Source organism: Petromyzon marinus, unplaced genomic scaffold (genome assembly GCF_048934315.1).
Source record: "Petromyzon marinus isolate PM22_M1 ecotype Great Lakes invasive population unplaced genomic scaffold, UKy_Petmar_22M1.pri1.0 PM_G_Scaffold_44, whole genome shotgun sequence".
Lineage (NCBI taxonomy): Eukaryota > Metazoa > Chordata > Hyperoartia > Petromyzontiformes > Petromyzontidae > Petromyzon > Petromyzon marinus.
Genome location: NW_027422996.1, coordinates 1603008 through 1745360, shown reverse-complemented (window position 1 = coordinate 1745360; position 142353 = coordinate 1603008). Strand labels below are relative to the sequence as shown.

The 142353-nt window shown below is 50.2% G+C and overlaps 3 protein-coding genes across 7 annotated transcripts; 1 reads left to right on the top strand and 2 right to left on the bottom strand.

Annotated features, from left to right (window-relative positions):
* Positions 1-42155: 42155 nt before the first annotated feature.
* LOC116937461 (coxsackievirus and adenovirus receptor homolog) lies at positions 42156-100159 on the bottom strand. 2 transcript variants are annotated; one of them, XM_076061925.1, is made up of 8 exons: positions 100036-100159; positions 92616-92743; positions 88449-88644; positions 78268-78420; positions 54629-54742; positions 50135-50282; positions 48998-49037; positions 42314-42384 (listed from the first exon to the last, which is right to left on the bottom strand). In XM_076061925.1, exons 1-8 carry the CDS (start codon positions 100124-100126, stop codon positions 42379-42381), a joined length of 876 nt encoding a protein of 291 aa, XP_075918040.1. In that variant the 5' UTR covers positions 100127-100159; the 3' UTR covers positions 42314-42378. The 2 variants fall into 2 exon arrangements, with proteins under 2 accessions (XP_075918039.1, XP_075918040.1); XM_076061924.1 differs by lacking the exon at positions 48998-49037 and having other exon boundaries at positions 42156-42384.
* A 3748-nt stretch (positions 100160-103907) lies between these two features.
* On the bottom strand, positions 103908-126844 carry LOC142917288 (uncharacterized). Of its 2 annotated transcripts, none has more exons than XM_076061922.1 (7): positions 126777-126844; positions 116832-116961; positions 114323-114507; positions 113041-113242; positions 106462-106537; positions 104766-104830; positions 103908-104130 (listed from the first exon to the last, which is right to left on the bottom strand). In XM_076061922.1, exons 2-7 carry the CDS (start codon positions 116881-116883, stop codon positions 104003-104005), a joined length of 708 nt encoding a protein of 235 aa, XP_075918037.1. In that variant the 5' UTR covers positions 116884-116961; positions 126777-126844; the 3' UTR covers positions 103908-104002. The 2 variants fall into 2 exon arrangements, with proteins under 2 accessions (XP_075918037.1, XP_075918038.1); XM_076061923.1 differs by lacking the exon at positions 103908-104130 and adding an exon at positions 110993-111171.
* A 3703-nt stretch (positions 126845-130547) lies between these two features.
* LOC142917287 (speckle-type POZ protein-like) lies at positions 130548-139297 on the top strand. 3 transcript variants are annotated; one of them, XM_076061919.1, is made up of 8 exons: positions 130548-130665; positions 131231-131352; positions 131524-131675; positions 134891-135018; positions 135803-135980; positions 137390-137445; positions 137873-137995; positions 139004-139297. In XM_076061919.1, exons 1-8 carry the CDS (start codon positions 130588-130590, stop codon positions 139157-139159), a joined length of 993 nt encoding a protein of 330 aa, XP_075918034.1. In that variant the 5' UTR covers positions 130548-130587; the 3' UTR covers positions 139160-139297. The 3 variants fall into 3 exon arrangements, with proteins under 3 accessions (XP_075918034.1, XP_075918036.1, XP_075918035.1); XM_076061920.1 differs by lacking the exon at positions 130548-130665 and adding an exon at positions 130718-130805 and having other exon boundaries at positions 139004-139296; XM_076061921.1 differs by lacking the exons at positions 137390-137445; positions 139004-139297 and having other exon boundaries at positions 137873-137949.
* The last annotated feature ends 3056 nt before the right edge of the window (positions 139298-142353 follow it).

Sequence of the window (142353 nt, the reverse complement as noted above, 5' to 3'; positions counted from 1 at the left end):
GTGGCCCGTGATCACAAATCTCTATTTAACTCCATCAAAAAAGTAACCTGCAGCGCCACACCTATTACCATCATTAGGGGAAAAAACGGTGATCCAATCTCAGGAACAGGTTTGCAGATTTGCTGAGCATTTCTGTGAGGTCCTGGGGGAGGGAAAATCCCTCAGCCAGGAAAACATCTTGGCACAAAGTGAGGATGACCCTGCTGAGGCTGCGGTGCCTCAAATATTGGAAGAAGTCACCCCCTGTGAGTGGCTGGCTGAGGTGCCATCTGTTGAGGAAGTACTGAAGGCGATCTGGAGTCTGAGACCAGGAAAGGCAGCGGGCAGAGATGATCTCCCAAGCGAAATGCTGAGGGAGGGTGGCGTTTGTGCACAGACTGCCCTATATGACATCATAACAACAGTCTGGACCACTGGACGGGTTCCGCAGGATTGGAAGGATGCCCTGGTGGTCCCCCTTTTTAAGAAGGGGGACCGCACAGACTGTAACAACTACAGGGGCATCTCACTCCTCAGTGTGCCGGGAAAGGTCCTGGCATGGATTATTCAGCATCGCCTTGCCAGGCACGCTGAGGAGAGGCTTGCGGAGCCCCAATGCGGTTTCAGGATAGGGCGGTCCTGCACAGATGCCATATTTTCTGTCCGTCTGCTACAGCAGAGGTGTAGGGAATTCCAACAAGACCTACATCTCTGCTTTATTGACCTGGTCAAGGCCTATGATACCATCAGTAGGCCTGGGCTCTGGGTCGTTCTTCGTGCTTTTGGAGTACCTAACCCTCTGCTCACGATCATTAAGGACCTTCATGATGGTGAGCGGGCCCAGGTAAAACTACGTGGCCGGGAGTCAGAGCCATTCCCTGTATACCTTGGGGTGCGACAGGGATGTCCTCTGGCTCCCACATTATTTAACATCTATTTTGACCACGTAGTTCGTGAAGCCTTGAATAGCTGTACCGGGGGATTCTCCATATGGTACAGATATAATGGGAGGCTGATCGATGCCCGGGTGCGGTCACGGGATGGCTCCCTATTGCTAACCACGTTATGTATGCTGATGATTTGGTAATAGCTGCTCAGTCAGAGGAGGAGTTGGAGACGCTGCTGCTGAGACTGGAGCATGCCACTAAGAGGTGGGGCCTTACCATCAACCCCACCAAAACTAAGCACCTGCCTGGGTATTTTGTACCATCGGACACTCCACCCCCACAACTCCCGATCGGTGATGGGGCAGTTCTGGAGAGAGTGGAGAGTTCCCCATACCTGGGCAGTGTGCTTATGACTGACTCCAGTTTAACAGCAGAGGTCTCACTCCGAATCAGTTGAGCGGCAATATCTTTTCATCGGTTGCGTAACGCTGTGTGGAAGCTACCTGGTCTGTCGCTCCGCACTAAGCTTCAGGTCTTCTCGGCCACGGTCATTCCCTCCCTTCTCTACGCTTGCGAAACGTGGACCCCCCTAATGGAACATCTTCGCCGGTTAGAAACATTTAGGCTGGCCTGCCTACGATCCATCCTGGGTTTAACCAGACTGGATTGTGTGAGGAGCTCACAAATCCTTGAAAGATCTGGGCAGGGTCCCATCGGTGAGCTCCTCCGGCAGGCAAGGCTGCGATGGCTGGGTCATGTAGCCCGCATGCCCAGCCACCGCATGCCGAAACAGCTTTTGTTTGGCCGGATTGAGGGGGCTAAGCGGGCGCGGCACGGGCTAGAGAAGAGATGGAGTGATGTGGTACAGGAGGACGTGGAGCTGAGTGGACTTGCCGATGACTGGTACCAGCGGTGTCAAGATCGGCCTCTGTGGAGGAGGCTCGTGATGGATGCTACTGGGCAGTTGGAGGCAGTCGCCCTCCAACAACAACGGAGGGCGTAGGAGCGACGCTCACAACAGCGAGCGGAGCGCCGGGTGGCTAAAGCACAGCAGGTTGGCACAGTAGGGGCCACAGGTGGTGCATCAGCCAGTCATCTCAGTCAGTCGACCCGTGGCACCTGGGTCTGCCCCGTGACCTCCTGCCAGCGGGCGTTCGACACTTCACGTGGCCTCAGGGTGCACATAGCCTGGCACAAGCGTCGTGGTGACGTCACCGCCACTTAGTGGCGAATGGCGGTTGTTGTTGTTGTCTCTGTCTGTGTATGTCTCTGTGTGTGTGTCTCTGTGTGTGTGTCTCTGTGTGTGTGTCTCTGTGTGTGTCTGTGTGTAAGCCTCACGCAGCCCGTCAGGGAGACTACACGGGGAGACATTTGTGTTGTGTCTGTGTGTGTGTGTCTGTGTGTGTGTCTGTGTGTGTATCTCTGTGTGTGTCTGTGTGTGTGTCTCTGTGTCTGTGTGTGTGTCTGTGTGTATCTGTGTGAGTCTCTGTGTGTGTGTCTCTGTGTGTGTAAGCCTCACGCAGCCCGTCAGGGAGACTACACGGGGAGACATTTGTGTTGGGTCTGTGTGTGCGTGTCTCTGTGTGTCTGTGTGTGTGTCTGTGTGTGTATCTCTGTGTGTGTCTGTGTGTGTGTCTCTGTGTCTGTGTGTGTGTCTGTGTGTATCTGTGTGAGTCTCTGTGTGTGTGTCTCTGTGTGTGTAAGCCTCACGCAGCCCGTCAGGGAGACTACACGGGGAGACATTTGTGTTGTGTTTGTGTGTCTGTGTGTGTCTCTGTTTGTGTATGTCTCTGTGTGTGTCTCTGTGTGTGTGTCTCTGTGTGTGTGTCTCTGTGTGTGTCTGTGTCTCTGTGTGTGTCTGTGTGTAAGCCTCACGCAGCCCGTCAGGGAGACTACACGGGGAGACATTTGTGTTGTGTCTGTCTCTGTGTGTGTGTCTCTGTGTGTGTCTGTGTGTAAGCCTCACGCAGCCCGTCAGGGAGACTACACGGGGAGACATTTGTGTTGTGTCTGTGTGTGCGTGTCTCTGTGTGTCTGTGTGTGTGTCTGTGTGTGTCTCTGTGTGTGTGTGTGTGTCTGTGTGTGTGTCTGTGTGTGTGTCTCTGTGTGTGTCTGTGTGTGTAAGCCTCACGCAGCCCGTCAGGGAGACTACACGGGGAGACATTTGTGTTGGGTCTGTGTGTGCGTGTCTCTGTGTGTCTGTGTGTGTGTCTGTGTGTGTCTCTGTGTGTGTGTGTGTGTCTGTGTGTGTGTCTGTGTGTGTGTCTCTGTGTGTGTCTGTGTGTGTGTGTCTCTGTGTGTGTCTGTGTGTGTATCTCTGTGTGTGTCTGTGTGTGTGTCTCTGTGTCTGTGTGTGTGTCTGTGTGTATCTGTGTGAGTCTCTGTGTGTGTGTCTCTGTGTGTGTAAGCCTCACGCAGCCCGTCAGGGAGACTACACGGGGAGACATTTGTGTTGTGTTTGTGTGTCTGTGTGTGTCTCTGTTTGTGTATGTCTCTGTGTGTGTCTCTGTGTGTGTGTCTCTGTGTGTGTGTCTCTGTGTGTGTCTGTGTCTCTGTGTGTGTCTGTGTGTAAGCCTCACGCAGCCCGTCAGGGAGACTACACGGGGAGACATTTGTGTTGTGTCTGTCTCTGTGTGTGTGTCTCTGTGTGTGTCTGTGTGTAAGCCTCACGCAGCCCGTCAGGGAGACTACACGGGGAGACATTTGTGTTGTGTCTGTGTGTGCGTGTCTCTGTGTGTCTGTGTGTGTGTCTGTGTGTGTCTCTGTGTGTGTGTGTGTGTCTGTGTGTGTGTCTGTGTGTGTGTCTCTGTGTGTGTCTGTGTGTGTAAGCCTCACGCAGCCCGTCAGGGAGACTACACGGGGAGACATTTGTGTTGGGTCTGTGTGTGCGTGTCTCTGTGTGTCTGTGTGTGTGTCTGTGTGTGTCTCTGTGTGTGTGTGTGTGTCTGTGTGTGTGTCTGTGTGTGTGTCTCTGTGTGTGTCTGTGTGTGTGTGTCTCTGTGTGTGTTGTGTCTGTTGTGTCTGTGACTTCAATGCCCGAGTTGGTCACGATACTGGCACCAGGTCTGGAGTGATTGGAGGGCATGGGCCAGATCAGCTCAATAACAATGGTAGGAGGCTGCTAGATTTTTGTGCAGCCCATGGGCTTGTAATTACCAACACGCTGTTCCGGCATCGGCGCATCCACACAACATCATGGATGCATGCCGGGTCCAAGCAAGAACATCTGCTGGACTACATAGTGACGGACCAGCGGATGCGAGCCCATGTCCTTGACACCAGGACCTACCGTGGAGCTGATCTGCCCTCTGACCATCGACTAGTCATCTGTAAGATGCGCCTGCCATTCTTCCACTCCGGTGGTGGGTGTACACCCAGGACCCCATTCCGACCTAATTTGGCCTGGTCTCAGTTATCTGATGAAAGTTGCAAGCGAGAATTTCATCATCGCTTGCGGCTGGGATTGGCATCGTCCTCGACTCCTCCTGATGTCGAGGGTAAATGGGCGCGGTTTAGGACTGTGACTCATGCAGCTGCAATGGCTGCTTTGCGTACGCGGTCCAGACCTCCCCAGAGACCCTGGCTGACAGAGGAGGTGTTCAGGATGGTTGAGAAAAAGCAATAGGCCCACTGCCATCGGCTACAGAATGCCACGTCAGAGAATGAGGAGGCTTACCGCAGCCTTCGCTCGGAGGTTCGGAGAGCCGTGAGGCGCTGCAAGGATGGGTGGTGGTCGCGGGTTGCTGAGGAGATGGAGTCTGCCTCAGTGGCCCGTGATCACAAATCTCTATTTAACTCCATCAAAAAAGTAACCTGCAGCGCCACACCTATTACCATCATTAGGGGAAAAAACGGTGATCCAATCTCAGGAACAGGTTTGCAGATTTGCTGAGCATTTCTGTGAGGTCCTGGGGGAGGGAAAATCCCTCAGCCAGGAAAACATCTTGGCACAAAGTGAGGATGACCCTGCTGAGGCTGCGGTGCCTCAAATATTGGAAGAAGTCACCCCCTGTGAGTGGCTGGCTGAGGTGCCATCTGTTGAGGAAGTACTGAAGGCGATCTGGAGTCTGAGACCAGGAAAGGCAGCGGGCAGAGATGATCTCCCAAGCGAAATGCTGAGGGAGGGTGGCGTTTGTGCACAGACTGCCCTATATGACATCATAACAACAGTCTGGACCACTGGACGGGTTCCGCAGGATTGGAAGGATGCCCTGGTGGTCCCCCTTTTTAAGAAGGGGGACCGCACAGACTGTAACAACTACAGGGGCATCTCACTCCTCAGTGTGCCGGGAAAGGTCCTGGCATGGATTATTCAGCATCGCCTTGCCAGGCACGCTGAGGAGAGGCTTGCGGAGCCCCAATGCGGTTTCAGGATAGGGCGGTCCTGCACAGATGCCATATTTTCTGTCCGTCTGCTACAGCAGAGGTGTAGGGAATTCCAACAAGACCTACATCTCTGCTTTATTGACCTGGTCAAGGCCTATGATACCATCAGTAGGCCTGGGCTCTGGGTCGTTCTTCGTGCTTTTGGAGTACCTAACCCTCTGCTCACGATCATTAAGGACCTTCATGATGGTGAGCGGGCCCAGGTAAAACTACGTGGCCGGGAGTCAGAGCCATTCCCTGTATACCTTGGGGTGCGACAGGGATGTCCTCTGGCTCCCACATTATTTAACATCTATTTTGACCACGTAGTTCGTGAAGCCTTGAATAGCTGTACCGGGGGATTCTCCATATGGTACAGATATAATGGGAGGCTGATCGATGCCCGGGTGCGGTCACGGGATGGCTCCCTATTGCTAACCACGTTATGTATGCTGATGATTTGGTAATAGCTGCTCAGTCAGAGGAGGAGTTGGAGACGCTGCTGCTGAGACTGGAGCATGCCACTAAGAGGTGGGGCCTTACCATCAACCCCACCAAAACTAAGCACCTGCCTGGGTATTTTGTACCATCGGACACTCCACCCCCACAACTCCCGATCGGTGATGGGGCAGTTCTGGAGAGAGTGGAGAGTTCCCCATACCTGGGCAGTGTGCTTATGACTGACTCCAGTTTAACAGCAGAGGTCTCACTCCGAATCAGTTGAGCGGCAATATCTTTTCATCGGTTGCGTAACGCTGTGTGGAAGCTACCTGGTCTGTCGCTCCGCACTAAGCTTCAGGTCTTCTCGGCCACGGTCATTCCCTCCCTTCTCTACGCTTGCGAAACGTGGACCCCCCTAATGGAACATCTTCGCCGGTTAGAAACATTTAGGCTGGCCTGCCTACGATCCATCCTGGGTTTAACCAGACTGGATTGTGTGAGGAGCTCACAAATCCTTGAAAGATCTGGGCAGGGTCCCATCGGTGAGCTCCTCCGGCAGGCAAGGCTGCGATGGCTGGGTCATGTAGCCCGCATGCCCAGCCACCGCATGCCGAAACAGCTTTTGTTTGGCCGGATTGAGGGGGCTAAGCGGGCGCGGCACGGGCTAGAGAAGAGATGGAGTGATGTGGTACAGGAGGACGTGGAGCTGAGTGGACTTGCCGATGACTGGTACCAGCGGTGTCAAGATCGGCCTCTGTGGAGGAGGCTCGTGATGGATGCTACTGGGCAGTTGGAGGCAGTCGCCCTCCAACAACAACGGAGGGCGTAGGAGCGACGCTCACAACAGCGAGCGGAGCGCCGGGTGGCTAAAGCACAGCAGGTTGGCACAGTAGGGGCCACAGGTGGTGCATCAGCCAGTCATCTCAGTCAGTCGACCCGTGGCACCTGGGTCTGCCCCGTGACCTCCTGCCAGCGGGCGTTCGACACTTCACGTGGCCTCAGGGTGCACATAGCCTGGCACAAGCGTCGTGGTGACGTCACCGCCACTTAGTGGCGAATGGCGGTTGTTGTTGTTGTCTCTGTCTGTGTATGTCTCTGTGTGTGTGTCTCTGTGTGTGTGTCTCTGTGTGTGTGTCTCTGTGTGTGTCTGTGTGTAAGCCTCACGCAGCCCGTCAGGGAGACTACACGGGGAGACATTTGTGTTGTGTCTGTGTGTGTGTGTCTGTGTGTGTGTCTGTGTGTGTATCTCTGTGTGTGTCTGTGTGTGTGTCTCTGTGTCTGTGTGTGTGTCTGTGTGTATCTGTGTGAGTCTCTGTGTGTGTGTCTCTGTGTGTGTAAGCCTCACGCAGCCCGTCAGGGAGACTACACGGGGAGACATTTGTGTTGTGTTTGTGTGTCTGTGTGTGTCTCTGTTTGTGTATGTCTCTGTGTGTGTCTCTGTGTGTGTGTCTCTGTGTGTGTGTCTCTGTGTGTGTCTGTGTGTAAGCCTCACGCAGCCCGTCAGGGAGACTACACGGGGAGACATTTGTGTTGTGTCTGTCTCTGTGTGTGTGTCTCTGTGTGTGTCTGTGTGTAAGCCTCACGCAGCCCGTCAGGGAGACTACACGGGGAGACATTTGTGTTGGGTCTGTGTGTGCGTGTCTCTGTGTGTCTGTGTGTGTGTCTGTGTGTGTCTCTGTGTGTGTGTGTGTGTCTGTGTGTGTGTCTGTGTGTGTGTCTCTGTGTGTGTCTGTGTGTGTAAGCCTCACGCAGCCCGTCAGGGAGACTACACGGGGAGACATTTGTGTTGGGTCTGTGTGTGCGTGTCTCTGTGTGTCTGTGTGTGTGTCTGTGTGTGTCTCTGTGTGTGTGTGTGTGTCTGTGTGTGTGTCTGTGTGTGTGTCTCTGTGTGTGTCTGTGTGTGTGTGTCTCTGTGTGTGTCTGTGTGTGTATCTCTGTGTGTGTCTGTGTGTGTGTCTCTGTGTCTGTGTGTGTGTCTGTGTGTATCTGTGTGAGTCTCTGTGTGTGTGTCTCTGTGTGTGTAAGCCTCACGCAGCCCGTCAGGGAGACTACACGGGGAGACATTTGTGTTGTGTTTGTGTGTCTGTGTGTGTCTCTGTTTGTGTATGTCTCTGTGTGTGTCTCTGTGTGTGTGTCTCTGTGTGTGTGTCTCTGTGTGTGTCTGTGTCTCTGTGTGTGTCTGTGTGTAAGCCTCACGCAGCCCGTCAGGGAGACTACACGGGGAGACATTTGTGTTGTGTCTGTCTCTGTGTGTGTGTCTCTGTGTGTGTCTGTGTGTAAGCCTCACGCAGCCCGTCAGGGAGACTACACGGGGAGACATTTGTGTTGTGTCTGTGTGTGCGTGTCTCTGTGTGTCTGTGTGTGTGTCTGTGTGTGTCTCTGTGTGTGTGTGTGTGTCTGTGTGTGTGTCTGTGTGTGTGTCTCTGTGTGTGTCTGTGTGTGTAAGCCTCACGCAGCCCGTCAGGGAGACTACACGGGGAGACATTTGTGTTGGGTCTGTGTGTGCGTGTCTCTGTGTGTCTGTGTGTGTGTCTGTGTGTGTCTCTGTGTGTGTGTGTGTCTGTGTGTGTGTCTGTGTGTGTGTCTCTGTGTCTGTGTGTGTGTGTCTCTGTGTGTGTTGTGTCTGTTGTGTCTGTGACTTCAATGCCCGAGTTGGTCACGATACTGGCACCAGGTCTGGAGTGATTGGAGGGCATGGGCCAGATCAGCTCAATAACAATGGTAGGAGGCTGCTAGATTTTTGTGCAGCCCATGGGCTTGTAATTACCAACACGCTGTTCCGGCATCGGCGCATCCACACAACATCATGGATGCATGCCGGGTCCAAGCAAGAACATCTGCTGGACTACATAGTGACGGACCAGCGGATGCGAGCCCATGTCCTTGACACCAGGACCTACCGTGGAGCTGATCTGCCCTCTGACCATCGACTAGTCATCTGTAAGATGCGCCTGCCATTCTTCCACTCCGGTGGTGGGTGTACACCCAGGACCCCATTCCGACCTAATTTGGCCTGGTCTCAGTTATCTGATGAAAGTTGCAAGCGAGAATTTCATCATCGCTTGCGGCTGGGATTGGCATCGTCCTCGACTCCTCCTGATGTCGAGGGTAAATGGGCGCGGTTTAGGACTGTGACTCATGCAGCTGCAATGGCTGCTTTGCGTACGCGGTCCAGACCTCCCCAGAGACCCTGGCTGACAGAGGAGGTGTTCAGGATGGTTGAGAAAAAGCAATAGGCCCACTGCCATCGGCTACAGAATGCCACGTCAGAGAATGAGGAGGCTTACCGCAGCCTTCGCTCGGAGGTTCGGAGAGCCGTGAGGCGCTGCAAGGATGGGTGGTGGTCGCGGGTTGCTGAGGAGATGGAGTCTGCCTCAGTGGCCCGTGATCACAAATCTCTATTTAACTCCATCAAAAAAGTAACCTGCAGCGCCACACCTATTACCATCATTAGGGGAAAAAACGGTGATCCAATCTCAGGAACAGGTTTGCAGATTTGCTGAGCATTTCTGTGAGGTCCTGGGGGAGGGAAAATCCCTCAGCCAGGAAAACATCTTGGCACAAAGTGAGGATGACCCTGCTGAGGCTGCGGTGCCTCAAATATTGGAAGAAGTCACCCCCTGTGAGTGGCTGGCTGAGGTGCCATCTGTTGAGGAAGTACTGAAGGCGATCTGGAGTCTGAGACCAGGAAAGGCAGCGGGCAGAGATGATCTCCCAAGCGAAATGCTGAGGGAGGGTGGCGTTTGTGCACAGACTGCCCTATATGACATCATAACAACAGTCTGGACCACTGGACGGGTTCCGCAGGATTGGAAGGATGCCCTGGTGGTCCCCCTTTTTAAGAAGGGGGACCGCACAGACTGTAACAACTACAGGGGCATCTCACTCCTCAGTGTGCCGGGAAAGGTCCTGGCATGGATTATTCAGCATCGCCTTGCCAGGCACGCTGAGGAGAGGCTTGCGGAGCCCCAATGCGGTTTCAGGATAGGGCGGTCCTGCACAGATGCCATATTTTCTGTCCGTCTGCTACAGCAGAGGTGTAGGGAATTCCAACAAGACCTACATCTCTGCTTTATTGACCTGGTCAAGGCCTATGATACCATCAGTAGGCCTGGGCTCTGGGTCGTTCTTCGTGCTTTTGGAGTACCTAACCCTCTGCTCACGATCATTAAGGACCTTCATGATGGTGAGCGGGCCCAGGTAAAACTACGTGGCCGGGAGTCAGAGCCATTCCCTGTATACCTTGGGGTGCGACAGGGATGTCCTCTGGCTCCCACATTATTTAACATCTATTTTGACCACGTAGTTCGTGAAGCCTTGAATAGCTGTACCGGGGGATTCTCCATATGGTACAGATATAATGGGAGGCTGATCGATGCCCGGGTGCGGTCACGGGATGGCTCCCTATTGCTAACCACGTTATGTATGCTGATGATTTGGTAATAGCTGCTCAGTCAGAGGAGGAGTTGGAGACGCTGCTGCTGAGACTGGAGCATGCCACTAAGAGGTGGGGCCTTACCATCAACCCCACCAAAACTAAGCACCTGCCTGGGTATTTTGTACCATCGGACACTCCACCCCCACAACTCCCGATCGGTGATGGGGCAGTTCTGGAGAGAGTGGAGAGTTCCCCATACCTGGGCAGTGTGCTTATGACTGACTCCAGTTTAACAGCAGAGGTCTCACTCCGAATCAGTTGAGCGGCAATATCTTTTCATCGGTTGCGTAACTCTGTGTGGAAGCTACCTGGTCTGTCGCTCCACACTAAGCTTCAGGTCTTCTCGGCCACGGTCATTCTCTCCCTTCTCTACGCTTGCGAAACGTGGACCCCCCTAATGGAACATCTTCGCCGGTTAGAAACATTTAGGCTGGCCTGCCTACAATCCATCCTGGGTTTAACCAGACTGGATTGTGTGAGGAGCTCACAAATTCTTGAAAGATCTGGGCAAGGTCCCATCGGTGAGCTCCTCCGGCGGGCAAGGCTGCGATGTCTGGGTCATGTAGCCCGCATGCCCATCCACCGCATGCTGAAACAGCTTTTGTTCGGTCGGATTGAGGGGGCAAAGCGGGCGCGGCACGGGCTAGAGAAGAGATGGAGTGATGTGGTACAGGAGGACGTGGAGCTGAGTGGACTTGCCGATGACTGGTACCAGCGGTGTCAAGATCGGCCTCTGTGGAGGAGGCTCGTGAAGGATGCTACTGGGCAGTTGGAGGTAGTCGCCCTCCAACAATAACGGAGGGCAGAGGAGCGACGCTCACAACAACGAGCGGAGCGCCGGGTGGCTAAAGCACAGCAGGTTGGCACAGTAGGGGGCACAGTTGGTGCATCAGCCAGTCATCTCAGTCAGTCGACCCGTGGCACCTGGGTCTGCCCCGTGACCTCCTGCCAGGGGGCGTTCGACACGTCACGTGGCATCAGGGTGCAAATAGCCTGGCACAAGCGTCGTGGTGACGTCACCGCCACTTAGTGGCGAATGGCGGTTGTTGTTGTTGTGTCTGTGTGTGTTGTGTGTGTGTCTCTGTGTGTGTGTGTCTCTGTGTTTTTGTGTGTGTTGTGTGTGTGTGTCTCTGTGTGTGTGTGTCTCTGTGTGTGCGTGTGTCTCTGTGTGTGTGTGTCTCTGTGTGTCTCTGTGTGTGTGTGTGTCTGTGTGCGTGTGTCTCTGTGTGTGTGTCTCTGTGTGTCTGTGTGTGTTGTGTGTGTGTCTCTGTGTGTGTGTGTCTCTGTGTGTCTCTGTGTCTGTGTGTCTGTGTGTCTCTGTGTGTGTGTCTCTGTGTATCTGTGTGTGTTGTGTGTGTGTCTCTGTGTGTGTGTGTCTCTGTGTGTCTCTGTGTCTGTGTGTCTCTGTGTGTGTCTCTGTGTGTGTCTGTGTGTGTGTGTGTCTGTGTGTCTGTCTCTGTGTGTGTGTGTCTCTGTGTGTGTGTGTCTCTGTGTGTACACCACCAGCAGGTGGCACGTGTCCACAGCAGGTGGCACGTGTCCACAGCAGGTGTCACGTGTCCACAGCAGGTGGTGTCACGTGTCCACAGCGCGTGTCTCACCCAGGCCCTCCTGCTGCTCCGCGTGGCCACCAGGAAAGCGGTGGCCGCCTCGTCCGTGGGCCTCGGAGTCGGCGGAGGTCGGAGTCGCCTCATCGAATCGCGACGGTCGATTCGTGACGGTCGACAATCGACGCGCGCGGGACGTAGAATCTCTTCGGCGATTGGTTGATTTCTCATCAAGCAGGATTCGACGGGGAGGAATCGCGCCGACTTTAGATGTCGAGGAATCGATGCGGCGATTGGTTTGCGACGGCAAGCGTCAGCTCAGCGCATTTCCCGGCAAAACCAAAACCACGAAACCACGTGGTCTGGGTACAGTGAGTCCAGTCCGGGTACAGTGAGTCCATCACAGACACAGTGAGTCCATCACAGACACAGTGAGTCCATCACAGACACAGTGAGTCCAGTGCGGGTACAGTGATTCCATCACAGACACAGCGAGTCCATCACAGACACAGTGAGTCCTGTCGGGGTACAGTGAGTCCATCACAGACACAGTGAGTACAGTCCGGGCATAATGAGTCCAGTCCGTGCACAGTGAGTCCATCACAGACACAGTGAGTCCATCACAGACACAGTGAGTCCATCACAGACACAGTGAGTCCAGTCCGGGCACAGTGAGTCCAGTCCGGGCACAGTGAGTCCAGTCTGGGTACAGTGAGTCCATCACAGACACAGTGAGTCCATCACAGACACAGTGAGTCCAGTCCGGGCACAGTGAGTCCAGTCTGGGTACAGTGAGTCCATCACAGACACAGTGAGTCCATCACAGACACAGTGAGTACAGTCCGGGAATAATGAGTCCAGTCCGTGCACAGTGAGTCCATCACAGACACAGTGAGTCCAGTCCGGGCACAGTGAGTACAGTCCGTGCACAGTGATTATCCGTCGGTATTTAAAATCCGGCGCATTCACACGCCCCACGACGCCGTCGGATTATCATTATCGATGATCGACCGCACGTCTACGTTGAACTTCTTTTGCACCGTACGTAGCCAACCGCGATAATCGGAGGTACGGGGGTGGGGGGAAGGACAAACAAGCTAGACACAGCAGAAGCACTTCTAAAGAAATGATACTCTTTGGTTCTATTCGGTAAAGTCACGTAGGTAAAAAATAAAACAAAAATCACGACGTTTCGGCCACAACACAAGCGGCCTTCATCAGGTGAAGGGACCAGGCTGTCTCGAAGACTACGCTGGAGTGAAAGTCTTCGAGACAGTCTGGTCCCTTCACCTGATGAAGGCCACTTGTGTTGTGGCCGAAACGTCGTGATTTTTGTTGTTTTATTTTTTACCTACGTGACTTTACCGAATAGAACCAAAGAGTATGGATCCTTGCAGTCACGAAAGCTTCAAATCTAGAACTAGAGAAACGAGTTTCTCAATCGAGACGAATTAACAAGTGGCATAGCTCCGGTGGCTTCCTGATGTCGGAAGGGAAGAGCGTTCCAGACGGCCGCAGAAGCGCAGTCCGGAGCGCGTCGCTTGCCGTCGTCATCTGGAAGTCGCGACTCGAATACCGCAAAAGCATTGCCGCCAGTTTTAATACGAAACGCGCCGAGGTTATTTTGATTTAAAGCTTTCGTGACTGCAGTAATTCATATTCTTGGCTCTTTCGGTAAAGTCACGTTGAAGGGAATGAAATGGTTGTGGTTTTTTTTTGTTTGCCTTTTAAGGGACGGCGTGACCCACCGTCAACTTTGAGCCGAACGAGCCGACTGACGAGAGGTCCCATTTGCCTTTCCCAAATCACGTCCCGTGACCATGAATGTCCCTCGCACCGCGAGACGCCGCCTGAACCACTGGGCGGGAGAAGACCTGTTCCCCGCCGGGCACGCCTGCACCTCGGACGGCCTCCTCGGCGGCGGCGGGCCGCCGACTTTGCCGGCGGCGGGGGAACAGGCTCGCCAGGGCCGAGCGCGGCGCCCGAAGGACGTTGACAGCACCGTGTCCGGAGAACAGGCGGCGGCGGAGGCGGCGGCGGCGGCGCGTGGAGCCCGGCCGGAACGCGGCGCCGGCGTCGTCGTTGGCTGCGAGTACCCCGAGGGAGCCGCCGCCGCCGCCGGTGCCGCGCGAGACGACTCCACGGGGTCCCCTCGCGAGTCGGAGAGGCGCGCGGGCGGCGTGGGCGTCGAGGTGCTGGCGACGGGGGCGAGGCGCTCGCGGGGCGAGGAGGACGCGGCCGCCTTGAGGCGGGACGGCGGAGGGAGGAGGAAGGACGACGCCGACGCGGCGCGGGTTCGCGGGCCGAAGCCCGCGCCGAGCGCGTCGGAAGCGGCCGGGGGCGAGCCGAGGGCTCGCTGCGAGTGCCTGCAGAACGACCTGAAGGTGGGTTTGGCCGCTCGGCAGGAGGCGGACGGGCGGGCGACGCGCTGCCGGAAGCTCGAGCGTGAGGTGCAGCAGCTTGAGAAGTCGCTTGGAGCCCTGCAGGAGGTGAGAGGAAGCACAGTAACGTCATCTATCGCTTTGCTCTCTCCTCGCCCGATGTGTTTTGACGGAACTGAATGGTCTAAGTAGGATGTGTGACTGAATATGCCCATAATGCGCCCGATTTTGTCATATCTAAGAAGCTAAGTGGGTTGAGTGTGGATTGTGCCAAGGACTCACGGCGGGGCTGCTCGCTGCATCCCACGTCCATGCTCCTCGCCTTCAGAAAGTCTCGTTGACCATTCTGGCGAAGTATGGTCAAATAACCCCGCACGAACTCCGTGGCGTGGACAGGGCCTCATCCATCCAGTAGATTGACGAAGCGCTTTGCGTGCATTTCCTTTCCGTAAAAAACTCAAATTTAAATTCTGCCTGTTACCAAATCACACTAAATGTACCTGATCTCATCGGATTTCAGAGGCTAAGCAGGGGCGAACGCGGTTAGTACTTGAATTCTAAAACCTTTAGCGGTTCAGAATATGGTGGTGTTTAGTGTGACACTTTTGTACTTGTGGGGTTTCTCTGCGTGCTGTCATTTTTGTTTCCCCACACGGAGCCCAAACACTTGTTGGTGTCGGCAAAGAAGAATTGCAAAGCGGCACGCTCCAGAAAAAGTCTCCAGACTCAGTGTGGGGGGCTTTGTTGAGCGCTATTTCACGCACGTAATTAACATCGTGGTATCCGGGGACTCCTCTACTTACAAACATTCTACTTACGAACTTTCAGCGATAAGAACAAACCCCTGTCCGTATGTCCAGTCGGCCTGTTCGGACCGAGATTCGTAAGTTCAACCTCCCAAGTTGGCATCTACATCTACAGGAGATTACACAACTTGTAAACCCATTCCCCGTGTTGAGTGTACACGCCGTACAACACGTTGGGAATCGACAGGAGTAATGTTGGACTTTTGAACAAATCGACTTACGAACAGACCTCGGGAATCTAACTCGTGTGTAAGTAGAAGAGGCCCTGTAGACTGAAGTAAGGTTAAATATGGGAAAATAATTTTATATATAAGTATGTTGAACGTCTTTTGCGCCGTACGTAGGCAACCGTGCGAATCAGAATATAAAACATACTTAGTGAAGGTTAGTATCTCAAAGCATCAACATAGATAGGTTGGTTTGCAAACGTTAATGCTTGGGGAATTTTCGCGTTAATCTGCTCACAACTGTAACGCAAGGTTGCTTGCTTGTGAATGTTGTGAGTGTAACCCAGGTTGTTTGCTTGTGAAGGTTGTGAGTGTAACGCGGGTTGTGTTTGCTTGTGAAGGTTGTGAGTGTAACGCAGGTTGTGTTTGCTTGTGAAGGTTGTGAGTGTAGTGCAGGTTGTGTTTGCTTGTGAAGGTTGTGAGTGTAACTCAGATTGTGTTTGCTTGTGAAGGTTGTGAGTGTAGTGCAGGTTGTGTTTGCTTGTGAAGGTTGTGAGTATAACGCAGGTTGTGTTTGCTAGTGAAGGTTGTGAGTGTAACGCAGGTTGTGTTTGCTTGTGAAGGTTGTGAGTGTAACGCAGGTTGTGTTTGCTTGTGAAGGTTGTGAGTGTAACGCGGGTTGTGTTTGCTTGTGAAGGTTGTGAGTGTAACGCGGGTTGTGTTTGCTTGTGAAGGTTGTGAGTGTAACGCAGGTTGTGTTTGCTTGTGAAGGTTGTGAGTGTAACGCGGGTTGTGTTTGCTTGTGAAGGTTGTGAGTGTAACGCAGGTTGTGTTTGCTTGTGAAGGTTGTGAGTGTGACGCAGGTTGTGTTTGCTTGTGAAGGTTGCGAGTGTAACGCGGGTTGTGTTTGCTTGTGAAGGTTGTGAGTGTAATGCGGGTTGTGTTTGCTTGTGAAGGTTGTGAGTGTAACGCGGGTTATGTTTGCTTGTGAAGGTTGTGAGTGTAACGCAGGTTGTGTTTGCTTGTGAAGGTTGTGAGTGTAACGCGGGTTGTGTTTGCTTGTGAAGGTTGTGAGTGTAACGCAGGTTGTGTTTGCTTGTGAAGGTTGTGAGTGTGACGCAGGTTGTGTTTGCTTGTGAAGGTTGCGAGTGTAACGCGGGTTGTGTTTGCTTGTGAAGGTTGTGAGTGTAACGCAGGTTGTGTTTGCTTGTGAAGGTTGTGAGTGTAGTGCAGGTTGTGTTTTGCTAGTGAAGGTTGTGAGTGTAACGCAGGTTGTGTTTGCTTGTGAAGGTTGTGAGTGTAACGCAGGTTGTGTTTGCTTGTGAAGGTTGTGAGTGTAGTGCAGGTTGTGTTTGCTTGTGAAGGTTGTGAGTGTAACGCGGGTTGTGTTTGCTTGTGAAGGTTGTGAGTGTAACGCAGGTTGTGTTTGCTTGTGAAGGTTGCGAGTGTAACGCAGGTTGTGTTTGCTTGTGAAGGTTGTGAGTGTAACCCAGGTTGTTAGCTTGTGAAGGTTGTGAGTGTAACGCAGGTTGTGTTTGCTTGTGAAGGTTGTGAGTGTAACCCAGGTTGTTTGCTTGTGAAGGTTGAGATTGTAACGCAGGTTGTGTTTGCTTGTGAAGGTTGTGAGTGCAACCCAGCTCCAGGCGTCACGGTGCCGCAGGGACCTTCACTCGGCGTGGCTGCGGCAGCGGCAGCAGCTGAGGGCGCTGGAACAGGAAGTGAAGTCTCAGGAGTCTTTGCTGAAGGAGGAGGCCCTGCACGGGAAGATGGGGCTGCGCTACAAATGCGCGCTGGCTGAACTGCAGGCCGGACTCTGGTGGACGCGCGACGAGCTGCAGAGGGAGCGGCAGGCGTCCATGGAGTTGCTTCGACGGCACTTTGTCAACCTGCGGGCTTCCCGGGGTCGATGACTGCGTGGAGATTGTCCGTTGGTAACGTTGTAAGTAAGCGCACGTTAACGTGAAGACGTGTCCCTCGGTCACAGGTAAGTCAGCGGTTCCGGTCGCGTCACGTGGACAGGTTGGTAAAACGCAATGTTTAATTTTAACAGGGCTTATCGTTGTAATAATCTCAAACGAGTGTTGGCGGAGCTCACAAATTGTCGTGAAACGCCCCGTTGCGGTGGCACGGCATTGTGGTGTCGTGCGATGTTGGTGCGGTGTTGTGTAATGGTGTCGGGCGGTGTGCTTCGTGGTGTGGGTACAGTCTGATAGGGTTTCGGTGTGACGGTGTACCGCATAGAGTTGGGTATTTAGATGACCCCGGAATGTGCCCCATCTCGCAAGTGAAGCAGGCCTCGGCCTGGATCTTGGGCAGACGTCCACCACACATGGGCGTGCTATAGGCTGTTGGGCTGACCTTGTGGGTGGCAGTGTAGCAATAACCATTGTTGCACTCTACTCAAACACCTAGCAGTGTATTTCTTACCCGTGTAGTCAATTTTTCAAAGGTAATTTTTTAAATATTTCAACCACTTTATTTCAGAAAAAGACGTTAACAGGAGACCCAAGCGTGCCACTTTTCCCATGATTCCCCATTACGACTCGTTCCACACTCTGCCTCCCCTTAACCTCCATTAGCCCATTCTATTTCAAGCAGCAGCAACAGCAGAAATGATGCAATTCAAGAAACGACGCATTCAGAGATGAGAACGAGCGCATGTTTGGTTTTGTAGCGAGCGAGATGATGAAACTCGAGCTACAGTTAAATTGTCGATTTAAAGCTTTCGTGACTGCAAGGATAATAAATTTATAAAATAACACAAGAATATTCTCACGACGTTTCGGCCACAACACAAGCGGCCTTCATCAGGTGAAGGGACGAGACTGTCTGGAGGACAGTGCTGGAGCGAACACGTGTTCGCTCCAGCGCTGTCCTCGTGTTCACTGCAGCGCTGTCCTCCAGACAGTCTCGTCCCTTCACCTGATGAAGGCCGCTTGTGTTGTGGCCAAAACGTCGTTATTTTATTTTATCAATGTATTATTTTATTCTCATTCTACGTGGTGGTGACTTTACCGAAAGGACCAAAGAAGATCGAGCAGCTACGGTTGTTACTTTCAGGTGGCGGCGTCAAACCCCCCCCCCCCCCCCCCGACGGGTGACATTCACTTCTTGTTGAGACGGTGGGAACTCGCCACCTCTTGCTCATTGTGTCCCACCCCTTCCCGTCCCGCTGTTGGCGATGGAGACATCGGCATGCTTGCACAACGAGGAGAAAGGAAGATTGTCCAACACTATGAGACCTCCTTTGCCAGTAACAAGATATAATAATAGGTTTTACCCATTTAACTGGCACAAAAAACTGACACCTTTATTCAAGGCATCATGTCTGCAATAACCACAACACAAGCAGTCAAAATGCAAACAAAAAAGACAACTCTGATAATAATATTCACTGTCCTTGAATTTGATTGGTCCACACCCGAGACGGCTTTCTTTAGAGCCTAGTCTCCACTGGTGTTGTACAGCTTTTGGCGTCTTCTGGTCCAACATCAGTGGAGACTAGGCTCTAAGAAAAGCCGTCTCAGGTGTGGACCAATCAAATTCAAGGACAGTGCCAATATTATTATCAGAGTTGTCTTTTTGTTTGCATTTTGACTGCTTGTGTTGTGGTTATTGCAGACATGATGCCTTGTATAAAGGTGTCAGTTTTTTGTGCCAGTTAAAAGGGTAAAACCTATTACTATTGTCCAACACGCGCACCGGGGCCAGTTACGGCTTGCAGCTACGTCCTGAGGGTGTTAGTCATGGACCTGCTGTGTCAGGTGGGATGTGTGAACAATAGAATATTGTTAGACCACTACTACTACTTGTGGGTTCTTTCAGTCACCTTAAAGGGAAATAATACAATAATAAAAATACAACTTTATAAAATATAATATTTTATTACTTTATAAAACGTAATAAAATATTATTTTATTTTGTTTTATTTTTATTATTTTATAAAACGATAAAAATATTATTTTATTTTGTTTTAACTTTATTATTTCCCTTCTACGTAAAAAATAAAAATAAAACATAATAAAATATTATTTTATCTTGTTTTCTTTTTATTAATTTATAAAACAATAAAAATATTTTATTTTGTTTTAATTTTATTATTTCCCTTCTACATAAGTAATACAAATAAAAAATAATAAAATATTATTATTTTATTATTTCCCTTCTACATAAGTAATACATATAAAACAATAAAAGATGATTTAGTTTTTATTATTTTATTAATTCCCTTCTATGTAAATAATACAAATAAAACATAATAAAATATTTTTATTTTATTATTTCCCTTCTACGTGGTGACTTTACCGAAATAATCCAAGAAGATGAATCCCTGCAGTCACGAAAACGATTTAATCGATAAGTTGTGAGACTTGTGTAGACCTTGGCAGTCGAGCTTGGGTGAAGTCCAGTAAAGTGAACATGGATGGGATTTGACAGGGTAGGCTGAGTAAAAGTTGTCAATAGGTAACTTGAGACTGCACGTGTGGCATAGACTCTGACCCTAGGATTCAACGCACAACACGCTCGTATTTTTGTTCAGAAAAACAAAATATGCATTAAATTTTGATTTAAAGCTTTTGTGACTGCAGGCATTCATATTCTTGGTTCTTTCGGTAAAGTCACCACGTAGAAGGGAAACAATAAAATGATAAAAATCTAAAACAATACAATTATTATTCTTGGTTCTTTGGGTAAAGTCACCACCACGTAGAAGGGAAACAATAAAATGATAAAAATATAAAACAATACAATTCTCACGACGTTTCGACTGCAAGACAAGAAGCAATCATCATCAGGTGTGAAAACCACAGCAAGAACAATTTGAAATTTTCTTGCTGTGGTTTTCAAAATTTATTGCTGTGGTTTTCACACCTGATGATGATTGCTTGTGTTGCAGTCTAAACGTCGTGATACATTTTATTGTTTTATATTTTTATTATTTTATTGTTTCCCTTCTACGTGGTGACTTTATCGAAAGAACCAAGAATAAAAATACGCATTGTAAATAATTTCTGTCGATGTTGAGTCAAAGTCTAGGCCCCAGCCAAAGTGTAATGACAAGCTGCCACAGGGCATAACGTCACGAGGTATGATGATGCAGTGCGGTTGGTTCACGACGTTTCCCCCATCGCTGCTGTTTGCTCATTGTGGGAGGTCGTTATGGTACCGATGACATCCGACAGTGCCACAATTTCTGCACTCACAGACAAGGACATCAAAAGACACAGAACCAGAGCCACGCGTACAAACAAAGAACACAACAACAACAACCGCCATTCGCCACTAAGTGGCGGTGACGTCACCACGGCGCTTGTGCCAGGCTATGTGCACGTTGAGGCCACGTGAAGTGAAACCACAAAGGACATCCATAGACGCACACGGTCACACATTTGCACACTGCACGTTTGATGTCACGCCAAAAAAAAATTGTTATTTCTAACATTCTTTGTACTGAAAAACTGTATAATACATACACATTGAATGTATTGTCAAAAAGTGTCACTCATCGGAGAGTTAACCTGTATTATGGACATTTCTTTGCTGATGAAAAACTTCTCCTTTGAAAAGGCGTTCATTACAAATTGACAGTTTTTTGCAGCTGTTAAGACATTGTGCATATGTGGGATAAATAAATCTACGTCCTTTGTGCCAAACCATCAACTGGTGTCTTACCCCCCCCCCCCCCCCCCCCCTTGGCTAGAAATTATTTTCACGCCCTAAGATGTCGAGACATGCACGGTCAGGGTAGAGGGCGACGCGGTGCGTGTCTCAGCATCTGTCAGCGTCTCTCAGGATCGATGCATGGACAGGGTAGAGGGCGACGCGGTGCGTGTCTCAGCATCTGTCAGCGTCTCTCAGGATCGATGCACGGACAGGGTAGAGGGCGACGCAGTGCGTGTCTCAGCATCTGCCAGCGTCTCTCAGGATCGATGCACGGTCAGGGTAGAGGGCGACGCGGTGCGTGTCTCAGCATCTGCCAGCGTCTCTCAGGATTGATGCACGGACAGGGTAGAGGGCGACGCGGTACGTGTCTCAGCATCTGTCAGCATCTCTCAGGATCGCTCCGCACCGTCCTGGAGTCGGGAAACACCAAACTTGGGAACGGGTGGCACTGCCCATTGTTTAACAAAAAAAATCTTTAATTTTACGACTGAAGTGAAAAGGATTGTACGTAAACAATCGCCAGGGGCAGCCGGGGCTGCCGTTCGGGGCCCTGGATTTTGAGTGGTCCACAAAACATCTGCTTTATACCGGTTAACAATTCTGTTGCGCGAGCAGGTCAGCGGTGGCCAATGCGTAGATCGTGATTCATGGGTGGATCGCAAAATATTTTTTGTTTGTGGATCTCGGGATAAGTCGGCACATTACGCTGTCATAAGCAGACGGAAATTGTCATGATGGCTGATGGCCCATAAAAAAGTTCCCAAGAATCCACGCTTTAAAACAGCATAACGTCTATCAATATATGGTGCGAGTACTTGGTATGCCCATGCATGTGGAGTATATTACCGTACTGGGTTAAATCCATCAGGGTAATTGTCGGCCATGGCTGTCCCGCTTGATGCCCACCTCCAAGCCGATGGATCGTGCCTTTGCTCGCTAGACTTGACCCCAATCATCGACCCGTAACTGCCTCCCGAACGAGCCAGAATCCAGAACCGGCTGTGGCCGCTGCTGACAGACCGTCGCCTTCAGCACCCTCATAGCGGCTAGCTTTTAGCGTCGACAGAAAACCGGCACGGCGACGACCGGCCTCTCCGCTGCTGCCTTTCACGCTCCTTGGCATCGCGGCCTGCTGCTGAAGTCCGTTCCACCGTGAAGCTGACCGACGCGATGTTTCCTACGTGTGGAGGGAAAAACCTGGGCCCTGTGCCGCACGGACGACGCGCGGCGATTTAGCCGACCGCACCTCCGGTTAGCGCGGTTGGCTACGTACGGTGCGAAAGAAGTTCAACGTGCGTGCGTACAAGTTTGTCTCCGTCAACGCACGTTTTTAAGCCGCGTCTAACGTGACAAAGGGTTATTTTAGGTTGACAGGTTTACTTTATTACACACCCGGGGGGAAACCCCAGTTGAGACCACAGCTGGTGATAATGCAGGCAAGTTCAGACACGAACGCACAGTCGCAAATCACAAATTCCCACGAAAGTCCGCGAGCTCTGCCCGAGTAATTTTCGGCGTCATCATTTCACGCGGGCCGCATGGCCCACTTCGCCAACGGCGGGGGGCTCCAGCCACTCTGAGCGGGGCCCGACCCTCGGAAAGCCTCGTGGCTTCACGGCGAAGATGCGCGTTTGCTAACGGCGTCTGTCGCTTATGTCAACTCACGGATCCGCGTTTTTCAACGTTCAAAAAAGTGAATGCGGAAAAATCTCGAAAGCGACGTAAAAAAACTAAATTTTGATTTAAAGCTTTCGTGACTGCAGTAATTCATATTCTTAGCTCTTTCGGTAAAGTCACGTTGAAGGGAAACAATAAAATAATAAAATATACATAAAACAATACAAATTCTCACGACGTTTCCACCATAACACAAACGACACACCTGATGACGACCGTTTGTGTTATGGTCGAAACATCGTGAGAATTTTTTATTGTTTTAGATATATTATATATATTTTATTGTTTCCCTTCAACGTGACTTTACCGAAAGAGCTAAAAAAACGAAAGCTTTGGGGGGGGGGGGGCGGGGGTAACACCAGCTAACCCCAAACATGCATTGAACCTTCAATTCTGATCACTTCTCCGCCGTGATGGCGAGGAGGGGGGCGGAAGGCAGGGGTCGAGCCAGTGGCCCGGGGGAGAAACCTGAGCTGGGCTTGGCCTTCTCAGGAACGGATCTGCACAGCGTGGGTCTGATTGCTTCAGGCCCGGTAGAAATGCAGCTCATCATTTTATTGTTACTACTACTACTGCTGCACTTGTGTTCACTGAGTGCCGTGTGACTTGCATAGGAAGATCCTGCCAAGTTGTAATAATAAGAGGGTTTTTCCCCTTTTTTTCTGGCAACAAAACTGAAACCTTTTTACAAGGATTCATGTCACTGCATTAACCACAATACCTGCAGTCAAAATGCAAACAAAAAACACACTATGATAATATATGATGCATTGTCCTTGAAACTGATTGGTCCACACCAAGTGACGGCTTTCTTTTTGAGCCTCGACCCAATCGGTGCTCGACCAGATGACGCCAGAAGGCGTCACACAGCTCAAAGACAATGCCACTATCAAAGTAATGAGGGCTCGGGGTGAGCATCTACATCATGACCTCCTTTGCCAAGTTCTATGCCGTAGGGGGCGATGATCGCTGCGTCTATTCCGACCAAGTGATTTGCGGGGCCATGACGCCAATGGGACACAATGGCCTCCTCTTGCGAACGATGTCGCGGGATTTGACCGTCACAAGGTGTAGCGATGGCACATAGTAATAATACGTCCACAGTAATATAACCAGGGTGGCCCCCGCTGGATTTGAACCGCGAACCTCTGCACCGAGCGGCGAGCGTGTTACCGCTGGGCCATGGCGCCACCCAGAATGACATCGGTGTTTCACTCGCAATGCGACACGCAGCAGTCGTGACGCACACCCTCTGTCTCGACTGGTTCTGATGTGGTGGCAAAGGGCGCAGTCGCGGCGTAGAGAATAGCACACGATGAGCACGGAGGACGATGACCATTGTGACGTCGCACCGTAAAATACGATATCAGATAGCAAAAAATGCGCACCGTGATGTCACTGACGATTACTTTTTCGCGAAATTAAATTGATAGATAAATAGATCAAATATCTTGAAGCGCTTTACATCTCTTCTAGATTTGAAGCTTTCGTGACTGCAAGGATCCACACTCTTTGGTTCTATTCGGTAAAGTCACGTAGGTGACTTACATCGTGCGCCAATGGATATTTCGGATAACAAACAAAAAAGTTGAAATGCGCAACGAGGGAAAGAGCATTGGAACGTGAGAGATGGCAGCGGACGCAGCAAATGGTGGCCGTGCGCAGCCTGGCGCGTGGAGTTGTGGGGGCGTACGCCTCACCTGGTGAGCGGGGCCGCTGCGCAGGTGCTGCTCGCTGCAAGAGCACGTGCACCTGTGGACGGAGCCCTCCTCCGTGCCCGGGCCAGGTGCACGTCGCCGTCCTTGCACGTGCGCTCATGAGTGCAAGCGCACGCAGAGATGAACGCGCGCAGGTGAGCGCGTCCGTGCGTACACACAGACGCGCAGGTGAGCGTGTACACGCGTACACGCAGACGCTTCAATGTGCGGGCCGCTCGCTTGCCTCGCTTGGATTCGTCGACGGTAGGGCTCGTCAACGAAATGTCCGGTCGCATAACCGGCATGAGGAGGAGAGTGATGGTGAGGCGCGGTGGCCTCAGTGGTGATGATGACCACTGGATGTTAACTGCCTCGCCTCGTACACAAGCGGTCGCGGGTTGGACCCCAACCCTGACGACGCCTGCTGCTGCTGCTGTATGCTTGGAGTTTGCGGTGTCTCTCTCTCTCTCCCTGTGGTCGCGTGGATTTTTCTCCGGGTCCTCTGGTTTTTCCCTCCGTATTTAGGATCAACGTCACCGCGCGTTTAAGAGTATTTGGCTGCTATAAATTTCCACACTCAGTGGGCCTTACGTGGTAAACAAAAAACAAATTTAAATAGTAGTTTAATAGTTTAGTTATTGAACTGGATTCAATTAGGCATGCGTACTCTGAGGATGGAAGTCGACGCACGTTCCACGAGCCAGCCTCCAAATGAGCGCCTCATCCTCATCCTTACGTTCCCTGCTTCAGCCTCGTCAGATCTGACGCGCGTGTGTGTGTGCGTGTTAGACATTAGGTTTTACTGCGCGTTACAACACAACTGAAAAGACCGTTGCTCAACTGACGGCGATAATTCCACACGCGCACACGCCGCACGATACCGCCGTGTGTGTGTGTGTCCGCGTCTCACCCTGGCAGTCAAGGCCTCTGCGGACGGCCTAGCGGGTGACACGACCGTCAGCTGAGATGGATGCGAGGGTCTCCCCACGGTCCTCCTCCCCACCTCCTCCTTGCTCGAGCCTCACCCCCTGCACCTGCACCACTGCACACATGTGTTTGCCTGACTCGCTGAGAGAAGGCATCCAAATGCACACGTGAGTTCAGCCTCATGGAATCAAGCAACGTTTCTTTAAAGAGATTTGAAGCGTTCGTGACTGCAGGGATCCATACTCTTTGGTTCTATTCAGTAAAGTTACGTGGGTAAAAAAATAAAGCAATAAAAATCACGACGTTTCGGCCACAACACAAGTGGCCTTCATCAGGTGAAGGGACCGGACTGTCCAGAGGACCTGATGAAGGCCGCTTGTGTTTTGGCCGAAACGTCGTGATTTTTTTATTGTTTTATTTTTTTACCTACGTGACTTTACCGAATGGAACCAAAGAACGTTTCTATTTGTTCACAGTTTGGGTCTTGCTCCCTCAGTATTGCCACGGTGGAGAGATGTTAACCCCCTCGCCTGGTATGTCAAAGGTCGTGGGTTCGATCCCAATCCTGATGCACTACACATAATTGGAATTTCCATGTTTTCCCCGTGGTCGCGTGAAATTCTCACCAGGACCTCCGGTTTTCCCCTCCGCATTTGGAAACACGCGTTTAGAGTATTTGGCTGCGATAAACTCCCACCTTAGAAGCCACTTTGTCGAGCTGTATGTGTGGCCAGGTTGCTTCTGTAAAAGAGCTACGTAGCTCAGTGGGACTCACCCGGTAAAATAAACAATAGTTTAGTTTAGCGTTCTTCCCGTGTGCTATTGGCAGCAATGCCTTGAGACACAGGATCATGTAAGAGAATGTTAGAGCAGTGCACCCCATGTGTCATGGAATAGTTGCAGAATTTATATTTTTACAGGACTTTTACCAAAGAAACCTTCGTGTGCCCTTTTTACCTTTACACAGTAGGGGGCGCACTTTCTATGCATTGCAATGGGATTGTTGCATGGCAGTCAAACCGAAGATTTACATTCGTAAGAGCTGCAATCTTGATAAATCGAGTGCAAAACCGAAATAAACTGCGTGGTTTTTTTTTTGTCAACGAGGTCTCCTGCTACTCGATCGGAAGCACGTATTTAGATCGGGGAAGATTTTACTCACCACAATCGTGCCATCATCAGGGCATTCACCTTGAACATGAACATTCGCCCTGTTTGCGATTCGAGGTTGCGATTGCACTCAACACATTTTTTTTAAGCCTCTGAATGTCGCGCCTCTAGTGGCAGCAGGGGTCACGTGACCAACTGACATACAACGAATGTGATTTATAGAAAAAATCGATTTTCACACACACACGTTAATGGATGAATCGTTTACACCCCCAGTAATATGTTGATGCATTCAGGAAAACCTCCTTGAGTCTCAAGAATATGTTCAAGAGCCAGGCCGTGCATTGGGATGTGATGCCATTCACACGTTCAGCAATTCGCATGAGAAGTAATCCTTGAAGTCTCAGTTGGCGCCAGTGGTGTATGTGGAGTTTACAGTGGCTGCATAATTTACAAGAACTAATAACATGCAGTATGTAACCATGATAATAATTTTCAGCCGTTTGTAAATTCCCTGATGGATGAAAGCCTCCCCATGGCGTGTTCGATTAGCGCGGTTGGCTACGTACGGTGCGAATAGAAGTTCATCACACGTACGTACAGTTCTGGGGGTGTGTTTGACCATACTTCACCACAATGGTCAGTAAGGGCTGGTAAAGGCGGAGGACCAGTTAGCCGTGGCAGCGAATCCGAGTCTGGTCACCGGGTAAAAAATTCAGTACGTCAACCAGTGCCCCACCGCTCCACCACGGCGTATGTATGAGTGAAAAAGCAATTGCTTCTTACGTGCAGAATTCAAAACAATAATGACATCCACAGTCCTATTCCACTGTTACAGTTTGTTAGGAAAGAAAAACTGAAATCGTGCTGAGGCATTAAGCTGCCAACAACTACGCCTGCCATTCGCCACTGCGCAGCGGTGATGTCACCACGACGCTTGTGCCAAGCTACGTGCACTTTAAGGCCACGTTAAGCAACCGGGCATTGTGGCGCATCCCTGTGGTTTTGAAGCACGGTTGGTGGATCGCAGATTTGTTAAATGCCCAAATCTGCCCGACTGCAAGGTGGCCAAAAGAAAGCTGTGCAGCAAATTGGCTTCTTGAATCGATCTGCGTGCCACTTAAGAGTGAAATCCCATCATCCGCTCGAGTTTTTTTTTCTCTGGGTTACTCCGTCTCCCTCCCGCACGCAGAGCAGTGCCTTTAACAACACGGAATTATATTCTTGGTTCTTTCGGTAAAGTCACGAGGACAGCCCTGTCCTGTCACGAGGACAACGCTCTCCTCATGACAGCATGGTCCCTTCACCTGATGAAGGCCACTTGTGTTGTGGCCGAAACGTCGTGATTTTTTGTTGTTGTTTTATTTTTTTACCTACGTGACTTTACCGAATAGAACCAAAGAGTTTGGCAGGGCTTTCCTGAAAAAGTATTCGCGCCCAAGTTATACGCTCCTGGGTAAACAAGCGTCAAATTAAAGTAACTGCGTAGGTATTCAGATCTGTAAGACACTCAAGCTGCCTTGCGCCCCGCAATGCGCTGTGAGCTCTTTGTCACGACGAGTGCAGCAGACACATCGCAGGGAAGCCTTCATTCAGCTGCGGATTCAATGTGGCGGGCAGATGGCAGTGCCACGTGACACGTTTTGCGATGACAGTTTTTTCGCAACGTCACTTTTATTCGTAGCTTCGCTTTTATCTTGCGCCTTTTTAAAACTTGTTTCGGTCTCGGTGCGGATGGAGATTGCGCAATAGTTATTCAGCCACAGTTCGCTCAGCCTGTGCCCGCCGTAATGCTGCAAACACGTGCTGACAGTTACACGGACAGTAACAGAAGGGGCAAATTAACTACGGAAGTTGATTACATAATAGAATCGCCACGTCATATACCCATGAAAACGTGTTACACAGCATTAATTTCACGGATAATAGAATGTTTGCTTGCTTCATTAACCATTGGGTTTGTTATTTCATAAACGTTTCGTCAGGAAATGCGATGTTTTAGAACAAAATATACGCGCAAAGATAATCACCGAATGACTACCGTCATGAAAACGGAACTTATATTGTCGCGATACATCGCAGCATCGCCAGGTCACGGCGACTCTAGGTTTGACCAAATGAGCAGCTCGTCATTTGCGTGACTTTCACGTTAATTGCCCTGTGCCACGGAGCTCCAGTGTTTAGTTTGGCAATGGCCACCCTGCTCACTGCTCTGATTGCGTGTCTATTGGAGAATGTGTCCGTGCCTACGTACACACGGCTGTGGCTTATGGCCAACATCGGTGAGGAACGCCTGAAGTGGTCCTAGGCCTCCCGTGGGGTCTACTCGGCCTTGAGCGCGGTGCCTTGGTCGTCCTTTGTGTCGGCATCGGCACTGGGAAGACAAATGCGGCCGTGGTCTTGGCTAAACTCTTCCCTCGTGCACAGTGCTGGCCTCCGTAGGTGCTGGCTCACAGCACTTGGCCCCGACAGGCTGCTAAAGACCTTATAGGGGGGGGGTCTTTGTGCGTCATTCTACAATTATCAGTCTGAAGATAATCTGATGTTGCAACTTATGACTTTACTTATATATTTATGTGCATGCAATTTTTGTTCCATTTCTCATGTGGGAGTAAATTTCTCTCCGATTTTTTAAAATTTGTTTCCAAGCTGTAGTTTTTTTAATTTTAGCTTTTGTTAATTTTCTTGACGCAGACTGTGTCCTGCTCTCGTGAGTTCTCATTTGGTTCAACGAAGTAAACTCTGCGTGCATGTGTGTGTACGTACGTGTGTGCACGCACAAGCGTGTGTGTGTGCGCACTGCGCGTGTATGTGCGCACTGCGCGTGCCATGCATGTGTGCGTGTGCATGCACGCACAAGCGTGTGTGTATGTGCGCACTGCGCGTGCCATGCATGTGTGCGCACGTGTGCGGCGCTGGCCACAACACCACCCCCGTGCGCCGTGCCCACCTTCATTGCCGTTCTCCAGCAAGCGCTTGCCTTAACACTCCGTGTAGAATACATGGGGAATATTTGTCTTTGCGTGTTCCTCCAGGGTCTGTTCAGCAATACTGATGTTCTGCTCAAGCCCAGCGGCCTCCTGGTTCTGCAAGGGGTACGTTCGCTACCGAGCGTGACCGAGCGCTAACGCATTTGCTGTTTTTGTTGCAGAGGTCCATCGTTTAAACCACCCCCGCCCCTCCCCTCCCCCATGCAGCCACCCTGGTTAATACTGCGGGTGTATAGACCATAGATGTGCACCGCCTGCTTCACAGTGGAAGGCAAAGATCCCGTGACGTCGTTCTAAACAAGAGTAGGGCCGCGTGCTCGCCGCACGCTGCAAATCAGAGAATTGCCGGCAAATTACTCAAATCGGAATGACGCGTTGTGGGCACCGCTCCAGTGGCAGACTTCTGCCGCAGGTCACCCGTGCAGACTCATCCTGATCGCTTGGTGTTCTCAGCAGGTTCATCAAAGAGACGCTCGCCAACAGCGGTTTTCACTCCTCACGCAGCAGCCTTAGTTCTCACCGGGTTAAACAAGAGCAGAGGCGCTCATGGCTGTTTGAACTCCTCCTCACGCAGCCTTAACGCAAGTGAACGGGATTGTCTTCCCGCAGAGCAACGCGGATCTTGACGCCGTCTTGCGTGAGAGGTGAACCGAGTCCCGCTCCGCCGCACTTTATTTCTGCCGATTCTGCTCGCGGTTCAGCAAAGCTTTCGTTCACCCAGCAGAGCCATCAACATCCTGACCAACGCCACGGCTGGTGGGTTCAGAGCTTCTGGGTACCGGGGGTTGTAGTTGAGGAGTGTCACACGGTGGTTGTTGTTGTTGTTGTTTGACCATACCTCACCATGCTGGTGGGTGATTGATAAGGGAGCACATTGTCTCGCCTCTGGCCGAGTACGCGACCGGTATGGGTGCCGCTATCCACTGTCTACCATCTTTGGTCTTCCAAGGCTCTTGGCCACGCCTAGGCTGTACTCCGTTGAATATTTTTTTTAATATTTTAATTTATGCATGCAGAATGGACCTTGTTGAAATAACGGGGTTAAAATTGTACTCCACGATTGGCGGGTGGACTGATGGCACGGCGGTCGACATACTGCGGTTTAGACCTGTCAACCCGAGTTCCATTCCAGGCCATGGCTAACATCGGTGGCAAGTGATATCAGAACCGGTCCTGGGCCTCACTCCGTCAATCCCGCACTGGCCAGTAGTGTGGCGAAGATGGGCAAACAACCATAATACACATACTGTGGCAATGGCTTCGTCTAGCAGTGGCGTAAAATTACTATAGTTATTGAATAAAATATCTGAATGTCAATCTAGTGGCAATCCTTATTTGGGCAAAGCTACGCCCAGTGACTGCGGTTCATTAACAGAGACACAGAGAGAGACACAGATAGAGAGAGACACACAGCAACAACACAGAGAGAGACACAGATAGAAACACACAGCAACAACACAGAGACACAGAGAGAGACACACAGATAGAGAGACACAGCAACAACACAGAGACACAGAGAGAGGCACACCACAGAGACACAGATAGAGAGAGACACAGCAATAACACAGAGACACAGATAGAGAGAGACACACAGCAACAACACAGAGACACAAAGAGAGAGACACAGCAACAACACAGATAGAGAAAGAGACACAGCAACAACACAGAGACACAGAGAGAGACACAGATAGAGAGAGACACACAGCAACAACACAGAGACACAGAGAGAGACACAGCAACACAGATAGAGAGACACAGCAACAACACAGATAGAGACACACAGCAACAACACAGAGACACAGATAGAGAGAGACACAGCAACAACACAGAGACACAGAGAGAGACACAGCAACACAGATAGAGAGAGAGACACAGCAACAACACCGATAGAGACACACAGCAACAACACAGAGACACAGAGAGAGACACAGCAACAACACAGATAGAGAGAGAGACACAGCAACAACACAGAGACACAGAGAGAGAGACACAGCAACAACACAGATAGAGAGACACAGCAACAACACAGAGACACAGAGAGAGACACAGCAACACCACAGATAGAGAGAGAGACACAGCAACAACACAAAGACACAGAGAGACACAGCAACAACACAGATAGAGAGAGACACAGCAACAACACGGAGACACAGAGAGAGAGACACAGCAACAACACAGAGACACAGATAAAGACACAGCAACAACACAGAGACACAGAGAGAGAGAGACACAGCACAGAGACACAGAGAGAGACACAGCAACGACACAGATAGAGAGAGACACAGCAACAACACAGAGACACAGAGAGAGAGACAACACAGAGACGCACTTTGGCTGCTGAAGTCAAAACTGCGGAAATGAAGGACGCGCGGTACGGGAGGTGGATGGGGGAGAGAGTCGGGGTAGGGGGAGAGAGAGATGGGGAGAGATGGGGGAGCGCTGAACGAGAGAGAGGGGGGTTATCTACTCACTTCCAGCGGAGATTTTACATTCTCCATCGCTACAACGGCAGATAAAAAAAAATTTCGTCAACTGAGAAGCGGAGGAGCAGATTCCACCACCACCACCGTCACCACCACCACCACCGCTGCTGTGCGTGTGGGGGTGTAACGTGTCAGTATTTAAATGTCTTAACCCAGCCACGTGCTGTGTTCAAAGTGCCTAGCTGGTGTGTCACGTGTCAGAATTTAAATGTCTTAGCCCAGCCACGTGCTGTGTTCAAAGTGCCTAGCGAGTGTGTCACGTGTCAGTATTTAAATGTCTTAGCCCAGCCACGTACTGTGTTCAAAGTGCCTAGCGGGTGTCACGTGTCAGTATTTGAATGTCTTAGCCCAGCCACGTGCTGTGTTCAAAGTACCTAGCTGGTGTGTCACGTGTCAGTATTTAAATGTCTTAGCCCAGCCACGTGCCTCCACTTAGCACCTTAATTAATTGAGTGGTTAATTGCTTTAGCCAGGTGTGGTGGTGTGTATATAAAATCTCCTCTTGAAATCACGCGATACCCTCCACCCCATTATTTTGGCCAAGTGTAAGAAATACAATTTTAAGACTTAAAACTTTCATGACTGCAGGAATTCATTTTCTTGGTGTTGGGATCGAAACGTCGTAGTTAATTTTATTTCCTTTGAAACCTTTATCCGTGACTTTACCGAATGACCCAAAGTCGCGTGACGTCATTTATGGACGTCCCCTTAATTATTATTTTTGTATAGAGGATTTTACCACGGTCAAGTCGTGCGTGAATGAAATGATCATTATTGCTGGGTTCCCAATCACTCCGTGTTCACACCTCGTTCACACCTCGTCACGCTGTGTGTGTGTTACACCTCGTCACACACTGTGTGATCACACCTCGTTACAATGTGTGTTCACACCTCGTCACACTGTGTGTGTGTTCACACCTCGTCACACTGTGTGTGTTCACACCTCGTTACAATGTGTGTGTTCACACCTCGTCACACTGTGTTCACACCTCGTCACACTGTGTGTGTGTTCACACCTCGTCACACTGTGTGTGTGTTCACACCTCGTCACACTGTGTGTGTGTTCACACCTCGTCACACACTGTGATCACACCTCGTTACAATGTGTGTTCACAGCTCGTCACACTGTGTGTGTGTTACACCTCGTCACACTGTGTGTGTTCACACCTCGTCACACTGTGTGTGTGTTACACCTCGTCACACTGTGTGTGTTACACCTCGTCACACTGTGTGTGTTCACACCTCATCACACTGTGTGTGTTCACACCTCGTCACACTATGTGTTCACACCTCGTCACGCTGTGTGTGTGTTCACACCTCGTCACACTGTGTGTGTTCACACCTCGTCACACTGTGTGTGTTCACACCTCGTCACACTGTGTGTGTGTTCACACCTCGTCACACTGTGTGTGTTCACACCTCGTCACACTGTGTGTGTTCACACCTCGTCACGCTTTGTGTGTTCACACCTCGTCACGCTGTGTGTGTTCACACCTCGTCACACTGTGTGTGCGTGTTCACACCTCGTCACACTGTGTGTGTGTTCACACCTCGTCACACTGTGTTCACACCTCGTCACACTGTGTGTGTGTTCACACCTCGTCACACTGTGTGTGTGTTCACACCTCGTCACACTGTGTGTGTGTTCACACCTCGTCACACACTGTGTGATCACACATCGTTACAATGTGTGTTCACAGCTCGTCACACTGTGTGTGTGTTACACCTCGTCACACTGTGTGTGTTCACACCTCGTCACACTGTGTGTGTGTTCACACCTCGTCACACACTGTGTGATCACACCTCGTTACAATGTGTGTTCACAGCTCGTCACACTGTGTGTGTGTTACACCTCGTCACACTGTGTGTGTTCACACCTCGTCACACTGTGTGTGTGTTACACCTCGTCACACTGTGTGTGTTACACCTCGTCACACTGTGTGTGTTCACACCTCGTCACACTGTGTGTGTTCACACCTCGTCACACTATGTGTTCACACCTCGTCACGCTGTGTGTGTGTTCACACCTCGTCACACTGTGTGTGTTCACACCTCGTCACGCTGTGTGTGTTCACACCTCGTCACACTGTGTGTGCGTGTTCACACCTCGTCACACTGTGTGTGTGTTCACACCTCGTCACGGTGTGTGTTCACACCTCGTCACACGCTGTGTGTGTTCACACCTCATCACACACTGTGTGTGTTCACACCTCGTCACACTGTGCGTGTTCACACCTCATCACACACTGTGCGTGTTCACACCTCGTCACGCTGTGTGTGTTCACACCTCGTCACGCTGTGTGTGTTCACACCTCGTCACGCTGTGTGTGTTCACACCTCGTCACACTGTGTGTGTTCACACCTCGTCACGCTTTGTGTGTTCACACCTCGTCACGCTGTGTGTGTTCACACCTCGTCACACTGTGTGTGCGTGTTCACACCTCGTCACACTGTGTGTGTGTTCACACCTCGTCACGGTGTGTGTTCACACCTCGTCACACGCTGTGTGTGTTCACACCTCATCACACACTGTGTGTGTTCACACCTCGTCACACTGTGCGTGTTCACACCTCATCACACACTGTGCGTGTTCACACCTCGTCACGCTGTGTGTGTTCACACCTCGTCACGCTGTGTGTGTTCACACCTCGTCACGCTGTGCTTGTTCACACCTCGTCACGCTGTGTGTGTTCACACCTCGTCACACTGTGTGTGTGTTCACACCTCGTCACGCTGTGTGTGTTCACACCTCGTCACACTGTGTGTTCACACCTCGTCACGCTGTGTGTGTTCACACCTCGTCACGCTGTGTGTGTGTTCACACCTCGTCACGCTGTGTGTGTTCACACCTCGTCACACTGTGTGTTCACACCTCGTCACGCTGTGTGTGTTCACACCTCGTCACGCTGTGTGTGTGTTCACACCTCGTCACGCTGTGTGTGTTCACACCTCGTCACGCTGTGTGTTCACACCTCGTCACACTGTGTGTGTGTTCACACCTCGTCATGCTGTGTGTGTTCACACCTCGTCACGCTGTGTGTGTGTTCACACCTCGTCACGCTGTGTGTGTTCACACCTCGTCACACGCTGTGTGTGTTCACACCTCGTGACACTGTGTGTGTCCACACCTCGTCACACTGTGTGTTCACACCTCGTCACACTGTGTGTGTTCACACCTCGTCACACTGTGTGTGCGTGTTCACACCTCGTCACGCTGTGTGTGTGTTCACACCTCGTCACGCTGTGCATGTTCACACCTCGTCACGCTGTGCATGTTCACACCTCGTCACGCTGTGCATGTTCACACCTCGTCATGCTGTGTGTGTTCACACCTCGTCACGCTGTGTGTGTGTGTTCACACCTCGTCACGCTGTGTGTGTTCACACCTCGTCACAGGCTGTGTGTGTTCACACCTCGTCACACTGTGTGTGTCCACACCTCGTCACACTGTGTGTTCACACCTCGTCACACTGTGTGTGTTCACACCTCGTCACACTGTGTGTGCGTGTTCACACCTCGTCATGCTGTGTGTGTGTTCACACCGTCCGTGATGTTCACACCTCGTCACGCTGTGCATGTTCACACCTCGTCACGCTGTGTGTTCACACCTCGTCACGCTTTGTGTGTTCACACCTCGTCACGCTGTGTGTGTTAACACCTCGTCACGGTGTGTGTTCACACCTCTTCACACGCTGTGTGTGTTCACACCTCGTCACACACTGTGTGTGTTCACACCTCGTCACACTGTGCGTGTTCCCACCTCATCACACACTGTGCGTGTTCACACCTCGTCACGCTGTGTGTGTTCACACCTCGTCACGCTGTGCTTGTTCACACCTCGTCACGCTGTGTGTGTTCACACCTCGTCACACTGTGTGTGTTCACACCTCGTCACACTGTGTGTGCGTGTTCACACCTCGTCACGCTGTGTGTGTGTTCACACCTCGTCACGCTGTGCATGTTCACACCTCGTCACGCTGTGTGTGTGTTCACACCTCGTCACGCTGTGTGTGTTCACACCTCGTCACACTGTGTGTGTTCACACCTCGTCATGCTGTGTGTTCACACCTCGTCACACTGTGTGTGTGTTCACACCTCGTCACGCTGTGTGTGTTCACACCTCGTCACGCTGTGTGTGTTCACACCTCGTCACATTGTGTGTGTGTTCACACCTCGTCATGCTGTGTGTGATCACACCTCGTCACACGCTGTGTGTGTTCACACCTCGTCACACTGTGTGTGATCACACCTCGTCACACGCTGTGCTTGTTCACACCTCGTCACGCTGTGTGTGTGTTCACACCTCGTCACACTGTGTGTTCACACCTCGTCACACTGTGTGTGTGTTCACACCTCGTCACACTGTGTGTGTGTTCACACCTCGTCACACTGTGTGTGTGTTCACACCTCGTCACGCTGTGTGTGTTTTCACACCTCGTCACGCTGTGTGTGTGTTCACACCTCGTCACGCTGTGTGTGTTCACACCTCGTCACGCTGTGTGTGTTCACACCTCGTCACGCTGTGTGTGTGTTCACACCTCGTCACACTGTGTGTGATCACACCTCGTCACACGCTGTGTGTGTGTGTTCACACCTCGTCACACTGTGTGTTCACACCTCGTCACACTGTGTGTTCACACCTCGTCACACTGTGTGTTCACACCTCGTCACACTGTGTGTGTTCACACCTCGTCACGCTGTGTGTGTTCACACCTCGTCACGCTGTGTGTGTGACGAGGTGTTCTGGCTGTGGTGGGTGAGGCAGGGCGGGGCCAGGCACACACAAACACAAAGATTCCCCACTGTGTAGCCTGTAACAGACTGTAGGGGCAAGTGTTGTTAGCGAGTAGCAGCACCTATGAGGGCTACCGGCACTGTGGCACACGAGGGGGTGGGTGGTCAGCACCACGCCCGGCCGCCTTTGTCTCCCTCCTGGCGATGTTTACTACACACCGCACCAGGTACTCATTTGAGGTGCGGTGGGTGGTGGTCATGGTGGCGGTAGCGGTGGTGGCAGTGGTGGTGGTGTTGGTGGTGGTGGTGGTGCCGGTGGTGGTGGTGGTGGCGGTGGTGGCGGTGGTGGTGGTGGTAGTGGCGGTGGTGGTGGTGGCCGTGGTGGTGGTGGTGGTGGCGGTGGTGGTGGTCGTGGTGGCGGTGTTGGTGGTGGTGGTGGCGGTGGTGGTGGTGGCGGTGGTGGTGGCAGTGGTGGCAGTGGTGGTGGCAGTGGTGGTGGCAGTGGTGGTGGTGGCGGTGGTGGCAGTGGTGGTGGTGGTGGCAGTGGTGGTGGTGGCAGTGGTGGCAGTGGTGGTGGCAGTGGTGGTGGCAGTGGTGGTGGTGGCAGTGGTGGTGGTGGCAGTGGTGGTGGTGGTGGCAGTGGTGGTGGTGGCGGTGGTGGTGGCGGTGGTGGCAGTGGTGGTGGCGGTGGTGGTGGCGGTGGTCATGGTGGTGGTGGTGGCAGTGGCGGTGGTGGCAGTGGTGGTGGTGGTGGCGGTGGTGGCAGTGGCGGTGGTGGCAGTGGTGATGGTGGTGGTGGCAGTGGTGGTGGTGGCAGTGGTGGTGGTGCGTGTTCACACACTAGGGGGCAGTGGGGGTGGTCTGACTTAGTCCACTAGGGGGCAGTGGGGTGGTGTCTGACTTAGTCCACTAGGGGGCAGTGGGGGTGGTGTCTGACTTAGTCCACTAGGGGGCAGTGGGGTGGTGTCTGACTTAGTCCACTAGGGGGCAGTGGGGGTGGTGTCTGACTTAGTCCACTAGGGGGCGGTGGGGGTGGTGTCTGACTTAGTCCACTAGGGGGCAGTGGGGGTGGTGTCTGACTTAGTCCACTAGGGGGCAGTGGGGGTGGTGTCTGACTTAGTCCACTAGGGGGCGGTGGGGCGCCACCCCACCAGGCAGCTGGACATGAGAATGTTTTTTCATTTAAAAAAAGACTTTGCTATAGGTAACATTTTGAGTAGTTCGTATAAGAAACCGCCGCTGCAACGCCGCGCGGTCTGATTTGTGCCTCGTGGGAGGTCTCGAGACCTTTCGCCGTGGGGTTTATATCTTGCAGAACTAACGGACAACCTGAAGTGGCATCACCCTGTGTTTGGGCCGAAACGTCGTGAGAATTTTATTGTTATTTTATTATTTTATCAATTTATTATTTTATTCTCATTCTACGTGGTGGTGACTTTACCGAAAGAACCAAAGAAGATGAATCCTTGCAGTCACGAAAGCTTTAAATCGGAATTTAATGTTTGTGTTTTTTAATCACGAGTATGTTTGTTCTGTTCTGTATGTACATGGACACAGTTCAACATTCAAAGCATCACAAGGGACAATATCCTCTAAATGCGATGGGTTTTATTCCGCTGTTTGGCCACTACTTAGACCACTTCGAGTCGCACCTTGGCACAGCAATGAGCAATGTCACCCGATTCTACCAAATGCGGTGTCCAACGTTTTGGCCCACGTGCCGTCGTCAGGTGCCGCCAGCCCACGTGACCGTCTGTTGTGACGAGAATGTCGACCCGACTGTCGGTGGCACTCACTGACGCCCCGTGCCCCTGCTGGACGTCTTTGGGGGGAAAAATTAATGATTGGGTGAGTGAGTGGGTGAGTGGATGGGTGAGTGAGCGGGTGAGCGGGTGGAGTAAGCGGGTGAGTGAGTGGTGGGTGGGTGAGTGGGTGAGTGAGTGGGTGGGTGAGTGGGTGAGTGGGTGGGTTGGGTAAGTGAGTGGGTGAGTGGATGGGTGAGTGAGCGGGTGAGTGAGCGGGTGAGTGAGCGGGTGAGTGGTTGGGTGAGTGAGTGGATGGCTGAGTGAGCGGGTGAGTTAGTGAGTGGGTGAGCGGGTGAGTTAGTGAGTGGAACTCGAGCCCGCCCGCCCGCCTGCCCGCCCACACGCCCGCACGCACGACCCTCCCCTGTATGTCCAGTGTGTCCGGCCTTCCACCCCGCTGGCCGGCGCGCCGTTGAATTTGGCCGCTCGTCGCTCGTCGACTCGATGGGCTACGAGGTCACGGAGAGGGAGGAGGAGGAGAAACAGAGAAGGGCGGGCGGGCGGCGAAGAGAAAGGAAGATAGCGCGTGAGTCTGTGACGCGGGTCGCTCCACGCGCAGCGAGCAAGCGCGGAGACACAGAGAGACACGAAGAGACACGCGGAGACACGGAGAGACGCGGAGAGACACGGAGAGACAGGGAGAGACGCGGAGAGACACGGAGAGATGTGGAGAGACAAGGACACGGAGAGATACGCAGAGAGACACGCGGAGATACAGAGAGACACGGAGAGACACAGAGAGACACGGAGAGACACGGGACGGCCTTGAGGGTTTTATTGGTGATTCTTGGTCCTTTCGATGAAGTAACGGTAGATAGAAAATAAAAAATAACGCGGCAAAAATTAGATAGTAAAAATGTTAAATAATCACTGGGAAAATAACATAAGCCAAAAAAGCCCACGACGTTTCGATGGCAACACGAGCGGCCTTCATCAGGCGGAGAGAATAGTTGTTGTTAGTGTGAGAGCTGTACAGAGCAGCACACGAGGCGTGGCGGGGTTGGGGGGCGACGTTGGGGGGCGGTGAGGAACGGCAGACGCCGGATTAACCCACTCACCGGCACGGCGACGGCCTCACCACTGGCACACACACAGAGAGAACAGCTCACCACTGACACACAGAGAGAACAGCTCACCCCTGGCACACAGAGAGAACAGCTCACCACTAGCACACAGAGAACAGCTCACCACTGGCACACAGAGAGAGAACAACTCACAACTAGCACACACAGAGAACAGCTCACCACTGGCACAGCGATAGAACAGCTCACTACTGGTACACAGAGAGAACAGCTCACCACTGGCACACACAGAGAACAGCTCATCACTGGCACACAGAGAGAACAGCTCACCACTGACACACAGAAAGAACAGCTCACTACTGGCACACACAGAGAGAGAGAACAGCTCACCACTGGCACAGAGAGAACAGCTCACCACTGGCACACACAAAGAGAACAGCTCACCACTGGCACAGAGAGAACAGCTCACCACTGGGACACAGAGAGAGAACAGCTCACCACTGACACACAGAGAGAACAGCTCACCACTGGCACACAGAGAGAACAGCTCACCACTGGCACACACAGAGAGAACAGCTCACCACTGGCACAGAGAGAGAACAGCTCACCACTGCCACACAGAGAGAACAGCTCACCACTGGCACACAGAGAGAGAACAGCTTACCACTGGCACACAGAGAGAACAGCTCACCACTGGCACACAGAGAGAATAGCTCACCACTAGCCCACAAAGTTGCTCACCACTGCCAACCCAGCCAAAAGTGGACAGATTCCACCACATCTAGTCCTGGTGCTACCCCACACACAAAGACCCCCAGTGTAGCGAGCAGCACCTACGAAGGCCGGCACAGAACAAGAGGGGGTGGGTGGTCGGCACCACGCCCGGCTGCCTTTGTCTCCCTCGAGGCCGATGTATACACACTGCACCAGGTTACTCATGTAAGGCTAAGTCGACCTAGGGGGTTGCCCGGGACCGGATGACAACAAATCATCGCCGGTGCCGGTGGCCGTGAGCGGGAAGTGAACTGTGGGTCGCCGGGTTCGCAGTGCAGCGTGGCGCTAACCGCTGCGCCACCGCTCCGCACCTCCGGTTAGCGCACGGCCGGCTACGTACAAGGAACGAAACTGGTGGACTGCTCCACAAGTCTGGCTGTCGACCTGATGAAGCCGGTTGTAATTACTGGCGAAACGTCACGGCACTCGGATTGTAAATGTTGTGGCTTGGCTCTGCCCCTCCCCCAGTAGGGATGTGGAATCTCCACCACCGACTGTGCACCCCACACACCACTTGTTTTGAGCGTTGACACGGAATACATTTTTTTGCAAATTTCCGCGTAAAAATTTAATGACGTCAACTAAAACAACGAAACGAATAGACGACTGTGCACAATCAAACACGCGCACAACCGGTGACGAATTTTGCCACGTTCTGTTGACGTTGACAACCCTTGCTCGTCGGCTACGTCCGGTGGTTGGCGGGTCTTTCACGACGCGTTTAAATATTCACGCCGTCTAACCCCCAAAACACCTCCGTTGCGGATGATATCGGTCGTGAAAGCCTCCTAAAGGAACCCGTTGACTTTGACCCACCGCCGTGACCCACCGTGTTCTGGGTTCAACACGAAAGGAAAAAGCGTCACTGTGTGTGACGCCCAGAGGCTTCGCCCGAGGCAAGGCCGGTGAACTTCCAGACCACAAGAGGCAACTCACCCCCCCAGCCTCCCCCCTTCTCTATTCAATGCGGGTTCCTCCCACCCCCTCAGCTCGACACGAAACTCCACAGCAACACGGCAAGTTGCAGAACATGCACCGTCACCACCGTCACGGTGTAGAACGTGACACTGTCACTGTGTACACCGTCACCACCGTCACGGTGTACAACGTGCACCGTCACCGTGTAGAACGTGCACCGTCACCACCGTCAAGGTGTACAACGTGCACCGTCACCGTGTAGAACGTGCACCGTCACCACCATCACCGTGTACAACGTGCACTGTCACGGTGTAGAGCGTGACACCGTCACGGTGTAGAACGTGCACCGTCACCACCGTCACGGTGTAGAACGTGCACCGTCACCACCGTCACGGTGTAGAGCGTGCACCATCACCACCGTCACGGTGTACAACGTGCACCGTCACCGTGTACAACGTGTCCCGTCGCTACGCGCCTGTTATACCGCGGAATGCGGCGCCGTTGCCGGGAGCGTGCCGACCACCGCCGCCCGCTTGCGATGCCGCGCCGAGCGAGCGAATCGACGGGGCTCAACGTTGGACTCGCGAACCAAATTTTGGGCTCGCCAACAAAGCGACTTCAGGAACGGCCCCTCTGGAACCCAAACTCGCTTGCGAGCGGACGGAGTCACCCGCGACAAGCCAATTGCAGCCTCGCGAAGGCCGGAAACCCCCTCGCCGTGCCCCGCCCACCCCAACAGGCCACGCCCCCCTCGTCTGCCGCACGGCGGTTTGGCTCGCGATAAGCCGCGGGGTTAAATTGTGCAATTTTTTTATTTATTTTTTAAAGCAAAAATCGACAGATTTTAAGATTCGATTCTCTAATCCGGAACCCCCCCGACACTGAACAAACCTTTCGCCCAACTCGCTCGCCCGCCCGCCCTGCCGATTCCACCATCGACCGATCACGCGTCGGGGTGGAGGGGAGGCGGGCGAGAGAGGCGCGCGGCACGTTCGCCGCTGGGAGCTACGCGCTGACAAAATTGAAATCGTGATCGCACGTCTAACCGGAACCGCCACCACCCCCACCGCTACCCACTCTCCCTCTCTCTCTCTCCGGATTACCGTTCGGCGATTCGCGGCGGCGACGACGTTCGCCGCCTGACGCGTCGTTCCGCCTTCGTTTGAAACGTCGCTTTCGTTACCGGGTCCGCGACGCGACGCCAACGGAGGGCTCCCGACGCCGCCGATTCAATCGGGCTTCGGGGGTCTCTCGCTCGCCGTCCCACAAGCCCCCCCCACCCCCGCCCCCCCCCCCTCCGAGAACCGGGAGCGAGCCGAGAGTCGCCGCCGCACGACGGAACGGCGACGCTCTCACGGGCCGCTCTCCCCCCCCCTCGCGCCGGAGGAGGCCCCGGCCCCCGCGCGGCCCTCCGCTCGCCCGTGGGGCGACCCGCCCAGGGCCCGGCGGAGCGCCGGGAGGCCGTCGGGGGGCGCCGGTGCCGGGAGGCCGACGGAGGTGCCGGTGCCGGGCGGGTCGCGGGTCGCGGGCGTGGGCGGGCGGCACATCGACACGGGGGGGCAGTCGTCAATCCTGCGGTGGGAGGTGAGGGAGGTGAGGGAGGTGAGGGAGGTGAGGGAGGTGAGGGAGGTGAGGGAGGTGAGGGAGGGAGGTGAGGGAGGTGAGGTGAGGGAGGGAGGTGAGGGAGGTGAGGTGAGGTGAGGAGGTGAGGGAGGTGAGGGAGGTGAGGGAGGGAGGTGAGGGAGGTGAGGTGAGGGAGGTGAGGGAGGTGAGGGAGGGAGGTGAGGTGAGGGAGGGGAGGTGAGGGAGGTGAGGTGAGGTGAGGGAGGGGAGGTGAGGGAGGTGAGGGAGGTGAGGGAGGGAGGTGAGGTGAGGGAGGTGAGGGAGGGGAGGTGAGAGAGGTGAGGTGAGGGAGGGAGGGAGGTGAGGTGAGGTGAGGGAGGTGAGGGAGGTGAGGGAGGGAGGTGAGGGAGGTGAGGGAGGTGAGGGAGGGAGGTGAGGGAGGTGAGGGAGGTGAGAGAGGGAGGTGAGGGAGGTGAGGGAGGGAGGTGAGAGAGGTGAGGGAGGAGGTGAGGGAGGTGAGGGAGGGAGGTGAGGGAGGTGAGGGAGGTGAGGTGAAGAAGGGGGGGAGGTGAGGTGAGGGAGGTGAGGTGAGGGAGGTGAGGGAGGAAGGTGAGGTGAGGGAGGTGAGAGAGGGAGGTGAGGGAGGTGAGGAAGGTGAGAGAGGGAGGTGAGGGGGTGAGGGAGGTGAGGGAGGGAGGTGAGGGAGGTGAGGGAGGTGAGGGAGGGAGGTGAGGTGAGGGAGGGGAGGTGAGCGAGGTGAGGGAGGTGAGGTGAGGGAGGGGAGGTGAGGGAGGTGAGGGAGGAGAGGGAAGGTGAGGGAGGTGAGGGAGGGAGGTGATGGGAGGTGAGGTGAGGTGAGGGAGGGGAGGTGAGGGATGGTGAGGGAGGGAGGGAGGGAGGCGAGGTGAGGGAGGGAGGGGAGGGAGGTGAGGGAGGGAGGTGAGGGAGGTGAGGGAGGTGAGGTGAGGGAGGTGAGTGAGGTGAGGGAGGTGAGGGAGAGAGGGAGGTGAGGTGAGGTGAGGGAGGTTAAGGTGAGGGAGGAGAGGGGAGGTGAGGGAGGGAGGTGAGGGAGGTGAGGGAGGTGATGGGAGGTGAGGTGAGGGAGGTGAGGGAGGTGAGGGAGGGAGGTGAGGTGAGGGAGGTGAGAAAGGGAGGTGAGGGAGGTGAGGTGAGGGAGGTGAGTGAGGTGAGGGAGGTGAGGGAGAGAGGGAGGTGAGGGTGAGGTGAGGGAGGTAAGGTGAGGGAGGTGAGGGAGGTAAGGGAGGGAGGTGAGGGAGGTGAGGGAGGGAGGGAGGGAGGTGAGGGAGGTGAGGGAGGTGAGGTGAGGGAGGTGAGGTGAGGAGGTGAGGGAGGTGAGGTGAGGGAGGTGAGAAAGGGAGGTGAGGGAGGTGAGGGAGGGAGGTGAGGGAGGTGAGGGAGGGAGGTGAGGTGAGGGAGGTGAGAAAGGGAGGTGAGGGAGGTGAGGGAGGTGAGGGAGGGAGGTGAGGTGAGGGAGGTGAGGTGCGGGAGGTGAGTGAGGTGAGGGAGGTGAGGGAGAGAGGGAGGTGAGGTGAGGTGAGGGAGGTAAGGTGAGGGAGCTGAAGGAGGTGAGGGAGGGAGGTGAGGGAGGTGAGGTGAGGTGAGGGAGGTGAGGGAGGTGAGGGAGGTGAGGGAGGGAGGGAGGTGAGGGAGGTGAAGGAGGTGAGGTGAGAGAGGGAGGTGAGGGAGGTGAGGGAGAGAGGTGAGGGAGGTGAGGGAGGGAGGTGAGGGAGGTGAGGGAGGTGAGGGAGATGAGGGAGGGAGGTGAGGGAGGTGAGGTGAGGTGAGGGAGGTGAGGGAGGTGAGGGAGGGAGGTGAGGGAGGTGAGAGAGGTGAGGGAGGTGAGGGAGGTGAGAGAGGGAGGTGAGGTGAGGGAGGTGAGGGAGGTGAAGGAGGTGAGGTGAGAGAGGGAGGTGAGGGAGGTGAGGGAGAGAGGGAGGGAGTTAGCATATAATTTAGCATTGAAATGGCTGAGTGATTAGCTTGTGACTGGTCACAGAAATAGCTATGTTAAAAGTTAAAGCATACACATCCGCAGAGGCACCCCTTGACAAAGGAATTAGCATAGAATTTAGCATTGAAATAGCTAAGTTAAAGCATACACATCCGCAGAGGCACCCCTTGACAAAGGAATTAGCATAGAATTTAGCATTGAAATAGCTGAGTGATTAGCTTGTAACTGGTCACAGAAATAGCTATGTTAAAGTCAGAGCATACACATTCACCGAGGCACTTAGTACAAATCAAACAGGAGAATTTAGCATTGAAATAACTAGGCGAATTTCGCATTGAAATAACTGAGTGATTAGCTAGTGACTGGTCACAGAAATGGCTATGTTGAAGTCAATGCCTACACATCTGAGCTATTCAAAGTACTATATAGTGAACCAATAAAAAACTAAAATATAAATTACCTTAATGTTATCAATAAACTCTATATTCTCCAATCAGCTAAGCTACCAACAATAAGTCGTTATATATCACAATGCTATATGGCGAAAAAATGGGTGGATTCTTACCCTCAACTTTAGCAACACGGATAGCTACGGGCCCCGTTCAGACGGACGAGTTCATCCATGGTCGGAACAGAGGAGGGGGAGAGAGACAGCTGCGAGGCGCTATTATACTCTATGTTGTAAACAATACCATTAACCGTGGTGTGAGAGGTATTAAGAGTCAAGGCTGGCGAAAGAGCTGCGGTCTGAAGGTCATCGTAAAATACAATTAATTAAGAACAGAAATGGTTTAAAACATCTTTCCAATGGTTACTAAGCCAGAATCCATCCTCTCGGTTGAAATTGTCTCTGTGCTTGTATATGTGAATGGCCTCATGAACGAATCTCTCATGGTAGCCGGTTGGTTTGCAAAGAACCTCCGTCTTGGAGAAGTCAATGTCATGTGAGCCCACTGAATTATAACAGTGATCTTCCACGGCAGAGGAGTTCGTTCTATCGTGTTTCAAGTCTGCTTTATGTTCGCGGATGCGGTCCGAGATATGTCGTTTGGTTTCTCCAATGTAGCTACTACCACAGAGCCACTTTAGTTTGTAAACGCCCGGGTACTGTATGTCTGGAACAGCACCTTTCACAGATGGAATTAAATCACGGATTTTATGTTCTGTGTTGAATCGGACCTGGATCTTGTGTTTATTCAGGATTTTGGAGCTCTTTTTAGTGACCCCTGCAATGTAGGGTAAGGTGATGGTTTTGAGTGGCTCCACAAGAGGATCCTACTTCATGACTGGAGTGATGGCTTTGCGGATTGTGTAGTCGGAGTAACCATTAGCCCTGAGAGCCTGGTGTACGTGCTTGAGTTCACTGGTAATGTGTTCCTGGTCGGCAATGCATTGGGCTCTATGGTATAGAGTCTTGATGAGGGAGTTCTTCTGGGATGGATGGTGGTGGGAATCCGGTTTCAAGTAAGCATCTGTATGGGTAGCTTTCCTGTAGACAGAGTGGCTCATTGAACCATCATGTCTTATTTTAATTAAGACATCCAAAAAGGGTAGTTTGCCATCTTTTTCGACCTCCATGGTAAATCTGATGGCTGGGTGTATGGAATTGATGTGGTCGCGGAATTGGTCTAGAGCAGGCTGGCCATGTGGCCAGATGACAAAGGTGTCATCAACGTACCTCTTCCATAAGGTCGTGCGTAGAGTGGCAGTCTGGATGGCGTCAGTTTCAAATTTTTCCATGAATACGTTGGCTACAACCGGAGATAGGGGGGAGCCCATTGGGGTGCCCTCAGTTTGTTTGTTGAAAGCTCCATTCCAGGTGAAGTATGTGTTGGTTAAGCAATGTCTCACCAGGGGGGGTACATCAGTTTGCAGTCCTTGATGAACCAGGTCTTCAATGATAGCGATGGTGTCAGGTACCGGGACTTTGGTGAACAAGGACACCACATCAAAACTGACAAGCAGGTCGTCTGGGGACAGGGAAATGCCTTTGATTGTCGATACCAGGTGAGTAGAATTTAGTACCGCAGAGGTGGTTTTTCCAGTGAAAGGTCGCAGTATATCAGCAAGAAAACGTGCCAGTTTGTAGGTGGGGGAGTTGATAGTAGAGACGATGGGACGAAGGGGTGTATCTTCTTTGTGTATCTTTGGAAGGCCATATAATCTTGGTGGTCTGGCAGCAGAGGGTTTCAACGAGAACTGTTTGATCTCATCAATTAATGCTGTTGAATCAGAGATGATTTTGTTCGTTTTGGTGACCAGGCTGTTGGTGGGATCTCTTTTTATTTTTGTATAGCTGCCATCGTTGAGTAGTTCTTGAATTTTGTTGTTATATTCTGTTTTGTCCATGATGACAGTGGCATTGCCCTTGTCGGCTGAGAGGACGACAATATCATCCCTCTTTTTTAATTGAGATAATTCAAAACGTTCGTCTTTGCTGATATACTGCGACCTTTCACTGGTAAAACCACCTCTGCGGTACTAAACTCTACTCACCTGGTATTGACAATCAAAGGCATTTCCCTGTCCCCAGACGACCTGCTTGTCAGTTTTGATGTGGTGTCCTTGTTCACCAAAGTCCCGGTACCTGACACCATCGCTATCATTGAAGACCTGGTTCATCAAGGACTGCATACTGATGTACCCCCCCTGGTGAGACATTGCTTAACCAACACATACTTCACCTGGAATGGAACTTTCTACAAACAAACTGAGGGCACGCCAATGGGCTCCCCCCTATCTCCGGTTGTAGCCAACGAATTCATGGAAAAATTTGAAACTGACGCCATCCAGACTGCCACTCTACGCCCGACCTTATGGAAGAGGTACGTTGATGACACCTTTGTCATCTGGCCACATGGCCAGCCTGCTCTAGACCAATTCCGCGACCACATCAATTCCATACACCCAGCCATCAGATTTACCATGGAGGTCGAAAAAGATGGCAAACTACCCTTTTTGGATGTCTTAATTAAAAGGAGACATGATGGTTCAATGAGCCACTCTGTCTACAGGAAAGCTACCCATACAGATGCTTACTTGAAACCGGATTCCCACCACCATCCATCCCAGAAGAACTCCCTCATCAAGACTCTATACCATAGAGCCCAATGCATTTCCGACCAGGAACACATTACCAGTGAACTCAAGCACGTACACCAGGCTCTCAGGGCTAATGGTTACTCCGACTACACAATCCGCAAAGCCATCACTCCAGTCATGAAGAAGGATCCTCTTGTGGAGCCACTCAAAACCATCACCTTACCCTACATTGCAGGGGTCACTAAAAAGATCTCCAAAATCCTGAATAAACACAAGATCCAGGTCCGATTCAACACAGTACATAAAATCCGTGATTCAGTTCCATCTGTAAAAGGTGCTGTTCCAGACATACAGTACCCGGGCGTTTACAAACTAAAGTGGCTCTGTGGTAGTAGCTACATTGGAGAAACCAAACGACATATCTCGGACTGCATCCGCGAACATAAAGCAGACTTGAAACACGGTAGAACGAACTCCTCTGCCGTGGCAGATCACTGTTATAATTCAGTGGGCTCACATGACATTGACTCCTCCAAGACGGAGGTTCTTTGCAAACCAACCGGCTACCATGAGAGATTCGTTCATGAGGCCATTCACATATACAAGCACAGAGACAATTTCAACCGAGAAGATGGATTCTGGCTTAGTAACCATTGGAAAGATGTTTAAAACCATTTCTGTTCTTAATTAATTGTATTTTACGATGACCTTCAGACCGCAGCTCTTTCGTCAGCCTTGACTCTTAATACCTCTCACACCACGGTTAATGGTATGGTTTACAACATGGAGTATAATAGCGCCTCACAGCTGTCTCTCTCCCCCTCCTCTGTTCCGACCATGGATGAACTCGTCCGTCTGAACGGGACCCGTAGCTATCCGTGTTGCTAAAGTTGAGGGTAAGAATCCACCCATTTTTTCGCCATATAGCATTGTGATATATAACGACTTATTGTTGGTAGCTTAGCTGATTGGAGAATATAGAGTTTATTGATAACATTAAGGTAATTTATATTTTAGTTTTTTATTGGTTCACTATATAGTACTGTGAATAGCTCAGATGTGTAGGCCTTGACTTCAACATAGCCATTTCTGTGACCAGTCACTAGCTAATCACTCAGTTATTTCAATGCTAAATTCGCCTAGTTATTTCAATGCTAAATTCTCCTGTTTGATTTGTACTAAGTGCCTCGGTGAATGTGTATGCTCTGACTTTAACATAGCTATTTCTGTGACCAGTTACAAGCTAATCACTCAGCTATTTCAATGCTAAATTCTATGCTAATTCCTTTGTCAAGGGGTGCCTCTGCGGATGTGTATGCTTTAACTTTTAACATAGCCATTTCTGTGACCAGTCACAAGCTAATCACTCAGCCATTTCAATGCTAAATTATATGCTAATTCTTTTGTCAAGGCGCTTTGTTTCCTCTCACACAGCTTAAAGGTCGTGATCTGAACGTGGCTTTTTCACTCCAGCGCTGTCCTACCAGACAGTCTCGTCCCTTCACCTGATGAAGGCCGCTTGTGTTGTGGCCGAAACGTCGTGAGAATATTATTGCGTTATATCATTTGATCAATTTATTATTTTATTCTCATTCTACGTGACTTTACCGAAAGAACCAAAGAAGATGAATCCTTGCAGTTACGAAAGCTTTAAATCGAAATTTAGAGGGAGGGAGGTGAGGGAGGTGAGGGAGGTGAGGGAGGTGAGGGAGGTGAGGGAGAGAGGGAGGGAGGTGAGGGAGGGGATCAGACAAACGTCCATCTGTTAAAGTCACGACTGCTCAGAATCTCAGAATCAAGAATGTGTATTCAGGCTGTAGGAGGAAAGGAATCCGATGAGCTCTGAAGCTCTCTTTCACCGAGGTGCAGTGAGGGCAGGGGCTCAGCGAGTTGATGCTCACACACACACGGACGCTTCCACTTGCTGGAGTTTGTCCTCCGACTGTCACCGTCCGAGAATCTCAGGCAGATTCGGACCAACGCTGCTGCTGCAGCTGTGCGAGTGGGCGAGTGAGTCAGTGGGCGAGTGAGTCAGTGGGCGAGTGTGGTCAGTGGGCGAGTGAGTCAGTGGGCGAGTGGGTCAGTGGGTGAGTGAGTCAGTGGGTCAGTGGGCGAGTGGGTCAGTGGGCGAGTGGGTGAGTGGGTCAGTGGGCGAGTGGGCGAGTGGGTCAGTGGGCGAGTGGGTCAGTGGGTCAGTGGGCGAGTGGGTCAGTGGGCGAGTGGGTGAGTGGGTCAGTGGGCGAGTGGGTCAGTGGGCGAGTGGGCGAGTGAGTCAGTGGGCGAGTGAGTCAGTGGGCTAGTGGGTCAGTGGGCGAGTGGGCGAGTGGGTCAGTGGGCGAGTGGGTCAGTGGGCGAGTGGGTCAGAGGCCGAGTGGGCGAATGGGTCAGTGGGCGAGTGGGTGAGTGGGTCAGTGGGCGAGTGAGTCAGTGGGCGAGTGGGTCAGTGGGTCAGTGGGCGAGTGGGCGAGTGGGTCAGTGGGCGAGTGGGCGAGTGTGTCAGTGGGCGACTGAGTCAGTGGGCAAGTGGGCGAGTGGGCGAGTAGGCGAGTGGGCGAGTGGGTCAGTGGGCGAGTGAGTCAGTGGGTCAGTGGGCGAGTGGGTCAGTGGGCGAGTGAGTCAGTGGGTGAGTGAGTCAGTGGGCGAGTGGGTCAGTGGCCGAGCGAGCAGGTAAGCGAGCGGGTAAAGCAAGTGAGCGGGCGGCCCGGGCTAGCGGGCGGGCAAGCGAGCGAGCGGGTGGGCCCTCACCGGATGTCGTTGTGGCGGTAGTCTCGGTCCCACGCCGCCTTGCGCTTGAGCAGCGGGTACAGGACGAGGAAGCCGATGGCGGCGACGACGACGAGGAGGAGGAGCACGCCCATCACGGCGCCCGTCACGACGCCGGCGTTAGCGCTCGCTGCACACGACACGATCACCCACACACGCGTAACCTTCACAGACTGTAGGGGAAAGTGCTGTCTGTAACAGACTGTAGGGGCAAGTGCTGTCTCTAACAGACTGTAGGGGCAAGTGCTGTCTGTAACAGATTGTAGGGGTGAGTGCTGCCTGTAACAGACTGTAGGGGCAAGTGCTGTCTGTAACAGACTGTAGGGGAAAGTGCTGTCTGTAACAGACTGTAGGGGCAAGTGCTGTCTGTAACAGACTGTAGGGGAAAGTGCTGTCTGTAACAGACTGTCAGGGCGAGTGCTGTCTGTAACAGACTGTAGGGGAAAGTGCTGTCTGTAACAGACTGTAGGGGCAAGTGCTGTTAGCGAGCAGCAGTAGCTATGAAAGCCGGAACGGTACACGAGGGGGTGGGTGGCCAGCACCACGCCCGGCCGCCTTTGTCTCCCCAGTGGCGATGTTTACACACCGCACCAGGTACTCATTTGAGGCCGTGTCGACCGAGCGGAGGCCCAGGGACCGGTTCAGATAATGGTCACCGGCGGTGTTGGCCGTGAGCGGGAATCGAACCCCGGGTCGCCGGGTTCGTAGCACAGCCACACGCACACACACACATACGTACACACAACAACCGCCATTCGCCACTAAGTGGCGGTGACGTCACCACGACGCTTGTGCCAGGCTATGTGTACCCTGAGGCCACGTGAAGTGTCGAACGCCCGCTGGCAGGAGGTCACGGGGCAGACCCAGGTGCCACGGGTCGACTGACTGAGATGACTGCCTGATGCACCACCTGTGCCCCCTACTGTGCCAACCTGCTGTGCTTTAGCCACCCGGCGCTCCGCTCGTTGTTCTGAGCGTCGCTCCTCCGCCCTCCGTTGTTGTTGGAGGGCGACTGCCTCCAACTGCCCAGTAGCATCCTTCACGAGCCTCCTCCACAGAGGCCGATCTTGACACCGCTGGTACCAGTCATCGGCAAGTCCACTCAGCTCCACGTCCTCCTGTACCACATCACTCCATCTCTTCTCTAGCCCGTGCCGCGCCCGCTGAGCCCCCTCAATCCGGCCAAACAAAAGCTGTTTCGGCATGCGGTGGCTGGGCATGCGGGCTACATGACCCAGCCATCGCAGCCTTGCCTGCCGGAGGAGCTCACCGATGGGACCCTGCCCAGATCTTCGAAGGATTTGTGAGCTCCTCACACAATCCAGTCTGGTTAAACCCAGGATGGATCGTAGGCAGGCCAGCCTAAATGTTTCTAACAGGCGAAGATGTTCCATTAGGGGGATCCACGTTTCGCAAGCGTAGAGAAGGGAGGGAATGACCGTGGCCGAGAAGACCTGAAGCTTAGTGCGGAGCGACAGACCAGGTAGCTTCCACACAACGTTACGCAACCGATGAAAAGATATTGCCGCTCGACTGATTCGGAGTGAGACCTCTGCTGTTAAACTGGAGCCAGTCATAAGCACACTGCCCAGGTATGGGAAACTCTCCACTCTCTCCACAACTGCCCCATCACCGATTGGGAGTTGTGGGGGTGGAGTGTCCGATGGTACAAAATACCCAGGCAGGTGCTTAGTTTTGGTGGGGCTGATGGTAAGGCCCCACCTCTTAGCTCCAGTCTCAGCAGCAGCATATCCAACTCTTCCTCTGACTGAGCAGCTATTACCAAATCATCAGCATACATAACGTGGTTGAGCAATAGGGAGCCATCCCTTGACCGCACCCGGGCATCGATTAGCCTCCCATTATATCTGTACCATATGGAGATTCCCCCGGTACAGCTATTGAAGGCTTCACGAACTACGTGGTCAAAATAGATGTTAAATAATGTAGGAGCCAGAGGACATCCCTGTCGCACCCCAAGGTGTACAGGGAATGGCTCTGACTCCCGGCCACGTAGTTTTACCCGGGCCCGCTCACCATCATGAAGGTCCTTAATGATCGTGAGCAGAGGGTCAGGTACTCCAAAAGCACGAAGAATGACCCAGAGCCCAGGCCTACTGATGGTATCATAGGCCTTGACCAGGTCAATAAAGCAGAGATGTAGGTCTTGTTAGAATTCCCTACACCTCTGCTGTAGCAGACGGACAGAAAATATGGCATCTGTGCAGGACCGCCCTTTCCTGAAACCGCATTGGGGCTCCGCAAGCCTCTCCTCAGCGTGCCTGGCAAGGCGATGCTGAATAATCCTTGCCAGGACCTTTCCCGGCACACTGAGGAGTGAGATGCCCCTGTAGTTGTTACAGTCTGTGCGGTCCCCCTTCTTAAAAAGGGGGACCACCAGGGCATCCTTCCAATCCTGCGGAACCCGTCCAGTGGTCCAGACTGTTGTTATGATGTCATATAGGGCAGTCTGTGCACAAACGCCACCCTCCCTCAGCATTTCGCTTGGGAGATCATCTCTGCCCGCTGCCTTTCCTGGTCTCAGACTCCGGATCGCCTTCAATACTTCCTCAGCAGACGGCACCTCAGCCAGCCACTCACAGGGGGTGACTTCTTCCAATATTTGAGGCACCGTAGCCTCAGCAGGGTCATCCTCACTTTGTGCCACGATGTTTTCCTGGATGAGGGATTTTCCCTCCCCCAGGACCTCACAGAAATGCTCAGCAAATCTGCGAACCTGTTCCTGGGGGTCGGAGATTGGATCACCGTTTTTTCCCCTAATGATGGTAATAGGTGTGGCGCTGCAGGTTACTTTTTTGATGGAGTTAAATAGAGATTTGTGATCACGGGCCACTGAGGCAGACTCCATCTCCTCAGCAACCCGCGACCACCACCCATCCTTGCAGCGCCTCACGGCTCTCCGAACCTCCGAGCGAAGGCTGCGGTAAGCCTCCTCATTCTCTGACGTGGGATTCTGTAACCGATGACAGTGGGCCTGTCGCTTTTTCTCAACCATCCTGAACACCTCCTCTGTTAGGCAGGGTCTCTGGGGAGGTCTGGACCGCGTACCCAAAGCAGCCATTGCAGCTGCATGAGTCACAGTCCTAAACCTCGCCCATTTACCCTCGACATCAGGAGGAGTCGGGGACGATGCCAATCCCAGCCGCAAGCGATGATGAAATTCTCGCTTGCAACTTTCATCAGATAACTGAGACCAGGCCACTTTATGTTGGAATGGGGTCCTGGGTGTACACCCACCACCGGAGTGGAAGAATGGCAGGCGCATCTTACAGATGACTAGTCGATGGTCAGAGGGCAGTTCAGCTCCACAGTAGGTCCTGGTGTCAAGGACATGGGCTTGCATTCGCTGGTCCGTCACTATGTAGTCCAGCAGATGTTCTTGCTTGGACCCGGCATGCATCCATGATGTTGTGTGGATGCGCCGATGCCGGAACAGCGTGTTGGTAATTACAAGCCCATGGGCTGCACAAAAATCTAGCAGCCTCCTACCATTGTTATTGAGCTGATCTGGCCCATGCCCTCCAATCACTCCAGACCAGGTGCCAGTATCATGACCAACTCGGGCATTGAAGTCACCCAACATGATGACTATCCCGAGGGGCCACTTTAGCCAGCACCTGTGACAGGAGGTCATAGAGGCATCTGACTCATCGGCTTTGCCTGCATCCCTCCACGGATGTTCATCTTCGGTGGGGGCATAAGTAACCACGACCACCATTCCTCGCCTCCGGTTGATGGGAAGGCGAGCCCAAAGTAGCCTGGGGCTTACAGCTTCCCACACCTCACCGCCACGCTCCCACGCCCCCTTCATTCTTTTGTTCAAAAGAAGACCCACATCCTGTTGTTTGGCAGTCTGCTGCCCCGAGTAGAGGACTGTCCACCCCTCATGGTGGCAGGAGCTAGAGCCGGTCCACCGGACCTCCTGAATGCCGCATAGATCCAGGCGGTACCGGTCCAGCTCCCGACAGAGGAGTGGCAGCCTCTCCTCTGCAGTGAGCGTTCGAACATTCCACGTGGCCACCCGTAGTGGCTTTTCGTTGTTTCTGGAGTAGCCCCGAGGGTAGGTATTCAATCTCCTGGCTCCGCCAATTGGGGTTTGGCCAGGAGACGTCATAGACGCCTGGCCCCCCGGGGCCTCCGGCACAAGCTTATTAGTTACATATTTCAGTTTAATTCGTGGTTTCGTGGTAATTAATTGAAGGTGGAGGGGTTACCAGCCCCTCGCACCCGTCCAGAGCCCCCGTTTAGCCCCTGTGGTGGACACATATGCCATGAGGGGAGGAGCCAATCAAAATTGGATCTCCCCCCACAGCACTGTCCACGACAGAGTTGCCCGTCCGGCACCGCGAGGAAGTAGGGGGTTGTTTTGCCGGACCACGTACACACACACGCACACACACACACACACGCACACACACGCGTGGCGCCCGCGTGCGTAGCGAGAGGCAGACTCACGGCTCACGAGCGAGAGGGTCACGACGCACGACCGCCAGCCCACGCGGTTGCTGGCGTTGCACCGATAGGTCTCCGCGTGGCTCTCGCTCGCGTTGCTGATGCGCAGCGTTCCTCCTGCGTGCCGCACCAAGCGGGGAGAATCAACAAGCGGAGAGCTCACTCCTGTGGGTCTGTGTGTGGTGAGTCTGTGGGTCTGTGTGTGGTGAGTCTGTGGGTCTCTGTGTGGTGAGTCTGTGGGTCTCTGTGTGGTGAGTCTGTGGGTCTCTGTGTGGTGAGTCTGTGGGTCTCTGTGTGGTGAGTCTATGGGTCTCTGTGTGTGGTGAGTCTATGGGTCTCTGTGTGGTAAGTCTATGGGTCTCTGTGTGGTGAGTCTGTGGGCCTCTGTGTGATGAGTCTGTGGGCCTCTGTGTGGTGAGTCTATGGGTCTCTGTGTGGTGAGTCTGTGGGTCTCTGTGTGTGGTGAGTCTATGGGTCTCTGTGTGGTGAGTCTGTGGGTCTCTGTGTGGTGAGTCTGTGGGTCTCTGTGTGGTGAGTCTGTGGGTCTCTGTGTGGTGAGTCTATGGGTCTCTGTGTGTGGTGAGTCTATGGGTCTCTGTGTGGTGAGTCTGTGGGTCTCTGTGTGGTGAGTCTGTGGGTCTCTGTGTGGTGAGTCTGTGGGTCTCTGTGTGTGGTGAGTCTGTGGGTCTGTGTGTGGTGAGTCTGTGGGTCTCTGTGTGATGAGTCTGTGGGTCTCTGTGTGTGGTGAGTCTGTGGGTCTCTGTGTGGTGAGTCTGTGGGTCTCTGTGTGGTGAGTCTGTGGGTCTCTGTGTGGTGAGTCTGTGGGTCTCTGTGTGTGGTGAGTCTGTGGGTCTCTGTGTGGTGAGTCTGTGGGCCTCTGTGTGGTGAGTCTGTGGGTCTATGTGTGTGGTGAGTTTGTGAGTCTCTGTGTGGTGAGTCTATGAGTCTCTGTGTGGTGAGTCTGTGGGTCTCTGTGTGGTGAGTCTATGGGTCTCTGTGTGGTGAGTCTGTGGGTGTCTGTGTGGTGAGTCTGTGGGTCTCTGTGTGTGGTGAGTCTGTGGGTCTCTGTGTGTGATGAGTCTATGGGTCTCTGTGTGGTGAGTCTATGGGTCTCTGTGTGGTGAGTCTGTGGGTCTCTGTGTGTGGTGAGTTTGTGAGTCTATGTGTGGTGAGTCTGTGGGTCTCTGTGTGGTGAGTCTATGAGTCTCTGTGTGGTGAGTCTGTGGGTCTCTGTGTGGTGAGTCTATGGGTCTCTGTGTGGTGAGTCTGTGGGTGTCTGTGTGGTGAGTCTGTGGGTCTCTGTGTGTGGTGAGTCTGTGGGTCTCTGTGTGTGATGAGTCTATGGGTCTCTGTGTGGTGAGTCTATGGGTCTCTGTGTGGTGAGTCTGTGGGTCTCTGTGTGTGGTGAGTCTGTGGGTCTCTGTGTGGTGAGTCTATGGGTCTCTGTGTGGTGAGTCTGTGGGTCTCTGTGTGTGGTGAGTCTGTGGGTCTCTCTGTGAGTGAGTCTATGGGTCTCTGTGTGGTGAGTCTGTGGGTGTCTGTGTGGTGAGTCTGTGGGTCTCTGTGTGTGGTGAGTCTGTGGGTCTCTGTGTGTGATTAGTCTATGGGTCTCTGTGTGGTGAGTCTATGGGTCTCTGTGTGGTGAGTCTGTGGGTCTCTGTGTGTGGTGAGTCTGTGGGTCTCTGTGTGGTGAGTCTATGGGTCTCTGTGTGTTGAGTCTGTGGGTCTCTGTGTGTGGTGAGTCTATGGGTCTCTGTGTGGTGAGTCTGTGGGTCTCTGTGTGGTGAGTCTGTGGGTCTCTGTGTGGTGAGTCTATGGGTCTCTGTGTGTTGAGTCTGTGGGTCTCTGTGTGTGGTGAGTCTATGGGTCTCTGTGTGGTGAGTCTGTGGGTCTCTGTGTGGTGAGTCTGTGGGTCTCTGGGTGGTGAGTCTGTGGGTCTCTGTGTGTGGTGAGTCTGTGGGTCTGTGTGTGGTGAGTCTGTGGGTCGCTGTGTGTGGTGAGTCTATGGGTCTCTGTGTGATGAGTCTGTGGGTCTCTGTGTGGTGATTCTGTGGGTCTCTGTGTGGTGAGTCTGTGGGTCTCTGTGTGATGAGTCTGTGGGTCTCTGTGTGTGGTGAGTCTGTGGGTCTCTGTGTAGTGAGTCTGTGGGTCTCTGTGTGGTGAGTCTGTGGGTCTCTGTGTGGTGAGTCTGTGGGTCTCTGTGTGTGGTGAGTCTGTGGGTCTCTGTGTGGTGAGTCTGTGGGTCTCTGTGTGGTGAGTCTGTGGGTCTCTGTGTGTGGTGAGTTTGTGAGTCTCTGTGTGGTGAGTCTGTGGGTCTCTGTGTGGTGAGTCTATGAGTCTCTGTGTGGTGAGTCTGTGGGTGTCTGTGTGGTGAGTCTGTGGGTCTCTGTGTGTGGTGAGTATGTTGGTCTCTGTGTGTGATGAGTCTATGGGTCTCTGTGTGGTGAGTCTATGGGTCTCTGTGTGGTGAGTCTGTGGGTCTCTGTGTGTGATGAGTCTGTGGGTCTCTGTGTGGTGAGTCTATGGGTCTCTGTGTGGTGAGTCTGTGGGTCTCTTTGTGAGTCTATGGGTCTCTGTGTGTGGTGAGTCTGTGGGTCTCTGTGTGGTGAGTCTGTGGGTCTCTGTGTGATGATTCTATGGGTCTCTGTGTGGTGAGTCTGTGGGTCTCTGTGTGTGGTGAGTTTGTGAGTCTCTGTGTGGTGAGTCTGTGGGTCTCTGTGTGGTGAGTCTATGAGTCTCTGTGTGGTGAGTCTGTGGGTGTCTGTGTGGTGAGTCTGTGGGTCTCTGTGTGTGGTGAGTCTGTTGGTCTCTGTGTGTGATGAGTCTATGGGTCTCTGTGTGGTGAGTCTATGGGTCTCTGTGTGGTGAGTCTGTGGGTCTCTGTGTGTGGTGAGTCTGTGGGTCTCTGTGTGGTGAGTCTATGGGTCTCTGTGTGGTGAGTCTGTGGGTCTCTGTGTGTGGTGAGTCTGTGGGTCTCTGTGGGAGTGAGTCTGTGGGTCTCTGTGTGTGGTGAGTCTGTGGGTCTCTGTGTGGTGAGTCTGTGGGTCTCTTTGTGAGTCTATGGGTCTCTGTGTGTGGTGAGTCTGTGGGTCTCTGTGCGGTGAGTCTGTGGGTCTCTGTGTGATGATTCTATGGGTCTCTGTGTGGTGAGTCTGTGGGTCTCTGTGTGGTGAGTCTATGGGTCTCTGTGTGGTGAGTCTACGGGTCTCTGTGTGTGGTGAGTCTGTGGGTCTCTGTGTGGTGAGTCTGTGGGTCTCTGTGTGGTGAGTCTATGGGTCTCTGTGTGGTGAGTCTATGGGTCTCTGTGTGGTGAGTCTATGGGTCTCTGTGTGGTGAGTCTATGGGTCTCTGTGTGTGGTGAGTTTATGGGTCTCTGTGTGTGGTGAGTCTATGGGTCTCTGTGTGTGGTGAGTCTGTGGGTCTCTGTGTGGTGAGTCTGTGGGTCTCTGTGTGGTGAGTCTGTGGGTCTCTGTATGGTGAGTCTATGGGTCTCTATGTGTGGTGAGTCTATGGGTCTCTGTGTGATGAGTCTATGGGTCTCTGTGTGGTGAGTCTATGGGTCTCTGTGTGGTGAGTCTGTGGGTCTCTGTGTGTGGTGAGTCTGTGGGTCTCTGTGTGGTGAGTCTATGGGTCTCTGTGTGGTGAGTCTGTGGGTCTCTGTGTGGTGAGTCTATGGGTCTCTGTGTGGTGAGTCTATGGGTCTCTGTGTGGTGAGTCTATGGGTCTCTGTGTGGTGAGTCTATAAGTATCTGTGTGTGCTGAGTCTATGAGTCTCTGTGTGTGGTGAGTCTATGGGTCTCTGTGTGTGGTGAGTCTATGGGTCTCTGTGTGTGGAGAGTCTATGGGTCTCTGTGTGTGGTGAGTCTATGAGTCTCTGTGTGTGGTGAGTCTGTGGGTCTCTGTGTGTGGTGAGTCTATGGGTCTCTGTGTGTGGTGAGTCTATGGGTCTCTGTGTGTGGTGAGTCTATGGGTCTCTGTGTGTGGTAAGTCTATGGGTATCTGTGTGTGGTGAGACTATGGTCTCTGTGTGTGGTGAGTCTATGGGTCTCTGTGTGTGGTGAGTCTATGGGTCTCTGTGTGTGGTGAGTCTATGGGTCTCTGTGTGTGGTGAGTCTATGGGTCTCTGTGTGTGGTGAGTCTATGGGTCTCTGTGTGTGGTGAGTCTATGGGTCTCTGTGTGTGGTGAGTCTATGAGTCTCTGTGTGTGGTGAGTCTGTGGGTCTCTGTGTGTGGTGAGTCTATGGGTCTCTGTGTGTGGTGAGTCTATGGGTCTCTGTGTGTGGTGAGTCTATGGGTCTCTGTGTGGTGAGTCTGTGGGAGTCTCTGTGTGGTGAGTCTGTGGGTCTCTTTGTGAGTCTATGGGTCTCTGTGTGTGGAGAGTCTGTGGGTCTCTGTGTGGTGAGTCTGTGGGTCTCTGTGTGGTGAGTCTATGGGTCTCTATGTGGTGAGTCTGTGGGTCTCTGTGTGGTGAGTCTGTGGGTCTCTGTGTGGTGAGTCTGTGGGTCTCTGTGTGTGGTGAGTCTGTGGGTCTGTGTGTGGTGAGTCTGTGGGTCTGTGTGTGGTGAGTCTGTGGGTCTCTGTGTGTGGTGAGTCTATGGGTCTCTGTGTGGTGAGTCTGTGGGTCTCTGTGTGGTGAGTCTGTGGGTCTCTGTGTGGTGAGTCTGTGGGTCTCTGTGTGGTGAGTCTGTGGGTCTCTGTGTGTGGTGAGTCTGTGGGTCTCTGTGTGGTGAGTCTGTGGGTCTCTGTGTGGTGAGTCTGTGGGTCTCTGTGTGTGGTGAGTTTGTGAGTCTCTGTGTGGTGAGTCTGTGGGTCTCTGTGTGGTGAGTCTATGAGTCTCTGTGTGGTGAGTCTGTGGGTGTCTGTGTGGTGAGTCTGTGGGTCTCTGTGTGTGGTGAGTATGTTGGTCTCTGTGTGTGATGAGTCTATGGGTCTCTGTGTGGTGAGTCTATGGGTCTCTGTGTGGTGAGTCTGTGGGTCTCTGTGTGTGATGAGTCTGTGGGTCTCTGTGTGGTGAGTCTATGGGTCTCTGTGTGGTGAGTCTGTGGGTCTCTTTGTGAGTCTATGGGTCTCTGTGTGTGGTGAGTCTGTGGGTCTCTGTGTGGTGAGTCTGTGGGTCTCTGTGTGATGATTCTATGGGTCTCTGTGTGGTGAGTCTGTGGGTCTCTGTGTGTGGTGAGTTTGTGAGTCTCTGTGTGGTGAGTCTGTGGGTCTCTGTGTGGTGAGTCTATGAGTCTCTGTGTGGTGAGTCTGTGGGTGTCTGTGTGGTGAGTCTGTGGGTCTCTGTGTGTGGTGAGTCTGTTGATCTCTGTGTGTGATGAGTCTATGGGTCTCTGTGTGGTGAGTCTATGGGTCTCTGTGTGGTGAGTCTGTGGGTCTCTGTGTGTGGTGAGTCTGTGGGTCTCTGTGTGGTGAGTCTATGGGTCTCTGTGTGGTGAGTCTGTGGGTCTCTGTGTGTGGTGAGTCTGTGGGTCTCTGTGGGAGTGAGTCTGTGGGTCTCTGTGTGTGGTGAGTCTGTGGGTCTCTGTGTGGTGAGTCTGTGGGTCTCTTTGTGAGTCTATGGGTCTCTGTGTGTGGTGAGTCTGTGGGTCTCTGTGCGGTGAGTCTGTGGGTCTCTGTGTGATGATTCTATGGGTCTCTGTGTGGTGAGTCTGTGGGTCTCTGTGTGGTGAGTCTATGGGTCTCTGTGTGGTGAGTCTACGGGTCTCTGTGTGTGGTGAGTCTGTGGGTCTCTGTGTGGTGAGTCTATGGGTCTCTGTGTGGTGAGTCTATGGGTCTCTGTGTGGTGAGTCTATGGGTCTCTGTGTGGTGAGTCTATGGGTCTCTGTGTGGTGAGTCTATGGGTCTCTGTGTGTGGTGAGTTTATGGGTCTCTGTGTGTGGTGAGTCTATGGGTCTCTGTGTGTGGTGAGTCTGTGGGTCTCTGTGTGGTGAGTCTGTGGGTCTCTGTGTGGTGAGTCTGTGGGTCTCTGTATGGTGAGTCTATGGGTCTCTATGTGTGGTGAGTCTATGGGTCTCTGTGTGATGAGTCTATGGGTCTCTGTGTGGTGAGTCTATGGGTCTCTGTGTGGTGAGTCTGTGGGTCTCTGTGTGTGGTGAGTCTGTGGGTCTCTGTGTGGTGAGTCTATGGGTCTCTGTGTGGTGAGTCTGTGGGTCTCTGTGTGGTGAGTCTATGGGTCTCTGTGTGTGGTGAGTCTGTGGGTCTCTGTGGGAGTGAGTCTGTGGGTCTCTGTGTGTGGTGAGTCTGTGGGTCTCTGTGTGGTGAGTCTGTGGGTCTCTTTGTGAGTCTATGGGTCTCTGTGTGTGGTGAGTCTGTGGGTCTCTGTGCGGTGAGTCTGTGGGTCTCTGTGTGATGATTCTATGGGTCTCTGTGTGGTGAGTCTGTGGGTCTCTGTGTGGTGAGTCTATGGGTCTCTGTGTGGTGAGTCTACGGGTCTCTGTGTGTGGTGAGTCTGTGGGTCTCTGTGTGGTGAGTCTGTGGGTCTCTGTGTGGTGAGTCTATGGGTCTCTGTGTGGTGAGTCTATGGGTCTCTGTGTGGTGAGTCTATGGGTCTCTGTGTGGTGAGTCTATGGGTCTCTGTGTGTGGTGAGTTTATGGGTCTCTGTGTGTGGTGAGTCTATGGGTCTCTGTGTGTGGTGAGTCTGTGGGTCTCTGTGTGGTGAGTCTGTGGGTCTCTGTGTGGTGAGTCTGTGGGTCTCTGTATGGTGAGTCTATGGGTCTCTATGTGTGGTGAGTCTATGGGTCTCTGTGTGATGAGTCTATGGGTCTCTGTGTGGTGAGTCTATGGGTCTCTGTGTGGTGAGTCTGTGGGTCTCTGTGTGTGGTGAGTCTGTGGGTCTCTGTGTGGTGAGTCTATGGGTCTCTGTGTGGTGAGTCTGTGGGTCTCTGTGTGGTGAGTCTATGGGTCTCTGTGTGGTGAGTCTATGGGTCTCTGTGTGGTGAGTCTATGGGTCTCTGTGTGGTGAGTCTATAAGTATCTGTGTGTGCTGAGTCTATGAGTCTCTGTGTGTGGTGAGTCTATGGGTCTCTGTGTGTGGTGAGTCTATGGGTCTCTGTGTGTGGAGAGTCTATGGGTCTCTGTGTGTGGTGAGTCTATGAGTCTCTGTGTGTGGTGAGTCTGTGGGTCTCTGTGTGTGGTGAGTCTATGGGTCTCTGTGTGTGGTGAGTCTATGGGTCTCTGTGTGTGGTGAGTCTATGGGTCTCTGTGTGTGGTAAGTCTATGGGTATCTGTGTGTGGTGAGACTATGGTCTCTGTGTGTGGTGAGTCTATGGGTCTCTGTGTGTGGTGAGTCTATGGGTCTCTGTGTGTGGTGAGTCTATGGGTCTCTGTGTGTGGTGAGTCTATGGGTCTCTGTGTGTGGTGAGTCTATGGGTCTCTGTGTGTGGTGAGTCTATGGGTCTCTGTGTGTGGTGAGTCTATGAGTCTCTGTGTGTGGTGAGTCTGTGGGTCTCTGTGTGTGGTGAGTCTATGGGTCTCTGTGTGTGGTGAGTCTATGGGTCTCTGTGTGTGGTGAGTCTATGGGTCTCTGTGTGGTGAGTCTGTGGGAGTCTCTGTGTGGTGAGTCTGTGGGTCTCTTTGTGAGTCTATGGGTCTCTGTGTGTGGAGAGTCTGTGGGTCTCTGTGTGGTGAGTCTGTGGGTCTCTGTGTGGTGAGTCTATGGGTCTCTATGTGGTGAGTCTGTGGGTCTCTGTGTGGTGAGTCTGTGGGTCTCTGTGTGGTGAGTCTGTGGGTCTCTGTGTGTGGTGAGTCTGTGGGTCTGTGTGTGGTGAGTCTGTGGGTCTGTGTGTGGTGAGTCTGTGGGTCTCTGTGTGTGGTGAGTCTATGGGTCTCTGTGTGGTGAGTCTGTGGGTCTCTGTGTGGTGAGTCTGTGGGTCTCTGTGTGGTGAGTCTGTGGGTCTCTGTGTGGTGAGTCTGTGGGTCTCTGTGTGTGGTGAGTCTGTGGGTCTCTGTGTGGTGAGTCTGTGGGTCTCTGTGTGGTGAGTCTGTGGGTCTCTGTGTGTGGTGAGTTTGTGAGTCTCTGTGTGGTGAGTCTGTGGGTCTCTGTGTGGTGAGTCTATGAGTCTCTGTGTGGTGAGTCTGTGGGTGTCTGTGTGGTGAGTCTGTGGGTCTCTGTGTGTGGTGAGTATGTTGGTCTCTGTGTGTGATGAGTCTATGGGTCTCTGTGTGGTGAGTCTATGGGTCTCTGTGTGGTGAGTCTGTGGGTCTCTGTGTGTGATGAGTCTGTGGGTCTCTGTGTGGTGAGTCTATGGGTCTCTGTGTGGTGAGTCTGTGGGTCTCTTTGTGAGTCTATGGGTCTCTGTGTGTGGTGAGTCTGTGGGTCTCTGTGTGGTGAGTCTGTGGGTCTCTGTGTGATGATTCTATGGGTCTCTGTGTGGTGAGTCTGTGGGTCTCTGTGTGTGGTGAGTTTGTGAGTCTCTGTGTGGTGAGTCTGTGGGTCTCTGTGTGGTGAGTCTATGAGTCTCTGTGTGGTGAGTCTGTGGGTGTCTGTGTGGTGAGTCTGTGGGTCTCTGTGTGTGGTGAGTCTGTTGGTCTCTGTGTGTGATGAGTCTATGGGTCTCTGTGTGGTGAGTCTATGGGTCTCTGTGTGGTGAGTCTGTGGGTCTCTGTGTGTGGTGAGTCTGTGGGTCTCTGTGTGGTGAGTCTATGGGTCTCTGTGTGGTGAGTCTGTGGGTCTCTGTGTGTGGTGAGTCTGTGGGTCTCTTTGTGAGTCTATGGGTCTCTGTGTGTGGTGAGTCTGTGGGTCTCTGTGCGGTGAGTCTGTGGGTCTCTGTGTGATGATTCTATGGGTCTCTGTGTGGTGAGTCTGTGGGTCTCTGTGTGGTGAGTCTATGGGTCTCTGTGTGGTGAGTCTACGGGTCTCTGTGTGTGGTGAGTCTGTGGGTCTCTGTGTGGTGAGTCTGTGGGTCTCTGTGTGGTGAGTCTATGGGTCTCTGTGTGGTGAGTCTATGGGTCTCTGTGTGGTGAGTCTATGGGTCTCTGTGTGGTGAGTCTATGGGTCTCTGTGTGTGGTGAGTTTATGGGTCTCTGTGTGTGGTGAGTCTATGGGTCTCTGTGTGTGGTGAGTCTGTGGGTCTCTGTGTGGTGAGTCTGTGGGTCTCTGTGTGGTGAGTCTGTGGGTCTCTGTATGGTGAGTCTATGGGTCTCTATGTGTGGTGAGTCTATGGGTCTCTGTGTGATGAGTCTATGGGTCTCTGTGTGGTGAGTCTATGGGTCTCTGTGTGGTGAGTCTGTGGGTCTCTGTGTGTGGTGAGTCTGTGGGTCTCTGTGTTGTGAGTCTATGGGTCTCTGTGTGGTGAGTCTATGGGTCTCTGTGTGGTGAGTCTATGGGTCTCTGTGTGGTGAGTCTATAAGTATCTGTGTGTGGTGAGTCTATGGGTCTCTGTGTGGTGAGTCTGTGGGTCTCTGTGTTGTGAGTCTATGGGTCTCTGTGTGGTGAGTCTATGGGTCTCTGTGTGGTGAGTCTATGGGTCTCTGTGTGGTGAGTCTATAAGTATCTGTGTGTGGTGAGTCTATGGGTCTCTGTGTGTGGAGAGTCTATGGGTCTCTGTGTGTGGTGAGTCTATGAGTCTCTGTGTGTGGTGAGTCTGTGGGTCTCTGTGTGTGGTGAGTCTATGGGTCTCTGTGTGTGGTGAGTCTATGGGTCTCTGTGTGTGGTGAGTCTATGGGTCTCTGTGTGTGGTAAGTCTATGGGTATCTGTGTGTGGTGAGACTATGGTCTCTGTGTGTGGTGAGTCTATGGGTCTCTGTGTGTGGTGAGTCTATGGGTCTCTGTGTGTGGTGAGTCTATGGGTCTCTGTGTGTGGTGAGTCTATGGGTCTCTGTGTGTGGTGAGTCTATGGGTCTCTGTGTGTGGTGAGTCTATGGGTCTCTGTGTGTGGTGAGTCTATGAGTCTCTGTGTGTGGTGAGTCTGTGGGTCTCTGTGTGTGGTGAGTCTATGGGTCTCTGTGTGTGGTGAGTCTATGGGTCTCTGTGTGTGGTGAGTCTATGGGTCTCTGTGTGGTGAGTCTGTGGGACTCTCTGTGTGGTGAGTCTGTGGGTCTCTTTGTGAGTCTATGGGTCTCTGTGTGTGGAGAGTCTGTGGGTCTCTGTGTGGTGAGTCTGTGGGTCTCTGTGTGGTGAGTCTATGGGTCTCTGTGTGGTGAGTCTGTGGGTCTCTGTGTGGTGAGTCTGTGGGTCTCTGTGTGGTGAGTCTGTGGGTCTCTGTGTGTGGTGAGTCTGTGGGTCTGTGTGTGGTGAGTCTGTGGGTCTGTGTGTGGTGAGTCTGTGGGTCTCTGTGTGTGGTGAGTCTATGGGTCTCTGTGTGGTGAGTCTGTGGGTCTCTGTGTGGTGAGTCTGTGGGTCTCTGTGTGGTGAGTCTGTGGGTCTCTGTGTGGTGAGTCTGTGGGTCTCTGTGTGTGGTGAGTCTGTTGGTCTCTGTGTGTGATGAGTCTATGGGTCTCTGTGTGGTGAGTCTATGGGTCTCTGTGTGGTGAGTCTGTGGGTCTCTGTGTGTGGTGAGTCTGTGGGTCTCTGTGTGGTGAGTCTATGGGTCTCTGTGTGGTGAGTCTGTGGGTCTCTGTGTGTGGTGAGTCTGTGGGTCTCTGTGTGAGTGAGTCTGTGGGTCTCTGTGTGTGGTGAGTCTGTGGGTCTCTGTGTGGTGAGTCTGTGGGTCTCTTTGTGAGTCTATGCGTCTCTGTGTGTGGTTAGTCTGTGGGTCTCTGTGTGGTGAGTCTGTGGGTCTCTGTGTGATGATTCTATGGGTCTCTGTGTGGTGAGTCTCTGTGTGGTGAGTCTATGGGTCTCTGTGTGGTGAGTCTATGGGTCTCTGTGTGTGGTGAGTCTGTGGGTCTCTGTGTGGTGAGTCTGTGGGTCTCTGTGTGGTGAGTCTATGGGTCTCTGTGTGGTGAGTCTATGGGTCTCTGTGTGGTGAGTCTATGGGTCTCTGTGTGGTGAGTCTATGGGTCTCTGTGTGTGGTGAGTTTATGGGTCTCTGTGTGTGGTGAGTCTATGGGTCTCTGTGTGTGGTGAGTCTGTGGGTCTCTGTGTGGTGGGTCTCTGTGTGGTGAGTCTGTGGGTATCTGTGTGGTGAGTCTATGGGTCTCTGTGTGTGGTGAGTCTATGGGTCTCTGTGTGATGAGTCTATGGGTCTCTGTGTGGTGAGTCTATGGGTCTCTGTGTGGTGAGTCTGTGGGTCTCTGTGTGTGGTGAGTCTGTGGGTCTCTGTGTGGTGAGTCTATGGGTCTCTGTGTGGTGAGTCTGTGGGTCTCTGTGTGGTGAGTCTATGGGGCTCTGTGTGGTGAGTCTATGGGTCTCTGTGTGGTGAGTCTATGGGTCTCTGTGTGGTGAGTCTATGAGTATCTGTGTGTGCTGAGTCTATGAGTCTCTGTGTGGTGATGAGTCTATGAGTCTCTGTGTGCTGATTCTATGAGTCTCTGTGTGTGGTGAGTCTATAAGTATCTGTGTGTGGTGAGTCTATGGGTCTCTGTGTGTGGAGAGTCTATGGGTCTCTGTGTGTGGTGAGTCTATGAGTCTCTGTGTGTGGTGAGTCTGTGGGTCTCTGTGTGTGGTGAGTCTATGGGTCTCTGTGTGTGGTGAGTCTATGGGTCTCTGTGTGTGGTGAGTCTATGGGTCTCTGTGTGTGGTAAGTCTATGGGTATCTGTGTGTGGTGAGACTATGGTCTCTGTGTGTGGTGAGTCTATGGGTCTCTGTGTGTGGTGAGTCTATGGGTCTCTGTGTGTGGTGAGTCTATGGGTCTCTGTGTGTGGTGAGTCTATGGGTCTCTGTGTGTGGTGAGTCTATGGGTCTCTGTGTGTGGTGAGTCTATGGGTCTCTGTGTGTGGTGAGTCTATGAGTCTCTGTGTGTGGTGAGTCTGTGGGTCTCTGTGTGTGGTGAGTCTATGGGTCTCTGTGTGTGGTGAGTCTATGGGTCTCTGTGTGTGGTGAGTCTATGGGTCTCTGTGTGGTGAGTCTGTGGGACTCTCTGTGTGGTGAGTCTGTGGGTCTCTTTGTGAGTCTATGGGTCTCTGTGTGTGGAGAGTCTGTGGGTCTCTGTGTGGTGAGTCTGTGGGTCTCTGTGTGGTGAGTCTATGGGTCTCTGTGTGGTGAGTCTGTGGGTCTCTGTGTGGTGAGTCTGTGGGTCTCTGTGTGGTGAGTCTGTGGGTCTCTGTGTGTGGTGAGTCTGTGGGTCTGTGTGTGGTGAGTCTGTGGGTCTGTGTGTGGTGAGTCTGTGGGTCTCTGTGTGTGGTGAGTCTATGGGTCTCTGTGTGGTGAGTCTGTGGGTCTCTGTGTGGTGAGTCTGTGGGTCTCTGTGTGGTGAGTCTGTGGGTCTCTGTGTGGTGAGTCTGTGGGTCTCTGTGTGTGGTGAGTCTGTTGGTCTCTGTGTGTGATGAGTCTATGGGTCTCTGTGTGGTGAGTCTATGGGTCTCTGTGTGGTGAGTCTGTGGGTCTCTGTGTGTGGTGAGTCTGTGGGTCTCTGTGTGGTGAGTCTATGGGTCTCTGTGTGGTGAGTCTGTGGGTCTCTGTGTGTGGTGAGTCTGTGGGTCTCTGTGTGAGTGAGTCTGTGGGTCTCTGTGTGTGGTGAGTCTGTGGGTCTCTGTGTGGTGAGTCTGTGGGTCTCTTTGTGAGTCTATGCGTCTCTGTGTGTGGTTAGTCTGTGGGTCTCTGTGTGGTGAGTCTGTGGGTCTCTGTGTGATGATTCTATGGGTCTCTGTGTGGTGAGTCTCTGTGTGGTGAGTCTATGGGTCTCTGTGTGGTGAGTCTATGGGTCTCTGTGTGTGGTGAGTCTGTGGGTCTCTGTGTGGTGAGTCTGTGGGTCTCTGTGTGGTGAGTCTATGGGTCTCTGTGTGGTGAGTCTATGGGTCTCTGTGTGGTGAGTCTATGGGTCTCTGTGTGGTGAGTCTATGGGTCTCTGTGTGTGGTGAGTTTATGGGTCTCTGTGTGTGGTGAGTCTATGGGTCTCTGTGTGTGGTGAGTCTGTGGGTCTCTGTGTGGTGGGTCTCTGTGTGGTGAGTCTGTGGGTATCTGTGTGGTGAGTCTATGGGTCTCTGTGTGTGGTGAGTCTATGGGTCTCTGTGTGATGAGTCTATGGGTCTCTGTGTGGTGAGTCTATGGGTCTCTGTGTGGTGAGTCTGTGGGTCTCTGTGTGTGGTGAGTCTGTGGGTCTCTGTGTGGTGAGTCTATGGGTCTCTGTGTGGTGAGTCTGTGGGTCTCTGTGTGGTGAGTCTATGGGGCTCTGTGTGGTGAGTCTATGGGTCTCTGTGTGGTGAGTCTATGGGTCTCTGTGTGGTGAGTCTATGAGTATCTGTGTGTGCTGAGTCTATGAGTCTCTGTGTGGTGATGAGTCTATGAGTCTCTGTGTGCTGATTCTATGAGTCTCTGTGTGTGGTGAGTCTATGGGTCTCTGTGTGTGGTAAGTCTATGGGTCTCTGTGTGTGGTGAGACTATGGGTCTCTGTGTGTGGTGAGACTATGGGTCTCTGTGTGTGGTGAGTCTATGGGTCTCTGTGTGTGGTGAGTCTATGGGTCTCTGTGTGTGGTGAGTCTATGGGTCTCTGTGTGTGGTGAGTCTATGGGTCTCTGTGTGTGGTGAGTCTATGGGTCTCTGTGTGTGGTGAGTCTATGGGTCTCTGTGTGTGGTGAGTCTATGAGTCTCTGTGTGTGGTGAGTCTGTGGGTCTCTGTGTGTGGTGAGTCTATGGGTCTCTGTGTGTGGTGAGTCTGTGGGTCTCTGTGTGTGGTGAGTCTATGGGTCTCTGTGTGTGGTAAGTCTATGGGTCTCTGTGTGTGGTGAGACTATGGGTCTCTGTGTGTGGTGAGACTATGGGTCTCTGTGTGTGGTGAGTCTATGGGTCTCTGTGTGTGGTGAGTCTATGGGTCTCTGTGTGTGGTGAGTCTATGGGTCTCTGTGTGTGGTGAGTCTATGGGTCTCTGTGTGTGGTGAGTCTATGAGTCTCTGTGTGTGGTGAGTCTGTGGGTCTCTGTGTGTGGTGAGTCTATGGGTCTCTGTGTGTGGTGAGTCTGTGGGTCTCTGTGTGTGGTGAGTCTATGGGTCTATGTGTGTGGTAAGTCTATGGGTCTCTGTGTGTGGTGAGACTATGGGTCTCTGTGTGTGGTGAGTCTATGGGTCTCTGTGTGTGGTGAGTCTATGGGTCTCTGTGTGTGGTGAGTCTATGGGTCTCTGTGTGTGGTGAGTCTATGGGTCTCTGTGTGTGGTGAGTCTATGGGTCTCTGTGTGTGGTGAGTCTATGGGTCTCTGTGTGTGGTGAGTCTATGAGTCTCTGTGTGTGGTGAGTCTGTGGGTCTCTGTGTGTGGTGAGTCTATGGGTCTCTGTGTGTGGTGAGTCTATGGGTCTCTGTGTGGTGAGTCTGTGGGACTCTCTGTGTGGTGAGTCTGTGGGTCTCTTTGTGAGTCTATGGGTCTCTGTGTGTGGAGAGTCTGTGGGTCTGTGTGGTGAGTCTGTGGGTCTCTGTGTGGTGAGTCTATGGGTCTCTGTGTGTGGTGAGTCTATGGGTCTCTGTGTGGTGAGTCTGTGGGTCTCTGTGTGGTGAGTCTGTGGGTCTCTGTGTGGTGAGTCTGTGGGTCTCTGTGTGTGGTGAGTCTGTGGGTCTGTGTGTGGTGAGTCTGTTGATCTCTGTGTGTGATGAGTCTATGGGTCTCTGTGTGTGGTGAGTCTGTGGGTCTCTGTGTGGTGAGTCTGTGGGTCTCTGTGTGGTGAGTCTGTGGGTCTCTGTATGGTGAGTCTATGGGTCTCTATGTGTGGTGAGTCTATGGGTCTCTGTGTGATGAGTCTATGGGTCTCTGTGTGGTGAGTCTATGGGTCTCTGTGTGGTGAGTCTGTGGGTCTCTGTGTGTGGTGAGTCTGTGGGTCTCTGTGTGGTGAGTCTATGGGTCTCTGTGTGGTGAGTCTGTGGGTCTCTGTGTGGTGAGTCTATGGGTCTCTGTGTGGTGAGTCTATGGGTCTCTGTGTGGTGAGTCTATGGGTCTCTGTGTGGTGAGTCTATAAGTATCTGTGTGTGCTGAGTCTATGAGTCTCTGTGTGTGGTGAGTCTATGGGTCTCTGTGTGTGGTGAGTCTATGGGTCTCTGTGTGTGGAGAGTCTATGGGTCTCTGTGTGTGGTGAGTCTATGAGTCTCTGTGTGTGGTGAGTCTGTGGGTCTCTGTGTGTGGTGAGTCTATGGGTCTCTGTGTGTGGTGAGTCTATGGGTCTCTGTGTGTGGTGAGTCTATGGGTCTCTGTGTGTGGTAAGTCTATGGGTATCTGTGTGTGGTGAGACTATGGTCTCTGTGTGTGGTGAGTCTATGGGTCTCTGTGTGTGGTGAGTCTATGGGTCTCTGTGTGTGGTGAGTCTATGGGTCTCTGTGTGTGGTGAGTCTATGGGTCTCTGTGTGTGGTGAGTCTATGGGTCTCTGTGTGTGGTGAGTCTATGGGTCTCTGTGTGTGGTGAGTCTATGAGTCTCTGTGTGTGGTGAGTCTGTGGGTCTCTGTGTGTGGTGAGTCTATGGGTCTCTGTGTGTGGTGAGTCTATGGGTCTCTGTGTGTGGTGAGTCTATGGGTCTCTGTGTGGTGAGTCTGTGGGAGTCTCTGTGTGGTGAGTCTGTGGGTCTCTTTGTGAGTCTATGGGTCTCTGTGTGTGGAGAGTCTGTGGGTCTCTGTGTGGTGAGTCTGTGGGTCTCTGTGTGGTGAGTCTATGGGTCTCTATGTGGTGAGTCTGTGGGTCTCTGTGTGGTGAGTCTGTGGGTCTCTGTGTGGTGAGTCTGTGGGTCTCTGTGTGTGGTGAGTCTGTGGGTCTGTGTGTGGTGAGTCTGTGGGTCTGTGTGTGGTGAGTCTGTGGGTCTCTGTGTGTGGTGAGTCTATGGGTCTCTGTGTGGTGAGTCTGTGGGTCTCTGTGTGGTGAGTCTGTGGGTCTCTGTGTGGTGAGTCTGTGGGTCTCTGTGTGGTGAGTCTGTGGGTCTCTGTGTGTGGTGAGTCTGTGGGTCTCTGTGTGGTGAGTCTGTGGGTCTCTGTGTGGTGAGTCTGTGGGTCTCTGTGTGTGGTGAGTTTGTGAGTCTCTGTGTGGTGAGTCTGTGGGTCTCTGTGTGGTGAGTCTATGAGTCTCTGTGTGGTGAGTCTGTGGGTGTCTGTGTGGTGAGTCTGTGGGTCTCTGTGTGTGGTGAGTATGTTGGTCTCTGTGTGTGATGAGTCTATGGGTCTCTGTGTGGTGAGTCTATGGGTCTCTGTGTGGTGAGTCTGTGGGTCTCTGTGTGTGATGAGTCTGTGGGTCTCTGTGTGGTGAGTCTATGGGTCTCTGTGTGGTGAGTCTGTGGGTCTCTTTGTGAGTCTATGGGTCTCTGTGTGTGGTGAGTCTGTGGGTCTCTGTGTGGTGAGTCTGTGGGTCTCTGTGTGATGATTCTATGGGTCTCTGTGTGGTGAGTCTGTGGGTCTCTGTGTGTGGTGAGTTTGTGAGTCTCTGTGTGGTGAGTCTGTGGGTCTCTGTGTGGTGAGTCTATGAGTCTCTGTGTGGTGAGTCTGTGGGTGTCTGTGTGGTGAGTCTGTGGGTCTCTGTGTGTGGTGAGTCTGTTGGTCTCTGTGTGTGATGAGTCTATGGGTCTCTGTGTGGTGAGTCTATGGGTCTCTGTGTGGTGAGTCTGTGGGTCTCTGTGTGTGGTGAGTCTGTGGGTCTCTGTGTGGTGAGTCTATGGGTCTCTGTGTGGTGAGTCTGTGGGTCTCTGTGTGTGGTGAGTCTGTGGGTCTCTTTGTGAGTCTATGGGTCTCTGTGTGTGGTGAGTCTGTGGGTCTCTGTGCGGTGAGTCTGTGGGTCTCTGTGTGATGATTCTATGGGTCTCTGTGTGGTGAGTCTGTGGGTCTCTGTGTGGTGAGTCTATGGGTCTCTGTGTGGTGAGTCTACGGGTCTCTGTGTGTGGTGAGTCTGTGGGTCTCTGTGTGGTGAGTCTGTGGGTCTCTGTGTGGTGAGTCTATGGGTCTCTGTGTGGTGAGTCTATGGGTCTCTGTGTGGTGAGTCTATGGGTCTCTGTGTGGTGAGTCTATGGGTCTCTGTGTGTGGTGAGTTTATGGGTCTCTGTGTGTGGTGAGTCTATGGGTCTCTGTGTGTGGTGAGTCTGTGGGTCTCTGTGTGGTGAGTCTGTGGGTCTCTGTGTGGTGAGTCTGTGGGTCTCTGTATGGTGAGTCTATGGGTCTCTATGTGTGGTGAGTCTATGGGTCTCTGTGTGATGAGTCTATGGGTCTCTGTGTGGTGAGTCTATGGGTCTCTGTGTGGTGAGTCTGTGGGTCTCTGTGTGTGGTGAGTCTGTGGGTCTCTGTGTTGTGAGTCTATGGGTCTCTGTGTGGTGAGTCTATGGGTCTCTGTGTGGTGAGTCTATGGGTCTCTGTGTGGTGAGTCTATAAGTATCTGTGTGTGGTGAGTCTATGGGTCTCTGTGTGGTGAGTCTGTGGGTCTCTGTGTTGTGAGTCTATGGGTCTCTGTGTGGTGAGTCTATGGGTCTCTGTGTGGTGAGTCTATGGGTCTCTGTGTGGTGAGTCTATAAGTATCTGTGTGTGGTGAGTCTATGGGTCTCTGTGTGTGGTGAGTCTATGGGTCTCTGTGTGTGGTAAGTCTATGGGTATCTGTGTGTGGTGAGACTATGGTCTCTGTGTGTGGTGAGTCTATGGGTCTCTGTGTGTGGTGAGTCTATGGGTCTCTGTGTGTGGTGAGTCTATGGGTCTCTGTGTGTGGTGAGTCTATGGGTCTCTGTGTGTGGTGAGTCTATGGGTCTCTGTGTGTGGTGAGTCTATGGGTCTCTGTGTGTGGTGAGTCTATGAGTCTCTGTGTGTGGTGAGTCTGTGGGTCTCTGTGTGTGGTGAGTCTATGGGTCTCTGTGTGTGGTGAGTCTATGGGTCTCTGTGTGTGGTGAGTCTATGGGTCTCTGTGTGGTGAGTCTGTGGGACTCTCTGTGTGGTGAGTCTGTGGGTCTCTTTGTGAGTCTATGGGTCTCTGTGTGTGGAGAGTCTGTGGGTCTCTGTGTGGTGAGTCTGTGGGTCTCTGTGTGGTGAGTCTATGGGTCTCTGTGTGGTGAGTCTGTGGGTCTGTGTGTGGTGAGTCTGTGGGTCTGTGTGTGGTGAGTCTGTGGGTCTCTGTGTGTGGTGAGTCTATGGTTCTCTGTGTGGTGAGTCTGTGGGTCTCTGTGTGGTGAGTCTGTGGGTCTCTGTGTGGTGAGTCTGTGGGTCTCTGTGTGGTGAGTCTGTGGGTCTCTGTGTGTGGTGAGTCTGTTGGTCTCTGTGTGTGATGAGTCTATGGGTCTCTGTGTGGTGAGTCTATGGGTCTCTGTGTGGTGAGTCTGTGGGTCTCTGTGTGTGGTGAGTCTGTGGGTCTCTGTGTGGTGAGTCTATGGGTCTCTGTGTGGTGAGTCTGTGGGTCTCTGTGTGTGGTGAGTCTGTGGGTCTCTGTGTGAGTGAGTCTGTGGGTCTCTGTGTGTGGTGAGTCTGTGGGTCTCTGTGTGGTGAGTCTGTGGGTCTCTTTGTGAGTCTATGCGTCTCTGTGTGTGGTTAGTCTGTGGGTCTCTGTGTGGTGAGTCTGTGGGTCTCTGTGTGATGATTCTATGGGTCTCTGTGTGGTGAGTCTCTGTGTGGTGAGTCTATGGGTCTCTGTGTGGTGAGTCTATGGGTCTCTGTGTGTGGTGAGTCTGTGGGTCTCTGTGTGGTGAGTCTGTGGGTCTCTGTGTGGTGAGTCTATGGGTCTCTGTGTGGTGAGTCTATGGGTCTCTGTGTGGTGAGTCTATGGGTCTCTGTGTGGTGAGTCTATGGGTCTCTGTGTGTGGTGAGTTTATGGGTCTCTGTGTGTGGTGAGTCTATGGGTCTCTGTGTGTGGTGAGTCTGTGGGTCTCTGTGTGGTGGGTCTCTGTGTGGTGAGTCTGTGGGTCTCTGTGTGGTGAGTCTATGGGTCTCTGTGTGTGGTGAGTCTATGGGTCTCTGTGTGATGAGTCTATGGGTCTCTGTGTGGTGAGTCTATGGGTCTCTGTGTGGTGAGTCTGTGGGTCTCTGTGTGTGGTGAGTCTGTGGGTCTCTGTGTGGTGAGTCTATGGGTCTCTGTGTGGTGAGTCTGTGGGTCTCTGTGTGGTGAGTCTATGGGGCTCTGTGTGGTGAGTCTATGGGTCTCTGTGTGGTGAGTCTATGGGTCTCTGTGTGGTGAGTCTATGAGTATCTGTGTGTGCTGAGTCTATGAGTCTCTGTGTGGTGATGAGTCTATGAGTCTCTGTGTGCTGATTCTATGAGTCTCTGTGTGTGGTGAGTCTATGGGTCTCTGTGTGTGGTAAGTCTATGGGTCTCTGTGTGTGGTGAGACTATGGGTCTCTGTGTGTGGTGAGACTATGGGTCTCTGTGTGTGGTGAGTCTATGGGTCTCTGTGTGTGGTGAGTCTATGGGTCTCTGTGTGTGGTGAGTCTATGGGTCTCTGTGTGTGGTGAGTCTATGGGTCTCTGTGTGTGGTGAGTCTATGGGTCTCTGTGTGTGGTGAGTCTATGGGTCTCTGTGTGTGGTGAGTCTATGAGTCTCTGTGTGTGGTGAGTCTGTGGGTCTCTGTGTGTGGTGAGTCTATGGGTCTCTGTGTGTGGTGAGTCTGTGGGTCTCTGTGTGTGGTGAGTCTATGGGTCTCTGTGTGTGGTAAGTCTATGGGTCTCTGTGTGTGGTGAGACTATGGGTCTCTGTGTGTGGTGAGACTATGGGTCTCTGTGGGTGGTGAGTCTATGGGTCTCTGTGTGTGGTGAGTCTATGGGTCTCTGTGTGTGGTGAGTCTATGGGTCTCTGTGTGTGGTGAGTCTATGGGTTTCTGTGTGTGGTGAGTCTGTGGGTCTCTGTGTGTGGTGAGTCTATGGGTCTCTGTGTGTGGTGAGTCTGTGGGTCTCTGTGTGTGGTGAGTCTATGGGTCTCTGTGTGTGGTAAGTCTATGGGTCTCTGTGTGTGGTGAGACTATGGGTCTCTGTGTGTGTTGAGTCTATGGGTCTCTGTGTGTGGTGAGTCTATGGGTCTCTGTGTGTGGTGAGTCTATGGGTCTCTGTGTGTGGTGAGTCTATGGGTCTCTGTGTGTGGTGAGTCTATGGGTCTCTGTGTGTGGTGAGTCTATGGGTCTCTGTGTGTGGTGAGTCTATGAGTCTCTGTGTGTGGTGAGTCTGTGGGTCTCTGTGTGTGGTGAGTCTATGGGTCTCTGTGTGTGGTGAGTCTATGGGTCTCTGTGTGGTGAGTCTGTGGGACTCTCTGTGTGGTGAGTCTGTGGGTCTCTTTGTGAGTCTATGGGTCTCTGTGTGTGGAGAGTCTGTGGGTCTGTGTGGTGAGTCTGTGGGTCTCTGTGTGGTGAGTCTATGGGTCTCTGTGTGTGGTGAGTCTATGGGTCTCTGTGTGGTGAGTCTGTGGGTCTCTGTGTGGTGAGTCTGTGGGTCTCTGTGTGGTGAGTCTGTGGGTCTCTGTGTGTGGTGAGTCTGTGGGTCTGTGTGTGGTGAGTCTGTGGGTCTCTGTGTGTGGTGAGTCTATGGGTCTCTGTGTGGTGAGTCTGTGGGTCTCTGTGTGGTGAGTCTGTGGGTCTCTGTGTGGTGAGTCTGTGGGTCTCTGTGTGATGAGTCTGTGGGTCTCTGTGTGTGGTGAGTCTGTGGGCTCTGTGTAGTGAGTCTGTGGGTCTCTGTGTGGTGAGTCTGTGGGTCTCTGTGTGGTGAGTCTGTGGGTCTCTGTGTGTGGTGAGTCTGTGGGTCTCTGTGTGGTGAGTCTGTGGGTCTCTGTGTGTGGTGAGTTTGTGAGTCTCTGTGTGGTGAGTCTGTGGGTCTCTGTGTGGTGAGTCTATGAGTCTCTGTGTGGTGAGTCTGTGGGTGTCTGTGTGGTGAGTCTGTGGGTCTCTGTGTGTGGTGAGTCTGTTGGTCTCTGTGTGTGATGAGTCTATGGGTCTCTGTGTGGTGAGTCTGTGGGTCTCTGTGTGGTGAGTCTATGGGTCTCTGTGTGGTGAGTCTACGGGTCTCTGTGTGTGGTGAGTCTGTGGGTCTCTGTGTGGTGAGTCTGTGGGTCTCTGTGTGTGGTGAGTCTGTGGGTCTCTGTGTGAGTGAGTCTGTGGGTCTCTGTGTGTGGTGAGTCTGTGGGTCTCTGTGTGGTGAGTCTGTGGGTCTCTTTGTGAGTCTATGGGTCTCTGTGTGTGGTGAGTCTGTGGGTCTCTGTGTGGTGAGTCTGTGGGTCTCTGTGTGATGATTCTATGGGTCACTGTGTGGTGAGTCTGTGGGTCTCTGTGTGGTGAGTCTATGGGTCTCTGTGTGGTGAGTCTATGGGTCTCTGTGTGTGGTGAGTCTGTGGGTCTCTGTGTGGTGAGTCTGTGGGTCTCTGTGTGGTGAGTCTATGGGTCTCTGTGTGGTGAGTCTATGGGTCTCTGTGTGGTGAGTCTATGGGTCTCTGTGTGGTGAGTCTATGGGTCTCTGTGTGTGGTGAGTTTATGGGTCTCTGTGTGTGGTGAGTCTATGGGTCTCTGTGTGTGGTGAGTCTGTGGGTCTCTGTGTGGTGAGTCTGTGGGTCTCTGTGTGGTGAGTCTGTGGGTCTCTGTGTGGTGAGTCTATGGGTCTCTGTGTGTGGTGAGTCTATGGGTCTCTGTGTGATGAGTCTATGGGTCTCTGTGTGGTGAGTCTATGGGTCTCTGTGTGGTGAGTCTGTGGGTCTCTGTGTGTGGTGAGTCTGTGGGTCTCTGTGTGGTGAGTCTATGGGTCTCTGTGTGGTGAGTCTATGGGGCTCTGTGTGGTGAGTCTATGGGTCTCTGTGTGGTGAGTCTATGGGTCTCTGTGTGGTGAGTCTATGAGTATCTTTGTGTGCTGAGTCTATGAGTCTCTGTGTGGTGATGAGTCTATGAGTCTCTGTGTGCTGATTCTATGAGTCTCTGTGTGTGGTGAGTCTATGGGTCTCTGTGTGTGGTGAGTCTATGGGTCTCTGTGTGTGGTGAGACTATGGGTCTCTGTGTGTGGTGAGTCTATGGGTCTCTGTGTGTGGTGAGTCTATGGGTCTCTGTGTGTGGTGAGTCTATGGGTCTCTGTGTGTGGTGAGTCTATGGGTCTCTGTGTGTGGTGAGTCTATGAGTCTCTGTGTGTGGTGAGTCTGTGGGTCTCTGTGTGTGGTGAGTCTATGGGTCTCTGTGTGAGTAGTCTATGGGTCTCTGTGTGAGTAGTCTATGGGTCTCTGTGTGAGTAGTCTATGGGTCTCTGTGTGAGTAGTCTATGGGTCTCTGTGTGAGTAGTCTATGGGTCTCTGTGTGAGTAGTCTATGGGTCTCTGTGTGGTGAGTCTATGGGTCTCTGTGTGTGGTGAGTCTGTGGGTCTCTGTGTGGTGAGTCTGTGGGTCTCTGTGTGGTGAGTCTATGGGTCTCTGTGTGGTGAGTCTATGGGTCTCTGTGTGGTGAGTCTATGGGTCTCTGTGTGTGGTGAGTCTATGGGTCTCTGTGTGTGGTGAGTCTATGAGTCTCTGTGTGTGGTGAGTCTGTGGGTCTCTGTGTGTGGTGAGTCTATGGGTCTCTGTGTGGTGAGTCTGTGGGTCTCTGTGTGATGATTCTATGGGTCACTGTGTGGTGAGTCTGTGGGTCTCTGTGTGGTGAGTCTATGGGTCTCTGTGTGGTGAGTCTATGGGTCTCTGTGTGTGGTGAGTCTGTGGGTTTCTGTGTGGTGAGTCTGTGGGTCTCTGTGTGGTGAGTCTATGGGTCTCTGTGTGGTGAGTCTATGGGTCTCTGTGTGGTGAGTCTATGGGTCTCTGTGTGGTGAGTCTATGGGTCTCTGTGTGTGGTGAGTTTATGGGTCTCTGTGTGTGGTGAGTCTATGGGTCTCTGTGTGTGGTGAGTCTGTGGGTCTCTGTGTGGTGAGTCTGTGGGTCTCTGTGTGGTGAGTCTGTGGGTCTCTGTGTGGTGAGTCTATGGGTCTCTGTGTGTGGTGAGTCTATGGGTCTCTGTGTGATGAGTCTATGGGTCTCTGTGTGGTGAGTCTATGGGTCTCTGTGTGGTGAGTCTGTGGGTCTCTGTGTGTGGTGAGTCTGTGGGTCTCTGTGTGGTGAGTCTATGGGTCTCTGTGTGGTGAGTCTATGGGGCTCTGTGTGGTGAGTCTATGGGTCTCTGTGTGGTGAGTCTATGGGTCTCTGTGTGGTGAGTCTATGAGTATCTGTGTGTGCTGAGTCTATGAGTCTCTGTGTGGTGATGAGTCTATGAGTCTCTGTGTGATGATTCTATGAGTCTCTGTGTGTGGTGAGGCTATGGGTCTCTGTGTGTGGTGAGTCTATGGGTCTCTGTGTGTGGTGAGACTATGGGTCTCTGTGTGTGGTGAGTCTATGGGTCTCTGTGTGTGGTGAGTCTATGGGTCTCTGTGTGTGGTGAGTCTATGGGTCTCTGTGTGTGGTGAGTCTATGGGTCTCTGTGTGTGGTGAGTCTATGAGTCTCTGTGTGTGGTGAGTCTGTGGGTCTCTGTGTGTGGTGAGGCTATGGGTCTCTGTGTGTGGTGAGTCTATGGGTCTCTGTGTGGTGAGTCTGTGGGACTCTCTGTGTGGTGAGTCTATGGGTCTCTGTGTGGTGAGTCTATGGGTCTCTATGTGTGTTGAGTCTGTGGGTCTCATCATCATCATCATAGTCATCATCGTCGTCATCGTCGTCATCGTCGTCATCGTCCTCGTCACGTTCCTCGCGCCGTCTGAGGTGCCACCCACCCAGCACGGACGGTGAGGGACCCTCCTCCCCGCCGGCCTTGCTCCACCGATATCTGATGGGCGACGTCCCCTCCGTGGACAGGCACTGCAGCGACAGCTCCTCGCCCTGCTGCAGCGAACCGTTCACCACGCAGCTGGGCTGGGACGGCTTCACTGTGCCAGGTGGGACAGTGGGGGGTGGGGGTGGGGCAGCAGGAGAAAGGGCTCACAACAGGCCCAAGTCCTCTCTGTTGCGCTCCGTTTGGCGCCTGTGGCCACGTGACGAAACAAGATCAACGTGCGCACGTAACACTCGTAGACACCCACGGGCACCCAGACACCCACGGGCACCCACAGAGAGCCGCAGACACAGAGACACCCACAGAGACCCACAGAGACACTCACAGAGACCCACAGAGACTCACAGAGACCCACAGACACCCACAGAGACCCACAGACACAGAGACACTCACAGAGACCCACAGAGACACCCACAGAGACCCACAGAGACCCACAGAGACTCACAGAGACCCACAGAGACCCGCAGACACAGAGACACTCACAGAGACTCACAAAGACCCACAGACACAGAGACACAGAGACACTCACAGAGACTCACAGAGACCCACAGACACCCAGACCCACAGAGACCCACAGACACAGAGACACCCACAGAGACGCACAGACACCCAGACCCACAGAGACCCACAGAGACCCGCAGACACAGAGACACCCACAGAGACCCACAGAGACTCACAGAGACCCAGAGACCCGCAGACACAGAGACCCACAGAGACCCACAGAGACCCACAGACACCCAGACCCACAGAGACCCACAGAGACCCACAGACACCCAGACCCACAGAGACCCACAGAGACCCACAGACGCCCAGACCCACAGAGACCCGCAGACACAAAGACTCACAGAGACCCACAGAGACCCGCAGACACAGAGACACCCACAGAGACTCACAGAGACCCACAGAGACGTGCAGACACAGAGACACCCATAGAGACCCACAGAGACCCACAGACACCCAGACCCACAGAGACCCACAGAGACCCACAGACACCCAGACCCACAGAGACCCGCAGACACAGAGACACTCACAGAGACCCAGAGACCCACAGACACAGAGACCCACAGAGACCCACAGAGACCCACAGAGACCCGCAGACACAGAGACACTCACAGAGACTCACAGAGACCCACAGACACAGAGACACTCACAGAGACTCACAGAGACCCACAGACACCCACAAAGACCCAGAGACCCGCAGACACAGAGACACCCACAGAGACCTGCAGAGACCCACAGACACCCAGACCCACAGAGACCCACAGACACAGAGACACCCACAGAGACCCACAGACACCCAGACCAACAGAGACCCACAGAGACCCGCAGACACAGAGACCCACAGAGACTCACAGAGACCCAGAGACCCGCAGACACAGAGACCCACAGAGACCCACAGAGACCCACAGACACCCAGACCCACAGAGACCCACAGACACCCAGAGACCCACAGAGACCCACAGACGCCCAGACCCACAGAGACCCGCAGACACAGAGACCCACAGAGACCCACAGAGACCCACAGACAACCAGACCCACAGAGAACCACAGAGACCCACAGACACCCAGAGACCCACAGAGACCCACAGACGCCCAGACCCACAGAGACCCGCAGACACAGAGACTCACAGAGACCCACAGAGACCCGCAGACACAGAGAGACTCACAGAGACCCAGAGACCCACAGACACAGAGACCCAGAGAGACCCACAGAGACTCACAGAGACCCGCAGACACAGAGACACTCACAGAGACCCACAGAGACCCACAGAGACCTGCAGACACAGAGACACCCACAGAGACCCAGAGACCTGCAGACACACAGACACCCACAGAGACCCAGAGACCCGCAGACACAGAGACACCCACAGAGACCTGCAGAGACCCACAGACACCCAGACCCACAGAGACCCACAGACACAGAGACACCCACAGAGACCCACAGACACCCAGACCCACAGAGACCCACAGAGACCCGCAGACACAGAGACACCCACAGAGACCCACAGAGACTCACAGAGACCCAGAGACCCGCAGACACAGAGACCCACAGAGACCCACAGAGACCCACAGACACCCAGACCCACAGAGACCCACAGAGACCCACAGACGCCCAGACCCACAGAGACCCGCAGACACAGAGACTCACAGAGACCCACAGAGACCCGCAGACACAGAGACACCCACAGAGACTCACAGAGACCCACAGAGACGTGCAGACACAGAGACACCCATAGAGACGCACAGAGACCCACAGACACCCAGACCCACAGAGACCCACAGAGACCCACAGACACCCAGACCCACAGAGACCCGCAGACACAGAGACACTCACAGAGACCCAGAGACCCACAGACACAGAGATCCACAGAGACCCACAGAGACCCGCAGACACAGAGACACTCACAGAGACTCACAGAGACCCACAGACACAGAGACACTCACAGAGACTCACAGAGACCCACAGACACCCACAAAGACCCAGAGACCCGCAGACACAGAGACACCCACAGAGACCTGCAGAGACCCACAGACACCCAGACCCACAGAGACCCACAGACACAGAGACACCCACAGAGACCCACAGACACCCAGACCCACAGAGACCCACAGACACAGAGACACCCACAGAGACCCACAGACACCCAGACCAACAGAGACCTACAGAGACCCGCAGACACAGAGACCCACAGAGACTCACAGAGACCCAGAGACCCGCAGACACAGAGACCCACAGAGACCCACAGAGACCCACAGACACCCAGACCCACAGAGACCCACAGACACCCAGAGACCCACAGAGACCCACAGACGCCCAGACCCACAGAGACCCGCAGACAACCAGACCCACAGAGACCCACAGAGACCCACAGAGACCCACAGACAACCAGACCCACAGAGACCCACAGAGACCCACAGAGACCCACAGACAACCAGACCCACAGAGAACCACAGAGACCCACAGACACCCAGAGACCCACAGAGACCCACAGACGCCCAGACCCACAGAGACACGCAGACACAGAGACTCACAGAGACCCACAGAGACCCGCAGACACAGAGAGACTCACAGAGACCCAGAGACTCACAGACACAGAGACCCAGAGAGACCCACAGAGACTCACAGAGACCCGCAGACACAGAGACACTCACAGAGACCCACAGAGACCCACAGAGACCCACAGAGACCTGCAGACACAGAGACACCCACAGAGACCCAGAGACCCGCAGACACACAGACACCCACAGAGACCCAGAGACCCGCAGACACAGAGACACCCACAGAGACCTGCAGAGACCCACAGACACCCAGACCCACAGAGACCCACAGACACAGAGACACCCACAGAGACCCACAGACACCCAGACCCACAGAGACCCACAGAGACCCACAGACACAGAGACACCCACAGAGACCCACAGAGACTCACAGAGACCCAGAGACCCGCAGACACAGAGACCCACAGAGACCCACAGAGACCCACAGACACCCAGACCCACAGAGACCCACAGAGACCCACAGACGCCCAGACCCACAGAGACCCGCAGACACAGAGACTCACAGAGACCCACAGAGACCCGCAGACACAGAGACACCCACAGAGACTCACAGAGACCCACAGAGACGTGCAGACACAGAGACACCCATAGAGACGCACAGAGACCCACAGACACCCAGACCCACAGAGACCCACAGAGACCCACAGACACCCAGACCCACAGAGACCCGCAGACACAGAGAGACTCACAGAGACCCAGAGACCCACAGACACAGAGACCCAGAGAGACCCACAGAGACTCACAGAGACCCGCAGACACAGAGACACTCACAGAGACCCACAGAGACCCACAGAGACCCACAGAGACCCGCAGACACAGAGACACTCACAGAGACCCAGAGACCCACAGACACAGAGATCCACAGAGACCCACAGAGACCCGCAGACACAGAGACACTCACAGAGACTCACAGAGACCCACAGACACAGAGACACTCACAGAGACTCACAGAGACCCACAGACACCCACAAAGACCCAGAGACCCGCAGACACAGAGACACCCACAGAGACCTGCAGAGACCCACAGACACCCAGACCCACAGAGACCCACAGACACAGAGACACCCACAGAGACCCACAGACACCCAGACCCACAGAGACCCACAGAGACCTGCAGACACAGAGACACCCACAGAGACCCACAGAGACTCACAGAGACCCAGAGACCCGCAGACACAGAGACCCACAGAGACCCACAGAGACCCACAGACACCCAGACCCACAGAGACCCACAGAGACCCACAGACGCCCAGACCCACAGAGACCCGCAGACACAGAGACTCACAGAGACCCACAGAGACCCGCAGACACAGAGACACCCACAGAGACTCACAGAGACCCACAGAGACGTGCAGACACAGAGACACCCATAGAGACGCACAGAGACCCACAGACACCCAGACCCACAGAGACCCACAGAGACCCACAGACACCCAGACCCACAGAGACCCGCAGACACAGAGACACTCACAGAGACCCAGAGACCCACAGACACAGAGATCCACAGAGACCCACAGAGACCCGCAGACACAGAGACACTCACAGAGACTCACAGAGACCCACAGACACAGAGACACTCACAGAGACTCACAGAGACCCACAGACACCCACAAAGACCCAGAGACCCGCAGACACAGAGACACCCACAGAGACCTGCAGAGACCCACAGACACCCAGACCCACAGAGACCCACAGACACAGAGACACCCACAGAGACCCACAGACACCCAGACCAACAGAGACCCACAGAGACCCGCAGACACAGAGACCCACAGAGACTCACAGAGACACAGAGACCCGCAGACACAGAGACCCACAGAGACCCACAGACACCCAGACCCACAGAGACCCACAGAGACCCAGAGACACCCAGAGACCCACAGAGACCCACAGAGACCCACAGAGACCCACAGACACCCAGACCCACAGAGACCCACAGAGACCCAGAGACACCCAGAGACCCACAGAGACCCACAGACGCCCAGACCCACAGAGACCCGCAGACACAGAGACTCACAGAGACCCACAGAGACCCGCAGACACAGAGACACCCACAGAGACCCACAGAGACCCGCAGAGACCCACAGAGACTCACAGAGAACCACACAGACGTGTAGACACAGAGACACCCATAGAGACCCACAGAGACCCACAGACACCCAGACCCACAGAGACCCACAGAGACCCACAGACACCCAGACCCACAGAGACCCGCAGACACAGAGACACTCACAGAGACCCAGACACCCACAGACACAGAGACCCAGAGAGACCCACAGAGACTCACAGAGACCCGCAGACACAGAGACACTCACAGAGACCCACAGAGACCCACAGAGACCCACAGACACCCGCAGACACAGAGACACCCACAGAGACCCACAGAGACCCACAGACACAGAGAAACCCACAGAGACCCACAGAGACCCACAGAGACCCATAGAGACTCGCAGACACAGAGACACCCACAAAGACCCACAGAGACCCACAGAGACTCACAGAGACCCACAGAGACCCGCAGACACAGAGACACTCACAGAGACCCACAGACACAGAGACACCCACAGAGACCCACAGAGACCCACAGAGACTCACAGAGACACTCACAGAGACCCACAGAGACCCACAGAGACCCACAGAGACCCACAGAGACCCGCAGACACAGAGACCCACAGAGACCCACAGAGACCCGCAGACACAGAGACCCACAGAGACCCACAGAGACCCACAGACACAGAGACACTCACAGAGACTCACAGAGACCCACAGAGACCCGCAGACACAGAGACCCACAGAGACCAACAGAGACCCACAGACACAGAGACACCCACAGAGACCCACAGCACGGTTGGCTACTTTACGGCGCGAAACAAGTTCAACGTGCACACGTACACTCGTAGACACCCACAGACACCCAGACCCACAGAGACCCACACGTACACGCACGCACACGTGTGTGTGCGTGCGTGCACGTATGTCTACATGTGTGCGTGTACGTGCGTACGTGCGTGCAAGTGCGTGTACGTGCGTGTACGTGCGTGTGTGCGTGTGTGTACGTGCATGTGTGTACGTGTGTGTACGTGCGTGTGCGTGCGTGCATGTGCGTGCGTGTACATGCGTGTACGTGCATGTGTGTGCGTGCGTGCACGTGCGTGTATGTGCGTGTGCACGCGTGTACGTGTGTGTGTGTACGTGCGTGTGTGTACGTGTGTGTACGGGTGCGAGGGGCTGGTAACCCCTCCACCTTCAATTAATTACCACTAAACCACGAGTTAAACTGAAATATGTAACTAATAAGCTTGTGCCGGAGGCCCCGGGGGACCAGGCGTCTATGACGTCTCCTGGCCAAACCCCAATTGGCGGAGCCAGGAGATTGAATATCTACCCTCGGGGCTCCTCCAGAAACAACGAAAAGCCACTACGGGTGGCCACGTGGAATGTTCGAACGCTCACTGCGGAGGAGAGGCTGCCACTCCTCTGTCGGGAGCTGGAACGGTACCGCCTGGATCTGTGTGGCATTCAGGAGGTCCGGTGGACCGGCTCTGGCTCCTGCCACCATGAGGGGTGGACCGTCCTCTACTCGGGGCAGCAGACTGCCAAACAACAGGGTGTGGCTCTTCTTTTGAACAAAAGAATGAGGGGGCGTGGGAGCGTAGCGGTGAGGTGTGAGAAGCTGTAAGTCGCAGGCTACTTTGGGCTCGCCTTCCCATCAACCGGAGGCGAGGAATGGTGGTCGTTGTTACTTATGCCCCCACCAAAGATGAACATCCGTGGAGGGATGCAGGCAAAGCCGATGAGTCAGATGCCTTCTATGACCTCCTGTCACAGGTGCTGGCTAAAGTGGCCCCTCGGGATAGAGTTAACATGTTGGGTGACTTCAATGCCCGAGTTGGTCATGATACTGGCACCTGGTCTGGAGTGATTGGAGGGCATGGGCCAGATCAGCTCAATAACAACGGTAGGAGGCTGCTAGATTTTTGTGCAGCCCATGGGCTTGTAATTACCAACACGCTGTTCCGGCATAGGCGCATCCACACAACATCATGGATGCATGCCGGGTCCAAGCAAGAACATCTGCTGGACTACATAGTGACGGACCAGCGGATGCGAGCCCATGTCCTTGACACCAGGACCTACCGTGGAGCTGATCTGCCCTCTGACCATCGACTAGTCATCTGTAAGATGTGCCTGCCATTCTTCCACTCCGGTGGTGGGTGTATACCCAGGACCCCATTCCAACCTAAAGTGGCCTGGTCTCAGTTATCTGATGAAAGTTGCAAGCGAGAATTTCATCATCGCTTGCGGCTGGGATTGGCATCGTCCTCCACTCCTCCTGATGTCGAGGGTAAATGGGCGAGGTTTAGGACTGTGACTCATGCAGCTGCAATGGCTGCTTTGGGTACGCGGTCCAGACCTCCCCATAGACCCTGGCTGACAGAGGAGGTGTTCAGGATGGTTGAGAAAAAGCGACAGGCCCACTGTCATCGGCTACAGAATCCCACGTCAGAGAATGTGGAGGCTTACCGCAGCCTTCGCTCGGAGGTTCGGAGAGCCGTGAGGCGCTGCAAGGATGGGTGGTAGTCGCGGGTTGCTGAGGAGATTGAGTCTGCCTCAGTGGCCCGTGATCACAAATCTCTATTTAACTCCATCAAAAAAGTAATTTGCAGCGCCACACCTATTACCATCATTAGGGGAAAAAACGGTGACCCAATCTCCGACCCCCAGAAACAGGTTTGCAGGTTTTCTGAGCATTTCTGTGAGGTCCTGGGGGAGGGAAAATCCCTCAGCCAGGAAAACATCGTGGCACAAAGTGAGGATGACCCTGCTGAGGCTGCGGTGCCTCAAATATTGGAAGAAGTCACCCCCTGTGAGTGGCTGGCTGAGGTGCCATATGTTGAGGAAGTACTGAAGGCGATCCGGAGTCTGAGACCAGAAAAGGCAGCGGGCAGAGATGATCTCCCAAGCGAAATGCTGAGGGAGGGCGGCGTTTGTGCACAGACTGCCCTATATGACATCATAACAACAGTCTGGACCACTGGATGGGTTCCGCAGGATTGGAAGGATGCCCTGGTGGTCCCCCTTTTTAAGAAGGGGGACCGCACAGACTGTAACAACTACAGGGGCATCTCACTCCTCAGTGTGCCGGGAAAGGTCCTGGCAAGGATTATTCAACATCGCCTTGCCAGGCATGCTGAGGAGAGGCTTGCGGAGCCCCAATGCGGTTTCAGGAAAGGGCGGTCCTGCACAGATGCCATATTTTCTGTCCGTCTGCTACAGCAGAGGTGTAGGGAATTCCAACAAGACCTACATCTCTGCTTTATTGACCTGGTCAAGGCCTATGATACCATCAGTAGGCCTGGGCTCTGGGTTGTTCTTCGTGCTTTTGGAGTACCTGACCCTCTGCTCACGATCATTAAGGACCTTCATGATGGTGAGCGGGCCCGGGTAAAACTACGTGGCCGGGAGTCAGAGCCATTCCCTGTTAACCTTGGGGTGTGACAGGGATGTCCTCTGGCTCCCACATTATTTAACATCTACTTTGACCACGTAGTTCGTGAAGCCTTCAATAGCTGTACCGGGGGAATCTCCATATGGTACAGATATAATGGGAGGCTGATCGACGCCCGGGTGCGGTCAAGGGATGGCTCCCTATTGCTCAACCATGTTATGTATGCTGATGATTTGGTAATAACTGCTCATTCAGAGGAGGAGTTGGAAACGCTGCTGCTGAGACTGGAGCGTGCCACTAAGAGGTGGGGCCTTACCATCAGCCCCACCAAAACTAAGCACCTGCCTGGGTATTTTGTACCATCGGACACTCCGCCCCCAAAACTCCCAATCGGTGATGGGGCAGTTGTGGAGAGAGTGGAGAGTTTCCCATACCTGGGCAGTGTGCTTATGACTGGCTCCAGTTTAACAGCAGAGGTCTCACTCCGAATCAGTCGAGCGGCAATATCTTTTCATCGGTTGCGTAACGCTGTGTGGAAGCTACCTGGTCTGTCGCTCCGCACTAAGCTTCAGGTCTTCTCGGCCACGGTCATTCCCTCCCTTCTCTACGCTTGCGAAACGTGGACCCCCCTAATGGAACATCTTCGCCGGTTAGAAACATTTATGCTGGCCTGCCTACGATCCATCCTGGGTTTAACCAGAATGGATTGTGTGAGAAGCTCACAAATCCTTGAAAGATCTGGGCAAGGTCCCATCGGTGAGCTCCTCCGGCGGGGAAGGCTGCGATGGCTGGGTCATGTAGCCCGCATGCCCAGCCACCGCATGCCGAAACAGCTTTTGTTTGGCCGGATTGAGGGGGCTACGCGGGCACGGCACGGGCTAGAGAAGAGATGGAGTGATGTGGTACAGGAGGACGTGGAGCTGAGTGGACTTGCCGATGACTGGTACCAGCGGTGTCAAGATCGGCCTCTGTGGAGGAGGCTCGTGAAGGACGCTACTGGGCAGTTGGAGGCAGTCACCCTCCAACAACAACGGAGGGCGGAGGAGCGACGCTCACAACAACGAGCGGAGCGCCGGGTGGCTAAAGCACAGCAGGTTGCCACAGTCAGTCGACCCGTGGCACCTGGGTCTGCCCCGTGACCTCCTGCCAGCGGGCGTTCGACACTTCACGTGGCCTCAGGGTGCACATAGCCTGGCACAAGCGTCGTGGTGACGTCACCGCCACTTAGTGGCGAATGGCGGTTGTTGTTGTTGTACGTGCGTGCGTGCATGTACGTGCGTGTGTGTGCGTGCGTGTGTGTACGTGCGTGCGTGTACGTGTGTGTACGTGCGTGTGCGTGCGTGCATGTGCGCGTGCGTGCGTGTACGTGCGTGTGCGTGTACGTGTGTACGTGCGTGCGTGCGTGTGCGTGCGTGTGTGTACGTGCGTGTGCGTGCGTGTACGTGTGTACGTGCGTGTGCGTGCGTGTGCGTGCATGTGTGTACGTGCGTGTGCGTGCGTATACGTGTGTGTACGTGCATGCGTGTGTGTACGTGTGTGTGCGTGCGTGTACGTGTGTGTAAGTGCGTACCTGCGTGTGCGTACGTGCGTGTGCGCGTGCGTGCGTTCGTTACCCAGCACGGTGAGCCTGATGGTCTCCAGCTTGATGAAAGTGCCGAACTTCACCTTGCACGTGTAGACGCCGGCGTCGCTCGCCCGCAGCCCGGCGATCTGCAGCGACGCGTCCCTCCGCGTCGCGTTGCGGGCGAATCGCACGCGGGACGCGAAGTCCGGGTAGATGTGCCCCTCGCCCCCGGCGAACGTGGCAACCTGAGGGCAGGGGGGTGGGAGACGGACAAAAAGGGCTCCGCCATCGCCACCGCCGCCGCCGTGAGGCTATCCGCACGTACCTACACGGAGACAATTTCAACCGAGGAGATGGATTCTGGGCTTAGCAATCGTCGGAAGGATTTGACAAACCATTTGGGGTCTTAATTGATTGTTCACGCTTACGGTTACCAAGAGAGATTCGTTCATGAGGCTATCCGCACGTACAAACACGGAGACAATTTCAACCGAGGAGATGGATTCTGGGCTTAGCAATCATTGGAAGGATTTGATCAACCATTTGGGGTCTTAATTGCTTGTTCACCCTTACGGTTACCAAGAGAGATTCGTTCATGAGGCTATCCGCACGTACAAACACGGAGACAATTTCAACCGAGGAGATGGATTCTGGGCTTAGCAATCGTTGGAAGGATTTGACAAACCATTTGGGGTCTTAATTGATTGTTCACGCTTACGGTTACCAAGAGAGATTCGTTCATGAGGCTATCCGCACGTACAAACACGGAGACAATTTCAACCGAGGAGATGGATTCTGGGCTTAGCAATCATTGGAAGGATTTGATCAACCATTTGGGGTCTTAATTGCTTGTTCACCCTTACGGTTACCAAGAGAGATTCGTTCATGAGGCTATCCGCACGTACAAACACGGAGACAATTTCAACCGAGGAGATGGATTCTGGGCTTAGCAATCGTTGGAAGGATTTGATAAACCATTTGGGGTCTTAATTGATTGTTCACGCTTACGGTTACCAAGAGAGATTCGTTCATGAGGCTATCCGCATATACAAACACGGAGACAATTTCAACCGAGAAGATGGATTCTGGGCTTAGCAATCGTTGGAAGGATTTGATAAACCATTTCGGGTCTTAATTGATTGTTCACGCTTACGGTTACCAAGAGAGTTTCGTTCATGAGGCTATCCGCACGTACAAACACGGAGACAATTTCAACCGAGGAGATGGATTCTGGGCTGAGCAATCGTTGGAAGGATTTGATAAACCATTTGGGGTCTTAATTGATTGTTCACGATTACGGCTACCAAGAGAGATTCGTTCATGAGGCTATCCGCATATACAAACACGGAGACAATTTCAACCGAGGAGATGGATTCTGGGCTTAGCAATCGTTGGAAGGATTTGCTAAACCATTTCGGGTCTTGATTGATTGTTCACGCTTACGGTGACTTTCAGACCGCATCCATTATTTTCGTCTCCCCCCTCCTCTTTTCCGAACATAGATGGACTCGTCCATCTGAACAAACTTCCAAATCGCTCTCCGTGGTGCTGACGTTAAAAAAAACCCGCCATTTTTATTCAAATTGTTCTTGCTGTGGTTTTCACACCTGACGATGATTGCTTCTTGTGTTGCAGTTGAAACGTCGTGAGAATTTTATTGTTTTATATTTTTATTATTTTATTGTTTCCCTTCTACGTGGCGGTGACTTTACCGAAAGAACCAAGAATAAGACCCTATAGTTCAGTGGGCTTTACCAGGTTTAAATTTACATTTATTTTTATACTGTTCAATTGATTTGTTTTCCTATACGTTGCACTCCTGACACGTGTTCTTGTAGCCGTTTGTTGTTGGAACGTTCTGACCCACCCCATCTGTGAACAAAGAGCTTTACAGCTCATCGGATTCCTCCTGCAGTGTATATACATATTCCGATTCTGTTTCGATTTAAAGCTTTCGTGACTGCAGGGATTCACATTCTTGGTTCTTTCGGTAAAGTCACCGCCACGTAGACTGGAAATAAAATAATGAAGTCAAGTAATAATGCAATTCTCACGATGTTTCGGCCACAACACAAGTGGCCTTCTTCAGGTGAAGAAACAGGGCTATCAAGAAGACGGAGCTTGAATGAACGCTGTTAAGCAAGGACCACGTCTTTTGAAGCTGTGTGGACGGAATTTTGATTTAAAGCTTTCATGACTGCAGTGATTCATATTGTTAGCTCTTTCGGTAAAGTCACGTTGAAGGGAAACAATAAAATAATCAAATATATATAAAACAACAATTTTTTTATTGTTTTATATATTTTATTATTTTAATATATTTTATTATTTTATTGTTGCCCTTCAACGTGACTTTACCGAAAGAGCTAAGAATATGTGTGGGCAGAGTTGAATTAGCATGTTACCATCCCACCTCCCTCTCCGGAGGTGAGGCTGGTAACATGCTAATTCAACTTCGCCCACACAGCTTCAAAAGACGCGGTCCTTGCCTGACAGCGTTCATTCAAGTTCCGTCTTCTTGATAGCCCTGTTTCTTCACCTGAAGAAGGCCCACTTGTGTTGTGGCCGAAACGTCGTGAGAATCGCATTATTATTATTTTATTTCATTATTTTATTTCCAGTCTATGTGGCGGTGACTTTACCGAAAGAACCAAGAAGGTGAATTCTGATTCTGTACGAGCCTGTGAGGGCGGCTTCTGTGTAGGAGCCTGTGGGGGCGGCTTCTGTGTAGGAGCCTGTGGGGGCGGCTTCTGTGTAGGAGCCTGTGGGGGCGGCTTCTGTGTAGGAGCCTGCTGGTGCCTGTGTAGGAGCCTGTGGGGGCGGCTTCTGTGTAGGATCCTACGGGCGCCTGTGTAGGAGCCTGCTGGTGTCTGTGTAGGAGCCTGCTGGTGCCTGTGTAGGAGCCTGCTGGTGTGTGTGTAGGAGCCTGCTGGTGTCTGTGTAGGAGCCTGCTGGTGTCTGTGTAGGATCCTGCTGGTGTGTGTGTAGGAGCCTGTTGGTGCCTGTGTAGGAGCCTGCTGGTGTCTGTGTAGGAGCCTGCTGGTGTGTGTGTAGGAGCCTGCTGGTGCCTGTGTAGGAGCCTGCTGGTGTGTGTGTAGGAGCCTGCTGGTGCCTGTGTAGGAGCCTGCTGGTGCCTGTGTAGGAGCCTGTTGGTGCCTGTGTAGGAGCCTGCTGGTGTCTGTGTAGGAGCCTGCTGGTGTGTGTGTAGGAGCCTGCTGGTGCCTGTGTAGGAGCCTGCTGGTGCCTGTGTAGGAGCCTGTTGGTGCCTGTGTAGGAGCCTGTTGGTGTCTGTGTAGGAGCCTGCTGGTGCGTGTGTAGGAGCCTGTTGGTGCCTGTGTAGGAGCCTGCTGGTGTCTGTGTAGGAGCCTGCTGGTGTGTGTGTAGGAGCCTGCTGGTGTCTGTGTAGGAGCCTGCTGGTGTCTGTGTAGGAGCCTGCTGGTGTCTGTGTAGGAGCCTACTGGTGTCTGTGTAGGAGCCTGCTGGTGCCTGTGTAGGAGCCTGCTGGTGCCTGTGTAGGAGCCTGCTGGTGCCTGTGTAGGAGCCTGCGGACTTCTACGTAGGAGCTACGGGCGTCTCTGAGTAGGAGCCCAAGGGAGTCTCTGAGTAGGAGCTACAGGCGTCTCTGCGTGTCCGATGGGCGTCTCTGAGTAGGAGCTACGGGGGTCTCTGAGTAGGAGCTACGGGCGTCTCTGAATAGGAGCCCAAGGGAGTCTCTGCGTAGGAGCTACGGGCGTCTCTGAGTAGGAGCTACAGGCGTCTTTGAGTAGGAGCTACAGGCATCTCTGAGTACGAGCTACAGGCGTCTCTGAGTAGGAGCTAAGGGCGTCTCTGAGTAGGAGCTACGGGCGTCTCTGAGTAGGAGCTACGGGCGTCTCTGAGTAGGAGCTACAGGCGTCTCTGAGTAGGAGCTACAGGCGTCTCTGAGTAGGAGCTATGGGCGTCTCTGTGTAGGAGCTACAGGCGTCTCTGAGTAGGAGCTACGGGCGTCTCTGAGTAGCAGCTACGGGCGTCTCTGAGTAGGAGCTACGGGCGTCTCTGAGCAGGAGCTACAGGCGTCTCTGAGTAGGAGCTACGGGCGTCTCTGAGTAGGAGCTACAGGCGTCTCTGAGTAGGAGCTACGGGCGTCTCTGAGTAGGAGCTACGGGCGTCTCTGAGTAGAAGCTACAGGCATCTCTGAGTAGCGATGTGCATCTCTGTATCCCTCTCTCTTCCTCACGTAGATGTTCGTAGTGGGCATCTGCAGGAACCACTCCACGTCCAGGACCTCGGTGTCCGTGGGGTCGCCCGTCCAGGTGCAGCCCAGCACCACCGTCTCCCCCTGCACTTTCTCCATCCACGAGACGGCTGCAAAGAGGGGGGAAAGGGGGTGGTGGTGGTGGTGGTGACACGGTTGTGAAGTAATATCTTCAAGTAGACTCACACAGAGACCCGTAGACTCACACAGAGACCTGTAGACTCATACGGAGTCCCATAGACTCACAGAGACCCATAGACTTTACACAGATACCCGTAGACTCACACATATACCCATAGACTCACACAGAGACCCATAGACTCACACAAATACCCGTAGACTCACACAGACACCCGTAGACTCACACAGACACCCGTAGACTTACACAGAGACCTGTAGACTCACACGGAGACCCATAGACTCACAGAGACCCATAGACTTTACACAGATACCCGTAGACTCACACATATACCCATAGACTCACAGACACCCGTAGACTCACACAGATACCCGTAGACTCACACAGAGACCCGTAGACTCACACAGAGACCCGTAGACTCACACATAGACCCATAGACTCACACAGAGACCCGTAGACTCACACAGAGACCCGTAGACTCACACAGAGACCCGTAGACTCACACAGAGACCCGTAGACTCACACAGATACCCGTAGACTCACACAGAGACCCGTAGACTCACACAGAGACCCGTAGACTCACACAGATGCCCGTAGACTCACACAGAGACCCATAGACTCACACGGAGACCCAAAGACTCACAGAGAGCCATAGACTTTACACAGATACCCGTAGATTCATACAGAGAACCGTAGACTCACACAGAGACCCGTAGACTCAAACAGAGACACGTAGACTCACACAGATACCCGTAGACTCACACAGATGCCCGTAGACTCACACAGAGACCCATAGACTCACACAGAGACCCGTAGACTCACACAGATACCCGCAGACTCACACAGAGACCCATACCCAGAGAATTACACGGGGACCGATAAGATTTTATCGTGGCCTCTTGCGTTTTCACCCGCTTGAAACAAAATCAGCTAAGGTGACCCACTCCTGGGCGGAGGGGTACGTCTATATGCACGCTGAACTTCTTTCGCACAACCGTAACGTAGCCAACCGTGCGAATTGGAAGTGCGGGGGAAGGACAAAAAAACTAAACGTTAAAAGCAGATTGTTGTTGTGGTGGTGGTGGTGGCTAGACTCTCGTTGCGAAAGCTCCCTCCTCGCGGTGGCCATGAACAACACAGAGCTGCCTCTGAGCTGCCTGCTTCTTCAAGTGACTCTCTGTGGTTCACTGGGAACGGAACCCGCGGAAGTGGACATCACAGAGCTGCCTCTGAGCTGCCTGCTTCTTCAAGTGACTCTCTGTGGTTCACTGGGAACGGAACCCGCGGAAGTGGACATCACACATTGAAGTATCACCTATGAAGTGTCACCTATGAAGTGTCACCTATGAAGTGTCACCTATGAAGTGTCACCTATGAAGCGTCACCTATGAAGTGTCACCTATGAGTATCACCTATGAAGCGTCACCTATGAAGTGTCACCTATGAAGTGTCACCTATGAAGTGTCACCTATGAAGCGTCACCTATGAAGTGTCACCTATGAAGTGTCACCTATGAAGTGTCACCTATGAAGTGTCACCTATGAGTATCACCTATGAAGCGTCACCTATGAGTGTCACCTATGAAGTGTCACCTATGAAGTGTCACCTATGAAGTATCACCTATGAAGTGTCACCTATGAAGTGTCACCTATGAAGTATCACCTATGAAGTATCACCTATGAAGTATCACCTATGAAGTGTCACCTATGAAGTATCACCTATGAAGTGTCACCTATGAAGTATCACCTATGAAGTGTCACCTATGAAGTATCACCTATGAAGTATCACCTGTGGTATCACCTGTGGTATCACCTATGAAGTGTCACCTATGAAGTGTCACCTATGAAGTGTCACCTATGAAGCGTCACCTATGAGTGTCACCTATGAAGTGTCACCTATGAAGTGTCACCTATGAAGTATCACCTATGAAGTGTCACCTATGAAGTGTCACCTATGAAGTATCACCTATGAAGTATCAACTATGAAGTGTCACCTATGAAGTGTCACCTATGAAGTATAACCTATGAAGTGTCACCTATGAAGTGTCACCTATAAAGTGTCACCTATGACGTGTCACCTATGAAGTGTCACCTATGAGTATCACCTATGAAGTGTCACCTATGAAGTATAACCTATGAAGTGTCACCTATGAAGTGTCACCTATGAAGTATAACCTATGAAGTGTCACCTATGAAGTGTCACCTATGAAGTGTCACCTATGACGTGTCACCTATGACGTGTCACCTATGAGTATCACCTATGAAGTGTCACCTATGAAGTATAACCTATGAAGTGTCACCTATGAAGTGTCACCTATGAAGTGTAACCTATGAAGTGTCACCTATGAAGTGTCACCTATGACGTGTCACCTATAACGTGTCACCTATGAGTATCACCTATGAAGTGTCACCTATGAAGTGTCACCTATGAAGTGTCACCTATGAAGTATCACCTATGATGTATCACCTATGAAGTGTCACCTATGAAGTGTCACCTATGAAGTATCACCTATGAAGTATCACCTATGAAGTGTCACCTATGAAGTGTCACCTATGAAGTATCACCTATGAAGTATCACCTATGAAGTGTCACCTATGAAGTGTCACCTATGACGTGTCACCTATGAAGTGTCACCTATGAGTATCACCTATGAAGTGTCACCTATGAAGTATAACCTATGAAGTGTCACCTATGAAGTGTCACCTATGAAGTATAACCTATGAAGTGTCACCTATGAAGTGTCACCTATGAAGTGTCACCTATGACGTGTCACCTATGACGTGTCACCTATGAGTATCACCTATGAAGTGTCACCTATGAAGTATAACCTATGAAGTGTCACCTATGAAGTGTCACCTATGAAGTGTCACCTATGAAGTGTCACCTATGACGTGTCACCTATGACGTGTCACCTATGAGTATCACCTATGAAGTGTCACCTATGAAGTGTCACCTATGAAGTGTCACCTATGAAGTGTCACCTATGAAGTATCACCTATGATGTATCACCTATGAATTGTCACCTATGAAGTGTCACCTATGAAGTATCACCTATGAAGTATCACCTATGAAGTGTCACCTATGAAGTGTCACCTATGAAGTATCACCTATGAAGTATCACCTATGAAGTGTCAACTATGAAGTATCACCTATGAAGTATCACCTATGAAGTATCACCTATGAAGTGTCACCTATGAAGTATCACCTATGAAGTATCACCTATGAAGTGTCACCTATGAAGTATCACCTATGAAGTGTCACCTATGAAGTATCACCTATGAAGTGTCCCCTATGAAGTATCACCTATGAAGTGTCACCTATGAAGTATCACCTATGAAGTATCACCTGTGGTGTCACCTATGAAGTGTCACCTATGAAGTGTCACCTATGAAGTGTCACCTATGAAGCGTCACCTATGAGTGTCACCTATGAAGTGTCACCTATGAAGTGTCACCTATAAAGTGTCACCTATGACGTGTCACCTATGAAGTGTCACCTATGAGTATCACCTATGAAGTGTCACCTATGAAGTATAACCTATGAAGTGTCACCTATGAAGTGTCACCTATGAAGTATAACCTATGAAGTGTCACCTATGAAGTGTCACCTATGAAGTGTCACCTATGACGTGTCACCTATGAAGTGTCACCTATGAAGTGTCACCTATGAAGTGTCACCTATGAAGTATCACCTATGAAGTATCACCTATGAAGTGTCACCTATGAAGTGTCACCTATGAAGTATCACCTATGAAGTGTCACCTATGAAGTGTCACCTATGACGTGTCACCTATGAAGTGTCACCTATGAGTATCACCTATGAAGTGTCACCTATGAAGTATAACCTATGAAGTGTCACCTATGAAGTGTCACCTATGAAGTATAACCTATGAAGTGTCACCTATGAAGTGTCACCTATGAAGTGTCACCTATGACGTGTCACCTATGACGTGTCACCTATGAGTATCACCTATGAAGTGTCACCTATGAAGTATAACCTATGAAGTGTCACCTATGAAGTGTCACCTATGAAGTATCACCTATGAAGTATCACCTATGAAGTGTCACCTATGAAGTGTCACCTATGACGTGTCACCTATGAAGTGTCACCTATGAGTATCACCTATGAAGTGTCACCTATGAAGTATAACCTATGAAGTGTCACCTATGAAGTGTCACCTATGAAGTATAACCTATGAAGTGTCACCTATGAAGTGTCACCTATGAAGTGTCACCTATGACGTGTCACCTATGACGTGTCACCTATGAGTATCACCTATGAAGTGTCACCTATGAAGTATAACCTATGAAGTGTCACCTATGAAGTGTCACCTATGAAGTGTCACCTATGAAGTGTCACCTATGACGTGTCACCTATGACGTGTCACCTATGAGTATCACCTATGAAGTGTCACCTATGAAGTGTCACCTATGAAGTGTCACCTATGAAGTGTCACCTATGAAGTATCACCTATGATGTATCACCTATGAATTGTCACCTATGAAGTGTCACCTATGAAGTATCACCTATGAAGTATCACCTATGAAGTGTCACCTATGAAGTGTCACCTATGAAGTATCACCTATGAAGTATCACCTATGAAGTGTCAACTATGAAGTGTCACCTATGAAGTATCACCTATGAAGTATCACCTATGAAGTATCACCTATGAAGTGTCACCTATGAAGTATCACCTATGAAGTATCACCTATGAAGTGTCACCTATGAAGTATCACCTATGAAGTGTCACCTATGAAGTATCACCTATGAAGTGTCCCCTATGAAGTATCACCTATGAAGTGTCACCTATGAAGTATCACCTATGAAGTATCACCTGTGGTGTCACCTATGAAGTGTCACCTATGAAGTGTCACCTATGAAGTGTCACCTATGAAGCGTCACCTATGAGTGTCACCTATGAAGTGTCACCTATGAAGTGTCACCTATAAAGTGTCACCTATGACGTGTCACCTATGAAGTGTCACCTATGAGTATCACCTATGAAGTGTCACCTATGAAGTATAACCTATGAAGTGTCACCTATGAAGTGTCACCTATGAAGTATAACCTATGAAGTGTCACCTATGAAGTGTCACCTATGAAGTGTCACCTATGACGTGTCACCTATGAAGTGTCACCTATGAAGTGTCACCTATGAAGTGTCACCTATGAAGTATCACCTATGAAGTATCACCTATGAAGTGTCACCTATGAAGTGTCACCTATGAAGTATCACCTATGAAGTGTCACCTATGAAGTGTCACCTATGACGTGTCACCTATGAAGTGTCACCTATGAGTATCACCTATGAAGTGTCACCTATGAAGTATAACCTATGAAGTGTCACCTATGAAGTGTCACCTATGAAGTATAACCTATGAAGTGTCACCTATGAAGTGTCACCTATGAAGTGTCACCTATGACGTGTCACCTATGACGTGTCACCTATGAGTATCACCTATGAAGTGTCACCTATGAAGTATAACCTATGAAGTGTCACCTATGAAGTGTCACCTATGAAGTGTCACCTATGAAGTGTCACCTATGACGTGTCACCTATGACGTGTCACCTATGAGTATCACCTATGAAGTGTCACCTATGAAGTGTCACCTATGAAGTGTCACCTATGAAGTGTCACCTATGAAGTATCACCTATGATGTATCACCTATGAAGTGTCACCTATGAAGTGTCACCTATGAAGTATCACCTATGAAGTATCACCTATGAAGTGTCACCTATGAAGTGTCACCTATGAAGTATCACCTATGAAGTATCACCTATGAAGTGTCACCTATGAAGTATCACCTATGAAGTATCACCTATGAAGTGTCAACTATGAAGTGTCACCTATGAAGTATCACCTATGAAGTATCACCTATGAAGTGTCACCTATGAAGTATCACCTATGAAGTGTCACCTATGAAGTATCACCTATGAAGTGTCACCTATGAAGTATCACCTATGAAGTGTCACCTATGAAGTATCACCTATGAAGTATCACCTGTGGTATCACCTATGAAGTGTCACCTATGAAGTGTCACCTATGAAGTGTCACCTATGAAGTGTCACCTATGAAGCGTCACCTATGAGTGTCACCTATGAAGTGTCACCTATGAAGTGTCACCTATAAAGTGTCACCTATGACGTGTCACCTATGAAGTGTCACCTATGAAGTGTCACCTATGAAGTATCACCTATGAAGTATCACCTATGAAGTGTCACCTATGAAGTGTCACCTATGAAGTATCACCTATGAAGTATCACCTATGAAGTGTCAACTATGAAGTGTCACCTATGAAGTATCACCTATGAAGTATCACCTATGAAGTGTCACCTATGAAGTATCACCTATGAAGTGTCACCTATGAAGTATCACCTATGAAGTGTCACCTATGAAGTATCACCTATGAAGTGTCACCTATGAAGTATCACCTATGAAGTATCACCTGTGGTATCACCTATGAAGTGTCACCTATGAAGTGTCACCTATGAAGTGTCACCTATGAAGTGTCACCTATGAAGCGTCACCTATGAGTGTCACCTATGAAGTGTCACCTATGAAGTGTCACCTATAAAGTGTCACCTATGACGTGTCACCTATGAAGTGTCACCTATGAGTATCACCTATGAAGTGTCACCTATGAAGTATAACCTATGAAGTGTCACCTATGAAGTGTCACCTATGAAGTATAACCTATGAAGTGTCACCTATGAAGTGTCACCTATGAAGTGTCACCTATGACGTGTCACCTATGAAGTGTCACCTATGAAGTGTCACCTATGAAGTGTCACCTATGAAGTGTCACCTATGATGAAGGTCTGACACGCGAGGGAGACTGTGTCCAGGAAAGACAAAGCTCCCCCGTGTAGCCTTCAACAGGCTGTAGGGGCAAGTGCTGCTAGCGAGTCAGCAGCAGCAGCAGCTGCTACAACATGTGACACAGCACCACGCCCGGCCGCCTTTGTCTCCCTCCCTCCCCCCCCCAGTGGCGACGTTCAACCCAGTCGCTAACCACTGCGCCACCGCTCCCCGTTACCGCACCAGCCTCGTGTGCCAGGCTAGGTTCACTTTGAGACATCGAACACCCCCTCACAGATCCGCACCGCCCGCACCGCCCCCGCCCACCACCGTTATCAACGCCGCTCGTGCCAGGCTAGGTGCACTTGGGAAAACAGAACAAACTTACCCAAACAAACACACACACAAACACAAAGCCTCGCCAATAAGACGGCACGACCAGCGAGACAGCCGCCGACTCACCGCTCATAGCGATCGCAGTCACCTGCAGCAGCAGCAGCGGCAGCAGCAGCGGCAGCAGCAGCGCAGAGCGAGACACCGCCATAGCCGCCATCTTGTCTTCTCCTCGTCTCTCTCGCGCCCTGACGTCACGCATCACGTGGGCGAGGGGCGGAGCTCCGGTGGATTCACCCCCCCCACACGCAACCCCCACCCACGAAACTACCCCCACCCACGCCCACGCCCCTCACCCCATTCACCCAACCCACTCTCTCCCACCCCTACGCTCTCAACACGTCACGTGGGTGAGGGGCGGAGCTCCGGTGGATTCACCCCCCACCCCCTCCTCACGCAACCCCCACCCACGAAACTACCCCCACCCACCCACCCACGGCCACGCCCCTCACCCCATTCACCCAACCCCCTCTCTCTCTCCCCCACTCCGCTCTCAACACGTCACGTGGGCGAGGGGTGGAGCTCCGGTAGACTCCCCCGCCCCAACCACGCCCCTCTTTACAAGGACCCTCCCCCTTCCCTAAGACCTCGGCAAGGTTAAAGGTCAAAAGCAACGAGCCGACTTTTGCCCGATCTTTGACCCTTACCGTCATTCACCATCATCATTACCATCATCACCATCATCGTCATCATCATCACCATCACCGTCAACATCATCATTACCATCATCACCGTTATCATCATCACCGTCATCATCACCGTCACCATCATCACCATCATCACCACCGTCATCGTCACTGTCACCGTCACCATCATCACCGTCATCATTACCATCATCACCATCACCGTCAACATCATCATTACCATCATCACCATCACCGTCAACATCATCATTACCATCATCACCGTCATCATCATTACCATCATCACCATCACCACCATCACCGTCATCATCACCGTCGTCACCATCATCACCGTCATCATCACCATCACCATCAACCTCATCACCGTCATCATCACCATCACCGTCATCATCATCACCGTCATCACCGTCATCACCATCACCGTCATCATCACCATCACTGTCATCACCACCGTCACCATCATCATCACCGTAATCATCATCATCACCATCATCATCACCGTCATCATCACCATCATCATTACCATCACCATCATCACCGTCACCATCATCACCATCATCACCGTCGTCACCGTCATCATCACCATCACCGTCATCGTCACCGGTGGACCAAGCAACTCTCCTCACGTGACCCCTCAACAACAATGGACTACACCCACGGGCGGAGTTTTGGGGTGGGGTGGGGGGCAATGCCCCCCCTAACCTGCACACCTTCATCAATGTATGTTCAGTAGTTTACAAGTTAGGGGCGGGGGGGGTGGAAGTTTTATTAAATGGACCCGCGATTCCGAACGCGAGGGACAAAGCAAACTGGAACCCAACTGTGCTTCCATTCCGCTGCATCTTGCATAGAGAGCGATGTAAAATAATCCACCGCATTCTCCTGTTCAAACTCGACAAGTACTTATTAAATTATTACACAAACCCCCTGCCACTAACTACCACCCCCCCACCCCCCCCCCCCCCTCGGTAAATATGAAAATCAAACGCTGCCTATGAATACGACGCAAATCCTGATGCAGGTTTGTGTCTCTAGATCATCGGGCGTTCTTCATCACCCCCAGGGGGAATGCGAGATGCCCTCTCTGGGCGTGCGAGACGACACGGCCAGACGTTTCTTTAGAAGGCAAATCGGAAACACAATTCAGGCGTGGGCACGTTGGCGTTGCAGCTCTTTCTTACGTCTCAACGAGAGCATCGTGGGGGTGGGGAGTGTTTGAGGAAGGGAGGGGGAGCGGTTGTCGTGCATGGAGCGACCGGTGACGGTGCTTTAGTAGCAATGTGGAATTTCCACAGACCAATTCAGGACCTCATATTCTTGGTTCTTTCGGTAAAGTCACCGCGTAGAAGGGAAACAATAAAATTATAAAAATTAAATCACGACGTTTCGACAGCAACACAAGCAATCATCATCAGGTGTGAAAACCACAGCAAGAACCATTTGAAAAAAAAAACGCCACTTTTTTCAAATTTTCTTGCCGTGGTTTTTCACACCTGATGATGATTGCTTCTTGTGTTGCAGTCGAAACGTGGTGATTTAATTGTATTGTTTTATATTTTTATTATTTTATTGTTTCCCTTCTACGTGCTGGTGACTTTACCGAAAGAACCAAGAATATGAATCCCTGCAGTCACGAAAGCTTTAAATAAAAAATTCAATTCAGGAGCGTGAACAGGGAAGAGGCGGTGACGGAGCTCAGCGCTCGCTTGAGGCTCAGTCTCTGAAACGAGACGCTACGTCGAGTTACTGCAGACACACGGTCGGTATGAAAAACATCACCAACGTTTATTCAACTCGCCATAGTACAGCACGCTACGCACGGTCACACGGCAGCGGTCACACGGCAGCGGGGGAAATGAACAACCTTCTCTGGTTCTTTCGGTAAAGTCACCACCACGTAGAATGAGAATAAAATAATAAAATAACACGATGAAATTCTCGCGACGTTTCGGCCACAACGCAAGCGGCCTTCTTCAGGTGAAAGGAACAAACCTGTCGGGACGACGGAGCCTCTTCTCTGTTCAGAGCTACATTGAAGCTCTGTCGTCCCGGCAGGTTTGTTCCTTTCACCTGAAGAAGGCCGCTTGCGTTGTGGCCGAAACGTCGTGATAATTTTATTGTGTTATTTTATTATTTTATTCTCATTCTACGTGGTGGTGACTTTACCGAAAGAACCAAAGAAGATGAATCCTTGCAGTCACGAAAGCTTCAAGTCGAAATTTAAAATGAACAACGGTTCACAGCAACGCAACGCGTCCTCACGCAAGCACCCTCCTGAAGCGCGCGTCCCGAGACTCGGGCGAGGCTTTCCCGGGAAATCGACGACGCATCATCATCATCAGAAGAACGGTTAGCGCGCCGTCCTCTGAACCCGCTGACCCGACCTTCATTGCCGGCCGCGGTTAACTTAAATGGCAAGCGATGTCCGGATCGGTCCCCTTCAGCAACCCGCGCCGACCGGCACGGTGAAGTATGGCCTCGCAACCCCCCCATTACATATTCTTAGCTCTTTCGGTAAAGTCACCACTGGCACAAAAACTGACACCTTTATTCAAGGCATCATGTTTGCAATAACCACAACACAAGCAGTCAAAATGCAAACAAACAAAAAAGACAACTCTGATAATGATATTGGCACTGTCCTTGAATTTGATTGGTCCACACCCGAGACAGCTTTTCTTAGAGCCCTTTAGTCTCCGCTGGTGTTGGACCTTTTGGCGTCTTCTGGTCCAACACCAATGGAGACTAGGCTCTAAGAAAAGCCGTCTCGGGTGTGGACCAATCAAATTCAAGGACAGTGCCAATATTATTATTATCAGAGTTGTCTTTTTTGTTTGCATTTTGACTGCTTGTGTTGTGGTTATTGCAAACACGATGCCTTGAATAAAGGTGTCAGTTTTTGTGCCAGTTAAAAGGGTAAAACCTATTCCTATATCTTGTTACTGGCAAAGGAGGTCTCATAATGAGAATGATTCTGCGAGGCCGTTGGCGATGGAGGTTAAGCCCATCGGCTCGCCGTCAACTCGCCGCGCGCTCGCGCCGAAAGGCGAGCCGTGTCCGCGAAGAACCAACGCCGGCTGAAGCCGCGATCGGACCGCGGGAGTGGAACCCGTGGTCCTCGGTGGTCCCCCAGTCCCCGACGGAGCTCAGCCACTCGTGGACGCCCGCCCGAGGTACACGCAACAACCTCCTTCCCGACGTGCGACACGCGACTCCGTCACGATCGCGCCGCAGAAACCCCACCGTGGATTTCGTGGTGGTTTCCGTGCCGTTCCCGCCCACCCCCCCCCCCCCCCCCCAAACATTTTTATATCATTAGAACGTAAAACAACGTAAACAACGCATTATAATAATAATCTAATTATACGATGTGCATGGGCATCGTTGGGTATTCAAGAAAAGAACGAGGTTTTTGTAACGGATGCACCGGGGCTTCCCAAACTTGTCTCCGTTGTCTTGTGGCACTGGGCGGAGTCGGGATGCCCTCCGGATGTCTGCACTTTGACGCCGTTTGCAAAACCTTAAAGGGAAAAGAACCCCGCCACAAAGAACAAGGAATGAAGATCCGAAGGCCGGCGGTCCCTCCCCACCCACCGGCGGTCCCTCCCCACCACCCATCGGCAGTCCCTCCCCACCCTCCGCCGGTCTCTCCCCACCACCCACCGGCGGTCTCTCCCCACCCACCGGCGGTCTCTCCCCACCACCCACCGGCGGTCTCTCCCCACCCACCGGTGGTCCCTCCCCACCCACCGGCGGTCTCTCCCCACCACCCACCGGCGGTCTCTCCCCACCACCCACCGGCGGTCTCTCCCCACCACCCACCGGCGGTCCCTCCCCACCACCCATCGGCGGTCTCTCCCCGCCCACCGGCGGTCTCTCCCCACCACCCACCGGCGGTCTCTCCCCACCACCCACCGGCGGTCTCTCCCCACCACCCACCGGCGGTCTCTCCCCACCACCCACCGGCGGTCCCTCCCCACCACCCATCGGCGGTCCCTCCCCACCCACCGGCGGTCCCTCCCCACCCATCGGCGGTCCCTCCCCACCCACCGGCAGTCCCTCCCCACCCACCGGCGGTCCCTCCCCACCCACCGGCGGTCCCTCCCCACCCACCGGCGGTCTCTCCCCACCCACCGGCGGTCCCTCCCCACCCACCGGCGGTCTCTCCCCACCCTTTCTCATCGTCTTCATCGGCCAAACCTCCACTTCCTCCCCCTCTCCTGCCGGGAAAACAACAACAACATGATAATTGTTTTTTTTTACCCTTTTATCTGACAACAAAACTGACACCTTTTTTAACAAGGAGTCATGTTTACATTGACCACAATACCTGCGGTCGGAACGCAAACACAAAACAACAACTCTGATAATGTATGTGGCACTGTACTTGAAATTGATTGGTCCACACCCGAGACAGCTTTCTTTAGAGCCTCGTGCATACATTATCAGAGTTGTTGTTTTTTGGTTGCTTTCCGACCGCAGGTATTGTGGTCAATGTAAACATGACTCCTTGTAAAAAAGGTGTCAGTTTTGTTGCCAGATAAAAGGCTAAAAAAACAATTATCATATTTTGTTACTGGCAAATGAGGTTTCCAATGGAACAACAACAACAATTACCATCGTCATCGTTGCCTGTAGATGGTTGTTGCCTTCAATGCCGTTGCAAAGTACCTTCGTCTTAGAGAAATCAATGTCATGTGAGCCCACCGCATTAAAACAATGATTAGCACACGGCCGAGGTATTGGTCCTACCGTGTTTCAGATCTGACTTATGGTCACGAGAACGGTCCGAGACACGTCGCTTAGTTTCCCCAATGTAACGACAGCTTAGTTTGTAGACGCTGGGGTATTGCATGTCAGGGATCACATCCTTCACAGATGCGATCAGATCACGAATTTTACGTGCTGTGTTAATTCGAACCTGCATTTTGTGTTTGCTCATTGTTTTTTAATTATTTTTGGTGACCTCTTGCTATGGCAAGGTGATGTTTTTGAATTGGGTCCTCAGACGGTTATTTCCCAACGGTTGGGGTGATAGCTTTACGGATTGTGTAGTCTGAATATCCATTCATCTTGAGAGCTTGGTGTACGTGTTCAAGTTCACTGGCTCGGTGATGACGGTCGGAAATACATCCAGCTCCATAGTGTAGAGCTTTGATGAGGGAATTCTTCTGGGAAGGATGGTGGTGGGAGTCAGGTTTTAGATAAGCATCCGTATGGGTGGCTTTCCTGTAGACAGAGTGTCCCATTGAGCCATCTGGTCTCCTTTCGATTAAAACATCCAAGAAGGGTAGCTTGCCATCCTTTTCCACTTCCATTGTGAATTTGATGTCTGGGTGTATGGAGAGTTGATGCGGTTGAGGAATCTGTTCAGAGCTGGTCGGCCATGTGGCCAGATGACGAATTTGTCATCCACGTACCGCAAGGATGGACGTAGGGTGGATGCCTGGACGGCATCCGTCTCAAAGTTGTCCATGCAAAACATTGGCTAGGATTGGAGATAAGGGAGAACCCATTGGGGTACCTTCAACTTGTTTGCAGAATGTTCCATTCCAGGTGAAGTAAGTGTTGGTGAGGCAGTGTGTCACCAGGGCCGGTACATCAGCATTCAGCCCTTGTTGGACCAAATCTCCAATGCTTGCAATTGTGTCAGGCACAGGAACTTTGATAAACAAAGAGACTACATCAAATCTATCGCGGCGGTGGTGTTGGGAATGGTGATGGTGGAGCTGCTGGTGGTGGTGGTGGTGTTGGGAATGGTGATGGTGGAGCTGCTGGTGGTGGTGGTGGTGGGGGTGGTGGTGTTGGGAATGGTGATAGTGGAGCTGCTGGTGGTGGTGGCGGTGGCTACCTGCACTCGGCAGAGACGGCGTGACTCATCAGCAGGCACTCGGGAACCAGGATTGGGACGCTCCGTCGCTCCCTCGCTGGAGGAAAGAGAACGAGAAGATCACGCGCAGGGTGGGAAGATAAACTCAACAACGCACGGAACTCCTTTGACGCTTCCCGAAATACAACAGCAGCAGCAGCAAGCAGCATCGTCAGGTCTGTTGATGTTTCTGGTTGTTGTTGTCGTAGTTACCGGTGAAATGTCACCAGGTACTCGAATTGTAAAACGTTGTAGTGGATTTACTCTCCAACACACAACCAGTTAGTACTGAACTAGTATACTACACTATAGACTACACGATACACTACACTATATACTACACTATAGACTACACTATACACCACACTGTATACTACACTATAGACTACACTATAAACTAAACTATAGACTACACTATACACTACACTGTATACTACACTACGCTATAAACTACACTATAATTGTAAATGTTGTAGTGGGTTTACTCTCCAACACACAACCAGTTAGTGTTGAACTAGTATACTACATTATACACTACACTATACATTAAACTGTATACTACACTACACTATAAACTACACTATAATTGTAAATGTTGTAGTGGATTTACTCTCCAACACACATCCAGTTAGTAATGAATTAGTATACTACACTATAGACTACGCCATACACTACACTGTACAGTACACTATAGACTACACTATACACTGTATACTACACTACACTATAATTTGATTTGAAGCTTTCGTAACTGCAGGGATTACTCTTTGGTTTTTTCGATAAAGTCACGTATAAATAAGAAATAATGAAATAACATAATAGCGTACGACGTTTCGGTTGCAACACAAGCAAACATCATCAGGTACAGAAGAGCTAAATTTACAAGACAGGGGAGACACATAACCTCAGATGTATATACAAACACCCAAGTAGGGGGAACTGACACAGATACAACAGGGGACACAGAGAGAGAAGCATACCAGACAAACAGGGTTTAGCAAAATTTTTGGAAACCATATAAAGCAACACAGACAAATGTTGTGTGCTGCAGCGCCCTGCTTTGCTCCGTGCATGCCTCGTGCTGATTTTGTCCCATTGTCACTCAGCCTTGCCTTCTCTGCCTGTTTGGGGCGGCTTTGCTGTGTCCTTGTCTCTGTGCTGGCTCGCTCCACTTGGTTGTCTGTGTGTGTGTGTCTGTATTTTGAGTCCGGCAAAACAACCCCCTACCTCCTCGCGGTGCCGGACGGGCAACTCTGTCGTGGACAGTGCTGTGGGGGGAGATCCAATTTTGATTGGTTCCTCCCCTCATGGCATATGTTTCCACCACAGGGGCTAAACGGGGGCTCTGGACGGGTGCGAGGGGCTGGTAACCCCTCCACCTTCAATTAATTACCACGAAACCACGAATTAAACTGAAATATGTAACTAATAAGCTTGTGCCGGAGGCCCCGGGGGGCCAGGCGTCTATGACGTCTCCTGGCCAAACCCCAATTGGCGGAGCCAATACCTACCCTCGGGGCTACTCCAGAAACAACGAAAAGCCACTACGGGTGGCCATGTGGAATGTTCGAACGCTCACTGCAGAGGAGAGGCTGCCACTCCTCTGTCGGGAGCTGGACCGGTACCACCTGGATCTATGCGGCATTCAGGAGGTCCGGTGGACCGGCTCTGGCTCCTGCCACCATGAGGGGTGGACAGTCCTCTACTCGGGGCAGCAGACTGCCAAACAACAGGGTGTGGGTCTTCTTTTGAACAAAAGAATGAAGGGGGCGTGGGAGCGTGGCGGTGAGGTGTGGGAAGCTGTAAGCCCCAGGCTACTTTGGGCTCGCCTTCCCATCAACCGGAGGCGAGGAATGGTGGTCGTGGTTACTTATGCCCCCACCGAAGATGAACATCCGTGGAGGGATGCAGGCAAAGCCGATGAGTCAGATGCCTTCTATGACCTCCTGTCACAGGTGCTGGCTAAAGTGGCCCCTCGGGATAGAGTCATCATGTTGGGTGACTTCAATGCCCGAGTTGGTCATGATACTGGCACCTGGTCTGGAGTGATTGGAGGGCATGGGCCAGATCAGCTCAATAACAACGGTAGGAGGCTGCTAGATTTTTGTGCAGCCCATGGGCTTGTAATTACCAACATGCTGTTCGGGCATCGGCGCATCCATACAACATCATGGATGCATGCCGGGTCCAAGCAAGAACATCTGCTGGACTACATAGTGACGGACCAGCGAATGCGAGCCCATGTCCTTGACACCAGGACCTACCGTGGAGCTGATCTGCCCTCTGACCATCGACTAGTCATCTGTAAGATGCGCCTGCCATTCTTCCACTCCGGTGGTGGGTGTACACCCAGGACCCCATTCCAACATAAAGTGGCCTGGTCTCAGTTATCTGATGAAAGTTGCAAGCGAGAATTTCATCATCGCTTGCGGCTGGGATTGGCATCGTCCCCGACTCCTCCTGATGTCGAGGGTAAATGGGCGAGGTTTAGGACTGTGACTCATGCAGCTGCAATGGCTGCTTTGGGTACGCGGTCCAGACCTCCCCAGAGACCCTGGCTGACAGAGGAGGTGTTCAGGATGGTTGAGAAAAAGCGACAGGCCCACTGTCATCGGCTACAGAATCCCACGTCAGAGAATGAGGAGGCTTACCGCAGCCTTCGCTCGGAGGTTCGGAGAGCCGTGAGGCGCTGCAAGGATGGGTGGTGGTCGCGGGTTGCTGAGGAGATGGAGTCTGCCTCAGTGGCCCGTGATCACAAATCTCTATTTAACTCCATCAAAAAAGTAACCTGCAGCGCCACACCTATTACCATCATTAGGGGAAAAAACGGTGATCCAATCTCCGACCCCCAGGAACAGGTTCGCAGATTTGCTGAGCATTTCTGTGAGGTCCTGGGGGAGGGAAAATCCCTCAGCCAGGAAAACATCGTGGCACAAAGTGAGGATGACCCTGCTGAGGCTGCAGTGCCAGAAGAAGAAGAAGAGGGGGCTAAGCGGGCGCGGCACGGGCTAGAGAAGAGATGGAGTGATGTGGTACAGGAGGACGTGGAGCTGAGTGGACTTGCCGATGACTGGTACCAGCGGTGTCAAGATCGGCCTCTGTGGAGGAGGCTCGTGAAGGATGCTACTGGGCAGTTGGAGGCAGTCGCCCTCCAACAACAACGGAGGGCGGAGGAGCGACGCTCAGAACAACGAGCGGAGCGCCGGGTGGCTAAAGCACAGCAGGTTGGCACAGTAGGGGGCACAGGTGGTGCATCAGCCAGTCATCTCAGTCAGTCGACCCGTGGCACCTGGGTCTGCCCAGTGACCTCCTGCCAGCGGGCGTTCGACACTTCACGTGGCCTCACGGTGCACATAGCCTGGCACAAGCGTCGTGGTGACGTCACCGCCACTTAGTGGCGAATGGCGGTTGTTGTTGTATTTTGAGTTTCATACTTTACTTGCAATTTAGCAATCTTTTGAAATAGCGTGATCAACCGGACTATGCGTTAATTGTGTTTTGACCGACCGACTGTGTTGCTTTACATGGTTTCCAAAAATTTTGCTAAACCCTGTTTGTCTGGTATGCTTCTCTCTCTGTGTCCCCTGTTGTATCTGTGTTAGTTCCCCCTACTTGGGTGTCTGTGTATACATCTGAGGTTATGTGTCTCCCGTCTCGTAAATTTAGCTCTTCTGTACCTGATGATGGCTGCTTGTGTTGCAACCGAAACGTCGTACGCTATTATGTTATTTCATTATTTCTTATTTATATGTGACTTTACCGAAAAAAACAAAGAGTACACTATAATTGTAAATGTTGTAGTGGATTTACTCTCCAACACACAACCAGTTAGTGTTGAACTAGTATACTACTTTATACACTACACTATACATTAAACTGTATACTACGCTACACTATAAACTACACTATAATTGTAAATGTTGCAGTAGGTTTACGCTCCAACACACAACGAGTTAGTGTTGAACAAGTATACTACACTATACACTACACTATACATTACACTATAAACTACACTATAATTGTAAATGTTGTAGTGGGTTCACGCTCCAACACACAAACGGTATGTGATGAACTCGTATACTACACTATAGACTACACTATACACTACACTGTATACTACACTATAGACTACACTGCATACTACACTGTACACTACACTATACACTACACTGTACAGTACACTATAGACTACACGATAAACGAGTAACTACTTAGCACGTTTTGTTTATGTGACACAAACCTTACTAATTGGCTGTGTCAGGTGATGGCGGGTTTAACGACAGAGCATTTATATTTACACGATCTCACCCAAACAAACTCTACTATGGACAGGATCAAAATCTCGTGTTTAGAAAGACAGAGAGAGACGCAGACTTCAAATGTACAGCAGACATCAGGGTCAGACCCATGACCTCCTGCATACCGGGCGAGGTAGTTAACATCTCATAGCCACCGTGATGATGAGAGACACCACAAATTCAAAATACAGAACAGGTGGCGGGCTTCAGCGCACCTTGCAGACGAACGCGGCGACGACGGCAGCAGCCCCGGCCACCAAGCCCAGCGCTGTCAACGTCGCCACCGCCACCGCCTCCACCACCGCCGCCACCAGCCACGTCCCCTTCGTGGGCGAGGGGAGCGGCGCGGTCGCTGTGGGGTCGGAGGCGGCGTCGCCACTGCGCCGCCGCGGGGCTGACAGAGAACCGGGGCGGCGACGGAGAAGGGGCTCGGTGAGACCGGCACGCGGCGCCACCGGCTCAACGCGGCTTCGCGTTTTGTTCGTTCGCTGTTGTTGCTGCACCCGACCTGAGAGCCGCGCGGCTCGCAGGGCCGCGCCCGATAAAATGAAATGAAAAAAAAAACTTGAAACTTCGCCTGCGGCAAGGCAGGCAGGAGGATCAATCGCTAAAAAGTGGCACTGCCTGGACACGGCTCACCGGGGGGAGGGGGGGGGCATCTTCACCGTTATCACTCTAACCCCGCACGCTCTCTTCTAAGGGCGTCGACAACAACAACAACACGGCGCTTGTCGCCAGGCTCGGCGCACTTGAAGACTGGCGGTAGGTCACGGGGACAGACCCAGCAGCAGGCGCCGTGGGGTCGACCGATGTGCACCAGACGTGCGACGTTATCACGCAGGACGCTCAAGGGTATCAAAGGCGTAGCCTCGACAGACGGTTAGGTCAAGTGCCGCTAGCGAGCAGCGGCAATGGAAGCTGGCACGCCACACCAGGGTGGGTGTCCAGCACCACGCCTGCCCGGCTCGCCTTTGTCTCCCCAGCGGCGGTGTTTACAAACCGCACCGGGGAACTCGTTTCAGGCCGACGCCGGATCAAATCACCGTCACCGGCGTTGGCCGCGAACGGGAATTGAACTCGGGCCGCCAGATTCGTAGCAGCAGCAGCGTAGCGCTAACCGCCAACGCAGCTGCTCCCCGCTCGGGCCGTCGCACGGGATGACACCAGCTTCATCCCTCGGGCCCGCGTGAATCGTGCTACACGAGAATTCTCCCCTCGCGCGCACGCCACCGGTACACTGCAGGCAGGCCTCCCTCAGTGCTCGAGGTGCGGCCCCCTGGGAAAAGTGAGCGCTAAAGGAATCCTCGTTAAAGGGGGGCGGTGGGGGGAGTCATTATGCTAGCGTGTATAGATGCTAAACGCGATATCAGAATTTACAAATATAATTTATATTTCGATTTAAAGCTTTCGTGACTGCAAGGATTCATCTTCTTTGGTTCTTTCGGTAAAGTCACCACGTAGAATGAGAATTAAATATTATTGTGTTATTTTATTTTATCAATTTATTATTTTATTCTCAATCTGCGTGACTTTACCAAAAGAACCAAAGAAGATAATTTATATTATTATAATAATTGATCACAGGGACTCCCTACTTACGAATGTCCTACTAGGAACTTTCAGAGATACGAACAAACCGGGTACCCGTGTGTCCGGTCGCCTAATTTGGACCGAGAGTCCCAAGCTCAACAGACGGCGGCAGTGGCGTCTGCAACATCTTCAGGACGTGACGAATGGAAAGGGGTAAAAAAAGCAGCCTCTTCTTTTCGTCATCATCGTGAGACCGCCAAAAATGTTCCCGTAGATATATAAAACCAACCCACACTCTTTGGTTCTATTCGGTAAAGTCACGTAGGTAAAAATAAAATAGCAAAAAATCACGACGTTTCGACCGCAACGCGAGCGATCATCATCAGGTGTGAAAACCACAGCAAAAGACATTTGGAAAAAAAAGTGTCTAATGGCGGTAGTTTAGGCATTGTGAGCCAGATTGAGGCGTCGATATGGATTGGTGATGTAGAAAAGATGGTCCCGGCGTTGGTTTCAAGTTCACTGGCGGTGCCTTGTTTATTGGGGACGGATTATTTTAAGAGGATGCCCCTTTGGATTTTAATTGACCGGGGTTGGGTGGAGTTACCGTTGAGGTTTTTGGAGTCCCCTTCAAATCTAGAATAAAACCAACCCACACCCACCCACCCATCTTTTGCCAAGTGGCCTTTTGTGATCGGACGGTCCCCCCCCAAACGCCGCTCGCTCCGTTCACCTGCGACCGTCACGTTCAGCGTCGCCTCCCGTGCCACCGCAACGTCCTCCGCGTTGCACCGCCCGCAGACCACCATGCACCCAATCACGGGGCCGAGGCCCGCGGAGACGCGCCGGAGCCTCACGGAGCAGTCGCCCTTCGCCACGTCGCCCACGAGCGCGGCCACCCCGACGCCGACGACGTCGACGCCCGAGTTGTAGATCTGCGGACGAGAAAAAAGGAAAGGCCGCGATCCGGTGTTGCCGCCCGCCCGCCCGCCCGCCCGTCTCCGGCCCGTCTCTCCCGAGCGTCCCACAGCGGCTCCCGGCGACTCGCGCAGCGTTCCCAGACTCCGGTGCGGAGGAGGCGGCGAAGTTTCGCGATGCACGACTTTTTTATTTTGTTTGATTCCTGCAGCGTACGAATTCGGCCGCGATTTGATTGATGCCCGATTGGCTGTGGCCCCGCCGTCATCCGCTTAAGTGGGCGGAGCCTTCTGCTGGGCAGGGGCAGTAAAGTGTTATCATTCGGCATGCGCGTCTCGTCAGTGACATGTAAATATTCTTTGGGTCTTCCGGTAAAAGTCACGCAGATAGGTTCAAATAAAATGAACCTATCTACGTGACTTTGCCGAAAGAAGGGAAATAATAAAATAATAAAACATAATAACATTATTAGGTTTTATTTTTATAATTTTATTGTTTCCCTTCTACGTGGTGACTTTACCGAAAGAACCAAGAAGATGAATCCCTGCAGTCACGAAAACTTGAAATCGAAATTTTAGCGAAAGACCCAAAGAATATGAACTCGTGAAGTCACGAAAGCCTTAAGTCTAGTAATGTATAACTTATATTAGTGGTTTCTGGCATAGAGATCCACAGAAACTGGTTAAAGTTGTGGATTATCCGTGACTTTGAATTATCCACGGCCGTCTTCCCGATCTGTAAGTGCGGATAATCAAAGAGTCCACTTTATTTGTTTGGAACATCGCACGCTCTTTCCTTGTGCACGTGGGGCTTTATCCCTTGGGTGTGCCAGTTTCATTCAATAGGAAGCCGTTCAATTACGAAATTAGGCAAACTTCTTAAAACGAGATCCTTATTTAAAACAACAAAAAAGTGGCACTCGACGAGACGTTAGCTGGGTCGTTGAGTGACACCGTCACTCCTCCGGAGCAAAACAAACACGCGCAAATAACGCGCCGCCGGTTAAACAAAAACCGCGGCGTGTCAATGCCAGCGGCGACACGGACGGGGGAGTCAGGTCGTTCAAAGTTAGAGCCGGGATGAGGTCCGCCCATCACCTGGATGACGTCGCCAATGGGCGTGTTCTTCGAGTAGAACGCGGGCAACACGGACCACTTGACGATGACGTGATTCGGGTCGGTCGGCGGCGGTGAGAAAGAGCAGTTGATGGTCAAGCTCACCCCCTCCGTCGCGTCCAGCCTCTCCGGCAGGGAGAGCCGGAGCTTTGCTGCGAACGTTACATCTGCACGGGAAGAGAGGAGAAAGAGAGTTTAACACGTAGTAGGCTTTCGCGACCAATATTATTCACAATAAAGGTTGTTTTTGGGTTAGATCGCGTTATTTATAAATGTGTCGTAACCCTCCACCACCCGACACGGCCAATCAGCAAAAAAAAGTGTCACGTTGACAAAAGACAAATAGTTCACTACTTTAGCCCCACACCGGTGGTGTTGAAGAGTGAATCCACAACATTTACAGTTTGAGTATTATTAAATAATACATATTACAATTCCTTATAGGGGAAACACATGCTAATTAACGGATTACTAACGTAGCATATAATCACTAACACACATTACAACTAATTACTAATCTACAACTCATTACTAATCATAACCAATGGCTGATTACCAATCGATTATATAATTACAATTCCCCCCCTGCCTCTCATCACTGCACCTGATATGAGTTAAATGATGACGTCACCCTGCTGCTCTATTTAAGACCGGGAGCAAGCGAGGGCTTTACCATTCTGGCAAATTGCCCGATGATGCTGGATGTATTTACCAGCGAAACGTCGTACTCAAACTGTAAATGTGGATTCACTCTTTAACACACCGGTGGGCTAAAGTAGTGAATTATTTGTCTTTTGTCAACGTGACACTTTTTTTTGCTGATTGGCCGTGTCGGGTGGTGGAGGGTTACGACACATTTATAAATAACGCGATCTAACCCAAAAACCTTTATTATGAATAATATTGGTCGCGAAAGCCTACGTGTTAAACTAATCAAAGAGGAGTTGTGTTAAGATGTTCCAACACCAAATAGACACCTTTTGCAGGGAACCAAGTCTGAAAATGACCACACATACGGTACGTGTGGTGACCATGCAAACAACCTCTGATAATATATGCAGTGCTTTAATAATAATAACGTAACTATATTCTTGGTTCTTTCGGTAAAGTCAAGTAGAAGGGAAACAATAAAATAATAAATACATTGCTTGCCGTGGTTTTTCACACCTGATGATGATTGCTTGTGTTGCAGTCTAAACATCGTGATAATTTTATTGTTTTATATATATATTATTATTTTATTGTTTCCCTTCTACGTGGTGACTTTACCGAAAGAAGCAAGAATATGAATCCCTGCAGTCACGAAAGCTTTAAATAAAAAAAGTAACGTGACTATAATCTTATATGCATTGTCTTTGAGAAACCGATTGGTCTACACCAGAGACAGCCTTGTTCTTAATGGCCTAGCCTCACCATTGTCAGACCAGGGAACGCCAACAACAGTACAAAGACAATGCGCTATTTCTAGATTTGAAGATTTCGTGACTGCAAGGATTCATACTCTTTGGTTTTTTCGGGAAAGTCACGTGGGTAAAAAAAAATCAATAAAATAAATGAAAACAACTAAATTAAATCATTTAATTTAATTAAATCATTTAATTTAGTTGTTTAATTCAGCTGTTATCATTTAGATTCTAGATTTTTTTTTTACCTACGTGACTTTACCGAAAAAACCAAAGAGTACAATGCACTATATATATTTTTTTTATCAGACCATGTCTGTTTGCATGTTCACCACAAGTACGTGTAGCTGATGCAGTAATTGATTCCTTGACAAAGTTATCTATTTGGTATTTGAACATAATAACATGTTTTCTTGGTCATTTCGGTAAAGTCACATAGAAGGGAATTTTATTGTTTTATATTGTTATTATTTTATTGTTTCCCTTCTACATGGTGACTTTACCGAAAGAACCAAGAATATGAATCCCTGCAGTCCCGAAAGCTTTAAATCAAAATATAATAACATCTGTTTTCTTGGTCAAAAGGGTCAAATCTATTCTTATATTTAATACTTTGATACTGGTGAAAAGGTATCCCATGATAGAGCTGCTCACCCCGAGCTATGAATGCTCCGATACGTGTGGCATTCTCCTGTAGCTCGCCATTGCTCAAGCGCAGGCCCTGGGCTGTTTATTTGTTCAATGCACAGAACACTGGCGATTCCAGCCACCCTATTAGCCTCTCCAAATGATGAACTCTGCTGATAACAGCGATGTCGGAAACCTGCTGCCACAACTACGGATTATACGATGGCGGTGCTGACGCGTCTACGGATGACGACGACGATGACGACGCTAGACAAGACGATGCCGAACAACGGCGTCAATGACGATTACCGTCACGGTGACGCTTGCTGGATGCTGCCGCTGCGGTTTCTTGTTCGTGTTATTGTTTCGTTGCGGTTGCAACCCGATTCAAGAGCCGCATGGCTCACAGGGCTCTAACCAATAAGCGAACTGGACTGGTCGGTGTTCACGGTGGTTGTTACCTCGGACCGCGACGGAGGCCAGAAGGAGCACCGCTAGACACCGCGGCAACATGGCGTGGCCGGCGCGTTCTTGCTGCCGCTGGTGTAGCTGGTACACCACCACCGTCCCCTTCTCCTCCCGCCGTGAACCCTATGTATGTTGCGTATTAAAACACAATGCATTTCACACCATTAGATTATTGATTAAGACAATGCACACACCACTACAATGACATTATACAATACAAATAAGTTAACATCTCTAACCTGCAATAAGTCGATCAGACACCATCCTTCCACCGCGCTTCATATTTTAGACCTTAATAATTCACAGTATTTTATAGCATTGAAATGGACGTTCACATTCAGCTCTGAGGCGGCGACCATTGGTTCTTGTACCTCGTCAACAACACCAGCGTTATCGACTGTTACATCACAGCAACATCGCACTCTCCTCACCAAAACGCATTTACAGTGGACGACCGCTTTGGAATACGTTGAATTTGGTCCACGTCGTGTATTTGACGAGAGAAAAAATGTCTTGGGATACGTCTTGCTTGGGGTACGATGCGCTTGCTGCAACTTGTATGGGTCGGGATGAGTCACCGCGTAGAGTAGAGCCCGTTCACGACTTAAACAAAGCGCCGCTCCTCAGTCTGCCTGTCCAGTAGATCTCGTTCAGTGCGCAACCCTTTTGCTACAACTCTCCGTGAATTTCCACGTGGTGTTTTTTGTCATTTTAACGTTAATTTTTTTTGTCAATTCATTCAAGAAGGTTAGTGAGGAAAGCCAAGCTGCGAAGAAAATGGCGAGGATCACTGTCGACGTGAAATAAGAGATCGTAGAAAAAAGTATGACAGCGGCGTGCGCGTCACTGATCTTGCGGTGGCATCGCGTATATGCCGAGAGCAACAATTTAGACGATGGTGAAGAAAACATAACGAAGCCATCGAATCAGCTAACGTTGCAAAAGGGGGTGAAATTTATATCAAACACAAAGATCACGGACATCAGAGCAAGTAGAAACATTGTCTTCTTTGGTTCTTTCGGTAAAGTCACGTAGAATGAGAATAAAATAACAAATTGATAAAATAAAATAAAATAACACAATAATATTCTCACGACGTTTCGGCCACAACACAAGCGGCCTTCATCAGGTGAAGGGACGAGACTGTCTGGTAGGACAGCGCTGGAGTGAAAGAGCCACGTTCAGATCACGGCCTTTAAGCTGTGTGAGAGGAACAAAGCGCCTTGACAAAGGAATTAGCATATAATTTAGCATTGAAATGGCTGAATGATTAGCTTGTGACTGGTCACAGAAATAGCATACACATCCGCAGAGGCACCCCTTGACAATGGAATTAGCATAGAATTTAGCATTGAAATAGCTAAGTTAAAGCATACACATCCGCAGAGGCACCCCTTGACAATAGAATTAGCATAGAATTTAGCATTGAAATAGCTGAGTGATTAGCTTGTAACTGCTCACAGAAATAGCTACGTTAAAGTCAGACCATACACATTCACCGAGGCACTTAGTACAAATCAAACAGGAGAATTTAGCATTGAAATAACTAGGCGAATTTAGCATTGAAATAACTGAGTGATTAGCTAGTGACTGGTCACAGAAATGACTATGTTGAAGTCAAGGCCTACACATCTGAGCTATTCACATTACTATATAGTGAACCAATAAACAACTAAAACATAAATTACCTAAATGTTATCAATAAACTCTATATTCTCCAATCAGCTAAGCTACCAACAATAAGTCGTTATATATCACAATGCTATATGGCGAAAAAATGGGTGGATTCTTACCCTCAACTTTAGCACCACGGATAGCTACGGGCCCCGTTCAGACGGACGAGTTCGTCCATGGTCGGAACAGAGGAGGGGGAGAGAGACAGCTGCGAGGCCCTAGTATACTCCATGTTGTAAAACCATACCATTAACCGTGGTGTGACAGGTATTAAGAGGCAATGCTGGCGAAAGAGCTGCGGTCTGAAGGTCATCGTAAAAATACAATTAATAAGAACAGAAATGATTTAAAACATCTTTCCAGTGGTTACTAAGCCAGAATCCATCTTCTCGGTTGAAATTGTCTCTGTGCTTGTATATGTGAATGGCCTCATGAACGAATCTCTCATGGTAGCCGGTTGGTTTGCAAAGAACCTCCGTCTTGGAGAAGTCAATGTCATGTGAGCCCACTGAATTATAACAGTGATCTGCCACGGCAGAGGAGTTCGTCCTACCGTGTTTCAAGTCTGCTTTATGTTCGCGGATGCGGTCCGAGATATGTCTTTTGGTTTCTCCAATGTAGCTACTACCACAGAGGCACTTTAGTTTGTAAACGCCCGGGTACTGTATGTCTGGAACAGCATCTTTTACAGATGGAACTGAATCACGGATTTTATGTACTGTGTTGAATCGGACCTGGATCTTGTGTTTATTCAGGATTTTGGAGATCTTTTTTAGTGACCCCTGCAATGTAGGGTAAGGTGATGGTTTTGAGTGGCTCCACAAGAGGATCCTTCTTCATGACTGGAGTGATGGCTTTGCGGATTGTGTAGCCGGAGTAGCCATTAGCCCTGAGAGCCTGGTGTACGTGCTTGAGTTCACTGATAATGTGTTCCTGGTCGGAAATGCATTGGGCTCTATGGCATAGAGTCTTGATGAGGGAGTTCTTCTGGGATGGATGGTGGTGGGAATCCGGTTTCAAGTAAGCATCTGTATGGGTAGCTTTCCTGTAGACAGAGTGGCTCATTGAACCATCATGTCTCCTTTTAATTAAGACATCCAAAAAGGGTAGTTTGCCATCTTTTTCGACCTCCATGGTAAATCTGATGGCTGGGTGTATGGAATTGATGTGGTCGCGGAATTGGTCTAGAGCAGGCTGGCCATGTGGCCAGATGACAAAGGTGTCATCAACGTACCTCTTCCATAAGGTCGGGCGTAGAGTGGCAGTCTGGATGGCGTCAGTTTCAAATTTTTCCATGAATACGTTGGCTACAACCGGAGATAGGAGGGAGCCCATTGGGGTGCCCTCAGTTTGTTTGTAGAAAGTTCCATTCCAGGTGAAGTATGTGTTGGTTAAGCAATGTCTCACCAGGGGGGGTACATCAGTATGCAGTCCTTGATGAACCAGGTCTTCAATGATAGCGATGGTGTCAGGTACCGGGACTTTGGTGAACAAGGACACCACATCAAAACTGACAAGCAGGTCGTTTGGGGACAGGGAAATGCCTTTGATTGTCGATACCAGGTGAGTAGAATTTAGTACCGCAGAGGTGGTTTTTCCAGTGAAAGGTCGCAGTATATCAGCAAGAAAACGTGCCAGTTTGTAGGTGGGGGAGTTGATAGTAGAGACGATGGGACGAAGGGGTGTATCTTCTTTGTGTATCTTTGGAAGCCCATATAATCTTGGTGGTCTGGCAGCAGAGGGTTTCAACGAGAACTGTTTGATCTCATCAATTAATGCTGTTGAATCAGAGATGATTTTGTTCGTTTTGGTGACCAGGCTGTTGGTGGGATCTCTTTTTATTTTTGTATAGCTGCCATCGTCGAGTAGTTCTTGAATTTTGTTGTTATATTCTGTTTTGTCCATGATGACAGTGGCATTGCCTTTGTCGGCTGAGAGGACGACAATATCATCCCTCTTTTTTAATTGAGATAATTCAAAACGTTCGTCTTTGCTGATGTTGCTGGGTGGCAACTTAGCGTTTTTGAGGGTTGCAGCGATTTCAGATCTTGCTACGCTGCAGAGATGTGACTCAAGCCCTTGAGTGCAACGTCGACATGGGCAATGATATCATTAACCGGTAAGTGTCTCGGTGTGACAGCAAAGTTTAGACCTTTAGCTAAAACGGATTTCAGACCATCTGAAATTATTATTGTGTTATTTTATTTTATCAATTTATTATTTTATTCTCATTCTATGTGACTTTACCGAAAGAACCAAAGAAGATGAATCATTGCAGTCACGAAAGCTTTAAATCGAAATTTAACCGCCTCTACGGGGAGGGATTCCACACATCCTTAAGATCATTCAAAAGACTCCGGGATAAGAAGGCTCAACTAAATTTTGATTTAAAGCTTTCGTGACTGCAGTAATTCATATTCTTAGTTTTTTCGGTAAAGTCACGTTGAAGAGAAACAACAAAATAACAAAATATATATAAAACAATAAAAAATTCTCACGACGTTTCGACCATAACTCAAACGGTCATCATCAGGTGTGTCGGTTTGCATAAATTTATTTTGAAAACGGCATATTTATTTATTTATATAAAATAACGTTTGCGTCACGCGCAACGATTGGCTGTTTGCCAGGACTAGTCCATCTATTTTTTGAAAAGAGGAGGGGGGAGACGAAATTTGTTTTTATGTATGCTGTCTGAAAGCCACTGTAAGCGTGAACAATCAATCAAGAACTGAAATGATTTATCAAATCTTTCCAATGATTGCTAAGATAGAATCCATCTTCTCGGTTGAAATTGTCTCTGTGTTTGTATATGTGGATAGCCTCATGAACGAATCTCTCATGGAAGCCAGATGGCTTACAAAGAACCTCCGTCTTGGAAAAGTCAATGGCATGTGAGCCTACTGAATTAGAACAATGATCTGCTACGGCCGAGGTGTTGGTCCTACCGTGTTTAAGGTCTGCTTTATGTTCACGAATGCGGTCCGAGATATGGCGTTTGGTTTCTCCAATGTAACTACTACCACAGAGGCAACTTAGTTTGTAGACACCAGGGTATTGTATGTCCGGAATCACATCTTTTACAGACGGAACCAGATCACGGATTTTATGTAATGTGTTGAAACGGACCTGGATCTTGTGTTTATTCAAGATTTTGGAGATCTTTTTTGTGATCCCAGCAATGTAGGGTAAAGTGATGGTTTTGAAAGGCTCCTCAAGAGGGTTCTTCTTCATGGTTTGAGTGATAGCTTGCGGATTGTATAGTCGGAGCAACCATTAGCCCTAAGAGCTTGGTGTACGTGCTTGAGTTCACTGCTTATGTGTTCCTGGTTGGATATGCATTGGGCTCTATGATACAGAGTCTTGATGAGAGAATTCTTCTGTGATGGATGGTGGTGGGAATCCGGTTTCAGATAAGCATCCGTATGGGTAGCTTTCCTGTAGACAGAGTGGCAAGATACCTTTTTTACAGGAAAGCTACCCATACGGATGCTTATCTGAAACCGGATTCCCACCACCATCCATCACAGAAGAATTCTCTCATCAAGACTCTGTATCATAGAGCCCAATGCATATCCGACCAGGAACACATAAGCAGTGAACTCAAGCACGTACATTGGAGAAACCAAACGCCATATCTCGGACCGCATTCGTGAACATAAAGCAGACCTTAAACACGGTAGGACCAACACCTCGGCCGTAGCAGATCATTGTTCTAATTCAGTAGGCTCACATGCCATTGACTTTTCCAAGACGGAGGTTCTTTGTAAGCCATCTGGCTTCCATGAGAGATTCGTTCATGAGGCTATCCACATATACAAACACAGAGACAATTTCAACCGAGAAGATGGATTCTATCTTAGCAATCATTGGAAAGATTTGATAAATCATTTCAGTTCTTGATTGATTGTTCACGCTTACAGTGGCTTTCAGACAGCATACATAAAAACAAATTTCGTCTCCCCCCTCCTCTTTTCAAAAAATAGATGGACTAGTCCTGGCAAACAGCCAATCGTTGCGCGTGACGCAAACGTTATTTTTATATAAATAAATAAATATGCCGTTTTCAAAATAAATTTATGCAAACCGACACACCTGATGATGACCGTTTGAGTTATGGTCGAAACGTCGTGAGAATTTTTTATTGTTTTATATATATTTTGTTATTTTGTTGTTTCTCTTCAACGTGACTTTACCGAAAAAACTAAGAATAAGGCTCAACTAATCGAGTCTCTCACCTTTCTGAAGAGATGCCGCGACTCTAAGGTAATACCAACCGCATTTACACTAACCTCTGCTGTTGCAACTTCTCTCAATGCAAAACGAATTCTAGCTAGAACTAGCTTCGCTCTTATCTGGGAAAAAATCAGACTTACATGCACCGAACTCGATCAGTTAGACAAGACACTCTACAAATCACACTTAAAATTGACAGCAACAATGTCTACATCGGATTGGGAACATGTAGACAATATGACTACCTCTTCGGCTGCCACTATGTCGAACAAATGTAGGGACAATTTGATTTCCAAATTCAATCACCTCTCCAGCAAAAAATCGGATCCACACACCGAAAAGATAGACGTCAACAAAGTCGTAATTAATCGCAGTAACAGTTCCATTTCTGATGGTCTGAAATCCGTTTTAGCTAAAGGTCTAAACTTTGCTGTCACACCGAGACACTTACCGGTTAATGATATCATTGCCCATGTCGACGTTGCACTCAAGGGCTTGAGTCACATCTCTGCAGACGTAGCAAGATCTGAAATCGCTGCAACCCTCAAAAACGCTAAGTTGCCACCCAGCAACATCAGCAAAGACGAACGTTTTGAATTATCTCAATTAAAAAAGAGGGATGATATTGTCGTCCTCTCAGCCGACAAAGGCAATGCCACTGTCATCATGGACAAAACAGAATATAACAACAAAATTCAAGAACTACTCGACGATGGCAGCTATACAAAAATAAAAAGAGATCCCACCAACAGCCTGGTCACCAAAACGAACAAAATCATCTCTGATTCAACAGCATTAATTGATGAGATCAAACAGTTCTCGTTGAAACCCTCTGCTGCCAGACCACCAAGATTATATGGCCTTCCAAAGATACACAAAGAAGATACACCCCTTCGTCCCATCGTCTCTACTATCAACTCCCCCACCTACAAACTGGCACGTTTTCTTGCTGATATACTGCGACCTTTCACTGGAAAAACCACCTCTGCGGTACTAAATTCTACTCACCTGGTATCGACAATCAAAGGCATTTCCCTGTCCCCAAACGACCTGCTTGTCAGTTTTGATGTGGTGTCCTTGTTCACCAAAGTCCCGGTACCTGACACCATCGCTATCATTGAAGACCTGGTTCATCAAGGACTGCATACTGATGTACCCCCCCTGGTGAGACATTGCTTAACCAACACATACTTCACCTGGAATGGAACTTTCTACAAACAAACTGAGGGCACCCCAATGGGCTCCCCCCTATCTCCGGTTGTAGCCAACGTATTCATGGAAAAATTTGAAACTGACGCCATCCAGACTGCCACTCTACGCCCGACCTTATGGAAGAGGTACGTTGATGACACCTTTGTCATCTGGCCACATGGCCAGCCTGCTCTAGACCAATTCCGCAACCACATCAATTCCATACACCCAGCCATCAGATTTACCATGGAGGTCGAAAAAGATGGCAAACTACCCTTTTTGGATGTCTTAATTAAAAGGAGACATGATGGTTCAATGAGCCACTCTGTCTACAGGAAAGCTACCCATACAGATGCTTACTTGAAACCGGATTCCCACCACCATCCATCCCAGAAGAACTCCCTCATCAAGACTCTATACCATAGAGCCCAATGCATTTCCGACCAGGAACACATTACCAGTGAACTCAAGCAGGTACACCAGGCTCTCAGGGCTAATGGCTACTCCGACTACACAATCCGCAAAGCCATCACTCCAGTCATGAAGAAGGATCCTCTTGTGGAGCCACTCAAAACTATTACCTTACCCTACATTGCAGGGGTCACTAAAAAAGATCTCCAAAATCCTGAATAAACACAAGATCCAGGTCCGATTCAACACAGTACATAAAATCCGTGATTTAGTTCCATCTGTAAAAGATGCTGTTCCAGACATACAGTACCCGGGCGTTTACAAACTAAAGTGCCTCTGTGGTAGTAGCTACATTGGAGAAACCAAAAGACATATCTCGGACCGCATCCGCGAACATAAAGCAGACTTGAAACACGGTAGGACGAACTCCTCTGCCGTGGCAGATCACTGTTATAATTCAGTGGGCTCACATGACATTGACTTCTCCAAGACAGAGGTTCTTTGCAAACCAACCGGCTACCATGAGAGATTCGTTCATGAGGCCATTCACATATACAAGCACAGAGACAATTTCAACCGAGAAGATGGATTCTGGCTTAGTAACCACTGGAAAGATGTTTTAAATCATTTCTGTTCTTAATTAATTGTATTTTTACGATGACCTTCAGACCGCAGCTCTTTCGCCAGCATTGCCTCTTAATACCTCTCACACCACGGTTAATGGTATGGTTTTACAACATGGAGTATACTAGGGCCTCGCAGCTGTCTCTCTCCCCCTCCTCTGTTCCGACCATGGACGAACTCGTCCGTCTGAACGGGGCCCGTAGCTATCCGTGGTGCTAAAGTTGAGGCTTAAAGGCCGTGATCTGAACGTGGCTCTTTCACTCCAGCGCTGTCCTACCAGACAGTCTCGTCCCTTCACCTGATGAAGGCCGCTTGTGTTGTGGCCGAAACGTCGTGAGAATATTATTGTGTTATTTTATTTTATCAATTTATTATTTTATTCTTATTCTACGTGACTTTACCGAAAGAACCAAAGAAGATGAATCATTGCAGTCACGAAAGCTTTAAATCGAAATATTTGTCTTTGTTGTGTGTATGAGATGCATGTGTGTGTGTATATGGGAAGCGGTAGTGCAGCGGTGAGCGTGCTGCACTACGAACCTGGCGACCTGAGTGATTCCCACTCACGGCCAACACCAGCGACGATGATCTGAACCAGTCCTGGGCTTCCCCTGGGTCGACTCAGTTTAAAACCTAGTAGGCTTTTGCGACCAATATCATCCATAATAAAGGGACCTTTTTTTGGGTTAGATTGCGTAAATATAAATGTGTCGTTAAACCCGCCACCACCTGACACAGCCAATTAGTAAGGTTTGTCACGTAAACAAAACGTGCCAATTAGTTACTGCTTCAGCACACTGGTTGTGTATTGGATAGTAAACCCAGAACATTTACCATTAGAGTATGACGTTTCACTGATTATTACAACCAGCTTCATCAGGCGATTTGCCATAATTGTGAAGAAGTATTCCTGTTTCCGTCTTTGAAGTCAACTCAGCCTTAAATGAGTACTTGGTGCAGGGTGTGAACATCGCCACTTGGGAGACAAATGCGGCCAGGCGTGGTGTTTGGCCACCCACCCCATCGTGTGCTGGGCCGGCCTTCATAGGTGTTGGCTCCCAGTGATTGCCCCGAGTCTGTTAAGGCTATACGGGGGTCTTTGTCTTTGTGTGTATGAGATGCATGCGAGTGTGTGTGTATGAGATGTGTGTGTGTATGAGATGTGTGTGTGTGTGTATGAGATGTGTGTGTATATGAGATGCATGTGTATATGAGATGCGTGTGTGTGTATGAGATGCATGTGTGTGTATGAGATGCGTGGGTGTGTATGAGATGTGTGTGTGTATGAGATGTGTGTGTGTGTATGAGATGCGTGTGTGTATGAGATGCGTGTGTGTGTGTATGAGATGTGTGTGTATGAGATGCACTGCTGTATAATAATGTACTACTCACTACTGAGTACACAGACAGTCCCCACTGTGTTCACAGCTACCACCCCAATGCACGCATAAACTCAACTCAGTCATTAAAAATGTTAAGTTATGTTTAGCAAACAATAGTCATTGCAACGTTATACTTGAATCTAATAACAAGTTTAAGGCACTGCTGTATAATAATGTACTTGTCACTACTAACCACACAGTACCCACTGTGTTCACAGCTACCACCCCAACGCACACATAAACTCAACACACACTCACACAGTGCGCTAACCACTGCACCGCCGCTCCCCACACACACACAGTGCGCTAACCACTGCACCACCGCTCCCCACACACACACAGTGCGCTAACCACTGCACCACCGCTCCCCACGTCCACCACAACCTGGCACCCGATGATGTATCGATCGGCTCGGCTTACCGTGGCTGCTGCGCCAAGTCACCTGCAGAGAAAATCGATTCAAATTTCGATTAACTATTCTCGCGCCGATTCCTAATGGGATAACATTAGGAATCGATTATAATAGAATTACGGATGTATGAGTCGATTTCAATTGGGACAACATGGGAACCGATTTATTTGTGGCTTAGGCTAATAAAATCGATTTGCATTGGGATAACATGGGAATCAACAGTGGTCTAAAATGAACCTTCATTAATCGATTCCTACTGTGTAGACGTGGGAATCGACCACGTTAGACGATCACGTGTGTGGGCGTGGTCTCTCAACGTCAATCAACCAGGTAGGGCGTTGACTGGTGGAGAGTTTGGGATCTGATTGATTGATTGATTGCTTCTGTGGACAGGTGTCTTTTATACAGGTAACGAGCTGAGATTAGGAGCACTCCCTCTAAGAGTGTGCTCCTAATCTCAGCTCGTTACCTGTATAAAAGACACCTGGGAGCCAGAAATCTTTCTGATTGAGAGGGAGTCAAATACTTATTTCCCTCATTAAAATGCAAATCAATTTATAGCATTTTTGACATGCATTTTTCTGGATTTTGTTGTTGTTATTCTATCTCTCACTGTTCAAATAAACCTACCATTAAAATTATATTTCTTAAAATTATATTTCTTAAAATTATATTTCTTAAAATTATATTTCTTTGTCAGTGGGCAAACGTACAAAATCAGCAGGGGATCAAATACTTTTTTTCCCTCACTGTAAACCCCAATGATCCGATCGAAATGAGGGATTTTGATCGGATCATTGGGGGGCCACGTGTCACCACCACCCCCCCCCCCCCCAAACAGTCATGAGCAGCACCTCCCCACACGCCCTGCCACCGAGAAAAATGTTTCACGTACGAGTGAAACTGATATTTTCATTCTCAGCTGGAATTTAGCCAAATGCAATACGCTTGAGAAACCTGGTTTAAAATCACAAGCAAGTTGCCTGAATTTCAAACCCATGGTCTCAGCGGTACAGCTCGGTGCTCTTGACAGGCTGAGCCAACCGGTCACTTCATCGCAAGCAACCGGAAGCATCAAGGTTGTCAATGCCGTGTGCGTCGTCCTAATGGGGAGCGGCAGTGTGGTGGCTTGCAATGCTGTGTTGCGAACCCAGTGAACAGAGTTCAATTCCTCCCCACTCACGACCAATAATGGTGCCGAATATTTAAACCGCTTTCCATGGGTCGGTATGGCTTTAAATGAGTACCTGGTGCAGTGTGATCGTGGTGGTGGTTGTGATGGTGGTGATGATCATGGTTGTGATGATGGTGGTGATGGTGTCTCTATGGGTCTCTGTGAGTCCCTGAGCCTCTATGGGTGTCTACGAGTCTCAGTCACTCTGGGTCTATATGGGTCTCTATGAGTCTCTACGGGTCTGTACGGGTCTCTGTGTGTCCCTGTGGGTCTCTATGAGTCTCTGTGTCTGTTGGTCTCTGTGTATCTCAGTGTGTCTCTGTGGGTGTCTCTGGGTCTCTGTGTGTCTCTGTCGGTCTCTCTGAGTCTCTGTGGGTCTCTGTGTGTCTCTGTCAGTCTCTATGTTTCCCTGTGGGTCTCTGTGGGTCTCTGGTGGCCGGACCTGCTGTTGGCCACCCACTGCTCGTGTGCTGTGCCAGCCTTCATAGACGCTGTTACTCGCCAACAGCAATTGCCTCAACAGTCTGTTATTCAAGTTTCATTTCAAGTTTTCATGTATTAGGTATAGCCCTGTGACATGGGAATCAATAGTGGTCACCCACCTAAGTTCATTATAAATGTGGGAGCATTATACGCATTAGTTCGCTATCACGACATACAGTACCCTGGTGTCTACAAACTAAGTTGCCTCTGTGGTAGTAGTTACATTGGAGAAACCAAACGCCATGTCTCGGACCGCATTCGTGAACACAAAGCAGACCTTAAACACGGTAGGACCAACACCTCGGCCATGGCAGATCACTGTTATAATTCAGTAGGCTCACATGACATTGACTTCTCCAAGACAGAGGTTCTTTGCAATCCATCTGGCTACCATGAGAGATTTGTTCATGAGGCTATCCACATATAGAAACACAGAGACACTTTCAACCGAGAAAATGGACTCTGGCTTAGCAATCATTGGAAGGATTTGATAAACCATTTCAGGTCTTAATTGATTGTTCACGCTTACGGTGGCTTTCAGACAGCATAAATTAATTTTTCGTCTCCCCCCTCCTCTTTTCAGAACATAGATGGACTCTTGATTTAAAGCTTTCGTGACTGCAGTAATTCATATTCTTAGCTCTTTCGGTAAAGTCACGTTGAAGGGAAACAATAAAACAATAAAATATATATATAAAACACAATATATATTTTAATATTCTTAGTTTTTTCGGTAAAGTCACGTTGAAGGGAAACAACAAAATAACAAAATATATATAAAACAATAAAAAAATCTCACGACGTTTCGACCATAACTCAAACGGTCATCATAATTTATAAATAAATGTGCCGTTTAAAAATAAATTTATGCAAACCAACACACCTGATGATGACCGTTTGAGTTATGGTCGAAACGTCGTGAGAATTTTTTATTGTTTTATATATATTTTGTTATTTTGTTGTTTCTCTTCAACGTGACTTTACCGAAAAAACTAAGAATATGAATTACTGCAGTCACGAAAGCTTTAGATCAAAATATATTTTATTGTTTCCCTTCAACGTGACTTTACCGAAAGAGCTAAGAATATGAATTACTGCAGTAAGGAAAGCTTTAAATCAAAACATCAACAGGCTGATGTGCCACATCTCCTCCTTCAAGAAGTCTCACAGCCCTGCGATGTTGTGTCCACACAACCCAAACTACGGAGTGCCTGGTGGTAAACCGCTGTGCTGTAGCCTGCGCCCCTCCAGTGGAGGAGGAACAGTAAAACCTCGCTGATGCTCTCCTGAAGCACTCCTGTGCGCAACAATCATTGAGACTAGTTGCACGTGCATCGATTGTAAAACCCCGTTCCGTTTCAGGAAGTGGGGACAGTTGGTGCCGTGTGCTCGTTTCACGTCGGGGTGCCACTAAAGGCGCAGGTCCCACTCCTGAGTGATCGGTTACGCGACGCTCTTTTGCACGAATAATCAATCTCTTGCAATTTTATTTAATTATTTAAATCTTTCGTGACTGCGGCGATTCATGTTCTTTGTTCTTTCGGTAAAGTCACCACGTAGAAGGGAAACAATAAAATAATAAAAAAATATATAAAACAATAAAATTCTTACGACGTTTCGACCGCAACACAAGCAATCATCGTCAGGTGTGAAAACCACAGCAGGAACATTTAACTCGTAATCTCGTAGTCACTTACATGTTAATATCGCCTGATGATGTCACTTACATGTTAATATCGCCTGATGATGTCACTTCCCTCTTAATGTCGCCTAATGATGTCACTTCCCTCTTAATGTTGACTGATGATGTCACTTCCCTCTTAATGTCGCCTGATGATGTCACTTACCTCTTAATGTCGCCTAATGATGTCACTTCCCTGTTAATATCGCCTGATGATGTCACTTCACTCTTAATATCGTCTGATGATGTCACTTCCCTCTTAATGTCGCCTGATGATGTCACTTCCCTCTTATTGTTGCCTATTGATGTCACTTCTCTCTCAATGTCACCTGATGATGTCACTTCCGTCTAAATGTCGCCTGATGTCACTTCCTTCTTAATGTCGCCTGATGATGTCACTTCCTGCTAAATGTCACCTCATGATGTCACTTCCCTCTTAATGTCACCTGATGATGTCACTTCCCTCGCATTCAATGCAAACATGTCCAGGGCCCCGAGCCCCCCACCTCCGTCTGAAATGTCCAATGCGCCCATCGCAGAAAGCTGGTGCTACACACAGGTAACTTGTTCCCCTGTGGCCAATCACATTCAACGGGTCTCCGTCTTGTGCCGGTCAAAGTATGCGCATGGCTAATGCATTTAACTTTTACACGTTTTTTGTTCATCGCAAAGCCATCCAAAATGGTTTCATAATTATGTGTAAGTGCAATTATGGATTATCATTGTACAGGCTATTTTTGTACATCAGATTGCAAAGTTCATAGAATTGCACTAACAACATTATACTAGATAATTGTCTCTGATTTTGACTGGTAGTGTATTTTTACAAAAGGGGCAGCAGTTTTTATAAAATAAAAAAAATAAAAAGGCCTTTTATTGCACACTCTAATCTATGACATGTTGAGACTTGTTGTGTTAACGCTGTGCAGTAATGAACATGCAAGGTAATCCCAGAACACTAATAAGACCCTTTCATGTACAGTAATGTTTCTTTCCTTATAGGCAGTTTGTGTTTTTGAGCACAATATTCAGATGTGTGGGTGAAATACTTGAGGGTTTGTCAATGGTCATGTATTTATGGTAATGAATGAGCTTTATAGCTGTTATGTGCTCGTGTATTTCAGGTTAAGGTTGTAAAGTTCTCTTATATGTGGACCATCAACAATTTCAGCTTCTGTCGTGAAGAAATGGGCCAAGTTCTCAAGAGTTCTACATTTTCAGCAGGCACCAATGATACATTGAAATGGTACAGTAAATTCTGGCTATTTTATGACATTAAAAAAATCACAATGCTCACGGAGGTGCTTTACTAGAACAATTTTGCATAGTGCATGTTTTAGTTCATACTATATTGTTTTAGCAATGTAGTCTGCGCGTACATACACACCTAATATGTCTTGTTTATATGTTCAATCAGGTGCCTACGCATACACCCCAAGGGTCTTGACGAAGAGAGTAAAGATTACCTATCGTTGTACTTGTTATTGGTCAGCTGTCCCAAGAGTGAAGTCTACGCCAAGTTCAAGGTTTCTATTCTTAATGCCAAGGGAGAGGAAACCAAGGCTATGGGTGAAACTACTTGTATTTAAGTATCAATTCACGTCATATGTGTATTTGGTAACAGGATTATATCATAATCAGCCATTATTTATCGACTGCTTGAAACATTGTATAAACCTTACGAACACCATCCCTCATCCTTCACATGAGCTGATCTAATATCTCCTTGTCTACGTTTGACATCGTCTTGGGCATGTACTCTACTTTTCTTCCTATTCGACCACTAGTCTCATCCATCAACCATCCCATTTAGCGATGTGTCCTGTCCAAGCCCAATCTATATTTACAACAGTCAATATGTTGTCTCTAATTTGCCGTTTTGATTTGACCAACGTGTTCCTCTTTCAGTTTCTCACTGTAATTCTCAACATACTTCTCTCCACGCTTTGTGTACTTTTTGGTTTTGTTCCATTTGTCAGTGTTTCTATTTGTAATCAGTGTTTCATAGTAGGTAATATGCACTAGATTGGAATCTTTCATCCTGTAGCACATTGCAACTTTTCATTATCAAATTCATATTCCAAAAGTGCTCTTGATCCTGTTCCACCTTCAGAAGTTGCCATTATGCATATTTTTTGTGTTTTCCATGATATTGACCCTCCAATAATTATTTTATTTTGCTTAGTGTACCTGGACATTGTCATTCACGGACATTTCTTTTCCTAGTTTTACAATCTTCACCATGTGTTATTCCATTGTAATTTATCAAGTGACGGCTTTATTTTTCTGCTTGCACTCACTGTTTATTACAACTTCATTATTTTTGTTTGTATTCTCATCCATTTTTTTATTCATTTCTGGTGGTTTTACAAAGGTTGGCATTTTCATCCCATTTCACACTTCTCCTTTACCTTGCTTTAGTGGTTCATATTGTTTGTTTTATAATTGCCTTATTACTTTCAGGATACTCTTTCAATGCGCGATAACTATTTTAAGTGATGACATCCATACATTTACTGTGCTTTGCTAAGGCTATTAACATGTTTCTGAGAGTCTAAATCTATCTTTTTGTTTTAAACTTTCATGTTTTTTTCTTATTATTTGCTTTGGTGTTGTCTTTGGTAATGTTAACATGTAACTCACGTCACACAACCATGTTTACAAAGACAAGCATTATTAATACACAAACACATTCAACTAATCCATATGAACTATATCTTCATACACTTAAATCCAGGTCTGATTTTCATCTACCTTGAAGTTAAAAGCTAAACTGAACTATTTTTATTTTACCAGGCAAGGCCCACTGAACTACAGTGTGGGAAAAAAGTATTTGATGCCCTGCTGATTTTGTACGTTTGCCCACTAACAAAGAAATGATCAGTCTATAATTTTAATGGTAGGTTTATTTCAACAGTGAGAGACAGAATAACTACAACAAAATCCAGAAAAACGCATGTCAAAAATTGTATAAATTGATTGGCATTTTAATGAGGGAAATAAGTATTTGACTCACTCTCAATCGGAAAGATTTCTGGCTCCCAGGTGTCGTTTATACAGGTAACGAGCTGAGATTAGGAGCACACTCTTAAAGGGAGTGCTCCTAATCTCAGCTTACCTGTATAACAGACACCTTTCCACAGAAGCAATCAATCAGATTCCAAACTCTCCACCATGGCCAAGACCAAAGAGCTCTCCAAGGATGTCAGGGACAAGATTGTAGACCTACACAAGGCTGGAATGGGCTACAAGACCATTGCCAAGCAGCTTGGTGAGAAGGTGACAACAGTTGGTGCGATTATTCGCAAATGGAAGAAACACAAAAGAACTGTCAATCTCCCTCAGTTTGGGGCCCCATGCAAGATCTCACCTCGTGGGGTTGCAATGATCATGAGAACGGTGAGGAATCAGCCCAGAACTACACGGGAGGATCTTGTCAATGATCTCAAGGCAGCTGGGACCATAGTCACCAAGAAAACAATTGGTAACACACTACGCCGTGAAGGACTGAAATCCTGCAGCGCCCGCAAGGTCCCCCTGCAAAACAAAGTACATATACATGCCTGTCTGAAGCTTGCCAATGAACATCTGAGTGATTCAGAGGACAACTGGGTGAAAGTGTTGTGGTCAGATGAGACCAAAATGGACCTCTTTGGCATCAACTCAACTCGCCGTGTTTGGAGGAGGAGGAATGCTGCCTATGACCCCAAGAACACCATCCCCACCGTCAAACATGGAGGTGGAAACATTAGCTTTGGGGGTGTTTTTCTGCTAAGGGGACGGGACAACTTCACCGCATCAAAGGGAAAATGGACGGGGCCATGTACCGTCAAATCTTGGGTGAGAACCTCCTTCCCTCAGCCAGGGCATTGAAAATGGGTCCTGTATGGGTATCCCAGCATGACAATAACCTAAAACACACGGCCAAGGCAACAAAGGAGTGGCTCAAGAAAAAGCACATTAAGGTCCTGGAGTGGCCTAGCCAGTCTCCAGACCTTAATCCCATAGAAAATATGTGGAGGGAGCTGAAGGTTCGAGTTGCCAAACATCAGCCTCGAAACCTTAATGACTTGGAGAAGATCTGCAAAGAGGAGTGGGACAAAATCCCTCCTGAGATGTGTGCAAACCAGGTGGCCAACTACAAGAAACGTCTGACCTCTGTGATTGCCAACAAGGGTTTTGCCACCAAGTACTAGGTCATGTTTTGCAGAGGGGTCAAATACTTATTTCCCTCATTAAAATGCAAATCAATTTATAACGTTTTTGACATGCGTTTTTCTGAATTTTGTTGTTTTTCTGTCTCTCACTGTTCAAATAAACCTACCATTAAAATGATAGACTGATCATTTCTTTGTCAGTGGGCAAACGTACAAAATCAGCAGGGACTCAAATACTTTTTTCCCTCACTGTACATAGCTCTTTTTCAGAAGTGCCCCGGCCACAAACGATAGCTTAACGAGATGGCTTATTGTGTGGAAATGTATAGCAGCCAAATACTCTGGATTTTTATAAATATGGAGGGAAAAACCGGAAGATCTGGATAAAAATACATGCAACCACAAGGAGAACATGCAGATTCCAAATATACAGGCATCAGGGTTGAGATCGAACCCATGACCTATATACCAGGCGAGGTAGTTGACTGCCACCGTGGCGCAGGGCTTTAGAATACATTGCTGTCTTTACACTTTGAAAATAGAATAATTTTTTTTTCCCATTACATGAAATTACCACCGTTTATTGTAAGAACTGGTGAGTATTGTTTGAAATCTATTTTTTTACAGAGAGCCCGCGAGCATACCGCTTTTTCCAAGGAAAAGACTGGGGATTTAAAAAATGCATTCGAAGAGATTTTTTGCTTGATGAATCTAATAGCTTGCTTCCAGATAACAAACTGACACTCTTTGGTGAAGTAAGTATGACATGCTGCAGCTAATGTGTAATTTTCTATTTTAGTCATTACAATTGCACAGTTGGAGTCAATATTCTACTTAATTGAAGATTGTAATAATTACTTTCCCTGTTCCATACAAGGAAATTGTTAACATGAGTTTTACAAGCACGTTTTTCCTCCACTGGTGCTAGAGTTAACATAGCACAACAATTAAATAATCAAGCGTAATTTTTTTTAGGTTTTCTCCCTCTGGATAGTGTTTATATTTAAACCTTGACATTTTTATAAACTAGAATGTCAGGTATTACATAAAGTGTTTTGTTTAAATGTCGCCACATGAATTCCTTTTCCTATTCTCGGACATCAGCCAGTTTGATGTAAATGTTTCTTGTCCTTAGGGGGGTCCTTTTAATCAGCCAGATTTATATTTTTTACCTTTAAAATACTTTACAAAATACAAGCATTTTTGATAATGAAAGGAAGCACATCAAGAAGGGCTGTTCACTTCCTCTGTTATTGTGCAGAACCCATAATTAGGGGCCTCACTACCTGTTTAAACTGTTTATACAGTGTAAAATAACTTGACAAAAATATAGAATGACAATTGATTAATATGAAAAACATTTCACGGACCTCTATTTTGGCATTATTCACAACACTTGTTCTGATATAGGATGTCTGTGCAGATTTGCTTGCTTGATTGAACCAAAGCCTACATCTTCATGCAAAATGTGTAGTTAAGTGAGGATTTGTAAAAAAAAATCATCAAATGCCTTCTCAAAGCTGGTTGATGTCTATGCAGGTTAGTGTGGTGCAGGATTCCGTGAACATTTCTGGTCAATCCAGCATGAGTACATTGATAGTGCCAGATTGCCGGCTGGCAGTTGACTTCGGGGAGATCTGGGACAATTCCCGCTTCACTGACTGCCTGCTTCGTGTTGGTGGCCAGGAGTTTAAAGCACACAAGGCCGTATTGGCAGGTCTGTGCCACAACAAGCAACACATGCGTCGTTTAGTGTACAATAGAACCATATAATTAATGATACTGTAATTAGTTTGGGGTAATCAACTACAGCCATTTCCTGTTTTACACTGAATTTTATTAACTAACACTGGCAAATGCTTACGTCAATTGGTAATGCTTTTTGTTAAAGGATACATCAGTAAATATGTGTAATGAATTCAACTGAGTCACAGACGCACTTCTTCAACCGACACACGGGGTACTACCCCGTAACACATGAACAACCTATGGTGGTGGACCACCAGGCTATCTACACTAATTACACGGGAATTAGCTACGACGGACCGGACCCTGGCCGGGGTCCGGGTCCACGTGTTGGTGACTCTTGTAGGACGTAGATTCTTCAGGATGAACAACAGCAGCCGGTCCCTCTCAGGGACCCGGCTTTTATCCTCTGTGGCGGGGGTGGCTCCGCCCTTGGCCACGACCACCTTCTGGAATCCTCTAGCGGGTTCCCGGCCCTGACACGTGACCACCCCTAGCCCCCACCTGGGGGCCCTGTGTACACTTTACCGGTCACGTGTCCTTCGTGGTCAAGTGCCATGGCCCTTGGTAACCCCATTCCCATGGCCAGCACTCTCACACCCTATCCTGTAGGGGTCGGCACCCCACGCAGAGCGTGGTGCCACTCAGCACTGTCAGACAGCGCTCACCATGCCCCTCTCGGGCCGGTACTGCACCCACATCCACGTGGTGCCCGCGATGTTAATACATCGCACGCCGTGCCTCTCTATAGCCGGCATTACACAGTGACATTCGCGATGTCACTACATATATAAATGTAATATTGTATTGTGTGAGAGATGAACATATTTAATTAGCCTGTTGCTAAAGTTTTTATTCCGTTTTTATTTACTTCACTATATCGTTGTTGTGCAGGAATTCATTTTTCACAATGCAGTTATGGTGTAGGTTTTGAGCCTCTAATTTGGACATTTATTTGCGTCCATGTTTGACAAATCTGTAATGGATATGCCATATGAAATAAAATATGGATCTGGATTTTACCTCTTTTGTATCTAGATTATTTGATCTCTAGATATAACATCTAAATGTGTCTGTACCACATTCTGGTGTTTTTCCAATTCACTGTACAGTAAAACCTTGAATTGCGAGTAACTTGGTCTGCAAGTGTTTTGCAAGACGAGCAAATTTTTTTAATAAATATTAATTTGATAAACGAGTGAGGTTTTGCAATACGAGTAGTACGTATACGCTTTGCCTGCCGAGCGTCACGTGATCACAACTGATATACGAGTGCTTTGATATATGAGTGCTTTGGATTACAAACATGTTTCCGGAACAAATTATTCTCGCAATCCAAGGTTTTACTCTATTTGTTAACAGTTGCTTTACCTTTTTCAGGTCGGTCACTTGTTTTTAATGCTATGTTTGAACATGAAATGGAAGAGAGCAAAAAGGTATCTTTAAATGCAATCTTAATACAGCACATTAATACTGTGATCATACATTTCCAAGGTGCATTTGTCACAATGGATCGGTTGATAAGTATCTCTTGAGAGTGCTGTCAAATGTTGAACTATTACCCTAGTAACTCTTTTGGCGCATTGCACATTTATTATCAAAAAGTATTCATTCCGAGGGAATGTTAGATTGTATTTTATAGCTATTTTTTATACAACATTTCACAGAAGGCCATTGCATGTGTGTCAAGAATGGATTTATTACGCGCAATAAATAGTCATCGGCAAGTTGAATACAACTTGAATGGAGCCACTTTACATGTGTTGTGTAGATATAAAGGATGTTTATTTAATTTAATGCTATATTTTCGTCTCCCAATATATGCCGAAGTTAATTTGAATATATTGTGTTGCTACCTTGCAGAATCGAGTGGAGATTAATGATGTGGAGCCTGACGTGTTCAAGGAAATGATGAGTTTTGTCTATACGGGAAGGGCTCCAAACCTGGAGAAGATGGCTGATGAGCTGCTGGCCGCTGCTGATAAGGTTACACGCTTAAAATATTAACGTGAGATCGCACCACCTTGTGATGTATCGGTATGCAGTTGTAGGTCGCAAGTGAAATTAAAACAGCATTTAGGTATTTTCTAAAGCCCGTGTCACAAATAATATGAATAGCAAATGTATATGATGTAGACGTTCACATTAGTGCTTTCAGGTTTTGGAATTGATGTCCTGGGAGATGATTGAATTTTCAACAAAAAATATAAATTGTCATGCAATTTCACAATTGAATTGAATGTCAAACTGGTATTAGTCCATGCTAGAGGCTAGTACGTGTGCATTGAAGTGCATTCACATGCAGCATTTTTATCCTAAGTGCAACCATTTGGCTGTGTGTTCTTGTATTGAGGGTTTTTTGTTAATCACATTAACAATTGATACAATTAGTAATAAAATAAAGGGAAGTGTTTTAAAAGATTGTTTGATATGGCATGGCTGTATAGAAATAAATTGGAACAAATATACTTTTATTAAGGAAACGGATATCCTGCTGTTCCTGAAGATCTGCCAGATAATCAGTTAAGAGTCATTACTCTCCCTTCTGGAACATCATATTCAATAGTAATGAAATAAGAATACAAATCGTATAAAGTCGCATGTTCAAGCTTTGTTCATTAAAGTTTAATATTCTGCTAGAGTTGAAATATGGTGGCTTGCAGTTGCATTGTTTATCAGCTTAACAACCAAACTATTTAAGCTCTTGGAAAACAACATCTCACCTCCTTTGTAATTTGCATGACTTTGTAACCAATATAATAAAGTTTAGGACAAGGACCCCTAATTATAGTAGAGATCAATAAATACATGACTTAAAACATAAATATGCTGAAAGGTTGATGCCATGTTTTAAGAAAATTCTCAAACATTTGACTGCTATATACTGCGTTTATAAAGTAGTTCATGGGGTGAGGGAATGTTATACAAGCGAAATAGGTAGAGAAAATAGTGTTCTTAATACTGAAATTGCACTTTGTTTTTACTTTTCTCAAGTATGCATTAGAGAGGTTGAAGGTGATGTGCGAGGAGGCACTATGCACAAACTTGTCGGTGGAAAATGTTGTAGAGACTTTGATCTTGGCCGATTTGCACAGTGCAGAGCAGTTGAAGGCCCGGGCCATTGACTTCATAATAAACAGGCAAGTCTAGTGAGAGTGTGACTGTCACTGAGCTGCGTAACATTGATGATGTTACCTGGCAATTTGCATTACAGTCCCTTTTAATGGAGACTAACCGTTTGCCCCAATCCTTATAGACACTGCTTATTAGGAGCTCGCTTAACCCTGACTTGTACTTGCAGTCATGCGATGGACGTAATGGAGACGGCGGGCTGGAAGTCCATGGTTCTGTCTCGCCCTCACCTGGTTGCGGATGCTTTCCGTGCCTTGGCCACGGCCCAGTCTCCACAGCTGGGACCTCCATGCAAGCGTCTCAAACAGACTTAACGGTGGCAGGCAAAGAACATCTATGACCAGGAAAACTTTGGCTGCACGGTGCGGTTATTTACCTGTGGCCTCCATGCAAACAACCGTGAAGACTTTGCATCAGACTACCAACTTTCCTCTGCTTTGAAAATAATGTTAATTTAAGCAAATATGTTTACTTTCACAAAAAGGTGGCCAAATTCACTTTACCATGTAATATAGTGTTACATCTATACATCTACAACTCTATAAACAAGTATATATGTAGAAAAAGTGGAAAACTACAACCTAATAAACACCACGACATATCCCAATTGAGAGAGTGTAAAATAAAACGTTCGATGTGATTGTCCCTAGGTGGCAGGACAATTTGGTTCAATTGTTTAGTTAAGCAAAAACAGAATGGTCTAAAACCCTGCAATGTCTACCTTAACGTGAAGGATGAGTATTCGTCCAGTGTCTGTGTACTCAAGGTTACAGATAGTGGTATAGGGAACAACCAGTTCTGAAAGATAAGAATGTGCCAAGCCATATAAGGCCTTAATTCAAGAGGTAAACTTTTCAGATTGATTTTTCATTGCACAGACAGCTTATGCATTGACTAGAACAGGAGTACTATGATTGCGCGAGTTTGAAGACTGACAAAGATAATATTGCAGTCGTGTATCCTGCGTATAACAAAGCATGGATGGAGTGCTCGGTGTAAGAAAAGGCAAGGCACAGCATCAATTTGGCCATGTTACGCAGTTGATAACATTTCACTTTTTTGCTCGTATGGGCTTTCATGTATGACCCAAAGGTTTTTGACTTACAACAAAAGTAAATCTTATGTCCATCAATTTAGTAGTTTGTATTCACGGAAACAAGATGTGCTGTTTTCTAAGTTTTGTTTCGTATTATATTGTAATGATTTGTTTTTATTATGAATTTCATCTATTACCAACTCGTAGCATCATGTCAACCCAGAGTTTTACGTGATTGGAAGGACCATAATTTTTGCATCAGCGCTGTTTTACGTAACCTCTCACTTAAAATTAAATTGTACATAAAATTGCATAAGCTTTGAAGGATTACACACATAGATTTGGAAGCACAGATTTAAATAATATTCAAAGCTGCAGGATATAATATGAAAGTACAACAAATGAGCAGTGTCATGGATTTGAGTCGATTTTAAGAATATTACAATCTAATGCAATGTGTTGGGATATGAACAAATGCAAACGACGAGAATGTTGGAGTTTTTTTTACGTGTTAAACGTACAAAACAAGTTGGATAATACATGCAAAATTAAGGATAGCCAGTGTTGTAAGCAGTCTATTTATTTTGTTATTTGTTTAATATTTTAGTTTCGTCCTTATATATATTTGATGCTAAAGATGTATATGGTACATTGCACTCTACCTATTCAATTAAAAACTGATTAGGTGATTCGGGGAAGTTATTTGTTGTCATGGTGAGAGTTAAAGCATTGAAATCTGATTGGGGTTCTAATCTGCAGCAAGTCTATGCTGTCATAAGTGAGTGTGAGTGCGGTGGACTAATTGACCCCTGAAATGTATCAGGCAGTTACCGATAATGTACTCTTCAAATTGTTGCCTTGTATGACTTCCGAAATTGAAAACACTTTGCGCCAAATGTAAATGTTTATTGGAAAATGGATATACTGTAACTGCCAAAAAATATATATAATTGCAGAAATAATAATATGGTCTTTGTAAAAAGTGTGTGTTTTGAAAAAGTGTGATTGCATGCAAGACAGTTTTGGGTTCTTCCCACGAGTTTTTTTGCATATTCAGAGATGAAAATATGTTAATTGGTTAAATTAAAACATTTTGCTACAATTGTAATACAAAAATATAAACTTGAAGCTAGAAATGCGGTATAGTGCCCCAATGTTTGACCTTTTTATCTTTTTCCATTACAGATAATACTGTTTTGGATGTAATATAAATGTTTTGTAAGGGCCTTTTACAATGAATTGTCAGCAGATGATTGGAATTGCAAAATGAACCATTCTTGTATATTACGTGTTTTCTAAATTGATTTGCATTATAAATGGCAATATAAACCCTTTTCATGTGGTAAATATATTACCGTTATCTGATCTCTTCTAGAAATCAGTATTTGGATATAAGAAAAAAAGCTGCTTTTAGCTCTGCACCACTTATTCCACATTTTTTTCATTAAAATTGTTTTTGATGTTAATATTTTCATTCATGACATTTTGCAGTGTTACACTTTTTATTTTCGGTAAAGTCTCGTCGAAAGAAATTACTACACTTTACCCGAAAGAACCAAAGAGTCATTCCTGCAGTCACGAAAGCTTTGAATCTATTTTGCTGTGTATTTAAAAGTTGAAAAAACATGAATGTACCTGGAAATATGTCCAGTTTAAGTTGTCATGTTCTTTACTCTGGGAATGTTACAGATATGTGGATATGTCAAATTTCAATTGACACCCAACAACAACATTTTAACAAGTTGTATTTTGGAGCCTTGCCACTTTTATAGGCATGTTTACCATGTGTTGATAAACAGTTCACTGGAGAATTGTAATGTGTTCACTGTTCATCATTTACAGCGTTTTGTCAACCCACTGCTTAAACGAAGGCCTCACCACACCATGTCGGTCATTCTTCACCCACTGATGTTAACTGTGGCTGGGAATTTAACTGGTTGTTTCGTCAGTTTCCTAGTGCCATCACTCCATTCAATTACATCCTGTTTAATGTGTATAATTATAAGTGGCATTCTTACTCTTTGGTTCTATTCGGTAAAGTCACGTAGGTAAAAAAATTAAAACAACAAAAATCACGACGTTTCGGCCACAACACAAGCGGCCTTCATCAGGTGAAGGGACCAACCTGTCCAGCGGGCAGCGTTGGAGTGAAGAAAGCCAAGCGCTGGTCGCCTCC

Bases quoted from the DNA above. Each gene is read 5' to 3' on its own strand.
- LOC116937461 (XM_076061924.1), bottom strand. From the start codon at position 100,126: ATGGCGGCTATGGCGGTGTCTCGCTCTGCGCTGCTGCTGCCGCTGCTG. The intron at 54,743-78,267 runs GTGGGTGGCACC...TGCGGCACGCAG, and splicing joins TCCCTCACCGTCCGTGCTGG to GAGGAACGCTGCGCATCAGC. The intron at 42,385-50,134 runs GTGAGGGCCCAC...CTCCCACCGCAG, and splicing joins TACCGCCACAACGACATCCG to GATTGACGACTGCCCCCCCG.
- LOC142917287 (XM_076061919.1), top strand. From the start codon at position 130,588: ATGTCCAGGGCCCCGAGCCCCCCACCTCCGTCTGAAATGTCCAATGCG. The intron at 131,676-134,890 runs GTGAAACTACTT...ATTTTTTTACAG, and splicing joins AGAGGAAACCAAGGCTATGG to AGAGCCCGCGAGCATACCGC. The intron at 135,981-137,389 runs GTCTGTGCCACA...TACCTTTTTCAG, and splicing joins ACACAAGGCCGTATTGGCAG to GTCGGTCACTTGTTTTTAAT.
- LOC142917288 (XM_076061922.1), bottom strand. From the start codon at position 116,883: ATGTTGCCGCGGTGTCTAGCGGTGCTCCTTCTGGCCTCCGTCGCGGTC. The intron at 106,538-113,040 runs GTGAACGGAGCG...TCTTTCCTCCAG, and splicing joins GCTGAACGTGACGGTCGCAG to CGAGGGAGCGACGGAGCGTC. The intron at 104,131-104,765 runs GTGGGTGGGGAG...TTTCCCTTTAAG, and splicing joins AGGGTGGGGAGAGACCGCCG to GTTTTGCAAACGGCGTCAAA.